The sequence below is a fragment of the Onychostruthus taczanowskii genome, unplaced genomic scaffold (genome assembly GCF_017590055.1).
Source record: "Onychostruthus taczanowskii isolate IOZ18803 unplaced genomic scaffold, ASM1759005v1 scaffold35, whole genome shotgun sequence".
NCBI classification, from domain to species: Eukaryota; Metazoa; Chordata; class Aves; order Passeriformes; family Passeridae; genus Onychostruthus; species Onychostruthus taczanowskii.
In genome coordinates, this window is record NW_024500905.1 from 3315748 (window position 1) to 3459926 (window position 144179).

The following is a 144179-nucleotide window of genomic DNA, read 5'->3' on the forward strand; positions in this document are numbered from 1 at the left end:
CTCAATCTTGTCCTCTTGCAGACTACACAAAAACTATTTCATTCCATTGTAAAATGTATTTTACTGAATTGAAATCAAACCAAACAAAACTGTTTATGTAGTTCTCTCCAAGCCATCACATTATTGATCCTCATCTTAAGCACAGTATCATTTTGCTATGGCTGTGTAGAAATTAAAGAGCTTTTTAAAATTAGCAATAAATTTCCTGTAGTCCAAGACTTGCCAAACTCATAACTATTACTTTCTTTTTCCACTTCTCTACCAATAAGCATCTTGTGACCAATGACTTTGAGTCTGAGATTATTTAAATAATAACTTCCCTTACTGATTCATTAACTGCTAAGGATTAAAAAAAAAAAAAAAAAACCAAAAAAACCAAAAACAAACAAACAAAAAAAAAAAAAAAAAAAAAAAAAGAAGAAACCAAAAAAACAACAGTTTCTGTCTAGATTTTTCATCAACCTTCAAGGACAATCTTATCTCTTTTCTCCAACAGACTAATCTTAAGTTGAGAGAGATTGCAAGTAGGTAAAATATGCTGTCTGTGCTAGCCTAGGGAAAGAAGGGGATATTTGCTGATATGCAGTGCTGCAACACTTGTCTGTCACTAATAGAGTTAGTGCTGCTATGTGACCAACATACATAATTATTTTCTTGTGCTTGATAATTCAGGACAAGTATAATTTAAAAGTTTTACTTGAAGGATGAGTAATAAGCTTCTGTAGTTACAAGAGCTGACTTCTGCACTATTTGAGGGTTGTAAAAGGAAAAGGAGATGGCACTACACCTGTGTACTTTACTTATCATGCTGCAGAAAACATCTGGAGTAGTTAAGGCCTTAACTGGAGATACTCACTTTACATTGTGGTTAACTAACATTGTATGAAACCCTTTCTAATATAAATTCAGATTCTAACTGTAGATATTTTACTGTTTAATGCTTACAAGCTAAATTATTTCCTGAGATGGATCTTGTCTACCTATAGGCACATGTGCCAGAGGAAATGCAGGAGCTCCCAACTCAAGTGAATGGGTGGACCATTAAAATGCTTCAATTTCTGATTTTTGTTCCTATTTGTTCCAATTTCTAATTTTTTCCTCTCAACATGTCCTACTTACTCTGTCATGGCAGCTGCCTGTTCAGCATCCAGCACATACACAATACGGTCCTTGCCACATGCTGATCGTTCGCCAGGGTTTGTCAGGTCTCATCTCCAAGCCAATTGCTCCTAATCAGATAGAATAATCTCATACTTTCTATGAACTGCTCCCAGACAAAAAAAATAAATAAATTCAGAGCAACCTTCCAGGGCTTTGCACTGTGCTGATGTATCCTTTCTGAAGCCTCAGGCTGCATCTCTATTACTGTGACTTAAGCTGGGATCTGTTGTGTGCTGCAGGTTGTCAGGCAGCACAAGGTGAAAGGACAAAGGAAGAAAGATGCAGCTGGAGCGTGTGTTTCTTGATGTGGCTTTCTGCCAGGGCTGCCTGCTGCAGCTGTGACCCCTCACGCCAGACAGAGGGTCAGTTCAATTCTGTACAAATACAAGAGAAAGAATTTTGTTGCTTTCTTGAAACGCCTATTGTGTAAGAAAAAGCACAGTGATAAGAAATCCTCATACCAGTAATAGCATATTTGATCCGGGGAAATTATATTTCCTAATCTAACACCTGTCCCAATGGAGAGGTCTGTCAGCACCTCCACCAGAAAGTTTTACTAGAAATGGCACTCAGGTTCTAGTAAGTGAAAAGCAGACACGGCCTTCCTGGGAGCAGGTTTCAGCAGGCAGGCAGGAATCAAGAGGACGGCTCATAGCAGCAGTGGGAACCCAAAAACCACATGCAGTGCTGTTGCAACAGTTTAACAAGGAGCACTAAACTCTCCTTGCTGTCCAGTTTGTGTTTTCCTGGTGTGCAGGAGCCATGTTTGACCTTCCCCGGGCTGCACTGCCCTTCCCAACAATCCCAGTTGCTCTGCAGGCTGGGTGGCATGGCAGGTGTTCTACAGCTTCATCTGAGTGCACACCCAGGCTGTGGTGTCTTATCACAGAATATTCTGATTTGGAAGGGGACCCAAAAGGATCATTAAAGTCCAGCTCCTGGCCCTGCACAGGTCACCTTATAGAATCACACCGTGTGCCACATGAGTGCTTTGGATATGTGATCATCAGTTTCCTACATTTCCATAACTTCAGATGTTTAATTTGAAAAATGTAGAATTACTTCAGGTGTACTGGAAAAGAGGGTCACAAAAAAATTTTTTTCTGACAGCTGTTCATCAGCTCTTACCTCCCTCCCACAGGCACTCAGTTCAGGTGTGTCTGCTCTCCAGCACGTTAACTGCAGCTGCTTCAAAACCACCTGGAGGTGGAATAATCCCACATCAGAAAACAGCAGCTCTTCTACTTTTGTTTAATCGGTGTATTTATTCCTTCATCCATCTGGGAGACATTGGTAATCTGTCTGCCCAAATCTGATTCCTATTTAGTAGCAGCGCAGTCAGCCACAAGCACAATTAAAACAATAGTGTATGCCTTCTGAAGGGAAGCCAACTGGCAAGAACACAAACCAATTATTTTTAATTTCTCCTCAATATTTAACAGAATTAAAGGTTTGGGTGTTTTTCCCCACTCTAGTTTTCTGTTTAGTCCTCACTTTTGAAAGAAGCTCATGGATCAATTCTAAAGAACTAAAAGGAAGACATCTCAGGAAAAGACTCCTCTTACTGTCAAATAGTTTTTGTTAAGCACATCACTGAGTGATAAAACAGGCTTTTCTTCTTAAGCAGGGGTGAAGTATGTGACTAGGTTGTGACCAAATCCTGCTTTACTAAACTGTGAGAATTAAACAATCCGGTGATCTTTCCTTTCTTAGAAATACTTGATTGTATGTAATTAGATCAGAAACCCCCCAGTATAATCATGCTCATCTGCCTTATGTAATCAAACTAGGATGATGCCAATTCAGTTTAGAATTCTTCTTTTAATTCAGTGCTCATTTGTCATTCAAATGTGCTGTTCAGTCCAGCACAAAAACATTTCTGTCCAAGGGAGTGGCCCAGAAGGGTGTGTGGGGTGTACACAGGCTAATAGGACTCATGTGAAACACTGAGGTATCTTTCAGGCAGAAACTGAATGTATTCAGGGACAATCTAGATCCAGGAGAAGCTAAGAGCCAACAGAGAATGTGATCCAAATCCAGTCTGTTTGGAATGCTACGCATGGAGAGAACTACAGCTGATGATGGGGTCAGGCCTGAAGTACTATTCAGGTCAGGCTGCAGTCTAGGTTAGAGGAAGAAAAGACAAAAAATTATTTTAAGTGTCTGGCTGTTACTTGAACTGTTTGTTTCTAACAACAAAACCCAGAAGGGATTTTATTACACAACCAGCTTCTTAACTCAGACCCATTCTATGTACCTGATCATTTATCTCCCAGAATTGTCTTGCTGACCCAGTTGCCCACATATCCTCTGCATGCTCCATGCTTGCTTTCTAGCTGCCTGTTATACAAAGAATATATGCTTTGCTTTGGGTCACAGGATCTACAACAACCCTCCTTGCAGACCTTCTTGTGGTCTGCTCCACAATTTAATGTTTGGTTGATGCAGTCTTACTGACTGGTGTATGATTTTACTTGACACAGGATGAACCATCCATTCCTGACAAAAGCCTCAGCCCTCTTCCTTTCCTAATACATTTGATTTACTGATGAATTACAAAGTTTTCTTTCTGCTGGCTTTCTGTGTTTGAGAGTACAACTTCTTCAATAAAACTTTTAGCATGCAGTTGTAGCACATGCAGGTAAACAACAGTGCAAATAGCTAGACAAGTAGTTTAGAGCATTTACTAGAGGCATTAGTATCTGGTATAGCCTGACCTGAAACCCACAAGGCTAATTTGAGTAGTTTCCCTCCACTAGTTTGTTGCCATCACAAACGGGGGTTAAGTTTTCAACCTTGGATGTATATTCCAAAGCCCACTTAGAAAGTAGATTTACTGTGAAGAGTTTCCTTGAGATTAAATGTCCCTCCAAATGAGGCATAGATCCATATACCTCCTGAAATAAATTGATTTATCTTGCAAAGTCATCCTTCTGAGAAACCACATTGCTTACCCAGTCTTTTTTTTGTTTGCCCATATGCCTTCTCTTGATTCAGGTGGATCCTGATCACAAGTCACCTCAGCACCCAGGAGGTGGTATGCAATAACTTGTTGCCAAGTGAGAGGAGTGTTTTACAGTGCCCAGTTGCCTGCCTGTGAGTTAGTATCTGTTTAAACACAAACACGAAACAACAGCCTGTAAGTAAGGAACACATCATGACACTGAAACAGAAACAGAAACAGTTGTCTCTGTGGAGCAAGGGAATAGAAACTTCAGCACAGCACTCAGCAGAGAACTGGTGTAGAACTGGGTGTCCCTGGGAGGAGTTTTGTGACCCACAGAGATGCAGCATAGTTCCACTGCAACAGCAATAATGGTTTACCTGCTTGTTCTGAGCTGGATTCCAAGGCCATGGAACACGACAGTCACAGAAATCGAGGGAAATGTCATGTTTTCCCCCTGGGCCAAAGAAAAAGCTCTAACACGTTTTACATTCTTACATCTGCAGTAAGAAACACTAAGTGGAACTTTGGCATCCTGCAGTTCAGGTGCCAGACACTGCTTGGGATGACCAGCACTGTCTTGAGCTTTTTTTTTTCATGTTCACCTCTGATTTTCTCCACTTTGCCTCCAACAGCGTTTTCTACCCAGTACTTGTGTATTCCTGTATCCTTCTCTCCACCGTGTTATTTCTGCTTTTCAGTTTTTGTTAATATTTCCACAGTATATTTTATATATGTATACATACACGCTCTAGAGATATAAAAAGTAGTTTCATAGAAAGACCTCACAAACCATTCTGCAATTACTCTTATGTGTCCTGATTTTTGGTAGTTATATGTGAAAATGTTTGTAGAATTGGATCAATAAAGAAGCATATAGCAAAAGGGTTTGCTCCTTTTAAAAAGTGTTTTAGTATCCATATATTTCACACTTGGCTTTTCTTCTTTTATTGTAGAATTTTAATTTTTCATAACTTCCACCTGAAAGCCAGCTGGTGGCAGTTTCCAATCTGTGGCATGCATTAGCCTGAGAAGGACTGTGATGGGGCCATCTGCACTGGAGACATTTGAATAAGTAACAGGTAGTTCTTGTCCAAGTCTATGACTTGATTTTTTTACCAGAGTTTTTGTGGTTTTTTTTTTTTTTTACTAAATATGAAACAGTAAAGTTAAGGGAAATCCCCCACTCCAGCTGCCTTACCAATTGAAATCTAACTACCAGTGTGCAGTACAGATCAGGATGACATCCATTATCAGGAAGGTTGTATTTGAAGAAAGGAAGTATTAAGCCAAATATTCATGAATTTTTGAAGGCTGTGTGTGCCACTAAACTCGTTTTTCTGCTACCTGCCCTGATTCCATTAGCCGGTCTGACAGTCACCACCGCAGTTTCGGAGCCTTGGGACTCAGAGCCCCCGCCCCGCTGGCCTCGGCTGGAGGTTTGTTAGGGCAGTTTCGCTGGTGGTTGCGCCATCTGGTGCAGAAAAGGGTTTTTGCCATATAAAGCACCCAAAAAAGGCTCTTGGAATTAACGCTTAAAAGTTGCACAAACCCATTGATGCCACTGGAAAAGCAGGACACAAACTAAGCTCTGCACAGGATGAAGCCATGCAAAATACTATTCTGTGCTTTGTTCAGTTCCATTGAAGCATTAATATCTTGGTTATCTCTTGCCTCCACAAAAAGTAAGTGCACAGGCTTTTCAATATTCCTTCATTCAGTTGGTTTTGCAATATTCATCCTAGCATCTTAGTTTAAATCACCTTTGTAGTTTAAAAATAATCTGGCAATTTCTTCTGCATTTATTTGTGTACTTGGAGAGATATGCAGGCACTGGGCTTTGACTTCTGACCTACCTTATTTATCTTAACAACATGTTGTTCACCTATGAGCCAAAGCCAAAGGGTAGGACGCCTAGAGGGAAACACCATGTAGTGCTACTTACAAGGGAAAAATCCCAAATCCAGACAAGATATTACTTAAGACCGTAAGATATTACTGCCTCATGCCTTTGCTGTCAGAGGACAGGCTACAGTTTGCTCATATAAGCAAAACAAGCCACACACAAACATACCCTGAAACGCACTGCAGCGAGACATCTGGGAGTACAGATCTGGTTTTCATGCCAAAATACAGTTTCAAAAAGATTCTAAATTTTTCAAAAGATTTTTTCTCAATTTTCAAAAGATTTCAAAAACATGTATTCCCCCCATATCTGTTGAAGAGAGTCTGTTGGAATATAGACTATCCTTTTTGACAGGTAATTGCCAATCCTGATCTTTAACTCATTCAATGCAGAGGATATTTAGTTTATACAGACTAATCCCAAATAAATTTCCTCATTCTTATTGGATGGGGCATATGTAGAGCTGCAGGGAGTCTTTGACTTGGGTGTGTTTTACCATCTCTCTGATCCTCAATCAGACACATAATCTGCTCTGCTCAAGAAATATAGCAGTTGTGGGGCTTACTTAGCTGCACAGCCACACTAAAATGGTTGTGTTTAGTGGCAAGATGATGAAGACTCAGCATGCATCCCTTTGTAAAGGGGTTGGCGGCATGTTACTTCAGAGACATCTGTTCCCAGCCGTTTCTTCCATCCTCTTGCTGCCCCTTCTGTTATTTGTGCACCTATGGTATAAAGTGGATAAAGTGACCTAGCACACCTGAGAATATGCTATTTTATAGAATAATGCAATTTTTTTTTTTCTGTAGATAAGTTCCCTGAGGCAGTCCCAAGCAGCTACACAGCAGCTGGCCCAGGACATCACTGGAATGGCAGCAGACAGGTAGGCAGGGAAAAGGTGGGATCTGCTTCAGCTATCTTAGCAGCATTACTGAGGAGGAAGACTACATTAAGCTTGGCTGATTTCAGGGCACACCACTGCCAGAGGTGTTCCATTCTTCTCCTTGTCTCCTCACATAAGGCCGCAAACTGATGGTGGGAACGTTTTTGGAAGAAGTGTGGTGTTGGATTGCCTCAGCCTCCTTGTACTGTTTGGTGATGCATCAAATACCTCACTGAAAGAATGCCCCAAGCTCATCTAATGCCCTGTTGAAACAATGGCCTTGCCAGGAGCTGTGCATTCCTAGCCAAGTATTTCTTTGAACTGGCTTTGGCTCCTTTGACCACAGATTTATGTTTTCAACAGCAGGATATTTACTTGTATTTGCTGCTGTGTCAGCTTGCTTTATCAAGAACACATAAGACATCATAAAGAAAGCAGCAAGGACACACAGCTGGAAGCAGAGAATTGGAGATGGAAATGGGAAATAAGTCCTGAAGGCAGGGAGCCATTCAGTGGTCTTTTCCTTATCATCCAACCATACTTTGAATGTTGTCTCCTATATCAGTCACCTGGGTTGATAAACCAGTTAGAACTGTGACCATATTCCCAGAAGTTTCCCTCAGGTGTTACTCAGGGAGCAGCAAAGAATGCATGTTATATCACTGATAATTACTTTAGCTCCCCAAAGCCAGCTTTTCCTGTGTTGCAAAGGAGCAAAGATTTGCAAGATGAGTTGTGGTGATACTACCAAAGAAGGCACTTCTGATGGTAATTTGCAGGCCCATTGTTTTATAACTCATTTGTTCTTTATTTCAAACTGAAAGTGTTTTTTTCTGTGAAAGCTGGTGTAAAAAATACAAGTCTCACTCCCTTCTGCTGTTGTTGTGACTTTGTGACAAAAGTGACTGCCTTTGCAACACAATTTATGAGGGAGCGATTGTTGGAAATGATACAACTTCTAACATTTTTAACGTAACTTTAGTCAGTTCGTCTTTGCCCAGGGGGAGGGGGACTGAAGTTTCTCTTCAAAAGGTGCTGTTCACCAGGTGGGTCTGATGAGCTTAACATCTGCAGACCGGGAGTAGCCAGGAGATGCACGGGAGACAAGTGAACATTAACGAACATGACCCGCCCAGTGCGGTAGGAGACACCTGGTCAGGGAAAAGATAGCTAAGAGAACAGAAGGACCAAATTAGCATCGAAGGCGAAAGGATCAATAAGAAACAAGAACCAGAATACTAAGAGTTGTTTAATTTAAGACCAATGAAGGTGAATTTATTTGGAATTAGTCTGTATAAATATGTGAAATATGTGGTGAAAAACCATTCGTGATGGAATGATTCTCACTGCGCAACCAGGGTACCTGTGGATGAAATAATTCTATTGCACATCCTGGCCGAAGTAACATCCTGCCCAGAATAAAGCACTGCCTTGACTCTCTAACAATGCAGAGATGTTGGAGAGTTTCTGTTTTTCCCCTGCAGTCTCAGTGACAGGATCTCTACAACATCTCAGTTCTCACTCTGGCATGTTAAACTGATACCCCAAGGATTGTATCCAAGGGAGACCACGGCATGGGCACACATTCCTCTTTGCTGACACAGACAGGAAAAGGACAATCGGCTCTGGAAAAACAGAAGCCTGAAGTAGCTGGGAGCAGTACTGGTACACACCACTGGCAACCTCTGCACACAGACTGAGTCCTTTTGGTTCATGCAGCCACAAAATTATTGTATGCAACACTAAAATGATGACTGCTCTAAAACCAAGAAAACGATATGGTTTTATCCATGTTTAATATATGCATATCAGCTCTCAATTTTTACTAGATTCTGGTTCCAGTTTCCAATGCAAACAGTTCCTCTTTAGAGCCCAGTGTCTTTGGCTTCTACTACAATCCAATCCTGCCAAACCACTTTTGCAGCAAAGTCTTTACACAAGTTTTTCCTCATCTCAGTCATTCCTAGCACCCCAAATTTAAGTCTCATTAGACAATAAGGACATCACATCATAAAATAATTTCCTCAGACATCTTTGCATACACTGATTTACATTCATTTTTAAAAGGAAGCACCGAAGATGAAGGGACTTGCTTATTGTACTTTTACACTCAATGAAAATGCAAAGAATACTTAACTTGAAAGCATTTAAATCCTGGCTTGCTTAGGGACAAGTAAATGATTAGAAAATTAACCAGCCTTTATAAATAATATCCCAGTGATTTGTGTTACACCCAGTGAATTACTATAGGCTATCAAAGAAGCAGAAATAGATGATGTAGCACAGACTGGTTCAGCTAAATAAAGCTTACTGAAAAATAGGATCAACATCCAATTTACATTCCAAAGATCCTCCCTTTATACGGGGGACGAGGGGAATAGAGAACTGCCAGTCCACAGGAGGCTGCAGTGGCCGGAAGCAAGCCACTGAGGCTCAGAGACACTTTCCCAAAGACTTCAAGACCACTTAAAGGCTCATAAATATGTTGAGTGCTTAAGAACCTCTTTGAGGGCTTCCATCTGAGAAGCTGGTAGCTGTACATGAAATGAGTGTTTTCTCACCTTTTCGTTTATGTGTGACACTTCCTCCTTCAAAACCTGTCTTCTGAGTCTGGGCTCGCGGGCATACATCCAGACTATGGAAAGGGGCGCCTCCCGCACCACCCCGCTTCCCTCCATCCTGTTCCTAGCCGTGTGGTGTCACCCTTCCCCCTTTTCCCAGCACGAAAACTTGCCTGCCCACACAGGTAGGCTCTACAGCCAGTTCTGGCTGTTCTGCCTAGCAGAGGACCATAGAATCTTCCCAGTTCAGCCACATCAAGGGGCCGAAGCCCAAGCTGGGTCCAGAGGGAGACACGGGACTTGTACCTTTAAGCAGGAACATGATGTTCCACTGATGCTGCCATCTCATATAATGTGTGCTAGGAGCGTGTCTTCAACTATATCTGCTAATTTCTCAAAGTTTCTGAATTTACATTTGTGTCTTCAGCATCCAAGATGAGGTTTGAATGGCATCCAAATACTGGATGGTCTGGTTCTGCAAACTTGCATCTGTTCTATAAAACTAACTTGGTGCAGGTGCTCAGCAATCCCAGCTCAGTGCCAGCCTCCCACATGTCCATTCACACTGCTGTCAGCTGGAACTCTTTCAGACTGTAGGTTCAGGGGTATAGAATGAAAGTTTACATGTCCCTCCCCATAGAGACAAAGTTATTAATGAACTGGAAAATGCTTTATGGAAAAGTTTTGCTTAGGCTTTGTTTGAGAAAAAAAATCTACCGCATCTCTGGGGAATGATACTAGCTGAAAAACATTGGTACATTGTTAATCCTGATCAGAAGGACCACCTTAACAGTGAGAAAAGCAAGACTGTGTGTTTTCAGAAATGTATCATAATTTCCTGTAGGGCATATGATCACCACTGTCAGTTTCTTCTCTCAGCTGGATTAACAAATAGGAAACCAGTTTCTGACTAACCACCACAAGAGATGCACTTAACGAGTAAACCACTTTGGATGCCAGACCTTAATATCGCTTTGGACTCTCTGGAGAGAAGCATGTATTTCACAACAGTTCATGCTGCATAATAGGAGCTGGAAAGGCTTTTTCCATTCAGCTCAAAGACAGAGGCTTGATTAAGAAGATCTTAATCCAAGTTTTTAATACACAACTTTGGTGTATTGCAAAACAAAACCCATTCAGTCACTCTAGTTAGAAAATAAAGTGCACAATTGGTTTATTTTCCCCAGAGAATAAGGAGGATTAAAAACATTGTGGGCAGAGTAAGGAAACAGAAGAAGGACTCAGTTTCTTGGTTGAGGAGGATACCAAATTTAGTTGGAGACAAAAAAATGTCAAACTTGACAGTTATGCAGCTTCCTTTCTGGAAGTGCTGAGCGGATGCCATTCTCTGTCAAATTCTCTTGAAAGGGAAAAAGTTCACACTAACAAATCTGGCCCTGTTATTGAGCTGCCTAATTGTGGAGTTAAGCATCTAAACTTAGACCTTATATTTAAAACCTGCCTAGATGTGTATGTGCGGTTTGCTCTTCTCAGTTGTTTCTTAATCCATTGTCTCACTTTTTTGCCTTTAATCACAACCACCTCTATTCTATGATCTTAAGTGTTCATGATTATTCCATATGCTTCAGAACAGAGCTCCTTTAAACAAGTTTGCTTCTCAGTCTTTGCTTAGAAAGGAAAACACAACAGTTTTCTGTGCCAAGGTAATTAAAAATTACATTCTTATGCTCTGCTTCAACTAGAGATCTTCTCCCTGCACTTTCTGGATGAGACACAGCCATCTATGGTTCTAAAAATAATCCTGCTCTTTTCTGCAGACACACTGCTTAGCCTGCATGTACATCCTGCACATGCAGGCTAAGCAGTGTGTCTGCAGAAAAGAGCAGGATTATTTTTATTATGTTACCCACACAGCCATGCTGGACTTCTTGGAACTCCTTGAATATAACCACATTGAATATTACCACATGCCTTCAAATGAATGGCTTGTATTCAGGTTCCAGTGAAGCCACAGATCAGAAAACATCTTTGCAATGCCAATCCTCCAAGAAGCCTTTGGATTGTTCCCCCTACTTTCTTCTAAATATGTAATTTACTTTAATTACATTATGTTTAATCTGCCCATGTCTGTTCCTGCCTATCCATTATAAAAGCAGCACATTGTGCCTGTTTGATACTGAGCAAGTGCAGCTGGGAAGGCATGTGCAATTCCTGAGCTGACTAATTACCTCTTAATTCAGGTTAACCTGACTACTCCTGTATTTTAGGCAAATAAGATTTTCTGGATTGGAAGGCAGACAAGGGCCCCTATGTAAAAAGTCAGCATCAGTGGGGGAGGTCAATGTATTTATGTGAGCAATGATACAATTTCTGTCTCAATTCCAAAATTCCATAAACTGTATCATAACTATACAGAAATGACAGACTGGAAGAGTAAAGGGAGCTTACTTATGCACCTACTAAAGGGAAATTGCAAAGATTAAAACTGGAAAATATTAGAAACTGCGTGGCAACTAAAACAATGAAAAGGGATCACATTTCCCTTCTTTAGTCCTTGTACTACAGATTGTAACTATAACCCCTTGGGCTGGATTCCCTGCTGCTGACTGGACACTGCAGCTACACAAGGCAGTGGAGTATGTTCCACTCCCCAGGGTCACAGAATCATAGAGCAGAATCGTTAGGTCCATTACACCTTTCAGGTCGTTTTACACACAGAAGGAAGACGGGAACAATCCACGTCAGCTGGATGTAAGCAGAAACAGCAGCTTCAGTGAGACAAGCCCTACAGGGAGAGGTGATATGTTTTCATTGGACCAGCTGATACAGCTGAAAAAAAGCAGAGCAGCTTTCAGGAACACAAACCCTCCTTCACCAAGCCCAGCATCACTGGAGCAGGGGAGAAACAATAGCTCCCTTCTCTCAAGGAAGGTTAATCACTGCTGTGGAACAAGTTTGGCAAAAATATTACACTGTCTGAATCCACCTATTTTTTTTCATGGCATTGATATTTTCATTTTTATATTATTAAAAACTACTTTATACTAAATTTGTCAAGTACTACAGCACAGTAAGAATACAAACAATTTAGCTCTTGCATTCTCTGCAATATCTGCTTGGAGATGAACCCACAGCTCTCCCTGCTGCTTAGCACAGGCCTGTTTGGTAAGATGTCTCTATGTCTTACAGTAGGATTTCTCATCACCCAAGATTATATCAGCTCCTGCTGATAGTTTTTTCCTTTGTATTCTTAACCCTCTGCATCTGACATCCCAATCATCTTTGCAACAACTGAGCTGTCAAACAGAAGCCTGACACTGCGATCAGAGGGAGAACATCTGCAGGAAGAAAGTGAATTTGAATGAAGCAGAAAAGCCAATGCTTCTTCTCAGCTGCTTGACTGTAACAGTAGAAAAACGAAGTGCTGCATCTTCAAAATTAAGAGTGGAATTCTTTTGCAAAACATAACATATTTCCACTATATATACACAATAGCCTTTCATTTGTTAAAATAATTTTCTTTTTTGTTTTCTTGTTAAACAGGGAATTTGGGTTTTGAAAGTCTAAAATAAAATTTGAAGAGTAAAAAAACCCATAACACAAACAAACACCTGCAAGTCTTTAATCCAACTCTTATTTCTTTCATAATCTAGGTAAGACATAACTATTTAACTGGAAGCAAAACTGACATATTGTAAGAAAAATCTCAGTATGAAAGATGATAGGAGGGACTAAGTCCTGTTCTCTGAATTACCTTAATCTGCAAGCCTATTGTTAAAAGCAGGAACATTAAAAGCAGAAGTTAAAAAGCTCTCACCAATCAGTGAGCCCTTTTCCTTTCCCAGCTACACTGGTGAATTTCAGGCCACGTGTTTCTTAGTCACTGCTGAACACCTGAACGGTGTGCCAGTGTCCAGCATTGCTCAAGGGCAGGCCTCTCCTCAGCAGCCCAGCTGTACTGATATATATAGCCAGCTATCAAATCCAGCATTTTAGACAGATTTTGCAGATTTGACAAACTAGATATGGGTTAGACATTAGCTGAATTCCAAAATCTTAAAAAACACTATATTGAAACTCTTATATAAGAAGACATTATAAAAATGAGATTTTACCTTAATATTTATCAAGTATTTACTACTAATATTTTTTAAAAAGTTTAATAAAAAAAATTTTTTTAGGGTAGCCTAAAGAAAGTTTTAATGTTGCTTTAGCCCCAGACCATTGCTGGGCATTCATTTCATGAAATGAGACAGAGAGAGGATACAGTCCTGCTGAATTGCAGTTCTGTCCTGAACGTTGTAGACTTCCTGCAAGACAAACCTCCTTTTCATACACGTAATAGCAGCAAACCATGCTCCTTCAACCTCAAGCCTGAGAGAGTAGCTGTTCACCCATCTAGAGGAAAAGTCCTCTGGCACTCTGCCCCAGAGCCTGAGAGAACTTAGCCAGTTGTACAAAACCCAATGCAAAAGCTGTCTAACAAGAGCCAAGTTACCAAAGTTAAAGGCAACACAAAGATTTATGCTGAATATCTCTTAAATGAAGACATACTTCCTACTGCTTTGGGGAAAATGGGGAAACCTTATGGATGTTGTTCAATGTGTTTTTGGGGCCAAGACTAGGTAACTTACCACCAGTCACTCACATTTTAACCAGAATCACCTGCTCTCATTTTTAAATGCCATCTTGGTATCTTCAGTTCCATGTGAACTACGTCAATGGTAGCTTTTTAAAGTAAAGAATGCTAGTATAGTATAGCAGCAAAGTACTGCATGGCAGAAAAGGAGCACAGCCTACCCTGTTTAACACAGTTTAGTCATATAAAGTATGAAAATAAAGTAAAATGAAAAGCAGAAAGCAAACACTAGGGCATGCATGGTACAGCCTCAATTGCAACAGCTCACACAGGGAGATGACTACACATTGCTGAAGATGGCAAGTCTCTGATTTCTCTTTCAGAAAAGCCAAAACTGATTGAAACACACATAGTTAGCAGGAAAACTCACTCAAGTGATGTAGTGAAAACCAGAATAAGCACGTAAGTATCAGTAAGTTTTGTAAGACTCCAGTTTTACCTCAGCACTTACTTTCCCTCATTTGTGCCATGAGTCCAAAAAGTTCAAACTCCCTGTTGTATTCATATGGACAGAAATCTATGTGGTACGATTTTGTCTTATAGACCTAGACCCCCAAAGTTATGTAATTCAAATAGAAGATGAAAAAAGACAAGAACAACTCCTCTCTTCTGCAATAAGCAGGAATCAGACAAATGATTAAAAATTTATTCCCACCCTACACATGGTATCCAAAGAAACAATACATACAAAGATCTATTTATCCCACAATTACACAAGCATCCTGGATTTCATATTTTGAAACATATGACAAAATTCAAGATACTTTATTTATTAGATACAAGAAGTAAATCTCAAAAGAGAGTTCTTGAATGCATGAAAAAAAATCACATCACTTAAGTGACTCACGCACACACACCTTCCAGCACCAGATTATATTTATAATGTACTTTTTAAATGATGCTGTTAACTTTCTCTCGCAGATCTGCTCCTCTCCTTAAGGAGTCTTTTGTATTTCCCAGGCATGGTTGTTTAGTTCATTCTACCACTTCATATATATATTTACATCCATCTCATCTCAAATATTTTTGTCATACAGGCATGTAATTCAGTTGTTTTCTAGCTGTTTCTTTGCAGTCTATCTACATCTCAAAAGAACTTGTGCACAGCACAAATTAATGCAAATGGCTTTCTCAGTGTACATACTGAAGGATATGCATCCAGAGCTTGACCATCTGAACACATCTTTCAGTAGTCCAGGCTGTCTTTTTAAACTAATTATACAGATCTACAAAACTGTATTAAAAAATTATTCTTGGACCAGTACAATGTCCAAGAAACAGTTGGTAAAGATGTAAAATTTTTCAGGTATTTGTAACTCTGAAATGATATAGAGTGTTACTGTATAAGCTTAGGTTACACAGAGGAGTAACTTTTTCTTAAATCAGTAACTCTGTAAAAGAATAAATAAACAAGCTTGAGAAATGTTGCATTGTTTCCAACACAAAGACTTCTTGCCTCTATTGCAAAAAACTTAGAGGAACCAAATATTACTTCTGTCAGTGGCTGCACAACTTAAAATACTTGGTTTTGTCCACACAATTGCCCTCTTTAAATCTGATAGAGGTAGATGAAGACAAAACAAACCCCAACATGTAAGGATTAAGATACTGCAATTAAATTCTAACCCTGCAAATCTAGTGAACATATGTTCTCACCAGATTTATGGAAAGCAGTTATTTTTTCCTTCCTTTTTTTAACTAGAACAGCACTGAACTTCTTCCATCCACGTTGTCAAAATAAGTGCCTGATACTGTCATAAAATAATTTTCAAAGCATTTTTTAATTAGAGCAGCAGGTCCCACCTTGCACTCTTCAGTCATTCAGATACATTTCTCAGGACTGTCTGTTGAGGAAATGCTGCCTCACACCCAGCATTGTCCTGACAGCCCCTGGGCCTCTCCCCCAAACCAAGACAACAGATGATAAATGATGACAAACCTGCAGATCCCACCCAAGGTAACTCTTGGGGAAAGGCGTGGGAGCAAGGGAGGTGGTGCTGAAGGCAAGAGAGAGAACTGGGCAACCTTCACACCCCTTAAAGATGGTAACCTTTCCAAAGCCTTCTTGAAAATATTTTTTACCATGGGTGTCTCTGTTCAAGGGCTGCAAAACATTTGGTTACTATCACAAAACCAGACATTTTATTAGGCTCACAGGTATTTACAAGATCTTGTGTGAAGTCTTGGTTTTGGCACAAAGAAGATTATAAAGCAGTAACAGCATTTTTCAAAATGTCAATTACTTCATTAATGTCCTGACAAATTGAAAGAAAAAATTAAGATTAACTGTTTAGATTTCCTACTTTCTCACAGCTTGGCCTGTGGCTTCAAGTTTTCTGCTTTTCTCTTCACCTGTAATTTTATCTATTTTCTTCATCTAAAAATCTATCCCTGTGTTGAAGCCATACATAAGCATATACAAGAAATAGGAATGAGTCTGGCAGCCTTTTTTTTAAGTGACTGGGCAAAGTATGTTTCCCTCTTCATTGTTCATTGGACAAAAATGAGGAAGCATCACTACACACCAGAACATCTGCATAAAAGTGCCTCCAAATCTCTTCACAATGGCAATACTGGCTTGATCACAGAGACAGGATTCTTTTTCTTTCTCTCTCTCTGTATTATAACTGTAGCCATCATGATCTCATTTGGTATGCAAAAAATGTAATTACTTCAATACAATTTCCACAGCAATTTGAAGTGTGCCTTTTTCTCTTTTAAGTTAGTGTTTTAATTTAATGAAAACGATAGGACAGACTGAGATGGCAAAACCCCAGAATTTTACATCCTTTAGTTCGTTTGGTTTAGTTACAGAATAACAATCCTGGCACTTAAACTAAAACCATAGATCTAAGTGGATGAGGCAATTTTGTGCATTCTAAAATCAATGCATATTTAAATACTTGTTTTCCTTCACAACAGTCTTCAGAAACTCTTGCTCTAAGGACGCTGGGCCAATTTACTCTTATTGCTTTCCTGCTCACTAAGCTTGAAGTGGGTGTAGGCCAAAATGCCAAACAGTGTGCACAGAATCCCAAGGCCTTGGTTAACAGACAGTGGATCCTTAAATAAGAGGCACCCGCCCAGGAGGGTGATGCAGAACTTGAAATGTCCAAACATGTTGTACCTAGACATCTGTTAAGGACAATAGCCAATAGCAGTATTATTTTTTGTACAAAGAAACACTTGGAATTTTCATCAGTTCCACCCGAAGCATGCAATGGTACACTGTGTTGACTCAACTCATACAGTTTTCCTGATCTCTGTGGCTGTATTTACCTCCACCTAAAGCCTTTCACCCCTTTTCACTGCAGTCTGATGGACATGCCAACACTTCCTGAAGGCAGCCAAAGTGTGAGTTAATATTTCTTGCAGGTATGAAGGTCAGCGAATGAACAGCCATTACCTATACCAATCTCAAAGCAGGAAGGTTATCAAACAATTTTCCCACATAAATCAGCCCAAATGAATTCCAGCATAATTAATCTGGAAACAGGAGAAACAACCAGTGTTACAAAGGATACGTGACAGGTGACGTATTTCCAATGATCCAGTAAATGGACAGGTTTACCATAAAGGCTATTATTCCAGACAGCAGTACCATTATCTGTGGATTAATGGACACAGTCACTAATCTGACTTGCTTTTGGCAATTTGTAGATACATTCCAGGTTATTTATTTAGTTTCATTTACTTTCAAATGCAAAATATCAGGCAAGAAAAACATATGGAGAACAAAAACAGAAACAGTTTCAAATCAGTACAGACAGGGGTGATGTGTATAAGCAGCTCAGTGACATGTATATTTATGACATCCATAAATATACACTGATAGAGCCACAGGCCTTTTCTCCTTTACTCTTGTTGAACATTTAAGAGTGATTTGGAAAACCTGGATACTCATTCACAGAGAGGTTGTATTCTTTAACTTTGAGATACAGTCTTATTTATGGTCACAGTAAAAACCATTTTAGCAAAATACTTGATTTTATTACTGTGAATGCTTGCTATCCCATTCATAAAATACAATGCTACAAGAAATGACCCATCACTGAGGGGCACAATCAGCAGGAGTAAGAATATATCACTGGCTCCTTTTTGGACAGAAGGATACTGAGAGAAACTATAGTCTTCTTGGTGAAAAGAAACTACTAACTCTAGAGAACAACCCATGTTGGCATCCTTCCACAGAAGAGAAGTTCAGAGTGTCCTTCTCTGTGTGGACAGACAAAGCTAGAAATAGGGCACTTCATACACTAGGGGAAGCTTCTGGATTTTGATAGATTTTCCTGTTGTTGAGATGCCCTCTAAATAGAAACAAGAATAGGGAAATGAATCAATTGACAGACTCGCTCCTTTCAGAGGAAGCGAGGCAGACTCAGCAAGGAGCTTTTTGTCCTGCACATGTCCCTATCATCTCACCACAGACAACAGCTGTACAAAAATATGTTTCACAAAGAAACAGATCTTATTATCAAATTTAACTACATCAGTGGTAATTATTTAAATAAAGTCAACAAAAGCCTTACCACAGCAGAAAGCGTCCAGGGCCCAAATATTCCCCCTTCTCCAAAGACTGGCTCAAAGAAGGGTATGATGAACAACAGCATAGCTGAGGACATTGGTGCCTGATAGTACAGCAACTGCATAGAGTTTACCTGCAACTCATGCTGCTTAGCACCTACCCACTAAAACCAAAAGAGAAAGCTGTTAAACAAGAGGAAAAAAAAACCCATAAACTGAGAAACCTGAGCAAAAGCAAACTGGCTACTAACACAGAGGGAGTCTCACGTGGACAATACTACTTAAACAGGCTGTTGAGCCTCCCCTTTGCCTCAGTGGAGGCCCCATGTGTTTCTCTCTTTCAAGTGAAAAATTGTATGCAGGGGCAGTGAAAAGAGCACCTCAACTTTCCTTTTCCCATAGCCTGGGGGTAAATTATCTTACTTGAGGAAGAACAAATAGGTTGTGGAGCTGGGAAGAAAATAGCAGCTCCCCTTTATTGCATAAATTCCAGATCCTGCCTGTGTTGGAGTTGAGTATCCTTTCCTAAGCAGGCACTTGAAAGATTCTGCTCCTTTCTTCTCATTTTCCTCTACATACAAGCTAACAAAACCAGTACACATTTGTCTTTTGTCAGTTTATTCCAGATTTAATGGATTTCATTTCAATATTGATTATAATTGACTCAAACTTCAATTTTTAAGGTTCCATGCTCTCAGAAATACTATTTATCTATGGCTACGAAGACAGATGTTACAGCCAAAAGGACACATTTTTCTCTTGTGCTGAAAACTGACATTTAATACTTAAATCACATTAACTGGTAACATGAATTCTGGCATATAAACTTGCTCACATGTTTTAATCTAGATAATTTTACCCATGTACCATTATTTCTCCAGTACACAATCATCACCATGTTATTACACAGCACCTCTTTCCTCCTCCTGCCTCAAAACAGGTCAAGAGATCATTATTTATCATCTTACACACTATGGGTCAAAGAGCCTCTTTTTTTTTTTTTTTCCCCTGATTTACAGTACACCTCCTGAAAGAAATTCACGTTCAAATCTATCACATTGACATGACAGGAGTTTCTAATTTAGGAGGCTCTTACAGTCATGGTCAATAACAAACCGGGTGAGCTATTAGTACAATGCTACAGCAGAAGAGGCTGAGGCAGTCCTTGGACATATCAATTTTTAAAATCATAATTGTCCAGAAAGGTTGTATTGTGCGTTTATGTATTAATCTATCCTCTAAGAAAACACCTTAGAATATAGTCGAAACTGAAGAAGGAAACTGATAAAATGCAAATAGCTCAAGATTAAACCATGGGATTGAAGGACTGGAAAACATCCTTTCTAGGGAAAAAGCTCAAAGGCAAGGCACTTGCTTCAGCAAGAACATCTGTTTCCTCTAGGAAAAAAAGGAGTTTTACCGCTAAAGCGATCTTCGCCCCTTAAAAATAAAGCTCACGTTAAAGATAACGCGATAAAGATAACCCCAATTTTTAGCAGCAAGGACGATCAGGAGTTTGTCTCCTAATTTGCTACGAGTTACAGTGGATTATCATGATTTTGTGGGTGTTATAAAAAAGAGACAAGGCAGCACGGAAGGGTTCCTGTGGGGCTGGGTGCCACTTAAAGGCGATCAAGGGGCAGCATCCGGGAGCCCAACCACCGCAACGCTCCCGCGCCGCTCGTTACCCACCACTTGGTACAGCGAGGTCACCAGGACGCCCATGGTGGCGAACGCCATCCCCAGAACGCTGAACTTCACGTCGTAGTAAGAGTTGAGGAAAACACCCAGCGTGATGGGGACCTGTGGAGGGGGACACGGCGGTTTTAGGCAGGGTCGTCGCCCCTCCCCGCTCCCCTCGGCCCCCCCGCCCCCTCACCAGGGTCAGCTTGATCCGCAGAGGGAAAGTCTTGCCGTAAGCCACGCTCTGGATGACCACGATGACCGGCGTGGTCATGGCCTTGGCCAGCTGGTAGGTACCGATGGTGTTGCTCTGCAGGGAGAGGTTGGTGAAGACGACGAAGCCGCAGAAGCTGAGGGCCAGCGGCAGCACCTGCGCGGGCTGGAGGCTCTTGGGGGAGAAGGCGCCGAGCGCCTGGCACAGGTAGAGGCCGAGCCAGGTGATGGCGAAGTGCACCAGGGTGAGGCTGAGGTTGGGGAAGCCCAGCCGCACGTACAGCCACTTGTTCAGGAAGACGATGCAGATGGAGGCGGCCAGATTGATCAGCAGCCCCGCCGCCAGCCGGCCCTGCGCCGGCAGCCAGCCCATGGCTGAGGCAGCCCGGCGGCCGCCCTCGCACCGGCCGGGCCCGCCGCCGCCTCCCGCCCCGCCCGCCGGGACACGTGGGCTCGCGCCTTCCGGTGGCCCCGCCCGCTCCGAACGGCTCCGCCCGGCCCGGGCGGCGGGGAGGGCCGGGGACGGCGCTCCGTGTGAGAGAGTGTGTGCTTGTGGGAGTGTGTGCGCCCCCACCTCCTGCCCGACGGCCCCGGCGCGCAGAAACGCATCTCGGCTCCAAGCCACGAGAGCCTCTCCACAACGGGACTGGGCAGTTCCACAAACACGCCACTGTAGGTACGGATGTACAGCACGAAGCACGTTCTTTGCCAGGTGTCAAGAGACATCGACTCGAAAGGACCAAAGTCCTCTCCAAATTGCACTACGTGTCCTCTGCGCTCCGTCTTGTTAAAGGAAAGGCAGCTAAACGTGTGTTTGCACACGTAAATGGGGGTAGAACAGGCTTTCAAAATAACTACAAAATCTCAAACGGGGGGGTTTCAACATATGATAATCTTTCCTCTGGTTCAGGATTTCATCAGCATTTTAGCAACTCCTTCTTGTACAGGAGAACAGCACAAGGTTGCCTTCTCTTCTGAAGGGCTGCAAGTAACCCCTCACTTTTGCTTTTCGGTTTTCCTGTCCTCTAAGTGTGTGCTTTCTTCTCTCCTACTTTCCCCATACACCTTCTGGTAGTTTCACTTTCCTTCCCCCTGTATCCATGCACATTTTACTGCTAAGTAATGCTTTCAGTCTTTGTGGCATGGTAGCAAATAAATTACGGAGGTTCGTACAATCACCAAATTTATACTTTAGATACATTTTAGATTAGAATGAACAAACATTTTCTCTTTTTCAAGCACTTTTATTAGGAAAAAATATGAAAAATGTCGTGTAACAAATAACATCTCTAAAGTTGGTCATACTTTTTCAAGTTTAAATTGAAATCTGAAGGTTGGGGTTTCTCACCCCACAAAGCGAACACTTTGTCCAAGTAATGATTCTTTTGGGGTCTTTTGTTTGTTTTGTTAATAATCAGAATGTCCATGCTCAGAAGTTTTTGAAAGTATCTGCATGAAAACTTATGACTGAATTTCATATCCCAAAGGATCAAGATCCTGGTCCAGAAGTATCAGAGAAGATTCCCTCAGCTTCTGTAGCAGCTTTCGGAGTTCTTCTTTTGAAAACACCTGATAATAAATAATAAAAAAAACCCAAACCATAAAGTTGTATTTATTTGCAATGAATAGCACTGATACAAAAAAAGTGGTGGTTAATTAAGTTGCTATTTGATTACTGATTGCCATTTAAGATAGTGTGATCATCAGGCATTTCAGAAGGACATTAAAACACGGGAGGTTAGAAGCAGCATCCAAAACCTGAACGTAGGCTCAAGATAGCTCTGTCTCATTTTGGGGTTGCTTTTCAGGCTTTTGGAGGCAAAGATGATCATGGCTAAACCAAACACTCTAAAGCAAAACCTGCTTATGTAGTGTTTGAAATGTAATGGAAATAAAGAACTCAATTACAATTCTACAGCTAAACTTAGAATCACAGAATCATTTAGGCTGGTAAAGACCATTAAGATCATGAAGTTAAAATTCAATAGCCCCCATCCAAAAACTATTAACTGCACTACTCACATCTGATTGTCAGAACACTGGTCATTATCCTCAATATTTCAAAGTTAACTCTTTGATTCCTTAAGTCATAACACAAGGAAACCTTTTACTACTGCAGTGAATGGGAAGCGATCAAGAAACTTATGATGTTAAGGAACATATGGTGTCTTCCTCTCTATATAGAAGCTTTTTCCACACCAACCCACAGAGCTTTCAGTGTAAGGCAGGCTGTTGCAGCCCTGCCTAGCTCACCGTGTAGAGCTTGTGGCGCTCCGAGGCGACCATGTCAGCGAGGCGCAGGCACTCCTGGTGCTGCCCCGTGCTGTGCAGCACCGTGTGCAGCAGAAAGCACATCATTGGCAGGCACAGCTTCCGCAGCAGGATCATCTGGTGTGCTCGCTCAGGGTCCTCCTCGGCATCCTATAGAGCAAAAGAACACGTTAGCATCGTGGAAATCTACCTTGAACAGGCAACGCAGCATAACCACGCCATTAGTTACTGTGAGAGGCAGAAAACTGGCCTAAGCAGCCTGGAGTGGACTGTCAGATGTGATCTGCATGGTAACTAAGGGAGCAGGCTAGAAATGCTCACAGCAAGGCCAGAGCCAACTGAACAGGAACACATGAAACTAAATGTTACAAAGGTACAACTACATGTGGTCTGTGCTTTGTGGTCTGCGTCATGACATAAAAATTCATTTACCTCTCTGACGTCAACCATCCATCCTCCATCAACAAACAGCAACACATTGTACATTTTCTCCTTAACATCAGCTGTAAGAGCATCCAAGAGACCTTTCCAAATGCCATAATCCATCTGGCAAAGAAACAAAAAATAAACTACTGCAGAACAGGATAATTTCCAAGGCTATTTTAAAACAGACTGCAACAGGCAGCGCAGCCCCAATTCAAATTAGAATCTTCAGTCAGTGGCTAAAACTTAAAAGCCTGATGCTAACAGCTATTTCCATCCTTGCTTAATGCCCTGTCCAGAGAGTCAGACAGATTGTTTAGAAACAAAGCCACTAGAGGAAGATAATTTTAAACAACCTCTTCTGCCATGCTTATAAAACAAATGTTTATGTTAACTGAATAGGGTATATTTTTACTGACCAGACCTGCAAAAAGAACTTCAGTCAAAACAAAACTGCAGCATCTTTTAGAAAACAAAAGGTGATAATACTTAATAGAATTAATAGCAAAATCAAGTGCTCATATTTATTAATAACACTGACAATGAACGCATGGTAATATTTACTATTACAATATTTTATGTAAAGCTGAGTCATTAAAAAAACAGAATTTATTGTGCAGTTACATTATTCTGTTGTCTCATACTCTCTCAACATAAAAATAATTTATAATAGAGTGCTTAAATAATATGAAATAGCAGTCTTCTACTTTCTTTCATTGAACTAGACTGCCTCTAAAGTAAGAGCATAAAAGTTTACAGCAAATAAGGTGAACTTCCACCTACCTCATACTTCTTTTCTTTATGTTCATGGGCCACTTTTTCAGTGAAACTTGCTTGTGGTAACAAAGATGGCTTCTGTGGAGCTGAGTTCATGTGTTTAAACCATTCATTAAAGGTTTCATGGGCTTCCTGGATTGCATTGGAAACAGTGTTTGGTATTTTTGACTCATCTAATAACCAGAATGTCATTGCATGCACAAGTTTAATGAATCAAAGAATCAGAAGTTAAATCAAATAGACAAAGCTGAAGTTTCACTACCAAGGCAAAGCCACCAGTATTTCTAAACAATAACTTGGAATATTGCATATTTGAAACTCACCAAATATGCACGAATACATAAGTGTTCCCGGATAGCATTGTCATCTTCAGCTGGAAGTGGAGTATCCATGCCCTGTTCTTCCCACTGGTTATATATTTCTGCTATAGAGTCTTGGGGAATCTTCACAAACACATCTTTTGCAGCTTCATGTTTCTTGGATGCTATGAGAATGCGAACTGGGTATCAGAACTTTGCAATTTCCATACCTTCTTAAGCTGGCAAACCCATGCTTTTTAATAGACTAGATCCAAAGTTATATCAAATGTACTGCCAAGAGCCAATGAGAACAAAACCAACATTTAAAAATAAGTCTACAATATTTGTGAAGCTTAGTACCCAAGAACTTCCTCATGATTGCATTGCTTTGCTTAAGTGCTTCTGCCCTCTGTGCAGGATCGAATACGAGCCAGTCAATTACGTCTATTTTCAGCTGATCCGCCTGTAAAAACCAACAGAGATTCATCACCATTTCAAGCACACAGCTGATGCAACACATATTAGATCTGGTCAGCGACATACACAAGTCTGGAAAGCATTACAAGATCGTAACAAAGATCGCTTTATTCAAAGTTTAGAAAACCTCTGCCATCTGGAATAATTAAAAAAATTAATTTATAAGTGTTCCCAAGATATTCAAAGCATAATCTCTAAACATTTTTTAGGGATTATGATGCATTTTCCTCAAATTTTAATACAAATACACTGTATCAACATGTTTTATGGAGCTCTTGCTATAGTCCTCAGGGCCGCCATCAGCCTGCAACCACAGTTTTCCAACTCTTATTGGAAACTCTTTCCAACCTTTTTGTCTCAGGGTGCTTAAACTTTGTACTGAATAGCAAAAACATTACCACAAATTTGCAAACGATCAGTTGCTTTTTAGACAGTACTTTGAATAGAGACTATTAACATTACCTTGCTGTCCCTAAAGCACTGAGTTGGGGCCAACCAATGCTCAACAGCAGTGACAAGGAAACTGTCAGCAAAAGCAGTGTCTGCTGTAGCTAGAAATGCCACTTCAGCATCTTAAAAGGTACATCTGAGATCCAAAGTACCAATCCTCATAAACTGCAGAGGCTACAGCAATAGCCCACTCCAAGCTACAACACAGGGTGCTGCTGTCCTTTCAAGGGCCCTATCTTCACTTAAAGTTTGTATACAGGTAAGCACACACCCAAAGAGCAAGGAGAAGAGTTACAGATTTGTGCAATATCCTCTCTTGGTCACATGGAAAGTGCATCTCCCTCATAGGGTTTTTCAAGGCAATTTTCACCATTGTTGAAAGAAAAAGATGGCTCGTGCATGGTCAGAGACTGTGTAGCTGGTGGCAAACTGGCCTATCTGCTGTGCAGAGCACTCACCTCTGTTGTGCCTGTGTCTAGCATGTGGTCGTGGTGGCTGAACTCCCCAGCATCCTTCTTGCGGATGTTTTCAACAACCGTTTTTGTTATGGTTGCAACGTCCAGACCTGGGTTAAAAGAGAGCTGTGTAAGAACTACCATGAATTCAAACTTAACACATGTTGAATTTCAGACTCCAGTTGTTGATCTTATTCCTTACTACTGGTAATTCTTATCAGTTTGTTCAAACACACATTGTCAGAATAAATTATAACCTTTTCTGCTACATCATTTATTGCAGGTATTTTACAAGAATAAGATTTGATATAACAGAGAATATCAAATACAAGAATAAGATAACTAAGAAGTTTTTCAATCTATGCTGAAGACAGCATATAGAAATATCTGCTAAGATCACTGATTCCTACAATTCTGACAGCAAGACTATGATTTGACAGGAATGTACCAGGAAAAGCTCAGAATAGTTCTTTTACAGATGCTTAAGCAGGATGTGCTATTTTTGAAACCTTAGCTGAGTTTAAAAGAAAATGACTGAAAAATGACTTAAGTTACGACACGAAATCTGCAGGAAACCTGCTTCTCTGTGTATTCTCAGTAGCAAAGAGGCATTGTCAACAATGGACAGTGTGCTGCTTCATTGTAATCCCCTTCTAGTTACATGTACAGGCCTGGAAGTAAGTTTACAATTAATGCAAGCAACATACCATGGCTAAGAAAAAGCACTATAAATTGGACAGAAAATTTAAGATACTCATAACCTTCCAAAATGCACAAAAAGGTATATATTTTTATAATTAGTTCTCTGAAATAATATGATCATATTGATCTTCAGAACATATATTTGAGACAGGCAGTTGACATTTAGTTCCTGGTGTGTTTGGACATAACCCAGAAACAGTGATATTTAGTTTAAACAATTCCAGGTTAATGAAAACACACCTATACACCTACTTGAAGGAGTGATCAGCAAATTAATTTTATTTATCTGAAAAAAAAAATAGGGGAAGGAAAGAGTGTCGTATTCATAGCTAGGTTTTAGAGCAAAAACTAATGAAAGACAAAATAACCCAAGATATAAAATGATAACTGGACCATCAGGGTCTCTTACCTGCTTCTTTTGCTAATTCAAGGCAGTGGTGGCGTTGATCACTCTCAGTGACATCTTCAAGAAATAAAGCGTACTGAGCCACAGCGAGCTCTGGGGGCAGGTGGCTGACATAAAATGCTATTAAATCTGTGTGCTTCTCAGACACCAACCGCTGCACAGTATGAACCAAACGAAACAAATAGGTAAGAAGCAAATATACAGAAGATATCCACTAATATATAAATATATTTAATAGATATGTATACTATATTCCTTAGTGTAAACACCTAAGTGCTTACACTTAAGTAAAAACATGTACTGGGTACACCCAAAAACGTGCAACGAATTTCTGATTAATTTATTGTGATACAGGAAGATTCCACTCAGCTTCTAAACAAGGATCAATAAAATTGTCTCTTATTTAAGAACTGCTGACAGAGAATTTGTGTATTAGGCAAGCTTCCATGTATCTCTTGAGAAAAGAGCATTAGCTGCATCATTGCTCTTACCATCCTGTAACCTTTAGTCTGCCTTTCTTCCTCTACATCTAAATCACATCAGAGAAAACAAACAATATTTCTGAAAGCTTACCTGAATGTAGGTCTTTAGGACTTCAACAGAAACTTCCTCCTTATTGCAAACAAATATAAATTCAATTTAAAATCAGATAATGTGGAAAATAAAATAAAAGCTGCTTGACAGGCTATCACTATTAAAACAGCCCCAAGGTTATTTGCCTATTCCAGCTTCAAACAGGCTCAACTAGAAGAACTGTTTCTCTTGGAGCATGATTAAAAAAGCATGTCTTCTTATTCAAAGGTTTAGTGTTCCAAGGATTTTCTTTTTCAGCAACTTAGTCTTTGGAATGTTACTTTTTACAGGATTTTTAAGTCTTTCTATTTTACTGTATTTTTTTAATTAATAAACAAAATGTCAGGGACAGAGATGACTACTGCAGTGTATTACATGCCCTGTTTTATTATAGAAAATGATAATGTAACAGGGTATAAATATCACCTGACTCATCTGGAATAGCCTATACTAAACAAGCACTACAGTCTGAGCACCTGAAACTGCTTTAGACAAAACTCAAGTGTTTGTTGCTGTCAGGAATTATCATTTTAATTTTATATGTGTAAATTGAAGACCTTCATCTACGCATGTATCTATATGAGCTCTATACAATCAATATACAATAAACATCATAGAAGCTTGCACTTCTGCCTCTTCCCCATGAAGTCTACTGAGGGTTGATTGAGTAATCACACAATACATTCATCTACTCTAAAACTGTAAAGGCAGAATCAATTGTTACAAATTCCCACAATGGAATTCATGTAGGAAATTACACGGTTTTTGTCCCCTCTGTCAAATATATGCTAATGGCTAATTCTACTGCACTTCAGCTTAAACACCCACTCTATAAAATTTTGAGTCTGGCTAAAAAATTAGTATGTATACATATAAACACACACATTCCTCTTATTTAGGTACTTGTTAATTGACTTCAAAACAAATTTCCACAAGGAATTCAAGCAATGTTTGGAAGTATGAATAGACAGTAACTGAGAGCTGTATTTAAATAATCTAATGAAAACACGCATTTGTGTTTTCTCCAAAACAGGTTACATCCAGAAACTTACTTGATACAATAACAGCTTCTAAATGTTAATACAGTAGAAAAGGAGAGCCCCAAATTACTGGTGATATTGTCAGAAATGAGTAATTACAGCTATGTGACCCCTCTGTGTATTTAGCATAAATAGGCCAAATAGGTAGTAGGCTATACTTACTCTACACTTGGAGATACTAAGAAAGTTTCAGCTGGCACTAATTACCTCAAGCAGAAGCATTTATGAGCCTACAGCAGCAACAGGTACCGTTCCAGCAACTGTCTATAAGAACAGGTTATATTCAAGCTATCTTGGCTGCTATGAATAAGCCTAACACTGAAGTTTGACCCAGGACCTTCTCAACAAAGGGCTTCTGAGTAAAATCCACCATCCTCAAAACCCAATTTTTAAGCTCACCTGGAAGGGAGGAGGATGCTCTTTTCTCCTTTATGCCCCAAGATCAACAAATACACTATTTAAGCATGCAGCTCCTCCTCAGCCTGGCAGTAACTTACCATCATTCTATGTTGTCCATGTACTTGCACAAAAGAATTTCTACTTCCAAGACTGGCTACTGCAAATTGCTGTAACAGTAAATCAAGTACAAGTGAACTGACCTTAGTCTGCATACCCAAAGTGCGGAAAAACAGAATAAGATGTGTCATGAAACGAAGAAGGTGTCCTGGGAGCACACTTCTGTCCTTGGAAAGCCACCTGCTGACTTCATCCATCAAACCTATAACCACCAAGGAAATGTCTGTATTAGCCATACCAAGAAGAAAAAAACACCCAAGAAATATTTCCAAGTTATGCATTTATTCAACAAATGCCATTTAGTCTCAGAAGTCCAATAAAACAGAACAGCAACGATTTCAGAAAGATGCAGCTGTTTGGCTTGAAAATGTACTGTATGTATTCCATCATGTCTCAGGAGAGGTTATAGCTACAGTCTGGCATGTATCCTGACACTTTTACATTATTTCATTACTTCTTTCAAAACTACCTTGTAGGTCAAACTGTCCCTACAGGTCTTGATTAGAGCATAGCTTTAATGCAGAGCTTGCCTACTGTGCACTCCTAAAAATCTATTCACACAGAAGTTTCTGGAAAGGTTCCTCAAAATAATGTAGTCAGTTGACAATAAAAGAAAAATCACTTAAGAGAAATGCTTACCATCCACATCTCCAAGTATAATGAATTTCTGAATCACATGATAGTGCTCTTGATTCTCCTCTATAACCCTCTGGAGACAAAAAAAGGGAAATTCAAACTTTGAATAAATATTCTAGCATAATGTATGAAGAAAACAAACTTATAAATGAAGCAAAGGCTCCTCAGGGGAAAAAAGCTATCCTATTTCAAAGGGTATTGTTCATAAAGAGCAAGAGAAAAGGCACTTGCTGTCTCTGTATCAAATTACAAGAACATTGACAAACTAAAAGAAAGAACTGGAATATAGATCTGTGCAGTTAATACTTTCATGGAAGACATCCAACACCAAAGGCTTTTTGCTCTGAAGAGGAGATAAGATTTACAAAAATCACAGAAGAAGCAACAATGTGTATAAATCCTTAAAGAAAAGGCCTGTGAAATTTACTTCAGGAAGAAATTCCACCCTCTCCCCAGAGGAATCAACGAATTAATGCATGAAATGCAATCCAAATCTAAATTTGCCTTATGGTGAGGATTGCACTATGTTGCAGAGGCAAATACAGCTGGGTGCATCTGTTGCTGACTGCATGTCTTTGTCTTAGCAATATGATAAAAGCTATGTGCCCATTCCATCAAATAAAAGTAAACGTAGTTTCAATTTAATCATTGCAAAATTAATCTGTAAGTTATACATCCCCATCTTACATGAACTGAGCATTTTGGGTGCTAAAAGTAACAAAGAATCACAGTCTAAGCAAATATGCTTTTAAATTTTAAAAGGACTGTTCTGAAATATGCACACAAGTCCCCCATGAAGAAAATGGAATGTAATTGATTTTGAACATTTTACTGAAGCGTTGAATAGTTGATTTGTCTGTTTGCTTTGTGTGTCTGACAACATTTGACAGCCATTTATTTCTCTAGCACACCCAGCTACTTTGGCAGATACAGGGCAGGGCAACACAAAACCTGTATCACTTTCACTGTCAGGAGGTAGTAGCATGAAGAAAAATCTATTTGAATTTGGAAATCACACATTTTGGGGATAGAAAATATGAAATAAATTAGTCATTGTGCATATTTGAGCATTTTACTAAAGAGTGCAGTAAAAAGTAGAACCCAGTGAATAATTAAAAATGGTAAGCAGTGAGGAGAAACATGACAATTATTACGTACCCTTTTGTCTGTTGCCTGAAGTTCTTCAAAAACTTTTTCTGAAGTCCAGCTTCAAAGCAAGAGAGAAAAGACAAAAAAAATTACCTTGAATATTCCACAGATTGATTACAGGATGCTTTGTTGAATGTAGCAGCAGCATAATTTTACTTGAAACTTACTTTGTTTCTAAATAATCTCTAGGGAGCTCTTCCATCTCCTCTGCAGTTACTACGGAGGTTCGTATTTCCTGCTCGACTAGAGTGTCCACCATGACCCTGAAATATGCCCAAACAGTATCTTCCCAGGTATCACAAACTGGAAGGAGCTACATATGAAAAAAACAGAGTAAAAATTATCAAGAGATGGAGAAACACAAGAACCCAAACAGAGCAACTACAATTTATGATCAGATTTTCAGGCACCAAAGCAGTAAAGCAACCATGTCAAACAGCAGCCCTTCCTTGACTGAAAAGTCTATCATCTATTTAATTAAGACATGTCAGTACTACAAAGACCATGTCTACTAAAGCAGCAATGTTTGCTATTGTTCTGTTTACTAGATCTTTACAAGTACAGAAACCAGTAACTACATTATTTCTGATGATATCATTGTCACATATGAGAAAGGAAATGCACAACTACCAAACACTGTTTAACTAGGGGGCTTGACATACCTGTTTGAGATTTCCACTCAGGGCTGCATAGATTGCTCTTTCATATCTATTAAACTGCTCCTAAAATAAACAGTAAAAACACACAAACTTTAAATTACAAAGCATTTAAGTTTTCTGGCCACTTTACATTTTATTAGAGATTAATCCACTGCAAAATGTTCCATCTAATGGATTCCAAGTAAAGTTGGAAAATCACAGGATACACAAGGAGCCAAAATAAGAATAGCAAGCGACACTCCCTTCACTAGAATCCCCTTGTAACTTAACTGAAAAATTTACATTGACCTGGAAAGAAAGCAATGTTTTTTCTCTTTCCCATTCAATTAAGTCAAGATGAAAGTCAGTGTCAGTGGTTTTACTTTCTACCAGAAAAAAAGGCAGACGTTTCCTGAAAAAGTGGTGCAGATTATGTAGATTTCTCACAATGCATAAATATGATATTTCAGAAATCCTCTTAGAAGCATTAATTGCAAATCCTCTAAGCAGCAAACACAGAGTGGGTGTGTTAACTTAAAATCCCATTTCAGAGCTCAGAAAAGTTCAAATTTATGCATTAATAGAATAAATAGCAGCATTGTCTTACCTCTTCAGCCATGCGCCAACAACTTATTTTCCAAATGCACCTGTATGGATTGCCTTCAACAGGCTCCAGCTCTTTTCCTACATGCAAACAATAATTAAACCCCCCCCCCCAAAAAAAAAAACCACAAAAAAAACAACAAAAAAAACCAAAAAAAAAAAAAAAAAAAAAAAGCAAAACCAAAAAAATCAACCCCCCCAAAAAGAAAGAAACAAACAAACCAAAAAACCCCCACCAAAAAAAAAAAAAAAAAAAAAAAGCAAATCATCAAAAGAATATGGGAAAAGGAAAAAGAGAGAAAATGTTATTAAGAAAAGATAATCCAGTAATGTCTAAAAAATGAAAAAGTCTATTTTCGTTTCATAGCCCAATTTCAATCCCTTTAGAACTCTTCCTAAAGCATTCTGATGTTTTTGACTGGACTGCAAGGTGGCTTTTCTGGCTAGTTTAGTGAATTTGCATCTGTAAGTTACAGTAATTTAAAAACTTGGCTGCTATCTAGCTTTCAAAAAAAATAATACTTTTGGCTGTAACATAGCTACTGTGTCTACTTTTGAAAAAAAGCAAAGTTAAGGGGAAAAAAAAAGAATTTTTATATCTTAATCAAAGCTTCTTTAAAATGTCACTGCTTCAGTGCTGCTATTTTGCATGCATCTGCATGGGCATTTATACCTGTGAATCAACAGCTTAGGCAGGCAGACTCAAAAAAAAGCTAGGACAGTGGTGTGGCATGCAGATGAAAGGCTATCAGGATTTGAAAAGAAGGAAAGTATTAAACAGGCTATCAGGATTTGAAAATAAGGAAAGCATTAAACTTTCCACACCCAGCTATAAACAACACTTAGATTCATTCTTGAATTCCTTGCTACAACCTGAAATATACTGGACACAGAGAGAAGCAAGGTACTGTGTTATAAATGGGGAACCATAGCAAGGAACCAAGGAGAAAGGTACTTTACAATTTCCAAATATTTTAAAAGCATCTCCTTCTCCTGCATTTACATTTGCTGAACTCTAATCCTACTACACCTTTCTGAAGCTGGCTATATAGTCCAATTTGAGTCTGTAAGCCACAAAATGTGTGCTAGGTGGCATAAGCCAGATATTAAGAAAATACAGACCCATGTTATATGGAGGTGGAGAAGATCTGTACAGAACTCTGAGACATCTACTTCCTAGTGATTAAATCTGACTTTAAAAAAGAAAGTGGCTTTAACATGTGCAAATGGATACAGTTAACTCACTTCCAACTAAAATAATTTCATACTAGTTTTTACATGTTCAACAGCCATAGTAAAATATTCCAGATATCAAAAAAGGCTCATCAGGTGAAAATAAAAGAGCTATTTCTATTTGCCACAAACAGATACTATGAGATCTTAGTATTTTTTTATCTGTCTCAAATGCACTTTGGAGCAGATACCTCCATTTATGTTAGGATCATGATACAATTTCCAGCCTTCCAAAGTTGCAGCTCTCCAGGCCTGACCACATCGTTTGCATAAGCGCTGTGCCTGAAAAATAATGCATTTTCTCAGCAACACACTTCAAGGTAGGAAAACCTCCAGCTTATTCTTTAAAAATGAGAATATTATTAAAACAGTTAATTTGTGTAGAGATTCTACTACATGAAAAATAAGCACAGAGGATCTTAAACTCAAAACAACTGAAAGATTTCAAAGTAAATGTCATGGTTTTTCCACTTTCAGTCAGTATTTACACCAATGTAAGAAATGTGCTACAGCCTCATCTTTGTTAGCTAAACAGCTGTTATGCATCATTCTGGTAAGTCTAGTGTAAAGCATAGCACTTTTGCTTAGATGTTAAATTGTTGCCTTCATGCAGTCATCTAATTTCCCAGTTCACTTAGTCTTCCCAATCTCAACTGCAAATCTCTACTCACACTGCCCTGCAGCAGTATGCTCGTGTTCCCATACCATCAGAAAATGAATATATGTGCACCATATGGGAACAGAATATGAGCAAGTACCCACAGCCCTCAGTTAAGGTCTTTGGCACGAATCTCAAATTCCCATTCCTCCCCATTACTCAAATGTCATTATGTATACACACCTGATAATCCATTGATGATTAGAGACACAATTAGGAAGCTCTTTAAAGCATTCTGTGTGTTTGCCTGGCAGTATTTAGTATTGAAACACAACAGTGAAAAAATACGGTCAAACAACCCAAACACCCAAAACTACATTTTTTCTGTAACACCTATTCTATACCCAAAATTACCTAACTAGAAGCAAGTTAGATTAAAATGCTAATTCGGCAGTCAGTATTGACAACAAATTGAAAAGTGAATCACTACAAGCCAAATTTAAACAGACATTTTAGTACACAGCTTATTTGCTTTAACAGTAAGATGCTTATGTTTACTTAATTACAACTTACACTACCTCATCTGTCATTCCTGCTCTGATGAGAGTGAAGAGATACTTCAACAACCTTGCATCGTCTTCTTGGTCCAAATCATCAAGTGGCAGCTTCTGTCGAATAGGAGCATCTGGATCCTGCAAGGAAAAAAGTCATCACTCAATCTACAAAACTGATGTCATCACATCTACACAATAGATGCCATCACATCTACACATGTATGTCTCTTCCATTAATGTCCTGCCCTCTTTTATAATTTGGAGTCACTTTTTCATGTTGGCACAACAATCTGTACAACCCATGTAATATTGAGCACGGTACTTCTGTTTTGACTCTGATTTCTTTTATTCACTGTTCCTATCAGAAAGAGTCAATGCAATTAATTTACTCCACTGCCTTGTTATTTGCCCCAAATTTCTTATCTTCCAGCTCTTCTCACCTTCAAACATCCTTTGCCCTTCTGTCTATCTGCCTACCAGACTTTCTCCTCCTTCAGCTTCTATCTGAGGTTTTTCACAACAGCTGCACTTGCTTCTATGTAATCCAAAGAGATTTTCTAAAGCAAATCAATACCTCAGATCACTCCCCAATGGAGTTAATCTTCTACGGCTGCTTTGCTGTCACTGAGGCAGCTCATCACCTTGTTCTAATGGACAACCCCCCTTTCTTTCCCTGACTTCTCTCCTATTAGCTTTTATATAGAGCTCTCAAAGTACTGCACTAGACCTGGTTTCATTGTACTGGTTACTGCATAAAGACAGCATTCTCTTATCTGCAAGTGCTCCCCAAAGAGTTTTATAAACTTTTCTGGTTAGGAACATGAGTTTGTTTTAGTCTTAACAAAGCCATTACTTCACCAAATAGATCACAAGTACTTTGAGGGTGGGAGTATGGAAGTGATTGCTGAAAACAAACACAAGTCCACAGTGATTCCGAAAAGAATTTTTGAGGTGCTCTGCCTCACAATTACTGTAGCAATTTTTAGATACTACAACTACTTTTAGAAAGCACAGCTATCTAAGAATTGGTGGTAATCTGTGAAGATAGCATATTTCTCTAGCCCATTTAGAAGCCAAGCCTAATTTTTATATAACACTTACCAACTCTGTCACCAGAGGACGAGAACTTCCCATGTATGTGCTTGACTGTCGCTGCTTCAGGGTGTGTAGTGTGTTATCCCTGAAAGCAGTCAAATGTTTTACAGAAAAATGGCTTTTTAGCAAGCATCTTTTAGTAAGACAAATATTGAATGACATATTTTGTTACATAGAGTATCTTTACAGAACAGATACTTGGTTTGGCTGATTTATCAATGGACTCTGCTAGTGTTGTGAAAACATAACATTTCACAAGTACAATATTAAAATTAATGCACACATACTTGATTCCTTTCAAAAGCATCCCTTATTTCAATCATTCACGTATTCAACTATTAACTGACTTCTGGATAAGATTTTCCCATTATAATTACTATAAAGTCAGTATAGGACAGAAATTTAACTCAGGATAAACACATAATTCTGAAAGCCTGTATTCAGCAGCCATTAAAAGCAAGTTTACTCCAGGCATCTAGCATGGAAGGTAGTCTTTGGTCCATTCTGCCATCAGTGATAATAAAGGTGATAAAATGGTTTCTGGTGAAAGGTCAGTCACACAAAATGATAAAAACTTAAGCAAAAACTAAAGCCAGAGTAAGACTAAATTACAATGGTTTGATGGTTTTTCCTTTTATCTTTGCCTCCCCAAAGGCATTAACTGAATTGTGAGATTTACTACAGTGGATGGGTAAGACGACTGAATTTTACATGTAAGAACTCAAAGGAAAAAAGTGAATGAAATGAACACCCTAAAAAGACCACTTCTTTTCAAGAGTGATTCTGTGACTGTAAATTTTATGCTTGATGGGAAAATGCATATAATCAAAGAAAGTCTGAACTCACCAATATACTGTTTTTGCATAAAACTCAATATTATCGGAAAAGTCCCCAATTTCATCCTTAGCAATGCTCTCTAGCCAATCCACCACCAGCTGGAATAAAATTAAATTGCATTTTTAAAACAAACATGTAACAAATAATACTTTTACTACCTTCCTCTCATCTCTGGATCCACTGTTATCTAAGCAGCAACCAAAAGGCTGACAGATCCAGAAGACTATTCCACTTGCATTTTAAGTATGCAATATGAAGGTGGTTGGCACTTCATCTCTGTTTCTCAGTGGATACTGCAGTTTAATACAGTGCTACTTAACAGCTTATCAGTCACCATCAACAGTAACAGATGCTGCAAATGGGAACAGCTCTCAGCCTTTCATCCTCTGCAGAACAGCCTGAAAAATCTTTCTCATCTTCAGCAACTAAGGAGCATCATTTTCATGCATACAATTAATAGACACTTGAGTGAATGTTAAAAAAAAGTATTAGAAACAACCCCCAAAAGTGCACAGAGCATTAGTATTATGAACATTTCATCTATTTTTATTCCCATATTAAAAACTTTCCATCATACCTGACTTTGTCGAACAAGTGAATCTTTCTGAAACAAGTTGTCTACAGTAGTTTTCTCACTAGCAGTTAAAGCCTATTTAAGAAAAAGCTGATTGTTACTTCATGGAAAATAAAATTTCCACAGAACCAGAAATATCAGTTCAAACACAAACTAATTCAGAAATTTGCTACAAGTTCAGTATGCTGTGTTTCCTCTCCCTCTGTTTAAAAAAAATAAATGCCTTATACATTGTTTTATTTGATCATTTACATCCAGTTACACTAAAAACCATAAAAATGAGAATTAGAATATAATTCACAAATATATGACCACAGAATAAATTGATTCCTTGACTGCCTGCATATTATCTTAAATCCCATTTACTACCTTAATTTAAAAGAAAAAATAACTTTTCAACATCATACACATGTTCAACATCAAAAAGTGTGAGAAACAAAAAAATACCAACCCCAGAGCCCTGATCCTACTATTGGATCTCCTGCATTAATTTAGCTTTCATTAGACTTGCAATAAAAAGAGAACAGAAGATGTGTTTTCCTAAAAAACACAGGTAGGAGGGAACTGGGTATTTTGTTGGCACAACAGTGTTTAATACTGACAATTTAGCAGTGGGAATTGTAGAGGAAGCTATTTTATGACTGAGAAGAAAGATCTACAATCATAAATTTTACAAAGGCAGAGTCACTTTACTTATTGTTTTGTTTTCCTAAGCACATTCCGGCAGCAAAGGCTGGAAGCACTGTATTGACACAGACAAGATGACTACAGCTCTAACAGGAATGCTAGAAAATCTGGAATTCTCTTCAGGTAAATCAGAATCAGGACTGCAAAGGCTAGACAGCTTGAGACCACATGTTCTTCTTTTAAGCAAAGCAAAATTATCTCTGACCTATGGGAATGTCACAGCTACTGATGCAGGTTTTAAAAATAAATAAATAGTTATTTCTAGTGAATTTAGGGTTGCCTTGTGCAGAGCTAGGAGTAGGACTCAATGATCCTTGTGCATCCCTTCCAACTCAGGATATTTAAGGCAACAAAAAAAAAGAACAGCTTGCAATAATTTTTACACTAGCAATCTCTCTTTAGAACTGAATATTTATATTTACTTTTCACAATAGATGAAATAATTTAGTAATTGCCTTGATAAAAATCAGTCTCATTTTTCACTTTTGAATTTGGAGTGACTGCCACTTCGAGATTCTAAAAGTAAAATACAAGCATTTAGCCTATATTTTGCTTATTTAGCTTCTTCTATCACTTAAAAAAATGCCAGGAGTCCATGCTTACAGTGATATCAAATGCAGTTTCATCTTCCAGTGCAGACTGTATTCTGTCTCTAGAAATAAAAATGCAAAACAATAAAGATTACAACAAAAGCTGAGAAAATTTAGCAAAATGCCTACGTATAAATGTTTCAAAACCTTTCCAAAAAATGTTCTTAAAAATGCTAAAAGTTGCAAAGGTAATAAGAACACTCCTATTTACAACCTTCATTTTTGTTATAGATAATGAATAGACATATATATATCCAAACCTACTTCTATAAACAGCTTTTAAACTTAATAACAACTTAATAAACAGCTAAGCTTAATTGCTTGACTCCATATTTGTAAACATCTAAAAAATATGTCCAAGAAAGTCATTCCAGTACAAAAATGTAGCAGTGTGCTTTTCAAAGGAATTACCTATAAAGTGAGGACAGCAGTCTCCACGTTACCATCTCCTGCTTGAGAAGCCACAAGACACTGGCAGTTTTGGAAAACTTCTGCTGTCCAGGAGTTGCCCGAGAAACCATTTTCCCTAATATATTCACCTGGGAGAAATAAATTTATACAGAGTTAATATTGCCCATTTTTTTGTATTTTTTTTCTAAGCCATTACAGCAATCTTTTTATTATCCTGAATGTTTCCAACAAATGGGTTTGATTATCATCTCTTCAAATGATGATTTTATTTATAAAACAATATGATGATTCCATTTATTTACATATGAGAGAAATAAGTACATTTTAATCCATCTTATTAATAAAAACATTTATACATCTGCTAATGTTTATTGCCACTTGATGCTTTCAGTGGAACAGCAACCAGATGACAATTTTAGTATTCAGCAAACTACACCATGGGTATTCCTGTGCCAAAGCAGTGTTTGAGGAAAGTGAGATGCTACCCAATGCTAGTGTTCAGCAACTTATAAGCAGGAAGATTTAAATCATATATGTTAAGCACTGTGACTTCACAGCAATGCTGCTTGGGGAAGGGAATGTAAAATAAAGTAAATAAAAAACCAAGTAACTACTTACCTGACTGTTACATATATTTTCATACTCATCCACAAGATCAAAAATGGTAGTTGATGTGTGCTTCAGAAAGGAATGCAGAAAGTCTGAGTACATGCTCATAGTAGCTAGGACAGATATAAGAAGAAACAGTCATATTAGTGAGGCACAACTTGGTAAAAAAGCTCCCACTGGACTATGAAAGCATCATTCTGATGACAAGGCATGTCGTTTCTGCAAATTTAAATTAGTACAATGATGATATAAACTATCTCTGAACAATATGAACATATGATATGATCTACTTCTGAACAAAGTCAGAAGAATTTATCAGCTACGACAGTAAGATCTACAGAAGCTGTGGGCTATGTCAGTTATAAAACTTTTGCTGTAAACATGCCACCTCCAAGAATTTCAACAGCAAAGTCATTTGTGTATCTCCACAAAACTAATCCAGTTTGCTTCCCACATCACTAGAGCACCACATTTGTTCCATCAGAACAGTTTCCATTGACAGCACAAACTCCCAAAACTCCAATAAACTGGAACAGAGTAATTTTCTGAACTTTTAAAAATAGATTGTTTTTGACTAAGAAATACCAGCAAAATAATACAGAAAATTTTTAAAAAGGACACATATATTTACACCCCACAAATCAGAACTGGGATGAATTATTAGTAAAACTTCAGATTGTCTCACCAGCTTCCCCAGGATCATCCTCACGCAACAAGACAGCACTCACAGTGACATCTTCTGTCATATTGGACATGTCTGCATTTACAAACATCCCTCTCTGCTGAGGTGAGAGTGCCATTGTCCAGCTACTTTCATCCAACTGAAAGCACAACAAGAACATAATGAAAATAAATTTTTACCTTCTATATGAATGTTATATAAACACTAATAATGAAATAACTGCCTTTAGATAAGGTGCAACTATGCCTTAAAAAGTTACCAGTGTGTCCTGGTTTACAGCAAATTTAGTCACCCCAGGACACAGTGAGAGCTCTGTATACACACTGACCAACTAGGCCCCAGAAGCTGATAAATTTATGAAGAAACAAATGGCCTGTATCAAATCACAAAAACAGCTAAAAAGGAGAATAACAGAGAAAGAATAACGGAGAAAAACACCTTAACTTCTTTTGAGTTAATTTAAAAATAAATGGAGATAAGATACTTCAGAGCTCCCTACTGATAACTTTTCCAATCAGTGTTTTTCCAAAGACATTGCAATAGGAGATAATCAATGTCATCTAGAAAGTCATCAGAAAAGTTTGTTCTTTGAAGTTTAAACTTCAACACTCTAGTGAATCCTAACACTGGAGAATGCTAAAATAAGAAAAATCCCGAAGTTTTAACTTGCTAACATAAAACAATTATCTTTGAAGAATTTGTAAACAAGCACAGTCAGGATTTTTGTAGTCACAAACCAATGAGGACTAGCTTAACACACATGGTGTATTTGGAAAGTCCTTGTGAACCTCTATTATTCCTCACTGCATCATCTCAAAGAACAACACAGCAATAATTAACACCAACAGTAAACAGCAACAGCAGTACTAGCAAGCTTGTATCACTTAGAGTTTGTCTTTGGAGCAAACAACACAGAAACACTGAACTTGGAGTATCTTATGTTTCACAGGGACAAAAGAGAAAAAGATGCTCTAACCATCTTACCATTGACAGATTGCCAAAAAGTCCTGAAGTTGGCAGAATGAGAGGAGATTTCCCTCCTGTTCCCAGGATGGCAGACATATCTGATGGCTTCATGGAGCTGCGAGGAAATGTAGTACCTGAAAGAGAAAGAGGCTTTTCTGAAAAGAAAAAGTATTTAAAGCTACTCTGCTTGACACAGAAATTCCAAAAGAATTTTTTATCAGGGACTGAAGTACTTATAAAGTGCAGAAGCCTGAAAGTAAACTGTATATATGCACCAAATAGGCAATGTACCTTCAGTTACTAGAGCTCATTGTAAACACACACGAGCATAAAGAGCAGTACATCTCCACTCATTCTTTCTTGGAAATTGATCTCCAAATCCTTAAAGCAAAAGGCAGCCCAAAGGTGTGTCAACTAGAAAAGACTGCTCAGGACTTTGTCCAGCTTTATAGATCTCCAAGGACAGAGACTCCATAGATTATCTGGGCAACCAGTTCTAGCATTCAACTACCATTAGAGTAAAAAAAGGGGTCTTTTTTAATGTTTAAACAGAATTCCTTGTATATGCTGTTGTGCCTATTGCCTCTTGACTTTTCAGGACACCAAGAAAAAATTGTCTCTTTTTTTACTCCTTCCCATCAAACATTTATATAAATTTACAAGATCCCCCAACTTCTTTCCCAGGATAAACAATCCCAGCTCTTCACCCACCTATGTCCTAGCTCTCAGTCTCTCCTCATATGTCAGATACCTAACCCACTAACCAACTTTGTGGGTCTTCACTGGATTACAGCACATCCATGTCATTCTTATGGATTGCTATTAATTATTAGGTACAAGCACATAAAACCTTTAACTAAATAGTAAGCAAACAAGCAAGCAGTCTTACCTGGCTGGTGAAGTAATGAATTAGGAGTTCGGGGCAGAAACTGGCTTTTGGGTGTCATGTTTCCAATAGTGTCATCCAGCGATGTAAGAACTGATTAATAAACTAGTTAAGAAACACTCTCCTCAACACACTTTTGGATTTATTCTAAATGAATGTGACTACTTGGAAAGTAAAAATATTTGGTTGTAACTCAAATGTTATGAAAATTACACATCTTGTCTTTCAGAGTAAAACAGGAAGTTTCATAAAATGCTTCATCAGAACCTTAAAAGCTGGAGGGTTAAAAGGGACACCACAAAATGAAGTTCACAATATGAACACAACAGGTCTGGGACTCCTCACAGCGGCCCAGGTCAAAGAGAATCCGTCTGCCCCATGAGGAGCTGCTTCATGCTACATCAACCACAACAAGAAAATCTGAGGCTGAATGCAATTTCAGATTGTTCCCTCTCTCAGTTCCAGGTGCTCTGTTGCTCTACTTTTCTTCTTCCCATCAGTAACCAGGTTCAGTGCTCTAGGTATGATTTACTAAGAAGTAATTGTATAAAAGTTTAAGTAGCTTGTGCTATTAGCATTCAGAAACATCTTGATTCTTAGGCACAATATAATCAGGGAAAATATCTCACTAGCTTTATTTTAGATGCAAAACCCAAAAGAACAAGCAAATGTACTGGATTCCTTTGCTATCACAACCATGAAAATACCACTACCTTAGCTGTCAAACTACATGGTGGGGAGGGTAAAAAAGCAGGGGAAGGAAATTTCTATGGAAATTTAAATCTATGTATGTGCACTACTCTTGCTATGACAGTGGATGGAAAACTAAGATCATCATAATACTCTGATACTACAATACCTGCAAATAAGCGTAAAACCATAAAGTTAAGATATAATGAAGGAAATTTATTGTTCTTTTCCAAAAGCTCAGAAATGTAGTCAGCTACAGCTCACATAGCGCTCTGGGTGGACAACCACCTGAGGTCATACACCCAGGAAAATCAAAGCAGTATTAAAAATATACACACCTGGTGAGCACAGCAGTTAAAGACAAAAATTCTTTAGGAAAAGGATACTAGAAACTCTCTTCTGAGAGCCTTGCTTCCGTCCAGGTCTGACCATGTCAGGATCGTGGGGTGATGACATGTCTTCGAAACCATTTCTACAAAACAGCAACGCAAATAGAGAACAAGCAAGTGAATTCAGGCAGGACATCCAAGATCTTACTGGCATGCCACAGTAACTCCACAACCAAGAAACTGAAAGCGTTAAGTCATCTCCAATCTTACTACTTATGTACAGCTTCCTCTGCAGAAATCTAGCACTGCTAATTAGCTCAGGGAAAACCCAGCTTTGTTCCTACTACACCATAACTAACATTTTACTGTTAAAAAGAACGAAAGAACAGAAGGCTAGTAAAAGATGCAACAGCAGGAAATTCCAATTTTGAACTGAAAAATTAAGTCGAAAGAACGGCATGATTTCAAGACACAATTTTTTCCTGCGGATAACGCGTTCAGCACGGACCGGGACAGCTCACTCGTCCTGCCCAAGGGAAACACCCACGCTGTTACCGGAGCACAGGAGCCGCTCCCGGTGGAGCACGCCCACGCCTCAGCAGGCCTGGCAAAGCCCGGCCCCGCGACCCCCGGGCAGCTCACGGTTCTCGGTTAATCCAAAGATATCCTCAAGAAGCAACAGCCAGACTTAAAGCTCCCGGCTGACAAAACCCCTCCGGTACGCTCAGGAGCCGCCGCGGGCCCGCTGCGTTTCGCAGCCCGCACTGTGCGCGCCCGCTCCCCGCCGCCGGGGCGCGTCTCACGGCCGGCGCGGCCCCGGGCCGGGGCTGCCGCCGCCGCCGCCGACCCTCACCTGTCCATGGCAGCTGCCCCGGCACGGCTCGGCCCGGGCTCAGCCTTCCCGCCGCCGCCAACGCCGGCCCTCGGCCCGGAAGGACACGGGCGCCTTCCGCCCGCACTGCCCATGCGCCCCGCCCGCCCCGCGCCCGGCAGGCCCGGGGGAACGAGCGGGAACGGCGGGGGCGGCCGCAGGGTGCTGTCCGCTGTCAATCCGCGTTGAGGGTCACAGCTTAAAAAAAACCCCGTAGTGTAAAAGTGTCAGGTGCTATTGCGGTTATCTCGGCGCACAGAAAAGGGCTAATGAGGCGCGCGAAGTGTTTCCTACATTCGGCTGGAGCAGCCGCCGTCCCGGCCTGTGCAGTGACGACTTTTTCACCCAGCTGCAAACGCGCGTCTGTTTCTTTCTCGTTTCTCCCAGTGTAACTCGGTCTACTGGCACCAACGTTAAAGGGTAAAGCAAGCACCACACAGGATCGCTCAACCCTTCAAGGCTGGACAAACTTGACAGAATTAGGAAATTACTTCTCCCTTTCCTTCCCTAGTTGAATTCAGCCTACTTTTTACCCACAGAATAACATTGTTACTGCCTTCTAAGCACAAACAACTGTGCAACTGACCGTGGTTCGTTTAGTTGCACTCTAGGACAAGGAAAAGTCTCCAAACGGAATCTTTTCATGTAGACAGGAAAGTTCTGAAAAACACTTGCAAGTACTTGGGTATTTTTAGGGCTACAGCTACTATGGGGTACTTCAAGCAAATCAGACAGAAGGATACGCCTGACAAGAGCTGCAAAAGGCAGCAGAAGTGCAAGACATGGGCTGAAGTCCTCCAGCTTGATTGAGATACTGATAAAATACCATGATGCCCAAGCGCAGGGTTTCACTGAAGCTGCTAGAGAGCCCAACTTCAGAAGGCTTCACAAGAAGAAAACTGATGAACACTGGGTATGCAGAAACACAAGCAAGCAGACCTATGGAGAGTAGATTAATCACTCAGGAAATGTACTTTTGGATTAAAAACACCCCAAAAAACCAACCACCAAAACCAAACAAAAAAGGGTTGCTCTTCTATCTTGAAGACTATCAAGAAAGCACAAGCAAAGGCAACAACCTTCAGGAGGATAGAAAACTAAAAGTGTTTAAGGAATTATTACATCCTAGTTCAGTACTATATACTTAATAGACTACCTCTCAACATAGCCTACTGAAACAGTGTACTGTTGTCGTCTCTAGTGCAGTGGGAAATTCAGAGTAATGCACAAATCAGTATCTGGTTCAATCGTTTGCTAATAGCTCACACCCTCAGGCTAGCCCTGCCTCAGGGCAGAGAGTAAACAAGTGAGAAATGTAATGAAGACAGAGCAGATGCTTCCTTTGTGTGCTGTCTCAAGTTTATTCAAAGCGATGACAGATGAGAACAAAGCAAAGGAAATAAGTCTGAAAAGAAATTAAGAGGGGAGGATGCATACTTCAAGAAAAACAAAACAAAACAAAACAAAACAAAACAACAAAAAAAAACCCCAACCCAACAAACCTGTAAAAGTATATGAACGATTGGGGCCTTTAAGAGAATTTGTCTTAGAATGTACAGCCTCTCCTAAGTGCAGACTGGGGAAACACCTTAGAGGCTCCAGGGGGAACTGGATAAAAACCTGGAGGTGTGTTTCAGTACTTTTTGACTGGCATCCCATTTAATATTTAGCTACCAAGACAGAAATAGGGGGGGAAAAATGAAGAAAAAAACCCCTGAAAATCTCATGAAAGCATCTTATGCTTCCAAGAAGCAGAAGAGAATGCATTTTTTCAGTCAGTGATATAAAGGACTCTAAATTCAAATTTATCATTAAAATTCTTACATCTGTCCTGAAGTTTCACATATTTGGATCAGATAGAGTGATCTCAACTCCAGCTGTTAACATAACATCAAGGGAAGTAGCAATGCTCCTTACTTACAGGCAGGACAATCAAAGATGACCCTGGAGCCAGCACAAGTGGCACTGAAACCTGGCGGATTTATTGCCAATACCTAAGGTTCCTCTGCTTCCTAGTGCCTTTCTGCAAAGTTAACAGAGCCTACAGGATATAGCAGGTTAATTTTGATCTAGTATATCCTAAACTTTAAACAAGTAAACCCAAAACTCCAATTACCCCTTTACAAAATACGTTTTAAGACAGCTCATAAATTAAATACATTTTCTTAATGCCCTGCTAAGCTGCGTACATGTCATCTGCATATACAAAATTGTTAATTCAGAATTACCAAAAGCAAGAGCTCAACAAAGTTCAAGTGCACTATGTGACAGCAGCACAACTACACTCAGCACAAAGAAAACTGGAAACTAAACTATACCTTGCCTTTACATAGGAGAAGCAAAAAGTTCATGTTTTTGCCCATCTTTTCTTAGCTGAAACACATTCCTGGAAGTATGTAAATTTTAATTTTTTAATTTAAATGCATGGTTTTTAAAAACCAATCTCAAGAATTTAAGTACAGTGTTCATGTGATTGCATAGTATTTAAATACATGTTGACTCTCAAAATGTTTGCTCAGGTTCTTACCAAAACAAATTGATTCTTATGCTCTTTCTATTGAGGCAACTCAGCTAAAACCATTTTATTAATTAAACAGGAAAAAGAAAGAGACAAATTTGTAGCTCATTTTATTTGTGTCTGAAAGTCATGACAGTACTGCCAAGGGTCTTTGTTGCTATTGGGTGCATTACAAGCAGTAAACCCAGTTGATGAGAGCTGGAATTTCACATGTAGAGATTTTTTTTGTACTTCGTATGGGAGTGAAGCTACGGAGCCTTCCCAACTAGATTTGAAAGATTAAAATAACACATGGTATGAAAACGTAAAGTATACTGACAAAAGAAGGAACTGTAACATCCACTAGGATTTCACTCAGTATTCAAGACTGCAGAAATGGCCCACGCATCCAAGTTCACGGTAAACAAAAGACATTACATTAATTAATTAGAAATGACAATAATTCTCAAATGAAGTTCACCCCAGTCACAACTTCAAAGAAAAAAAAATCCTGGTGGTAGTAAACTTTCTTAAAGCAGTGAAGCTGTAGCGTTTGTTTAGCAGAACTAGGATCTCTTGAGACTGAAGTGAGTACGGTGGAAGTGCAAAGACAATTCTTTTATCCACTCACAAATCTCTCCCTAAAGAACAACTCTTTGAAAACAGGAAGTCACTCTCTACTTGATGACTCAAACTTCTGAAAATAAATGGTTTTGGAGGTTATTTAAAACAAACAAACAAACAACCCCCCAAAAGCCCCAAACACAGAAAACAGCAAAATCCACATTTACATGTTGTTTGAAGCCCAGATGTTGAAATACTGTGAACAAAATCAAGACTACAAAACAACTTTGCTCATCTTTTAGTTCAAGACTCGGAATGTAAAGTTTTCTACAAATATAAGTATCATTCCAGAATTTACTTTATGAAATGGAAATCATAGATGAGGTTTTAGAAATCTTCAAATTGTGCATAAGCTTTTGAAAGATAAGCATAACATGCCTGAGATTCAGAAACAAAAACCTAATTTAATAACTCTGGTACTTTAATGCTACCTTAGAGAACAACTTACAACTGCGTTTTGTTATATACTTAATAAACTTTTTATTTGTCTTTATTCTCCTCCCCACACACAGGCAAAGTAAAAGCAATAAACTGAAATATAGCCTAATGCTGTTGGGACAGCAGTATAAAATTGAACAAAAAAGCTTTTTGTCTACACTTGGCTGCATAATCAGATTACAATTTAAAAAGTGCTACATAGCTGTACTTAGACTATTTTTGACCATTTACATCTAGTATAACTTTCTACTGCTGATATGTCTAAAGTGAAGTCTGTCTAGAACTAGTACAGTACTGTGGCCAAGCTTCTTCCCAAGTAAGCTCTTTTCCAAACTGACAAAGATTAGAAAACTTGGGAAAAAAATTCATTGCGTTTGATTCATCCAGTTTGTTGACACCATTTTTTAAAAAAGAAAAATTCTCATTTTTACTGTTGACCCGTAAGAAAACTGCAATTTTACTTAAAAATTTTAATCCCAATTTCAAACTTCTGCCACCTTTCATTTCTAGCACCACAGAATCAGTACGTCTTATTAAAGAACTGTAATATCTAACTCCACAATACTTTTCAAGAATTTAAGTGTCTTATGCAGGAGAGCAGTAGTAGTTTGAGCTTACACTTAATTCATTTGGACACCTGAGAACATCTTGCAATGTCTCAAAATAGTCTTGAAAATTAGGCAGGTAACATTCATTTCACAAAATACTTTGAGAATGAAAAAGGGGACTAGGATAAGGTAAGATACAAGAGAAATTTATATTGCAAGGAAAGAGTCCTAATATGAAGAGTGCAATTCCATTAAATAACACTTCTGTATTTCAGGACATAAATACTACTTTTTCCATAGAAGGCTCAGACTTTAAATACTGACATATATCAGTTTCAGATTAGAGAGGAAATAAAGCAGTGTGCACTGTAAGCATGAGCTAACTTTACAAGCAGTTACACACGTGTATTAACACCAAATTTGCAAAAATGCCTGCATTCATTCTCAAAATGTGAGTTATGCAGGTTTTCATCCAAAGCTTTAGAAGTGTTCAGTTTCTGTACAAGTAGTACAAGTGTGAACTTCTTAAGCATTGGTACATAGTGGAATTGTCTTGAATATACGTAGCAGTTTGCTCAAAAATGTCAACAGACAGGATTTTTTCCTACAATTGGTAACTGCTTACATTGTTCCAATTCCCATGGGGAACTGGGTGCTCACTTCCTCAGTGGGAACAGCTTTTTACATCACAATTATTTAGACATGAAGAGAATTCTAATGTGTTTAATTTCATAATTTCATTAGCAACATTTTGTCAAGCATCTTCCCTTTAACAACTGGGACACTGCTCCCTTGAAGCTTGCCTACATTTTCAAGAATACCGGGGTTTAGGTGTTACCTGGGTTACAGTGTGCTGGCTTTACACATCTGACATAAGTTCTAAACACAGGACAGGGGGGAACATATTTCCCTTCTTTAGCACAATCTTCAGATGTTAAAGCCTAGGATTCTGAAAATTTTACTTCCTTAAGGGTTTGATCCAACTGAATACCTCTAATGCTGAAGAACAGAACCACCAAGAATACTTCAGTAGAGCTTTTCAGGACAAAGCCTGGTCTTCCCTGTAATAGTATTCTTTGGCTGGACACCAAGACCAGACCAAGGCCCCTTCTATGATGCTCTCAAAAGAATTAGCTCTTACTCCCACCCAATGCCATCTGTACAGCTGCCTGGAAAAGAAACACATTAAAAAGACCAATAAAAGGACAGCCAGGACATACAAGCGTTACAAGCCCTGAATAAGTAGAGGTTGGAAATGAAGGGATGAAAAATTCCCATTAGCTCACCAAAGAAGGTAGGTATCTCGGGAAAAAAGAACTAGGGCATCTAGTGCTCCAGTCTCCTTTACTCTGGGGGCCAAGCAGGCTGGGGATAATCACATCTTAAGATTTCTAATGATAAATGAAAAGGAATTTCAATCTTAAATCTGTCTCTGCACAGTAGAAGTGTACTACCTACATTAAACAAAGGTGATGACTGATGAAACTACCAGCAGGAAGGATCAGCTGGGCTTCTTAATTCACTTTGGGCAACATAAACTATCTCAAAGCTTACCAGTATTAGCTAACCTAATCTGATTGAATTTGCAGGAATGAATTAGAACAAGCTCTCTGATAATTCTGTGCCAGAGAAACAGGAGGTACCAAGGATTTGGGTGTGACATTAATTTCCAGCAGCACGGCCAAGATCAGGAAATCATCTACGGTCCATGCATTCCACTTCTCAGTCCAACACTATTAACAGGTATTTCAAGTTGGCAAAATTCTACACTCCATACTGCAAGAATGCTCTTCTGCAGATTTCCTTAAAATCAAAGAAATAAGCTTTGCTTTGGTTCATGCAGATATCATGCAGAAAAATCATTCTGTCTCCCAAGATAATTTTTTTTTTGCTGGACTAAGTAAATTCTAACAATTAATTCTCCCTGAAAAGACGGAAAATAACAGGCAACATATTTTCAAGTTTCCAAAACAGCCATTGATAGTGTAACCTTTGAAGACAGGTATTTTTCTCTTAGATGTTTCCTTTTGTTAGAGCTTAGCATATTCCAAGTCCACAAATAAATGGAATTTCATTCAGTCAGAAATTCATTCACACTAACACATGGGATACTATTCGAAGAAATATCTATGGCATGTATTTGTCAGAGAACAAAGACACAGGGGCTCCTCTTCATCCTAAGATGTATGAATCTGCACTGTGCAAGAGATGTAAAAATCAATATTTACTAGCACTACTAAAACACAAAACATTCAAGTAGTGTAACTGTAATGCAAGCCCTTGCATGGCAATCCAAATTTATTGAACTACTGATGCTAAGTCATACAAAATTGCACCACTTTAATTAAGGCTTTTAGTTTACATTTGGCCACCTCAAAGCAGTTGTAACATTAGGTTGGTCAATTTAAATACTGTGGCTCCCTGTTGGATATACACACAATCTTTACACCCAAACGTTAATGCATACAAAGCAACAAGGCATTGTTAAATAAATCAGCAAAAGTTAATTACTGCAACTTAGGCCCTGTGACCAATTACACATGATTAAAATTACTTCCCACATTCACATCCACAGTACTCTTCCACCATTTAACATCTCAACCAAAACGTTACACATGTAAAACAATCACTAACAGGCAAAAGTACTAAACCTGTATATTTGGTATTGCAAATACACTTATGCATGAGCAAGCAAGGGAATTCACAGTGAGAATCTACAGCTGCAGAAGCCCAAAAATGATTTACAAAAAATTGTTAAATCATTAAAAAATTGTTTTAAAATATACACTTCTTGTTGTAGACCCCCACTGTACACACAACTATAAACATTGTTCCCTATGTAAACAAGGAAAAGGAAACATACAATAAAAGGTTGAAAAGTCTGGACATTTCCTTCCCAACAGATATTAAAGGCCATGTCTTTAGTCAGACGTTATACTGAAAGGACTCTTAAAGACTAGGTCACTGTCTCCACAGGTTTTTCCTAAAATTAAAAAACTATATAGCCGTTGTGTTAATCAAAGCGCTTTTGTACAATACGATGATGATGATGATCCTGTATTTCTTTAAAAAAGTTACAATAAGCTACAAATACCGATGAAGCAAAGTTATCTGGAGTAGTCTATATAGGAGCTCTTTGGACTTTCTTTTATTATGCTAAAATAGTGGTGCTTTTAGGATTTACATTATTGTACTCTCCAATAGAAAGTGGGGATTGTTGAAGTATACAGTACACAGTTTTCATACATGTACAACATTGGTGGATGAACAATGTCTCTTATCAGTAATACTGGATGTAGGCTCTGGTTTTACCAGTTGCATACACAGAATATTTAGAAGTAAAAATCTCTCATGACACTGGAAAGTGATAGAATGTGCAAACTGATGTAGCTTTCATCCATTTCTTAAAGGGTACCACCACAGGAAAGTCCATTTAAGATGTTGGTAGGTTTAATAAAGTTGGAATGCTGGCACTGTTGAATTGGGCAACAGTTCTTCAGACCTGTAACAACAAAACAAGGGATTAGCACTAGTAACAACTATTTGCCCTTGTTCTTTACTTAAAACAGCTACAGCAGGAGCTAGCAAAGTTCTTGACAAACAGAAAACAACCGTAACACTTCTCTAATCATACACTTTCTACTGTACACATACAAATAACACATTATCTCAATTACTATCCTAACTGCCTTAGGATACATAGAAGAATCCAGGCTGCATTGTGGAAGTAATATTTGATTGATGGGACTAGTTTTGCTTACAGCATGACAGTTCCCATGGCTTTGAAGACAAACAGAATTGAAGGATCAAAGCTCTTGAATCAAAAGTCCGGTTAAGGACAGGGAACAACCATTTCTGCCACCCTCAGCTAATGCTTTCGGAACCATCTTAGTTTTACTTTTAACTGATCTAAGTTGTTCAAACTGAGGAGGTTTTAATACACCAAAAAAGAGTTACATATGGTACTACATGATTATTAATAAAAAGCCTACAATTTCTGACAGTGAGATGTCCTACCAGGATCCCTCAGTACGTACTGGATGAAAAAATAACGGACCACGGCACTGAAATTACTGCACCACTGTATGTTCAATAACACTGAAGGAAAGGGAGGTAAGAGGCAACTTTGATGATGTCAGGTCAGTCAAGACAGACCTCCGCTCATACTAAGGCTTGGAGGTAGAAAGTGGAAAACAACTTGCCCACCAATCCCCCAAAAAATTTGCAGAAAAAAAAAAATCCATGCCTCCTGACTAACTTCTGGAAAGGCTTGCTTAAAGAGCAGGCTGGAGCTTGCTTTATCCTTCAGCACCATTCTTTGTGCACATATTAAATCATGTAAAAATTCAGCCAACTGCAAACAAGTAAGAAATTGATCTAGTAATCAATAGCTTCAGGTGAAATATTTGAAGTGTTACAATGATCACTTCACCTTTCTCATCCAAATATACTAATTACACTTTGGACTTCAAAATATCCACAGGGTCTCAAGAAAGGAAGCTAAATTCCTATGACATCACAGAAGCATATGCAGGAGTTCAAAGCAGAGACACCAGCATGCAAACTACAATATTGTACTGTCTGCATTCCCGATAACTGAGCTCTTACAGTAGATTTTATCAGGCTTAAAAGAGAAAACGATGTTTCCAAAAGCCTTGAAGTATCAGAGGAAACACTCTTAATTTGAGTTCTACCAAAACCTTAAAGCTTGAGAAAAAGCCTCCCAGACTAGTGCAAACAGTGTGTTTTGCACATATTTGTAGTTCTGACTTTGAAATGGCAAAAGGAAGACCATTAAACATTTCTATGATAATTTAAATCAATAATTTTCAGTGCTGTTCTGCATCAACAGCTACCAGAGCTGTTTAGCGTTTTTTAGTTGTTATTTTGCTTGTTTTGAATAATAGCCACAATGCACAGAAAAATTTAAAATGTTTACCTGGCTCAGAGCTACAGTACAGCTATGCATTAAAGTAGCTGACACGATGACTTTTTGCGTGCTTTTCCAGGCACTGGAGTTTTTCTGTTAATTTGTCGCACAAGGTCATAAAAGATCTGAAAAGATAGAAATCAGATGATTATGGATATTAGGAGGCTTCTCTTAAAACCTTAAACCTTGAATTTTCACACATAGTGCACTCACATACTCAAGAACCCCTGAAAATATTTAGTTACCACAAAGCCATAAATTGTATACTTAGTTAATAACTGGCTGGTTTTTTCTTTCTTGCTTAAGATAATTGTCTGCCAAGGGTTCTACAGTTTCAATGAAGCAAACTGGAAAGGCATCTATAACCCACAGCTATTTAATCTCTGGGTCAAACTCATCTGAACTCACATGAAAAATGCCACAGTGATCAACTACACTATAGTATTAGTTTGCAGTTTAGCAGTAAGGTCAAGAAACAGGTCACAGCTTTCTTCTAACTCAAGTCACTCAGAATATTTTTTTAAAGAAAATTCTAGTAAGTTTTAACTACACATTTTTCATGGTAACTCACATACACTACATATTCAGTAATAGTCTCTTGTACTTGAATGAGATCATGCTTTTCCAGAAACTTAAAAAATACTGAAGTCGAAAAAAACTAATTCCACCTCTCTAGACCTACAGCATGACGGAAGCATAAAATTTCCTAGAAAAGTAACTCATTTACTCTCACATTTTGAGTCTCCTAGAATTCTAATGAAAACATTATTTTTTTAAAAGGCTAATTTAAAACAAATCAACATAGAACGTTTTAACAGCATCTGTTTCATTCATAATTGACATGGCTCCAATTACTTCTGCATCTCATAAACTAAGGAAGCCCTCATGCTAAAGCCATCCTGGCACGTTCCTAAGCATTGGCTGCAAAGCAGCAAATGTTCCAAAAAGGGCTTATAGTATTTGCTGGAAGTTCTAGTTTATTGAATGTAGGACTTTTATACAGTTACAGTGATTATTTCGAATTTTTTTAAAAGCCAGTGACTTCCAGAAATTTCCACCTAATTAAATGCACATTACTTATTTTAAAAATCAGCTGTGTTAAAACCACCATACTGTTTTGATTACTTCCAAGTCTAGCACAGAGGCCCTTTCAACTTCACTGATGCTGCCAACAATGTTTTCCAGATGACCTAATGAACTGTAAGATTTATCATAAAATTCAAGCTGTTCCAGAAATGTAAATACTAACACAGCTTATTTTTCTAAATTTTTTGTATCCCTTTCATCATGCTGGCAGCCCCCACTGGATGAAAAGGCATGCATTATGGCAAATCCCCAAAATTCACGCATTTGATTAATTGTCTAGCTCCTGTTAAACAAACAAGGAGATATATAGTAGTGAGGCTTTTGCATCCCTTTCACTTCACTGAGCAGCTAATTTTAACAAAACATTCAATAGTTTTTGTATTTGCCATCTCAAATAGTGTTAGCACAAACTAACTTAAATCAAGTAGTTTTAGTGACTTAACTCTCTTAAAGGTCTTTAAAGAAAGAAGTCTAGCAATACAATGTCAATTGGTAACAGAGTGTAGCAACTAGGGAATGGAACATGAGAGAAGTATTTATCCTAAATTATTACAAAGATAATTTGAAAATTACACTTATTATACTAAAATCAATATAATTTGAAAAAATTCCAAGTCAAAGCTAAATACATCTCTTAACAAACATCTCACGCCAGCAGGGTACAGTTTTGTCCATTGTAGTCAATATTATTAATGATTTTGTTAGTTTTTCCTTGACAAACAGTAAACATTAACAGGACAGTGTCCCATTCTTCTACCCCAACACCTCTCCCCACCACAGGTAAAATGCCTTACCTCGTTAACATTTATCTTTGATTTTGCAGAAGACTCTAAGAATGCACAGTTATTCCATTGCCTTGCTAGGTTCTGACCTTGTTCCTTTCCCACAACTCTTTCATCTTCCAAGTCACACTTATTGCCAACCAGAATCATAGGAACCTAAAAAACAATTCAGCACCAGCAAAGAAACAATTAGAATTTTATAGCAGCACAGTGTAAACGCACACCTAAAAGCCATCGGATTCCTTAGAGGATCCTAATTTTCAGAATAATCAAGCTCTGGTACAACTGAAACTTAAGTTTAAACTGTGTGATATTCAATCTTCAAATCAAAGTGACTGCATTTTGGGAGGGCAATAAGGGGAATGGTTTTAGGATTCAATACACTGCCAATTGAGCAAATTTAATATTTTTTTTTTTAGACAACCTAATGAGATTTCATTTTTAGGTGTTTGAGGCATCAAGAAGTCTACTGAAGAATTTACAAATGATTCTTACAAATTCCAAAATCCTGGAAAGAGTGTCCTGTCCTGAGTAGCATGATGAAGGATGCTAAAGCTCCTTTTATCATTCCTCTACTCTCAGCACATCACACAGTTCTTATTAGCAAGCTACAGCACACAGAGAAAAGGAACATACTACCATACTAGCATTCCCAACTACAGACAATGCTGAATTGACCTCTGTAGCAAAAAAAGTCATAATCTATTTTTTCCCCCTTTCCTTTCTTTTACTAATTTAAGGACACAGCTGAAGTCCTCACATATTCAAGTGTTGAAAAAAGGTTTACAATATTTTGACCATTTAATTTCCCACCACTAAGAAATCAAGTTATGCCTAAGCTTGGGCATAAGAAAAACTTTTTCTGTAAGTTCTTCTGGAAACTGAACTTGCAACTTGAAGCTTACTATCTTTCTCCTGATACTATGGAATGCCTTTCAGGACAGTGTCTTCTAAAAAAATACAATTCTAAGGAAATACCTCCAAAATGATAATAATCAGTGTAAATACAACACACGAAGTAAGATTTTAAATATCATCACATTTATCTTGATTTTATTGTACAAAACTAATTTCATGGTAAAGAAGGCTATAACTTGGTAGGTTGTGGATGGGAAACTTAAATATTAACCTTCTGAGATACATTTGCGGTAATGGGTAACGAATTGCTTCAAGAAGAAATCTGTTGAACATAGGCAAGACCTGCAAGAGCTTATGGTCAAGGAAGTGACAAGTGGTTTTTATTAAAAAAGTCCTAATACACTTCCCTGAAACTGAAATGCTGACAGCAGAAACCTATGCAGATACATGCAGTTAAGGAATCTATCAAAGTTATCAAAATTAGCATAAACTCTGTTTACATTATATGATTATGCTTACAAACTGTTCACTGCTTATTTTTTTCTTCAAGAAGGTAGTTTTTCTGCCTGAAGGCTAAAAGCTACAAGGTATTTCTGTTAAAAACACACTCTTACTGCTGCTTTCACATTTGAAATACTTATTTTCCTTTATTAGGGGATCAAGCATTCACTTCCTCCAACTGCTGTAAGATTATTTTAATAATTGATAAAATATAATGTTTTAACCTCACTTTATAGCTTTAATAATGCTAAGAGTTGCATAATAGAAATTGTGTGGAAATAGGATGACCGAAATTAATTGTGAGCAGACAGACAAAATATAAAAGCTATATAACATGCAAGTTCTAAGGTTATAACTTAAAATTTTATACTTTTAAAACACCATCAACAGTAGGGATACTGAGCAGAAAACTTCACTCAGAGTAAAGCAACAATAGTTGCTTTAGAAATGCTTGCTGCAGGTCTAATGAACAAAGTTATACCCAGTTTCAATTAAGGTATTTTAAAGAAAGATTAAACAATTCTTCATCTAATACATGACAATTTACATTTCTCCAGTTTACCTTAAGAGTTGCATTTCTGTACTACGCATCTACTGGTTCATACATCTTAATTTAAAACTTGGAGACCACCTGACCACAGTGTGTACACTGCAACACACTAATGAAAACTTCAAGTATTAAAAATTTTAGAGATCTTACATCATCAGTGTCTTTGACTCGAAGAATCTGTTCTCTTAGATCCTGTAAATCATTAAATGTGGACTGAGCTGTGATGGAATATACTAATGCAAAACCTTGTCCATTTTTCATGTATAGATCTCTCATTGCTGTAAACTGTTCCTGTAATTACAAAAAAGATACAGATGTTGCATTCAATTTGCATTTCACTTGCACAAACTGCTATAAACTTTAGGTCTAGTTTAGAGAAACTAGAGTAATTTCACTGGAGAGCAGTACAGTAGAAGGTACAGTTTAGCTTCTGTAGATTACAGAAGCTAAACTGCTCCTGAATCTCTTCTAACACACCAACTTTTTCTCCATATTCTGATAGTTCCTTAAAACGGATCATAAAGTGAATGCATCCCTTTTCACACCCAATTTTGTAGTCTAGGAAATTTCCTATGTTAAATTCTACATTATTTTTCAAGGAGATGGGCTAGAGGATGGAGACACTCAATAGACTTGTCACATTTCCATGACTTCAGTGCCAACTATGATATTGCATATAAAGACTCGGTGGTGCACTCTTACCAGTACAACTACAGAATGGCATGTGCCTCTTTCATACTGGTGACTTGGCTATCTGGTGCCTGATCAGCCACTCCCTGTTCCTTGCTGTATGTCAGATGAAAAGTGCAATTTATTGCTAGAAAACAGCCACTCCATCGTACTGTACATTTACAGAGTATTAATCTAATAGGGAATTTAAATAAGTTATTATTGTACTATGTTACTGCCACACTTCAGAGAACACATGTTAAACTCCAAGAACCTTGAGCTTAAACTCAGTGGAATCAATAAAGGAAATTACTAGTTTCAGTAATTTTGGAACTAGTCAGAGAAAAACCTGACCAGTATGCAAAGGGTCAGCATAACCCTTGTGAATTGAGCTCCTATAAGCTGATACTATTTTTAAGCAATACTATTTTTATCCCAATGTCACAGTACATCTCACACACAAAAGAAAAAGGACATCAGAAGAAAGCAGGTATTCTCTACAGCAACAGAAATCAAATATCAGTGGTCAGTGGGTCCTAATTTTTTTCTGGACAACAAACTTAAAACAAGAGCACAATCTCTTTTTAAATGCTCTATTTCTTTCCCCTGTTACAGAATATGAGCTCATGGGAAACTTGCAATTAATTTTCTGCTGCAATACTCAAGGTTTTTTTAAAATACGCTGTATATCAGTAAAGTTGTTTTTTACATACCGTTCCTGCAGTATCTAAGATTTCAAGCATACACTGTTGTGCATCTACTTCAACTTGCTGTCAAGAGAGAAAGATGGGGTTATAATTTTTCCCCTTGCAACTCTCCCCTCCAAAGACATCAGAAATTATGTGATTTTTATAAGTAAATTCATAATGCATAAAGCAACATAATGGCTTAAGAAGATTGTATGGATACACACTTTGAAAACAGCAGGAAGAAGCCTTTCAAAGAGCCCCAGTGACATTTTCAAATGCAGTGTCAGCAGCCAACTACCACTTTGCAAAGTGATTAGGGATTTTTGATTATTTAAAAGGAGGCTACTAAATTTGTAATGATGGTTATCAGCAACTAGCACAATTAATTTCTACTTGTTTCAGGGATCATCACAGATTGAAAGAAAAGTACAAGTGAAAGCCAGAAAACTGGATTGGCATACAAAGGTTCATTTAATAGTAATGTACATCTGCAAGAGAGTAAGTAGTACACAGCAAACAAACAGCCACCACTAAAAGTGGTGTCCCCAAAACAGGCTTTTAGGAACACTAATTAGAAAACTGACCCAGCTTAGAAGAGTTTGCAAAGAATGGAAGGCTTAAGAAGACAGAACAATTTCTGTATTCATTCCAGAGTTCCTCTATCTGCTGGACATACCTCAAAGAAATGGCCCTGAGGGCAGCAAAGAACATGGAAGTGGCCCTCAACCTGTTTCAAGCACACTACTCATATTTTAAAAAAATTCTTTTTTCTTTCAAGCTATTGGTAAACTTCCCTTGTTTCCATTTGCATGTAAAATTCCTAATTAACAGATTACCCCTTCTCCATTTATACACTGTCACTAGCTTAACTTGCAGCTGTTCTGTAACTAGATTTGAGCTGGGGACAGGGAAGAGGAGTATTTCCCCATCTCTCATGCCTGCCCCGTCACCTATGGATTGTGATTCCTTAAAAATAATCACTATTTTAACAGGTATTGTTGCTGAAGTTATTCACCTAATTAAGCTGCATTTATTTACTTTATGAAGAAATATTTGAGGAGTAAACTAAGGCATAAAGTTTCAAGACTTCGAGCTCAATTATTTAGACGAACAAGTTACATCCTCTCAAATTTAAATATTATAAAATTATATTTAACATAAAAAACATAATTTTAACAGCCAAACTAATACATTTTGAAGACAAGAAGCAAGTTAGAATTGTAATTAACAGTGAAAAGGTGAAAATGACTACATGAAGTGTTGTCCAGACTTCAGCAAGACTTCAACAATCTGGTTGATTTGAAAAGAAGGATACCCAGAGTTATTACTAGTTATTTCAGGAACAAACTTGAAAGGAATATTATAAATCTTTATTAGCAGCAACAACAAAAAAATGTAGTTAGCAAACAGCAAAATTTCTTAAGATGGCATTACTTTTTTAGGCTCCATGGAAAGAATCTTTGGAAAAATTCACCCACCAAACATCAAAATTCTACTATGACCTAAAGAATGTAAATATATAACAAAGGAAACACTTTACTTTAGATCAGCCTGTGAATGTTCTTTGGAGTCATTTACTGGGCCTGACCGAGCAAAGTCCTGCATCAAACACTGAGATATGGTCAAAAATTCCTGCTGCTCTAATACATAAAAAGTGTCAACATAGAATTTGGCTCTGCTATTGTGTCCTTAGTAAGAGTTCCTAGCTTTGGCTGGAAGCCTCCATACTCAAGATGGACTTGGGTTTTTCCAACATACAGTTTATACAAGGTCAAAGAAAAGAGGTTTCAAATGATTATTTTGTTCTCACTAATTCCTCTTCAGAAAAGATTCTGGTGACTGTAGGCTGCAACAGTTGTTAATGCACCACCTCTGTTCCAATACAAATGTAGCTCAGCGCTGAAAGAGGAGGTCTTGCAGTTTGCCCATTCTCAGCTAGGGTTTGTGCATCTTGCCTCCTTTGTATAGACACCAACATTTTTGTTGGTCACATGATGAACAACATCAGGGTATTAATCCATATGAAAAGTAATTCAGCTAAAAAAGACAGATTAAGAAACTGACACAGCCAAAAACTTATCTCTTGCACTAAATGGTTAATGTTAGCAGTTTAGATATAAATTATCTTCGTCTGGAATCTTAATCATGGTCTCACTTGAAACTGAAGAGTGAGCAATATGGAGATTCAAGATGACGCAAGCAGAATCAGACCTTTCCGCCTGACATGCTGAAGACAGGAAGAGAGAAACTTAACAGGCCACTTGCTGTAAATGCCTGTTAATTTATGACAGGTTTGTGTTAACTTATTAATAAAACAACAACCCATCTAATGGAAGCATATCTAGCTATCATTTCAATTGTTATGAGCACAGTATGATAGATGCCTCCAGTGTTCTAAGGGTACCTGCAAATACTAACACACAAAAAAACTAATAATAAATATTATAAAAATTGAAAAGTGGTAATTTTAAAAATATTTTTTGCAATCCCTGTTCACAACTCTGACAATGAAATAACCATTTTTTACTGACTAGCCAGCAAGATATTAAGCTTAAATGTTAAAAAGCTTGAATATTAAACGTCTTGAATTATTCCTTTTAAACACACTTGAGGAGAACATTTTATTTCAAAGTTGTTATCTGGTTTAGTATGGCATTATGAGGCATACCCTTTTTGAGGCAGTGACTCAAATATTTGACAATATATTACAGCATTAAGTGTCTGTAACACTAGAGACATCTTTTGTATATACCTTTCTGTAGGAGTCTTCTATCGTAGGATCGTATTTTTCAACAAATATTCCTTGAACAAACTGTACAGTCTGCAACATAAAAGTTCTTGTAAGATTCCCTTGCATAGTGACATTTTGTAAACATTGTACACAAATCACTGTTCTAGGTGCATACTGTGTTATCCATAACATTTTTAAAGCAAATCAAACAATTGTCATAACTATAATTGCAAGAAACAACAGAAAGTTAGATTTGTATGCCTATTTAACTGTTAGATGAAGCAATGCTACACTTTCCTTGAACCACTGCCAGAAGGAGGATAAGAATTAAAGCATGCATCAATTTAAGGTTTGCCCATCTCTTAGAATCAGTATTAGTTTCTAGTTGACCAGCATACAATACAGCTGCACAGCTTACATTTTTATTTAGAACTACTTCATCTTCTGCTACTTATCTGCCAGCACAGGAATTAGTCAAAAAACAACTGCCAGCTTTTACTAGCCTTAACTACACTCAGCAGATTGTTCCTATGTACCTAGCATGAAGGACGCTTTTAGCACAAGTCAAATGGAACTTAAGACTCAATGGCCAAGTCAGAGCAGGCACATTCAAATCCAGAAATGCTGCAGTGAGATAAAGAATTCAAAGGTGAACGAAAACATTATTTCACAACCTAACATGATTTGTCATTTAATTTTTTCTTTATGAACTGCTGTGTAAGACAATATTTCTGACTCAAGGGAGAAGGTAAGCTCTGGAGCTCACTTTATGGTAAGGTGCACAATTAAATGGAAAGTTGCAAAGTTCTTAGGTGGACTGAGAACACAATATTTTGTGAACTTTTTCAATTCTAGTCCAGGTCAGACTAAACCATTCTGTAATCATTTAACTGTAAATAAAAAGGCTCCTGCATTTTAATCATCTACCTGCCACAGCTATATGCAGCAAACACATTAAGCTTCCCACTAACATGCAAATCTATATTTCTATCTGCATAAAAATATTAGTGCTAAAGACACTGCTATCAAACACTAAGCAAACAGCACCCTGAAGACCTTTGTAGAGACAGGACTTACAAGGGCAAGCTAGTTCATATCCTTTGAGAGATTCACAAAGGAGCTTGATTTCCTACAGACTAATAGCTGGCTTATCTGTCAAAGCTAGACACCCCAATAATGCTGTAGCTCTGCACCTCACTGCACTGATCAAGCACCATCAACCAAACCCATACAACAACAGCAGCATGTGACAATGCACCAATGGATGCAGATGCACCCAGTAAAGGATCTACCTACTATCCATGGTGCCTCACTGGGCATTACTAACACTTATATTTATTTGTGCACACTTACATAAAGAAATACATGTTAGTAGAGAGTGAGTTAGAGAAAAAAAATACAATAAGCCTAAAAAAGCCATACTTGATACTTACCAGAGCAGACTTTCCAACACCTCCAGAACCAAGAACCACTAGCTTGTATTCACGCATGATGCAAGAGATAAATCACCCTCAATACCTAAAACACACAAAACACCAGTCTGATTAAAACTTGACCTATATTTAGGAAGTACAATAATGACACCACAATCCAGTTCACTAAGCAGGGTTTGATAAAAGTTCCTTAGTCAACTCCTTTAATACATCAGGTTGTTTTCTAACTATCAACTCTTAATGCAGCCACAATAAAATGGTGCAAAACATCAGAGTATTTGCTCTACCTCATTACTGGCTCTCCCATAAATATCAAATAAACCCTACTCTACTAAAGCTAACACTTACTATTCAGAAGAAATAATTATCCAAGAGAAGATAGCATGAATTTTATCAAGCATTAAATAAAGAAGCACAAAGACTTTTACAAGAAAATTAAAACCTCCCCTTCCCAGCAAACAAACGCTTTAAAAGTACAGCAGGATCCCAGAAATCATTTTCCAAAAAAAAAAAACCCTTCCCTAGTCTGAAAACTGTTTAATGTTCCACTAGACCTATTATGACTTATATAATGAGTAAGTGAAAGCAACTAAAATAAATTTTTGAGACTATACCTTTTCTACAAGCTAGATCTCCTTCACTAGCTGGTGTGGCTACCAACAGCAACCTATGCGATCTGTTTGCTCATCTTTGTTGGAAACTGACCCATCAAACCAAAACAAGGCCACAGATTTTGGGACATGTCTTCGGGTCATACCGCTCAAAAGCCCACACCACCTCTTGCAGTCCGGCTGGCAACTGAGCTAGCAGGACTGTTACTGCTTTCCCAAGGAAGGTCTCAGTTCCTTTCCTGCAGGGACTCTAGCACTTATGAGATTGAGTTACCTGTTTCCTCCACCCCCAAAGAAAGATGAAACCCTCCCCAACTAATGAATAATCTACAGGCCAGGGAAAAGGGAAAGTGCAAGGATCCAACTCAGGTGCTTGCAAAAGGTAAGCGGGAGGAAAGTAAGGTAAGAAACACCCTTCTCATCAGCAGTAATTTGACAGCATTTCTGAAATCTCTGAAACACCATCTGTTAGATGTTGAGCACAAAATGCCAAGATGATTTACACAGAAATTAAAGCACCACGGTAGAGTCCTGCCTTTCCATCACTGATTAAATCTACCAATAGGCAGAAGACAGAGAAATCAAGAGACCAGGTCCTACATCTTCTTGCAAATGCAAATCTTTCAATTTTGTGTTGTCTCTCACAAAAGGAACATGAGAAGAAAGCCTTAAGGAAATAACTGACCTGATGTCCAGCAAAAGAGATGTCTCCACAGGCTTCCATTACCAATACATTTTGAGACTCTTTGGTGATTTTCACACCTAACAGGCCATTTTTTCTCTTGTGACTTAAAAAACTCTTTTCCTCCCCACAGAATTTTTTGCAAACACAGATCATGAGAACCATTCACACCACAAGTTTCATCTATTTTGCACCACTGTAAATGCGGTTAGATCCACAAATCTGTAAATTGTCCAGTCTTTCCATGAACAGGATTGTTTCCAACTGTCCTGAAAGGCATCTCTCAAACTCATGACAAGTTAAGCCTATAACTACATTATTGCCATTTATTTAAAACAAACATTCAGTTATCCTTTTATTTTTATAAGGGTATCACTAGAAAGACGAAAACATAGTGGGTGTAGTGGAGATTCCAGTACAGTAGGAGACAAAATCTAAAAGAGGAGGTTTCAGCCATAAAACACCATGTCTGGCTGGCATTTGTAGAATAAGTTAGAGTCAAGTCCAACAACAGTATCTGTCTGTAGTCCCCAGATCACTTTGGGGATACAAAATGATTATACTTGAACAGGCATAACAGAAATAAAGATACTAAGACATGGGAGCAACAGATAAGCAAGATGTCCCCAGATTTATTGGACACTTGAGACGTGTCTACCTAACCACCCAACAGTTAAATAGAAGTAAGTTTAAACTTATTCCTAGCAAATATAACAAGTAACTTGTTTGAATCCCCCTCTTCATTTAATGGAGTTTATTTTAAGGGATAAATTTTGCTTTAAAGGCTGTCTACCTATAAGGTGACTGATCTGCAAGAAGGGAGAGAAATGCCAACTTTCCTTTGCTACTTCATTTTTCCATTCCCCTATCTTTAGGCAGGAAAATACTGTCAACTATACCCCTATGCAGACACTAAAGTGCAAGAAGACAGGAAGCTTGCAAAAAATAAGACCTTTTTTCCATTTAGTTGGAGCAGGTACTGCCTTCTAACAGCTGAGCTTAGTACATGCACAGATATATCTGACATAACTGAACGGTGGAGATGCCTAATGTAAGATTTAGCTAGACAAAATGAGGGAAGCTACTCTTTAAAAAACAGCACTATCACAAACTTGATTCTAATGCTGTCTTAAGTATACAATCTCTCAAAAGTACAGAGCTCAATCCTAGACTGCCGCCATTAACTGCCAGTGACACCTCAGGAACTGCCATACTTCCCGAGATGCAACTGTCCATAAATCACTGTATCTGTGCCTCTCTCACTAGTCTGTTCATATTATTTTGTACTTATTGCATTAGTGCAGTGTATTAAGCTAACTGATTAATTCTACTTCTTCACAGTATACTTAAAATAAAGTACTTGATAAACTAGAAGAGCACATGCACGCGCTTGATATGCACACAGACACTTTTCCCAATAAAGATTCTCTCTGAAGGACAAGCAGCATATCTTTGAATAAGCCTATTAGAACAGAAGAAAGAAAGCTTAACCAGGACAGGTCACTGAAAATGCAACATTTCAAAAGTTTCACATCTGACAAGGACTGTGAACATGGAACTTGCTTTCTGCTTCTGTCCTTCTCAGATAAACCAGGAAAAATTGCCTCCTAGACATTTTCTTCAATAGTTTCTTGAAGCACGTCTCCAGAAAAATGCAAACCAAAGATGATGCTACGGAAGCTGAAGAATAAATAACCTTACTGTAGAGGGGAATGGAAAAAAACCTGCACACTTACTGCTTGTAAAGCTTTTTTAAAAAGCAACCACGCAATGAAGAATTCAAGGAAATTCATACACCATTAGTAATTGGGCTTGATGTGATGATTGTGAAAGTGGGGTGGGTTTTTTATTTTTTATTTAGTTTTCTTTTAATTCCTTCAGTTTCAGCTTTTGGGTTCTGATTGAACTTTGTTATTTAAGGGATTGGAAAGCTAATAATCCTATTTTTTCAAGTGATATTAAGCCATATGAAGCTGTAAGTGGACCTCAGCCCCAGGCTGAAGACATGAACTAAATACAGTCACTTACTTGAAGATATCCCCAAGACTTGCTTATATGAACTAGTTGTTCAGGTGTGGAATTAAATAAACTGGCCCTCCCAGAAGCCTTATCATTTTCAGAACGGATCATGATTATTTAGCGCTTTATAGACACCATGATTCTTGTTCAGACCCTGACATTTTGGTTGCACTGTATTCACTAAAATTTTCCCAATACTTTTGCCTCAGAGCATTTACCTCTGTGGAAAAGAGACTTTGTTAGAATCACCCTGAGAACAGCACTCCTAAATTAATCTCAAATATTGCAGGAGAAAAAAGAATCAAACACTAGATTGACAGATGAAACAAATTAACTGACTGGTTTACCTGCTTACAATTAAAAATGGTGGGAAAAAAGCCAAGGAAAAAAAAAAATCCAATCTTTTTCTCAGAAAGGGATACTAGCCCTGTGATGAAACAAAATAACAATGGTCAGACATCTGGAAAAATAGCATTAGCTCTGTCACAGGACCAGCCAAACTCAGAGGATTATGTATTTTCTGAGACGTTTCCCATTTCTGATACTGGAATAGTCTCAGATGGCCAAATCATCCCAGATTCCACTATGTTTTTAATCTCCTGGTTTAGAACCTTCTTTTCAGGTAAACAACTAATTAAGAGATGATGTGTGCTGTTCTTAGTATTCCCCAAACACTTACATGTGAGATGTCCTAAATTCTTATCTCTCAACTCTGAGGAGGGTTCCCTCCCTCTGGAATAATTTCAGCGCATAAGCAGAACTTTGACAACACAGCCCAGAGTGGAGGCCTGTTCATTTTCACCAACTTTTAGAGGCTTTAGAAATTAAAGCAATTCGGATAACCCTTACTCAACAGGGTAAGTGTACCTCTTATAAGAGAGAAATTAAAATACTCCAGAGCAACTTTGACACACGTATAAAAATTCGTAAAAAACATTATTCAGAAATCAATTCTGAAAAGCTTTGGATTGGGATCTAATAAACACTTTCATACTCTAGATTCCTGTAGAACAGTTATCAACTGTTCAGTAAACAAAGCTAGAAGCAATTTTTATTTCTAGTTTTTATCTGCTTTTGATAGTTTCTGGTCTTGATAACGTATTTCGTCAGTTGAACAGTTCGTTCTTCTGGGTACTAATACTGTAATTTTTCTTGGACAAAAATAGCTCTTCAATTATGTTCAAATATTTTAACTGATGTCAGACAATCTTCAGAGGATTTTCAAAAAGCTGTCTGTGTGGTTAAGCTTATTCAGTGACATGAAATCATACTGACCACTTGAGAAACAGCCAGAGACCTGAGAACAAGCTACTGCAGCACAAACACAGCACTAAGGTTTAACCTGCTCCTTGAACAGCCCTCAGGGACACTTACACAGGGAAAGCTTAACCAAGTTTTCTTCCTTCCACTGAAGGGAGCTACCTTGATTAATACTGCACACAGGGACCATTTCTGCAAAAGCAGCTAACAGCATCTGACCTTGTGAGACTAGTTCCACTGTCTATAATTAGTATAGCTGAATAAAATCAGATTTTTTTTTCTTAAGTCAAAGTTAACTCCCAGCTAGATCTTAAATTTGAACACAAATTTAATGGATGTTGTAAGGGTAAAAACTGCCTGCTTAAAGTCACTGATATCTCAAGATGAAAGTGTCCTGATGTGAGAGACTAGCAATCATGTGCAACTTGCAGTAGATCCACACAAAATATAAAAAAGCATTTTCAAAGCAAGTGATGTAATAAACATTCTTATGCTACTAAGAATATGCTATGCTTCAACACTTACTGAGTTAAAGTTTCAACTCTGTACAAAAATTCTAATGTGTCAGTTCAAATGTGGAGTACTCTGTAAAGCCTATGCTAAAGAAGCTATTTAAGTTTCAAATGCAATTTGTAACATTTATCAGGTATATTTTTATTTTTTGTGGCTGATGTTTGCCATGATTTTGTATTTTCTCTCTATTCCTGTCAAATAGTCACCATCCCGCAGGAAAGCTGTTTGTGAATGTCCTACCAGTCTGACTTAAGAGTTAAAATTATGACCTCGGAATTCCTGAAGAAACTGAGTTGCAAGTAATTTTTATGCTTTCAGAGAAAATCCAGGCAGGCAATAAACAGAAACAACACAGAGATTTTAAAAAATACTGCAAGTATATTAAATTCAGAGAATGCGTAATTACTACATTACAATATCTTGCTATGCATAAGCTAGATATTCAACCATAAAGCAAGTTCTGAGAACTGAGCCAGCAATTTGGTGCTGTGAATTTGGCTCTACTGCCATTACAGAAAAGAATCAGTATTTAGCTCTACAATTTGTCCAAGTTAATGGATTGCCACATCATAGTATGCACAACATTACCTGATATGCATGCTTCTGATTAAAAGCAGATGTAAGTATTTGTTTGTCCCCATAACTGTTACACTAAAGTTTTCTTTAAAAAATAATAAAAAAATTTAATAAATCTTTCAAGCTTCAAAATAAGGTAACACCCAGCAGGAATACAAGTAAGGCATGAAAGTCTTCCGAGTTAAGATATTTCTTTTTTAAGTGCAGTTTGAAAGTTACTTTAAGCATGCCAGCTGGCTTAAGATACTCTTCTTTGGAAAAAGGCATCTTAATTTCTCTTTCAGAAGCAAGACCTAGTCTCAAATTCCATCTGGTATCTGCTTAGTATCTGGCAATCCTAGTTCTACTTTGATTGTGACACTGGCTGCTGAACTAGTAAAGCCTGGTATCGGGTTTCCTTCTGGAGACCTAAGCCAATGCTGGGTTTAACTGCAATTCCAGGATCACCTTTTTGTCTCTCCTCTATTTTTCTCCATAACATACACATCATATACACCCCTGGCAACACCAGAGCTTGCATGCCAATGTACTATCTTCACTGTAAAAAGTCTGAGTTTTATTCAGGTTTGTTTAGATTACTAACACAGCATCAAGGCACAGATATAAAGATTTCCTTCATCATTCTATGATGTTTTGTTACTGGCTATTAAATCTAGCTGCCATAGGTCCTTTATGTACAAAGTATCCTTCTGCAGTACAATTTACAGAAATTCTATTACTAATCAGGTTGGTAGCCAGAGAGAAGTCTTACAAATTCCCGTATGTCATTTTAATTAAGATTAGAAGTTTTATCTGTTGAAAAGACACTGATTCTATGCAAATTGAGACTACTCACTACTAGCATTCATTAATAGGAATAAAATTATCTCTTTCATGATAAGTGAACCATACCAGCAAAGTCCCAAGTAATTGTAACTCATGTCTGTTTTAACTCCCAATACTTCCTTAATACCTCCCTAAAAGAAACATAGTATTTGAACATGAGCAACAAACCTCACTGAAAGTCACCCAAATTACACCTGTTTTCACCAATGGTACTTCTGCTACAGCTTCAGACATCTTCCTGAGGGTAACCTGAAAAAGGCATACACTGACATCCAGCAACAACCACTATTTTCTGCCACATGGTTTTGCTACTTGTGCAATGACAGAGGTTCAACTTTTCCACAATTAACTTCATTATCAGAATACACTGATGAACATGAGTTTCTAAAAGGTCTGACATGCTTAACTTAATGAAGAGGGTGAAACTTGGGCAAAAAAAAAAAAAAATCCTGTTCTCTTTCTGACAGCAAGGCAGTACCACTTTGAACCTAGGGATGGTTGCTCCACAGACAATGCCCAACCCACAAGCAAACCTTAACTAGAAGATGACAACTACAGACATTGACTTTCACACCTCTACCCATACAGAGATGCACAGACAACTTGCTTGTTCCTTAGGCAACTGTTAAGTTGCTACAAGCTTCAGAAGAGGGTATTTAAGAAAAACCCCAAAAACGCTCAACCAACTGAAACTAAACCCCATAGAAAAAATCCCACCCACTAAAACAATTCCCCATCCCTATGTCCCCCGTCAAAAAAACCCAACCAACGAAACAAACCCAATCCAAAAACCAAACCAAGAGCCCACATAAAAACAAGTTCTAGCTAATATTTGCATGCAAAGCTGTGAACTGCCATGGCTCTATACCTGCTCTGTGAGCAGCTGATGCACCTTAGCACCCCCAGAACTCTCACTTAATGGGACACAAATTTTCAAGAGGTGAAAGATCTGTGAGTTAAGAGCATAACCCCAAAGATAAGCAATTCACACTTGCAAGCTTGAGTTCATGTCCTCTCCCATGAGAACACCTACACAAAAACCAGAATAATTTTAACCAAATGAATTTGAATTACACTCATCCCCACACTACTTTCAATTACATGTACTAGATCTTTAGTACAGAGTTACCAAATGAATGAGGATTAAACTTGTTTAATCAAGTCTCCACAAGATTCTATTTGAATCTTCTTAAGATCACTCTAGTTCGTATATAGACCGTAATTCTTCGTTCCTCTACATCTTCAAAGCTTGCCATTTTCTGGAGAAACCTGTCATACCTCAAGACCCACTTTGCTAGAAGTCAAATTTTATTTGGTTTGCATGGCAATGTTTTGTTAGGTAGGTGGCTTCTGTGAGAAGCTGCCAGAAGCTTCCCCCATGTCCAGTGCCAGTTGGGCTCCAGGACAGACCCACTGCAGGTCAAAGCTGAGTCCATCAGCAACAGTAGCACCTATGGAACAACATATTTAAGAAGGGGGTTGGAGAGATCAACTGCTAGGGGAACAATAGCAGCAGAGAAAGGAGTGAGAATATGCAAGAGCAACAACTCTGCAGACACCAAAGTGAAGTGAAGAAGGAGGAGGAGGTACTCAAAGTGCCCATGCAGAGATTCCCCTGCAGCCCATGGTGAGACAGGCTGTCCCACTGCAGCCCATGGAAGTGCACAGTGGAGCAGAGATCCACTGGCAGCCCAGGGAGGACCCTAGGCCAGAGGAGATAAATGCCTGAAGGAGACTGTAACACTGTGGGAATGGTGGAGCAGTCTGCTCCTGAAGGACTGTACTCCCAGACAGTCCTTCACAAACTTCTCCAGTGGCAGTCCTATCTCCCATGGGAGAGACCCCACACAGGAGCAGGGGAAGAGTGCGTGGAGTCCTACTAAGGAAGGAGCAGCAGAGACATGTACACGCTACTGACTGTAGCCCCCATTCCCTACCCCCCACTGTGCCTCTAAGGGAGAGGTAGGAAATTTAGGAGCTAAGTTCAGCCTGGGAAGAAGGTGTTACTAAGATTTGGGTTTACTTCTCATTATCCTATTGCAAATTTTATTTGCAAAAAATTAAACTGATTCCCCAAGCTAAGTCTATTTTATCCCCATGACAACAACTGGCAAGAGGCCTTCCCTGTCCTTACCTTGACCCACAAGCCTTGTGCTGTATTTCTTCTATCTGTAGTGAGTTGACCCTGGCTGGACGTCAGGCACCCACCAATGACTCTTTATCACTACCCTTCGCCCTGGACAAGGGAGAGAAAATATAATAAAAGGTTCATGAGTTGAGGTAAGGACCAGAAGAGATCACTCACCAAATCCAATCAGAAGAAAAAGAGACTGGAATTAGAGATATTAAATGAATTTATTACTAACAAAATCACAGCAGGATAATGAGAAGTAAAGTAAGACCTTAAAATACTTTCCCCTCACCTCTCCCTCCTTTCCAAGCTCTACCTCCTTCCCCAGCGGCACAGGGAGAAGGGAATGGGGGTTATGGTCAGCTCATCACAGGTTCTTTCTCCCATTGCTCAGGTAGAGGAGTCCTTCCCGAGCTCCACCATGGGGTCCGTCCCACGAGGACAGTTCAGCATTAATTACTCCAATGTGAGTCCATCTCACAAACAACAGTTCTCCGTGAATGGCTGCAATAGGAGTCCATTCCATGGGCAACAGAACCCCTCAAACTGCTGCAGCATGGATCACTCTTCCATGGGGTGCAGTCCTTCAAGGACAGGCTGTTCCAGCATTGGTCCCCCACAGGATCACAAGTCCTACCAGGACACTTCTCCAGAGTGGGCTCTTCTCTCCATCAGTCTGCAAGTGCCTGACAGGAGCCTGCTCCAGTGCAGGCCTCCCATGGGTTCACAGTCTCCTCTCAGGAGTCCACCTGCTCTGGTGTGGGTGTCCTCACAGGCTACAGGTGGATCTCTGCATCCTCATGGTCCTCCAGGGGCTGCAGGGGCACAGCTGCATCACCATGAGCTGCACAGGAATCCCAGCTTTGGTGCCTGGAGCACCGCCTTCCCCTCTTTCTCTACTGACCTCGGTGTTTGCAGAGTTGTTCCTCTCACATGTTCTCACCCTGTTCTTCTCTGGCTGCAATTACAAATATGCAGTAACTTCTTTTTTCCTTTCTTCTTCCTAAATCTGTTATCACAGAGGCAGTACCACTATTTCTAACTGGCCAAACTTTGACTAGAGGCACATTCATCTTTGGAGCTACCAGGGACTGGATCTGCCAGGCACAGAAGAAACTTGTAGCAGCTTCTCACAGAAGATAAGGCCCTATAGCCTACATGCTACCAAACCTTGGCCACACAAACCCAATACACTAACCCATATAGTTGAGGAGGGGAGTGATAGAGCAGCTTTGGTGAGTACCTGACATCCACCCAGGGTCAACCCATAACAAATCAAACACATTGATAAGGTAACAGAAGATGTCCAAAGGTTACTGAAATGTAAAATTGACTCTAGGGATGGGCAGACCCTTCTAAACAAAATCTGCATGTCTGTCTTCTAAGAGTCGTCAATTATTTAGGCTATGACAATCACAATCACCACAGCACTTGAATGAGCATCACCACTACATCCTTAATCTTTCACTGAGGAGTTTTACTTTCAGCATAATAAATACAAGCATCTCAAAACAATCTGTATTTGTGGCAAAGCCCAAGCAGAAAAATTACTTTTCAGTCTGCCCTGACTGTCCCAGCAAAGCAAGTTTATCCTTCAGGAAACCATTCTTTCATTCCCATGTTGCTTAAGGTGCCTGCAGTTTACCAAATGCTTACTCTGTTAGGTTCTTGTGATCTATGACTTCAACCTTCTGTAGGCAAGCCTGTGAATGATTCCTTATTTTCACTTCCACCACAGCAGATTCTGCACTCAGCTCAGAAAAGAGGCTTCAGGTTTACACTGTGAAACGTATGGCTTATTCAAGACATAGTCCCACAAAAAGATTAGGTAACAAAAGAACTGCATTGCCTGTAAATACAAATATTTTCAAATTAACATATTTGTCTCTGAAAAATGTTTTTTGCAAACTGGATATTAAGATCTTGCCTCTGGCTAGAAGCAGAACTAGTTAACAAGACTGCACATTGTTCAAAATATTGGTTACTGCATTTAATTACATTCAAACTAACGTGCACTTAATGGTGCTTCTTCATCTGTTTCCTGGCTAACCAGGACCCAGATTTCTAGCAGAAAAGGAGGACTTCAGGACTTTTTTGTTCTTCAAGCATAAAACCAGACAATCTACTAGATCTTTCTGTTCCGGGCTCCACATTAAATATTTTTACTTTCTCACTCCAATCTGTACTTATATTAATACAGCACTCTTCTTCTGAGATTACTCTTAAGAGTTTGATGGAAAGCAACACACATATCAAAAGGATACCAAACACAAGCACACACAGAGGCCTAAAGCACTTAATTGTAAAACCTCATTTTCAACTCCTCAGTCTTTGCAGAATTTCAGCTACCATACTTAAGTTTTCTATGCAAGATCCCTGGCTGAATCTCAGTTTAGCTTTGGGCAATTCCTGAAATAAAAGGTTTAGGGAGATCAGGACAAAAAAAAAAAAAAAAAAAAAAAAAAAAAAAAATAAAAAAAAAAAAAAAAAAAAAATACAAGCAAACAAAAATTTAAGCCCAAATATAAAGAAAGGTGAAAAGGTGACAATAAAATAAGGATATACAGTAATTACAGGTATACATAGCTGTAATTCAGAAATGCTTGCTTCCCTCTCTATAATTCAGATTTAAAAGGAAGTAGAAAATTGTATACCAAAAGTAAGAACATTTGAAGACCAAGCATACAGATAAAAAAATAGCTACAAGTGCTTGCTTATTATAGTACTACAGCTTCTCTCTATTCATCTCCAAACCTACTCAAGACCCACAGAGATTAAGTGCCTGGGTGTCTCTTCTTTGGTGAAATACCATCTAATCTGCTACCAAGTCAAAAAAGATGTATCAGAAAAATGGAAAAGTGATATTCTCCAGCATGACAGTCAGTTATTCTTGCCTCTTCCTCGATCCCACAGGACTACTCGATGCCACAGGACTACTACAGTCTCTTTGATTCCTCCAAGTGACAATTTGATGACAATTTGGTATCACTTTCTAGAAGCATGGCACTTTCTGAAATAACTTCTCTTGGTAGAGGGTTAGATTTTTGAACATAACAGCCCACAAAAAACAAAAGTCCAAGGCACCTTGAATTGTATACTTGTTGATATAAAATTACCTCGGAAATTCATCTATGGATTGGTATTATATTTGTAAGAATTCTGAAGGATAGTTCACATTTGCAACAAAATCATTTTTGACGCTCCTCATCATAAAACCCATGAAAACAACATTGTATTTTTTGTATGCTTCTAGCAATATGAACAACAGACAGTAAATAAAAAAAGGACCATTCCCTGAATGGGAATAAAATCACCAGACTTACAGAATGTCTACTGCCCATCAAATCTCCATTTTAAACAAATCAGAAGAGTCAAAAAAGACAGTATGATATATCCTTATTCATACTAACTATATAAATATAACTCCAGAAGTGCAAGAGTCAAGATTTTGCAAGCTGTATTAATTTATACACTCTCCCAACCAAAAGAAAATCCTTCAGCAATATTTTGTGCAAAAGGCAGTCATATGAAGCCAAGTAGGCTACGTTTATGGGTCAACTCGTACATCAAGCTTTCACAATGTTACCTTGTGGGTAGCTTCACAGTCAAAGATCCCAGGAGGGTTACTGCCAGCATCTTGCAAACTCTAACAATCCCCCATAACTGCTTCATGTGTACAAGATTAATAAAAGAGGTTCCTGTACGTTGTTGGGCTGTCCCCCCACACATCTGGACATAGCCATGTGCACAGAAAGGCTTGAGTAGAAAGGGACCTAGGAAGTTGATGTAGCTCCACCAGGCACAGACAGGGATACCACCCCCTAGATAAGGCAGCTCAGGGCCCCATCCAGCCTGGCTTTGAACATTTCCACAACTCCATATCAACAGTAAATGTCACCTGATAAATAAATCAATCTAGTCCTAAACACTGTATTGCAGAGAGCAAGATTTTTAGGTAACTTCCACTTCAGTGGAGATTACTTCAACTCCACATTCCAGTTTACCCTTCTGAAACAGTTTGCAACTTTCCACTAGTCTTCTAACAAATCACTTCTAGGGGAGATATTAGACCAGATTTTATAGAAATTAGATTAACTGCAAATAAAGATTGTACAGTTTCACAACTTAATCGCTGTTATCTGGATTGTGATCCAGTTGAACTACTGTTCATCTCAAATAAAAAATACTGACCACACATGAAACCTCTAAAAAAAAAAAAAAAAAAAAAATCAAAGTAGCTGGTCTGACTGTGCAATTACCAAAAACACTTTCACTTGTGTAGTGCTGAAGTGCCACTCCTAGTAACAGGTTCTCCTTGTATCTCCTGTATCTCCCCTCTGGAACTCCACATAGATAATTCACAAGTGTCTGCAGCTCATCCTTGACAGAGAGATGGTGATACTGATTTTTTTGCTTCCTCCTGATATACGAAACATGCTTTTAAGAAACTTTTCTTCACTGCAGACATAAAAAAAGGTGAAGGCACAATTGGTTAGCTTTCAGAAACAGAGACTGTAAGTGAGAAAAATAGGACAAGACTTCAAAAGCTAAAACAACTAATGCAGAAAAACAAAAAGAAAGTTGCAAGGACTATCTGTGTTGACAAATTATTCCAGATGAACTGAAGACGTCACAAAAAGTTATAGAGTAAGCCATACTAATGGAAATGCTAAAGTACATATTTTCTTCTAATCCAAATTACCTACTGAAATTAGGTAATAACTGCTATAATTAAAGCTAGTAAGAGTCACTTCAATGTCAACAAATCTTGATGCAAAGAACACATTCTCCTGAGTTTATATGAAAAAAGAAATTAACGACAGAGCCTTGCTTTGTCTTCAGTTATGAAAATAAACTGTTCTCCTGTTCCAGGTCTTCAATACTGCCCCAAAATTTAATGATATAAGGTTTCTCACAGCTCTACAATTAGGGATGCATTGGAAATTATTTCATGAATGAGTAACAGGGGCACAATATCTATTTTGCAGAAGACCTGGTCAAGTCATTCAGATTTAGGCCAGCTTCCTGTGTTGCAACAGCTGCAGGAATGATACCAAGTGATCTAAGAAAGTACAGATTTCCTGAAGAGAATTTCAAGCTGGGGAGAAACATGAGATGTTGCTTGTCCGCCACAGGATGCAAATGCCAATCCATTAGAAAGGCTAGGCTGTCCTACTCCTGCACTATGGTCTAGCCTTCCTCCCCTGGTCAGGAATTAACTAACCATGTGGACGTACTCAGCAATCTCTTTTTGTAGTTGCACAGCCAGGACTTACTTCAAATAACATCAAGTCCTTAGATGAATAACTATAGAGTGCTGACTGGGACAGTGTACAAGATATTGTCAAATGCCTCCTCTTCTTCCTGGTTCACCTCTAAAAAGTTTCTGTAATTCTATAACACACATTTCTTCTCTAGGATCTTATAGTGACTTTATCTCTACTGCTACAGTACTAAAAATCACTATTAAAACACTGTTCTTGAAAAAGAAGCATCCTGAATAGCTATAGGGCCCCCAAATAATTAATTTTATATTTCAAAAATTGCTAACAGGCAGATTTGCAACCTCGTGTTTACAGCCTTCCTCCTCTTCCTTGCTGCTAGAAGACAGAGGAACATGCAGTATGCCAGGAGCTCACAACAGCATGCATGAGCAGGCACACATAAAAATAAAAAACTTTTTCACTTTTAGTTGTCCAGTATTTCTTTACACATTCTAAAGCTTGAGAAATGACAGTTTCCAGTAGCCATAACCTACTGCTGCATTTGAAGGTAACCTCATTCAACTACTTCATGAAGAAACAGTATGTACCAGCAGACAAGGTCTTTGAGTTTCTCGAAACAGCATTTGCCTACTACAAGCAAACTGCCATAACTTCATTAAAATATTACTTCTACTATGCCTGTCTCACCCAGTTGCCTCATGGATGACAGGCCTTAAGGAAAAAGCCATATATTAGATGCTCTAAGGTACTACAGATCTACTACACTCAACTGTTAACTTTGAAAACTCACTCACAGCTTGAAAACAGGTCTATTAATCGCATTCAAGTACAAAAGCACTTATTTTTTCCCCCTGCTTTATACAAGAAAAATAGAAACAGACCATCTTAACCACATCTGAGCAGGAAAACAAAGTTTGCCTTGAAATATGAAGGTGTAGTTACTGTAGATACTCCTTTCATCTCTCTGAACAAGGAGGCTGTCTAAAATATCCCTCTAGCTGACCTAGATGCAACAGAACACAGCAGAAGCCTGCCCCAGCTCAGCAGGGATTCAGCACACTGACACCACACAGTGCACTTCGGTCTGCTTTTGGATTAGTTCTGAGGTAAAGGAGTGGCAGCATTCACAACCACAAGCTAAACACTGACTTCTGTCGCACAGCTCGTGCTGAGTGATGTTTTACTAAGGGAGCGATTTTGATTAAAACTCCCAACTGGAGCCTAACCTGATGAACACTCTCAAATGTCAGCTAGGTATCTGAAAGTCATCTAAGCATTACTTAGAAAGGCCAATTCATAAAGGATCCACCTACCCTCTCAGCATACACCCAAGGACAAGAGTGCCTGTTTTTATCAGTAAGATATTCTTATCCTTAAAAGCACCTCTCTGTACCTAACCCTGAGCAGCTCGCAGAGCTCTGCGGATGACAGGATTGGCACGGTAGCAGTAAGCATCAAGTACTCAAGTACTTCTGTGACTCTTGCACTTCCCACATCCCAGATGATAGGTGGACAACTGTTTATTTTAGTTCCCTGTCACATTTACTAACTGTGAGATCACAAGCTACAGTGTAGCCTTCAGCACGCTTCCTTCCTCAGCCACAGAAGCAATTTCTTTCTCCTTTTGTAGGCCCTCACCTAGATTCCCATCTGTTTGCCTCTGCTCCAGAAAGGCTCTCAATTAAAAAGACAGTCAGTTTTACTCTGCAAAAACTGGCACAGCACAAAAAGAACTGTCATGGCTCACTTAAGATTTATTTTTGATGAACTGTCCTACAGGAGAGCTTTGGAACACAATAGCACAATTTTAATTCCATTCAGAAAACTTATGTGGTGCACATATATAGTAACAGAAGCACAGGTACAGACAGTAAAAAGTCTATGGGGTTTTTTCCCTCCCATATAGAAGTTCTGGTTTTACTTTTTTTTGGTCTTTCAACTCTGTTTTTCAGATTATTTCACTCCTAGGCAGACAGGTGCTCCAAGTACGATCATCTTTGCTGCAAAAATGATACATGGCACTTACACTGCACAGTGTAATTCCAAACTCAGTTACTTAGATACAGGTAATAGTACGGTTTTACACTACAGCTCTAAGTTCAACCTTGTGAAGTAGCTCACAACACTACAAGAAGCATCCCTGAAACATACATGTACCAAAGGAATAAAACATCACATCTAATTAGTTAGCTTATTTTTGCAAAGCCTTTAATGTGAATAGTACTAGTATTCCCCACTATTCACTCAGTTCATTTTTATCTAGAATAAAGTCTACAAGATAGATTTTGAGCAAGAGTAAAAAAACATGCAATGAATAATAAAAATGAAAATACTCAACTTCACTGAGTTTGGTTGGGTTTTTTTCCCCTCCCAAATACTTGTGACTTTAACATAGAGGCAAGTCACCCAAAAGGTAATAACTTAAATAATGTTCCAAGTTTTTCACAGGGATAAGAGACTCTTTCCAAAGGGAAATACACTTGTTTTTGAATGGTTATTCTTAAAGGCAATGTGATTGCTTCACTGCCTTTTAATTATAATTCATGGAAAGGAAGAGTGTTTCTTGCCTCCTTTTCTTGTAAGAGTAATTTCAACGTATACTTCCCCGTGAAAGAGTGACAAAAAGTCTTTGTCATACGCTGTCTACACATCTCATGCCAGAGTAAGACGCAGCTGTGTATGTTAAATTACAATTACACTAATCAAAACATCTAAACGCAAGAACACATACACAACCTGTATGATTTTCAACCTGGGCATCGGTGACATACCCTCTGTCTTGGAACTGTACTACCTTACTATCGTATCCCAAAGCAGTACTGAGAAAGACTTTCCTTTTTTTGTTCCATTTACCCCGAGCAGCATAATCCATGCCTTCAAGATGGAAACAGGAGTAGAAGCATGCTATTCTCTTTCGCAAAAACCTTGGATTGTCATCCTCTTTTGTAATCGAGGGCCAACAGAAGAACAGTCAGATTTGGTTTTATTCTCCCCTCTGCAAACTTTGTTTTCCTCCCATCACCTCTTGACCAACGCACGCAGAAAGGTACTAGGACCTCATGCTCATTAGACGGGTTTGGCGCAGGAAGTGTCAGTCAAATTCTTCCATTTGCTTTGACATGGGTGATGGTGGGGTGCTTAGACGAGGCGAACATCCCTGTCATTTCCTTTTCATTTTGCGATAAGCAGGAAGGGAACTTGCAGGCCCCCGCGCTGCCTGCTTGTCCCACTCCGCGGCCACCCCAGGCACAAGCCCCGGCCGGCCGCGCCCGGCCTGACCCCCCCGCCTCGCCCCCACGCACCGGCCGGAAAGAGCGAGCGGCTTCTCTCCCCCGGCCGGACTAGGTGGGGCTCGGCTCGGACTTCCCGCTGACAACGCCGGCGGCCGCCGGGCACCGTCCCCTTCCCTGCCCGCGGCGGGGCCGAGCCGGGCGTCACCCGCCCCTCCCCGCGGCCGTCCGGGCCCCAAGTCGCGGCCCCGACCCGCGGGGTTACAACTTTCCGCTTCCGCTCCAACTTCTGCTCCGGGGACCGGCGGGCGGGGGACGGCGGCGAAGGGCAGGGCCGGGCCCTGGGCCCGGCCGCGACGGCTGCCCCTCAGCGCCCCGCTCCCCCCACCCCCTCGGGGTCCCACCACGCCTGAGGCCGGACGAGGCCGCGGCTCCCGGTTCCACTTCCGCCATGTTCCAGGCTGGTGCCCCTTCCCTGAGAGCGCGCCGCTCCCCGCCGTCGCCGCCGCCACCCCCCGCGCGGGGGGCCGGGGTCGCCGTGAGGGAGCGGCGCCCTCTCCCGAGTGCTTGTGCGCTCCAGGCGGGAGCCGTAGCTTAGCCGCAGCTCGGAGGTGCGCCGAAAGAGCATCATGGTTGTTTAAAGTTAATTAAGAACGTAAAGAGCTGGAAAAGTAAATGCCACTGCACTATTTCCTGCATTTCCAAGAAGGTGTTGAGATCCGCTAGTTTCAGAGATGCCGCATGCTGCTGGTTTTATGTGGACCATTATGCCCCTGGATGTGAACAGTCTATCATTATCCTTGCCGATACAAAGCAGGATTCCCAGTGCCTGCAAATAAACCCTTTGTAACTGGAAAATATAGGTGACATCGGAGGGGGGGGGGCGGAAACGTGATTTGCGTAGTTTAGGACTAAAATAACAGAAAAGCTAATACCGTAATTATCTGATAAAGGTTAAAAAATAAATGAGCATTTATGTTTCTAGGAAACACTAAGTAAGCAAAGAGTTAACGTGGTCCTTTCAGACGAAACTCGTGCTCTGAGGAAGTCCACGGCACTTCCACACTTACACAAGAGCGCATAAAACTGACAGGAAGTTGCAGTGAGGCTTCTGGCAAGGAGAGTGGGTGTGGAGGAAGCAGTGGCTTTCTGTTTGTAGGACAGAGATAGAAAAGGGAGAGACCGTATGAGTTCAAGCCAATCTGTGAGAGATGCTAAAGCTCAGAGCAGGGTCAAAGGATGACCAGGGAAATGAACTGCCCTTGGTAGGGAAGACTTCATCGGGATACAGGGCATCCAGAAAGCAACACACTTCAAAAAATATTTTTCTTTTACAGTGTTGCTCCCAAATCCGGAATGTCATAAAATCTCTTCCAAAGTCCAGACAAATCTCTTGGTCTTTTACAGCTTAAACCCGTGTGCGTTCCTTTGATAATGAATCCCTGTAAATGATGGATAATGCAAGAGAGCTCTGTTTGTGAGAAATCAAGTCCATAGAAACCAGTCCTTTCTCAGCAAAGCATTCTATGCAGAACAAAAATCATTAATGAGATGAGTAGCTGAAATACAGCCTTTCAAGTGAAAATCAGAAGGGCATTTCATGCAGTTATTAGCTGTGTAGCATATTAGCTCACCAGACAGAAAAATACTTGTGTTCTTACTTTTTTCTGTCACTAGATACTGTTATCAGCACCCAGAAATATTCAGAGGAAAAGAACAAAGATAAATATGCCCAGCCCTCACAACTTTCTTCAGTGAACTAGGTTAATCACAAATAACTTGCAGTGTGTTCCAGGAACAGATACATGTCATTAATGCAATAGTATTTTACAGTGTGCCTTTAATTGTGCTGTGTTTTATAGGCTTTGGGGCAAATCCTCCTCTTTGTTATACAATAAGAAAAGAGGAAGGTGGCCTTTGGGCACCTTGAGTAAATCTCTGTGAGCAGATCTTGGTTTTCTGAGCTTCATATAAAGGTATCTGGAACTTAGTATTTTACGAGAAGTGTATATATACATATATAAACATATGGTTTGCTTAATATAGACATGTTTGAAGATTGATCACTGTAACCAGAAGAAATAGGCAATTAGGATTCATTCTAAGCAAGAGACCAAGTGCTCCCTCTCCCCAACTCTCTCAGCCACATAGTCTGAATGTAAATTGGGCTCTTAATTTTGGATTTTCCCATGAATCATCTAGCTAATCCTCAGCTCAATTCTTAAACCAGCTTTACTCATATCAGTGTGACTGGCAAACAGCAATTGGTGTGCTAACAAGACATACTCACCCAGTACTTCACAGGGCTTGTTCTGCTCAGCTTGCTCAGAATTTCTACCTGCCCAATCACTGACAGCCACTCAGGCAGCTGAACAAGTGCTGAGGTTTCCCTGTGATAGAGCAACTCCCCAGAGACCCAGGAGTTTGGGTGGAATGAGGTGGATGGATGTGGCCGCAGTGCTGCTGGGTTGAATGGGAGCAGCACAGACACATCAGCTTGCTTTAGTGGGCCTGCCCGTGCCCAGCACTGATCTGGAATTTTAAAACAAGGAGGTCAAATACTCAGCTGCCTGTTTACTGAACAAGAAGCAGAAGACACCTGCTTATGCACATGAATCTTAACGTCAAATAGACCTTTCTAAAGCACTGTAACACTTGTCCTTTGTTCTGTAACCTCTGTCTCCCAATTTACCAGTTGCCTGCATGTACTTCAAAACCCTTTTATTTCAATGACCTGCTTAGCTGGAGGTAGTTCAGTCTGCTCATCACTAACATAGTGAGCCACCTGATAATGTCATGGCTCTTGTGAGGAACAACAGAACACAGAAGATCCCCTCATGAAGAAGATCTTACTCATGCAAGATGAGGAGGAAAATACTGACAAATCTTGTTAAAAAGTTCAGTGGAATTAGTGAGGGAGTGAGGTGGGGGTGAGATGATAGATTATTTGGGGAAAACAAAGTAATATTTTTTAAATTATTCCTTAATAAAAACTTGGCAGGGCAGCCTTTGGTCACCTCCAAGTAATTTTCCTAACTTTGCCCTAACTTTGTTTTCAGTGGGACTGCATGGGTGTTGGAGTGAAGAATGTGGCACTCTGTGTATTGCAGTTTCATTACTGCTGAAACACAGCCATCTCTGGGACAGAATGCAGAGCTGGCTTGTGCCAGCAAACTCTAAAGTTAAAAGGGTATGTGGTGCCAGGGAATACAGCGCTGGCTGCATGCCAGCTAGCTGTGAGCTTTTCTAGAAATTTGTCATGAAGGAAAAAGAAACACCATTTGGTAAATCCTAATAGGATGCTTTGCTTTCAGAGGGGAAGCAAATTTCTCATCTTTTAAGGGGAATGGGCTGAAAGGGATCAATTCTTAGCTCTACGACTCAGTTGTTCCAGCAAAGAATGGTTACTAGATTAGAATGTGCTTTGGATCATGAAACAGTAAAGAGAAAACTTCTTCAACACTAAAGAAAAATAACATAATTTTGCGACATAGATATGTGAGATTTTTTTTTAAATTCCATATCCTTCAACATGATTTTCATTTGTTATTTCTCCATACTCAGAAGATTTAGTCACACAGAGTGGGAATACCTGTCTGTCTGGAGAGAACCTTCAGATGCCTCAGGGATGTGTCTTCCCCTCCAGACTCAATGCAATTTCTCTGTGTCTTTGTATCTGTTGATACAGCTTCAGCCTGAGGTTTTTCACCTGATAATTATCAGTTCTACTTGTTCATCATCTTCCTTTCAGACATAGCTTCCATTATGCAGTTCTGCTTCTTAATGTCTCTTCATTGCATCTTCTTGATGTATTGCTCTTCGCTAATCAAAGGTGTTTAATCACTGGTTTAATCATTAGCTTGACTGAAACTTAATATGAAGACTTTTTTCTCAACTTTTTTTTCACTTTCCATGCATTTACGTCATAGTTGAGGAAAATTCTGTCTCTTCGCTCCTCTTTTTCCTCCAAACCATCTTGAGTTAATGCTTTTTCTTATCTCTAAGTGATGCTCCATGACTCTTCAATTTATCTGCCAAAATCTCTTACTGAACTAGCCCTTTTCCTTATCCTTGGCCAAAATCCTATTATTGTTCATACAATATAGCCCTCCCTTTATCTTGTGATTTGTCTCCTTCCCTACCCTGTGATAACTGCTTTGAGGTGCAAAATTTGCCATTGTTTTTTTAAGCTGGGGAAGAACAGACAATGGACATTACTGCAATTTAAGCTGTAAATGTCAGCATTTATTTACAGGGATCTAATTTTTTAATCTCTTTTCTTCTCTCTTTGGGAGACTACTTTTATATCATTACAGTTACTTCAGATAAAGCAAGGAATAGCTGTTTCACAACATAGCTGTTGTGAAAGCACAGTACTCTGAATTGCAGAGGAATTCAAGAAAATGTCCTGAGCTCTGGAATTTAAACTCTTAAAAATTAGGATTCATTTCGTAAAAGGAAAAGCCTACTTTATTTTATCCTCTGTGGAAAAACCTTTTTCAAATTGCTTTGGACAACCAGCTCATCAGATAAGGAACAAGATTGTCACAGCAACGTAAGTGCTTTAAAAGTATAAATTAAGAATAGTGTATCTACTTGAAACTAGAGAATGAAGGTAATTACCTAAAGGAAAATTTGTCCAGGATATGAATGACTATTTCTCTCAAAAAAAGCTGAAAGTCACACACAGATTTTCCCAGTTTCAAAGCTTCAGAAGTTTGACTTCCCTGCTTTTCCAGGAGAGCACTTCTAGCAGTGCATGGTGCAGAAAGGAGGTTACTGCTTTCTGAATCACCAGATATCTGCTGTGATACCTGGATAGCTCTTCAAAGCCTTCCATAAAAGGGCTGGGTGCAATGGCGTTGTGATGACTGATCACAGTGTCAGTGTAAAGCTGTAAACGAACAGTTTCCTCATTTATAATTCAGCACTATCCCCAACAATGTCCTTCTCCACCCCGTTACCAGATATTTTAGAATAATGCATTGAGCAAAATGGAACAGCCTGATCAAAGATAGACTGGGTCCATAGTGGTGGTGCTATCAAGTATGGAGAAAGTGGGTACTGTTCACTCTGCTTCATGACAACATGAAAATACAGAATTTTTACTTGGTAAAAACATGTTTATAATTACATCTGAATGTCAGTAACAACATTTTAACTATTGTACCCTTCTTTTGTTCTTTGATTTTCTTTCATTGCTACTTGTTTCTAGCATACTCATTTATATCCAGATTCTGACTGCTGGAGACAGAAGAAACGTTCCTGTTGATTTTAATGAGCTTTATACCAGGACCTAAATTCAGCCCTTGAGGGCTGTGCAACATTTAGTAGTACTTGCATTTAAAATACATATTCACTTCTGGTTCATGTCAATATTAAGACAGGAACAAATATATTTAACAATGACAGGCCTAAAAATACTCAGTGTTTTTGTCCTGCTTTCCCTAGCAGCTGAATTATATCCCAATTAATACAGCGATTTACACTGACATGGATGTGGAAGTGACTTTTCATTGCTTCCTTTTTTTTTCTGTCCACTTCAGAATCAAGCCTTAATTAACACAATGGGACAAAAGCATTCATGGAAAAATAATTATTTACATTAGTAGTTCATTAATTTTGGTACTCAATTTGGTTAGGAAAACAAAATGTACAGCACAGAAAGGAGAATTTATTTCATAACTTTGCTAGATAATGTTGTTTTTAGCTTTCTCTGTACATGTGGCCTTATTCTTTCATATCTTTCCTCTGACCATGAAAACTGTTACTGAAACTAAAATCTACAAATGAGAGAGGTCTTAATGAGTATAGTTAAAATCTATACCAAGGAATAAACATATTCCTTGCCTTTTAAAGCTAGCCAAAAAGCGGGTTAATTTTTTTCCCCGTTATTATTTTTTGTTTTTTTTCCAAAATGAAAGTATTGTGGGTTTTTTAGCTGATAATTTCTGGTTTAATTCTTTGTTAAAAAGTCCATAAATTGCAAACCTCTGAAACAATAATTTCATTAAAGTGCTTACCACTAATCCAATGGTATATATTATAGTTAGAAGAAAATATTCTAGTGACATTTCATATCCTCTAAATAACCAGTGTAAAAACAGGAAAACGTTGATTTTGGGGAAGTGCATATATTCAAACCATCTCCAGATAAGATGTTACGTCTGGCACAGGCTGTTATATCTATTCACAGTCTGATCTGGAAAAGTTGAGATGTTTTTTTTGGGTGGTGGAGTGCAGTGATAATTGATGGCATCAGATCTGTGCGGTGATGCCCTGCTCTGCCTCCTCTCACTCCCTCTCATCACACTCTGCAGTTTGTTTGATCACTTGAGCCCAACTTTTAAACCACAGGGTGGTTTATCAGCTAGAAGGCCTATAACCTATTTGCCCCTTTCTGCTGTCACGTTTAGAAGGACTCAGGGGTCAAATCCTTTCTTGCTCCTTAACTGTCCTGGAAGTCTGAGTAGAAGATCTGTGCTATAGATTTATTTTATTAATACTTTCATTTTACTTCTACTGTACTATGCAGTTCTGTTGAACTTCAAATTGAAGATTTCATAATGTCCTATTCACATGAGATATCTTTGTTGTTATGTTCACTTTTTATCAATAAAAACATGCATTTGAAATTAAAATGCTGTCCTCTCCCTTTCTTAGAAATTCAGAAGTCCCTGGACTTTTAATTGCCTCTGCACTACACAGAATCTTCTGTTTCAACCTCAAGCAGCATAAAATTTGAACTCCAGACAGGATTTTAACATTCAGAGAAGGCTGGTGTAGAGGAGGCCTGTGAATCACTACCAAAGATAGGGACAGAATGGAAGCTGTTGCCCTGGTGTTGCATTTCCTCCCATGAAAATGACACTCCTGTTGCCCTGGTGCTGTGTTTCACGTGCTAAGGTGATACTCCACGGGCTATGCCAGTTGTGCAGCCCCTTTGTGTGCCCTGTGTGGCATTTCCAAATTCAATTCAAATTAAAGAAGACACATGGCCATGATTTTAATGACGTGACATAAAATAAAAATTCTAATTTGTTTTAACGGTGTTGACACCTGAATTGTTAGTTTTCCTCCCTGCTTTTTCGAATTTTTGTTGTTTTCTACATTTTTCCTTTTCCATTCTTCCCTTAAAAAAAATCATCAAATTATATGAGTTTCAGACCCCAGTGAGGCCACAATGAATTCAAGTAATGGGTTTTGTGCTGTCTTTCTCTAATTCCTATAATTGTGTCTCTCCTTTATTCTACATAATCCCATTATTTTATAAAATAGCAAGTTTCCCTTTCTCCCTTCTTCTCTTTAATTTTATCTTGACTCCCTTTTTGCTTTAAGATGGTATTTTAAAGACTTCAAGTTAGTTGTAGGGTGGAGTTGTGTGATATAATCAACTTCAAAATGATATTTAAGTTTTCTTTCATCCACTGCAATACTGAAATTTATGCTCAGTATTTTCTCTTACTGTATTTTTTAATGCTCCTTCCGTGTTATAAAGTGAGGACTGTAGCTTTTTTGCCTGAAATCACTCTTAGATTAGTACCTTGTATTTAACAATTCTGGTACATAACAGTAGATTCAGAGAAAGAGCAGTGCCTTGTAGATAACCAGTTCTTGCTAATAGCTTTTTATCAATTAAGTGATTTTTCTCCTGTCTCTGGCATTCAGTAATGGAGGAAGAGTCCTGAGGGGGTAATCCTTCCTTTTAAAGAAGAAATTCTGAGGTTCTTCAGGCTTTCCCAAGTTAGTCCATTTCCTACTCTCCCTGTCTGCCCTGTTCTAGGCATAACATTGTATTTTAGTTCCCAGAAACATTCTGTGCATGGCTTAGGCTGTTCATGAAGACACATGGACCCCAGAAAGTGAACACAACTGCCCACAGTATTTAATGTACAGAGAACACTGGGTGTCAACAATTCACAGGGCCAGTAATTCTCAGAATTTTGCACATACAGGATTTTTGCTCATCTAGCCCAAGTGTGATTAGATGGTTTTCTCAGATGACAGTGTTGGGAGGGCACTCAGTCATATTGCCACATGCAAGATACCCATGATGAAAAGCTGAGCCTGTCCAAGTTACACTCTGGGGATATATTTTTTAATGCTCTATAATAAGCTACCTGTGCACAACAGAGTCATGAACCATTCTGTCATATAGATTCCTGTCAGCTTGTTACAGCTTGTTCCAGGTTTGCTAGTATATGTCCAAGGCAGCTTGGTCCATAATTAGGAATCCTAAACACAACTAATACATCTCAGCCCCATTTTCTTTCAGAGAGTATCAGTGGCAAAAAGCTTGCCAGCTGAACCTATATAGAAACTACAATTTCCTTAAAAAACATATTATATACTCAGTGTCCTTGGTTTGGTACCAGTATCACATAAACCAGGTTCCATGTAGTTGCATGGAATTTGGAAGATGGACAGATGAACCTCCATTCTCCCCTCCCATATAAGCAATAGCACAATATGTGAGTGAATTACAAAATTAGTGAAATAATATTTTTAAATACATCTCTAAAGTGAAATTGATTTGGTTATTTGCTTACCCACACACTTCATAAACATATACATGTAGGCAAAAAAAACAAATGCACAATTTTGTTACATCAGTTTTCTAATGATTTGTCTGCAGTCTAATGGGTTTTCAGTGACAACATAATAATATTTGGGATAATGCACTGTACGTATATACATATAAACATTTAGGTAGAATTGCTCTGGGAATCCTATTTTTGAATTTCCGCCCTTCTTTGCAATGCAATGTTTGACCTTCATGATGTATTAACATAGAGGGGTTTTTTTAAATTTAATATACCGATGAAATTGGGGCAGAGAACACAGATGACTGCCTCTGAGCCCTCAGGCTCCTGATTATCTCAGGATAACTGTGCCTTCCTGGAGTTGCTCAACTGCTGCATTAACAGTCTTTACTGTGAAGAAAGCAGTGTTAGATAAACATCATTCAGAAGGCTATCTCTAATTGTTTGAGCCTATGGAAATAATGTGCCCCAAGCATCAGCAGTAGATAGGTGTGGTTTTCAGATCATCAAGAAATATCTTTGGCTAGTATCAGCTCAGTGCTGTGTCATCCTCTTGTTTTAATTGACACTGAGTGTATCACTTGCTCATTCCAATGTATTTACAAATCTTGATTAAGTCACGTTAGTTAAATGTCAATATATTCTCAGCAGCTTTAGAGGCTAGGGAGTTACCTGCCCTTTTTTGTGTTTGAATACCTCATGCAGAGACCGTAAGAGACATTTATTTATGCCTGAGTGTTGGCTAGTGCCAGCGGCAGCTGCCAACAGCTGAGGGTGGCACTAGGAAGTTGCAACACTCAGCAGAGCCATGCCGGTGGGTATCAGCGCTCCCCAGCTGAGCAGCTTTCCAAAGCCACCATCCCTGTCCCTGCAGTCATTACGGCGAACAAATCCAGGCAGTGAGGAATTTGTAAGCCATTCAGAGCCACCACATGCATTTGAAACTGGTCGATAACTCCACTGGAGCTGGGACCTTGTGATTGCCCTCTCTGCATGTTGTTGACAAGGAGTGTTTCAAAGATGACCTTCTTTGCCTCTTCTGTCTTCAGTGTGTTTGTTCCTTTTTACACATCCACCATCTTGTCCTCCTGCATATGTCACCCCAATCTTCTCATAAATGTCCTGCAGTTCTCCTTGCTCAAGTGCAGAGGCTGTGCACGCTGTGTCACTCCACCTGCAGTTCACAGCTCATGCAACCCCAGCACAGAAAATGGATATGTATATATCCTATAGAGGCTTGGTGAAATGAAAGTCTTGAGGTGCTTGGAAACTCCAACTGGAAGGTCTGTCCCACAGAAATGAGGCCACTATTCCAGTAAAATTGCATCTATTTCTGCTGTGTAGAACTAGGGAAATTTGGTTTCTTGGGACCTTGCCGTCCTTCCAGATTAATTGCATATAAATTAAATAGAAGGTGCTGATATTATACTAGCAATATCAGATGGTCCTGGTTCATTTACTGATATACAAGTTCTATTTCCCCATGAATGACAAGTGGTCTGGTGACAGTTCCTGAATATGTTGGAATCTATCTGAATACAGTAAAAAATCAAAGTCATTCTAAAGGGAAAAGAAAAGAAAATACAACTTGATTGTTGATTACTATTTTCTTTTTTTTAGATAGTTTTATCTTAACTTGTCATCAAAAATACTTTTTCATTAACAATTTGGATATTGATAGAATATCTTTACCACAAGTCCTTTTTCTTATTCCTCAAATTTTTTATTCATATGTACCTTGAACTGTGATACTCTGTGTCAAAGTACCCATCACTGCATTGTGCATATATGTATCAAATAATATACATATCCAGTAATATTTACTATTTATTTATACAACTCTTTATATACATTAATATATTGTTACACAATACACTATTGTAATGACATCATGCATATACTTTCACATACCTATACCATATGCAATTATTATACAGGGCTATGTAATAATAATAATTACAATTGTGTATAAATTGTATGTGATGAGAAAGATCATAAAAGGATTGTATCAACATCCTAGCTATTGTTAGTGGTACTTATTTACAAGGATAAAATTAACTAAAACAGCTGAAATTGATTATGTGTGCCTGAGAAAGTAGTTGTCCTGGAATTGGCATACCTTACTTTAATCCAGAGAAATAAGGTACAGAAACCTCCTTGTTATTGCTAATAGCTTCCTCACAAGTTGTGAGATGGATGTAGTGAACATTTATCTGCAGGCTGAAGTTACTGTACTTTTTACAAAGACAACACAGAACCACAGAAAGGCGTTAACAATTCAGCTCTAACTGTGGTTTGTGAACACTGATGACTTCTGAATCCTCTCCTCTTTCCAGGGCAAGCACCCACAAATCTGCTGTAAGAAGAGATAAATACTAGACTTCAATCCTAGCCTGCTTCCACTCCTCCAAATGGCTCATTCAGTAGCACTCGGCTTTACAGACATTATATCCTGAGGCTTTTATCGCTGAAAAGAAAGTGGGAACTTGATTTCCCTGTTCCTATTGCCAGCTCCCCGGCTGCACACAGATCTGCTGCTGCAGTAGGCTGTAGTCATGTTTCAGCAGCAAACATAAAACAGGCCATAGCTACAACAAACAGAGAAAGAGGAATAAAAACAACAACAACAACCACCTCATCTGTTCTCAAGCTGACATTGATCCATGAAGTGCTGCTGGTATTTTGGTTGCAAGATGATGATATGAGAACTTGTTAAAATGATACAAAGTAATTCCCTATAATTATACTGATTAAAATGGGAAGGATACAGACCATGCATTCTTACATCATAAATACTGTCTGTGAAGTTTTAAGGTTTGAAAATTATTTGTTCTGTCTTAAAAAAAAAAAGTGTCTATCAGTGAAAAATTTAGCAGTTTAATGATTCATTCTATGCAGCACATAGTCCTCTATTCAAGCAATTCAAGGGTCTGATCACATATTTACAACCAAGCTATAACTTTCAGAGATCAGAGTGCACAAGGAATTTATAATCCCATTTTGGGAGACTCAGTTCTACAGCTCACAGCTGCCTTGAGTATCCCTTAACAACATATATTCCTAAGGCTTCCTCCAGCTCAGATGGAGAGGATAAGATATTAATTAAGGGTGCTATGCCAGTTCATACCAGACTGAGATCCAACCTAATAGTTATAGCCCACAATAGAAACAAGAGTCTTGATGGAGGTCTCCAAGATACAGATGCTAATTACCCTGAACATAATTACTGGGTGCAATGGTAGAAGATGATGAGTACTCTTTACTCACAGGAACCTGTGGGCCAAGTGTAAAATGGTGCTGGCTCCGTCCTACTGGCTGGTAAAGTATGAGAATCACAGATACTCACCAATGCTAAGGAAAAAGCCCCATATGAAAACTGCATGTACATTAACCAGCAACTCTTTGGAGCACAACAGGAATGTTCATATTTATACTGATAGTCAAAATGGGTGCAAGAAACCGGCTGTTGGATTTTAAGTACTGAAATCTTTATCCCTTTCTCCTGCCATGTTACAGTAATCTAATAGTTTTTCTGTGTTCAGTCTATGTGTTCTATATTGTGCTCACAAGGTTTTCTCTTGCAATCAGAGACGTTGATCTGCTGAGGAGATTCCCCTGGACCAGAAGATAGCTTGGCACTATGGCCCGTTATGGTCATCTTGACAATCATTTGCCTAAGTGTGACAGAAGCTTTCCTGAATGCCCTGAGTACATTTATAGCATTAGTGCCATATGTTCATCCCTCACTTGTAGAAAAGTTATGCTCACTGTGAGATCAGGCTGTTGGGAGCCTTGCACCTGCTGTCCTGATAGAGATCAGAGCAGGAGCTCTCCAGGGAGGGTCGGGGAAATGTGTGAGGTGTATCCAGAAGCATTGCTGTGCAGTCCATCTGGCTGCCTTCCTCCGTGCCCACGGAAGTGAAAAGCAGAGCAGAGTTCCCAGGGTGGGACCCCGAGGCCAGGCACAGGGGTGTGAGCCAGCTCGGGTGGCTCGGGCAGATCAGGTCTAACAGCTGCAGAGTCAGTCCCTTCTGCCTCGCCTTGTGCTTGTGCTGCTCTGCAGCTGGGGTAGAGTCAGTAGTTTAAAAACTGCTTTAAAGCTGGCTGTTAGTGATCAGGAGGAGGGTAGCCATGGAGTTCTGACTTCAGTCTCTGTCAGGTTTGCCACTAAGTAGAGTTTGGCCATATCTGCAGGTTAACAGTCCTTCATAATGAATGTTCATGTACATTGGGACTTTAATTTATTAACTGAGCTGCTGAAAACTTATCTCCTCCTCTACCATGCACATTTAAAGAGTTCTGTCAACAAATAAAAAATCAAATCTAAAATACTTTCTATTCCCCAGGGATCATACAGCACCTCCAAAGTTGTTTTACTGTCACTGTCCCAATCTGTTTTGCATTTCTGTTGAACAGAGCTCATACCTAGGAGCAGATCCTACAGAATGCTACATGACACCTATGGGTTCTCCTGTTGTTTTGTTTGTCTTGAACTTAGTGCTCCAGGGACATAAACAGATTTGGCATAAGAGTAAATGCAGTGGAAGGTGATATCAGTACAACTGCAGGAAAAATGAAAAATAAATCAGCATTGTAAGAGAAATTGTTAATTATTTAGAGAAGCTGTTAATTATTTAGAATTCATCACCTGCGTGGGACACTAGAGCTTTGTGATTTATTAAAAGGTTAATTTTATATTGAATTTTGTTTCCAACTTAAACAATTATATCAACCACCCCTATAGGCCTTTCAGCCCCACACTCTGCATGCAGGTCTGCCCTGCAGGCACAGGGAAAGCCACAATCCTTTTATAGGCTGTATATTGCTGAAAGAAAAGCCTATACCTTGGGCAGTATTCTTCCTAGTTTTGTTGTGTGGGAGAAAATGTCAATGGTCTCAACTTTTCAGTATCTCCTCCTTTGCAGAGGGAAGTTAGACCTGAGTCCTTGTTTCCTCCCCAGTGAAGGAGCATACCTGCTGCTTCATGCAGTAAAAAGAAACACTCCCTGTGCAAGACCTTCCTTTAATTTTTCACTAAGGTATCATGGGAAGGTCAGATGAAATCTGGCCCTACAGCATTTAATCTGACTCTTTTTTTTGTACAGCTTCTTTCATGTAAACAGTGCAGTAGAACACTTAGCAGAACAAAGGAGTATTTGAGAGGCCTGCTAAAGATGTTGGTTTCATTAGATTCACATAAGGCCAAATTCTGTTCTTCAGGATACACCTTTCATTAGGAGTTAGATCATGCATCTGGGGGATGGAAATTATCTTTTAATGCAGTCGTATCAAAGAGATTCCATTTGACAGTTTTCTCTTTTCTTTCCGCAATTAGAAATACTAGCAAAAGCCCTAGAACAACTTTGTTTTCCTTTGATTTATTCCATGGCTCAAGCTTGTTGCTTAATTTTTAAATAATTCTGTATGACTGTCGGAGAGCCACGTTTCTGTTGGCAACTTGCAAATGGCTAATTTTCCTCTCCTGTCTTTACTCTTCCACAGAAACCAGTTCTTCAGTTTCAAACTATTTCTTGGAAGAAGAAATGTTGCAGAACAAGAAGGAAGACATTGTTCTGGGAAGGGACCCGCTTGCTGTCAGTAATGGCCCAAGGTCAGTCTTTGAGTCAGCTGAGCCTTCCTTGCAAAGATGATGGAGAGTGGGAAGGCTTTCTTGTGTTACACAAGGGATATGAGATGTTGGGAAGGTGGAATATATCAGCAGGACAAAAAGAGATGAGGCAGATTTGCAGATAAAATGTCAGTAAACATGCTAACAGCACTAGGCAATGCACCATCAGACATGCTACAACAGCAATTCTCTTGTTGGGAGATGTAAAAGAATGGAATGCAAAAAGTGTCTAGACTCACATGCTCAACATGAGCAACATCTTCCACTGAAAACATCTTCCATTGGAGACAAAATACTGAATAGGACGTATCATTAGTTTGACTTGGTGGGACATTTCTGATGCTTTTAGCTAGGACCAGATGTTTGAAATAATTACCTTTTTTTTAGTGGAATTTTCATAGCATTTGGATTGTAATAACCATCAGGAATCAAATCAAATAACCAAAAGTCATGTTTGTCCTAGTTTTTATTGCCACAGGATGTGTTACTGTCTTGTAGGTGGTTTTTTATTTTCATTTACATCATGTCACATAACAGCTGTGGAAGCCTTAGTCTGTATTTCAGGGGCAGGGGAGCGGTGAACCTAAAAGCCATGCCTTGATGGAGAAGGGAGAGTGAGAGAGCAGGAGGCAGATAATGTACCAAATGTGGGCTCTTTCTTGTAAAATCCAAATTTTTTATTCAAATTTTTAAAAACATCTATGTTTTATTCCAGGTAGAGGGTGATCTAGTCTGACACACTGAATTTTTTCAGACTCATATTCTGTTATCAGTTTGATTTACCTCACTTAATCCCTTTGGAAACTGTATCTGACCTAATTTTTTCTGCAGTGATTCTTACGGCAAGAACAAATAATAGGGGTGACCCTGTGCATTACTGCCATATCTCTTTTTCTGTAATGTGGATCACTCTAGTTTCAATTCACTTTTGTCTATGAAGAAATAAAGTCAAAGATCAGTTCAAAGCAGCTGATACATTCTTGCAAATTCACATTTGGCAGCACTCTAAGTGGGTAAATATTGCCAACATGTATTGATTGCTTTTCCTGCCTCATCCAACAGACCCAAAGTTGTCTGCCAAATATATATATATTTTTTGTAAATGACACCTCATATTGCCTGATGTTGCATGAGCTATATCAATTTACTGTGAACCTCACCTGCTCTGAGAGTGTGAGAGTCTGAGAGTTGGCTCTGTAGGGGATTCTTCTTTTTTGACAACAGATTTTGTAATTTCCTCTTTAATACAAATTTAGCAGAGAAACAGTCTGCTAGTAGTGAGACTTCCAATTATGGCCATTTGCCACATTTTAGGAAGCTGTCTGCCCTTGAATTTGCTGTGATGCTGCAAGGTGGAAGCATTATAAATTACTTTTATCTCTCTTGGGCCACTGTTACTTTTCCCGTGTGCGTGTGTGCACTTGTGTGTGAGTGTCCGTGTGTGCACTTGTGCGTGTGTGTGACTGATAAGGCGCCTCAAAGTCTGTTCTGTTAATGGCCTTCTGTGTTGCTCCTGCTGCAGCCAGCAGCCAAGCTGCCCTCAGTGCTTGTGGTGGGTGATGGAGAATGCTCAGAATGCAACAAGTGTCTGCTGGCTCAGCTGCCTTTTTATCCACGGCAAAAGCAGGCCAGCAGCGCGGAGGAAAGTGTGCTGTGCTCCAAGGAGCAATAGTCTAGGGTGCTGCTGGTGTTGAGGGAGAGGTTCTCTTGGATTCAATGACAGATAAAAAACCCAAATGTTCTCCAAAAAGTTCCTTCTCTTTGCCAGAAAAAAAAGTTCCTTCTCTTTGCCAGAAACAGAACTGTTTAATGAAGGAACTGTGGAGCTGGATACTGTTGCTCACCAGATATGGAAGCTGAGATAAGAAAATAATTTTTATACAGTTATATTGTACTTATAAGGATTATAAAATAATTATGCCTTCTACTATGATGAGGTCTAATAGGTCCAATATCAATGTCCTAGGCATTACAGAAACATGGCCAAGACATACCTTATTTTAAGAAAGACACAGACAGTTTCAAGAAGATGTGGAAATCCGTTATTGCTGCTTTTGACATGACATTAGTGGTTATTGTAAAGACTTGTATGAATAAATAGTCAATAATGCAATGTGAATGCCTCCTTTTAACAGCAACCACTGCTATGAAGTTTGTTTGAGAATCCTTTGCCGTACTGGAAGGTATACAGTGACTTATAAATGCTTTCACTGCTGGTTCTTTTTCTGCCATGATCATTAATCAACTCAAAGTCTCATTTAGCTTACTGTTATGAGGAGAATTATGCCTCTTGTATTACAATAGCTACAGCTTGATAGGGAACGTCAGACCCTTCCTCCTCTCAGCAAACTCTTCCTCAGTGCCTCTGTGCAGTGACTTAATAGCTCCTGGCCCAGAGAATATTATCCCCATTAGTTGGTGGTGCTGAGAATTGCCCATCTGGGAGATCAACTGGAAAAGGCTTGAACAACACCCCTTCACCTCACCTCACCTCACCTCACACTTTTTCTGTTCCCCAGTCCCAAAATATGGGTCTGAACTAGGAACAGTTTAATTCCATAATGAGATTCCTATTGATTGGATCAGTCTCTCAAATAGAAGAAATGTCATCTTCAAATTTAAAATATTTGTGGTGCTAAATTCCTGGGTTTGATTTTTATTTTATTTCTAAATGAAGGGAAACTGAGGCAGAAAGGAACAGTAGCATGAGGGACAGAAGTTCAAGGCTTCACTAGAGTGGTCTTCCCTTCATTTTTATGCAGTGGGATATGGAGATCCTCACGTGCAGTCCTTGTGCCAGGATGGATAGTGCAAGCTGCTGATTGACTGTTTTGAGCAGGCTTACATGTTCTTACCATTAGCCCTGCAGTTGGAGGGCTAATGGCAAGGAATTATTACCTGCTCTGGGATCTCAATTATGCAATCATTTTCTCTGGTCTTCTGTGAAGCAAGAAAATTGAAACAGAAATGAAATTTATTAGCTGCTTTGTGAATGTGGTAAATGCTGATATCTTATTGCAAATGAGGCATTTGCTAAACAGAAATGCTTTTAAAAGAGTATAATCCTTCACTGTCCCTCCAGGACAAACAACTGAAGAGCAGTGATTGCAGAAATCATTTAGGTCATGCAAATCAAACTCCAGCAGCAGTGTTTCATGCAGTGAGAAGGGAAAGCTAGACCATCTTATTAAGAATGTTTGTAATGATAAACATTATTAAAATAACTTAGGAGAAATTACCAAGTGAGGGTCAAGAAGGGCTAAAAAGGGCAAGCGGATCATGGCAATGTGTTTTTAAGTGGACTAATTCCAAAGAAGTGTGTTTATCATAGTCACACATGAATGAACAATAATCACCCCAAAAAGATGAGAAAATCATAGCCCTTACAAGGTCTGAGGATAGTTTAGAAGCTTTTTATAGACAGAGCTGATTTACATCAAGTGACATAGGGGCCTAAAATTCTCATGTAATGTTTTCATAAAAGATGACAATCAAAACTTTCTTCTGGGCTTAAATTTAAATGTCACTTGGAGGAATACCAAGTTACTCAATATTGTACGGTGTAAGCAGAATGTAACAAAAGGTACTGCAGGTAATGCTGCTGTAGTAAGCTGTATTGTACAGGGCTCATCTCTGCCATTAGACATCCTGGAGATGAATTTCCTTTACAGTGGTTCTGGCCTGCCAGTGCAGCTGAATGAAGACAGTAATTGCTTTCTTTAATGGAGCTAAATAATCTGGGATATTTTTTATGTGTGGTAGTACCTGGAGGAAACATATCATCAACCAAACACACTGTGTTTGGTTACAACAAGCTGTGCACAGACCCTTTGCAACTTGGAGAGCACTGAATCCTCAGTGCTGCTGCACAGCAGAGCTGGGAAGTACCTCTTTGTAGGCTAATGGTTACAAACCAGATTGAACAGCAAGCTGTCTCTTGGCAAACACTGAGAGGCATGTCTGTTTCTCTTCCTGCCTCCTTTCCAGCCACCCTTTATTTCACTTCTCAGAATTATTTCTATTTCCACCTTTCAGAGGTTTTGGTCCTGTGGGCCCAGGGGTGGTTCTGGTGTGTGCCATGAAGTCAGCGGCACCAGCCTGGAATCAGCACAACTGCTGAAGGTCGGCTTCAGACTCGCCAGCTCCAAATTAGGTTTTGAGGAATGCAAATTTTTGACGAGTTACCAAAGCAGGAAGCTGGCTGGCTCTGAGGCTACATCAGCTGCTTTCCAGCCTTCCTCACTGAAGACGTGGGTGTAAGGCAGAAGAAAGATTCAGGAGGACCATGGTGACTGCTAGCACTAAGGGGAAGGGACAGCCAAGGCATTATCTTTGGTCTGGCCATGGAGCTGTAGCAGGGAAATTGAGAGGCCAATTAGATCTCTACCCCACAGGAAGATGAGGAGTACACCAGCTAATTACAAGATGTTACTGTGACAACCCACGAGGCAGCAGCAGGCTGAAAACAAAGTACGGAAATGTAAAGCTGAAACCAGGGAAGGGAAAAAAGAGAAGACAAGAAACATGAAAGAAAGGAGAAAACAAGTACAATAGAAGCAAGAGTAAATAAAAAGGTCAAAATACATTTTGAAAGGATAGGGGAAAAAAAAAAGTTGTTAGCGAGGGGGTACCAAGAGAGATGCATGATCAAACATGAAGTGTCTGATAACCTGATTAGCAAACAAGATGCCAGGATGTGGTATCTTCACAGCAAAGTCTCAGAGATGTTTTGGATTGGGTTTTTTAATCTGACTTTAACCATCTCAAAAGTTAGAAGTTCAGCCTGAGGAGGTTTCCTAGGCTCTGTCAAATAGTTTGCAGAGAGAAACAAGTACCAGGGGAGGTTCAGTTGTTCTGCAGTCAGTGTGGATGTGGTGGCTCCACAGATGTTTTCTTTGCTGTCAGCTATGGCTTTAATTAAATTGCAGCTCTTTTGTCTTCCTGCCTTCTCCCTCCTCTGCAATGGTGCTGGTGAAGCTGTTTTTGAGGGATACAGTGAATTATGGTGGGAAATCAAGGAGAACTCCTTTTGGTCCCTGTTGGTCATTCAATCTGGTGGTCACAGAGCAGCCACACGGAATTTCACTGAACTGCTGGGATAGTCTTGCGGAGCCACAAATGGGTGCTTAAAAGAAATGGTGAGACCTGGTGAAGGTGTCACTGCCAGTGGAAAAGCTGGCTGCTTGCTGACAATGGTGACTTGTCCACTGGAGGTGTGTCAACAGGGAGAGCTCTACTGGCTAGTCTGGCCTGGCAGCCTCACTTCTCCGTGGCCTTACTCTGCAACTTTAGGTCAATTACTCATTGCAAAAATGGTATATCTGGACAGCTATGTGTATGGCAGGAAAGCTAGCCTTGTGACAGAGGGGGACAGGAGAGAGTGAGAGAGCTGCTCCCGAGGAGTGTTGGTTGGTTGTGGTGTACCATGGCGTTACTCACCTGGGAGGTGTTGTGTTGTGTTGCACACCGCGTGATTGCTGCGTGGCTCTGATCAAAATCATCACATGGCGTTTCAAATTGCAGGAGTTCACTTCCATATTCCTCCCTCCTCATTTTCCTACTGGGCTAATCACTTTGGCAGCACTAGTACAAAGACCACCAGTGTCAGCTACCTTTCATATTTAAACACTGCTCATATATACAAATTTGCAGTAACTAATTACAGAAAGGAAACTCTGATGCAGCAGCTGTTAGAGAGCAGTGAAAATTCATGGAAACTAGTTCAGTAAAACAGCCTTCACTTGAAACAGCTAAAATGCCCGGTTGATTTAAGCACCTGGCCATGATGGAGTTAGGAATCTACACTAGGCACAGACCTTCAGCAGTCACTGGACTGCTAATGAGAAACAATTCTCTTATTATAAAATCATTATCAGTCAATAAAATGAGCTCAAACCACAAAATAGGAGCAAAGTTCAGGGATCTAAGAATTCATAGTTTAGCCCCGTCAGTGAAAATGTCAGGAAATTAAAAGAAGCTCTATGTAAGTCGCCACACAGTGGAACCCAGCACACAGAAACAATCCCTAAGTGCCATGGCAACTCTTATGGGCTCTTCTGAAACAAACTGCAGTTTCCGAGGTGAAAGAATGAGGCCTTAATCTTTGCTCCCAGTTCTCCATGTCCACCTTCATCCCATCAGTATGGTTCATACAGCTGCTAATTATCTAGCAAAATGCAGGCAGGGAAGACAGAGGTCAATGCTGGGCTTGAGGAAAAAAGAGAAGAGCAAAATGGTATCTAAATTATGGTTTAAAGAGATACAATAAGAGAAAACTGAGCTAACATTATGCCTGCAGGTGGTAACAGTTCCCTCTGAAGGACTGCCTCTAGACCTGACCTGGGCTCGTGCTTTTCTCAGGAATTACCAAGAGCAGGATGAATAATGATAATTAGTGATGGCCAATTGACACCTGACTCTTGCTGAAGTTTACAGTGAAAGTAACTGATGATTTTTCTCAACTAAGGTTATATTAGAGGAAGAGTTTATTACATTACACCTCTCATTTGGTTAGGATCTGGTCCTCAGGACATGCCTTGGTTTATTCAGCACCTTCTTTCCCTTCAATTTTTTCGAAGGAAAGAGATCGCATTTAGGCAGCTTCAACAGCTGCATGCTGGGACTGCTCTGGTCCCAGCTTCCCAGATGGCCCTTGCTCTGCCTGCTTCTGCCTCCTGCACGCGTGGCTTTCTGGTCACCTGGAGTACAATCTGGCAGGCCATTGTGCTAAACACAGACTATTTGCAGCCACAGAAATCTGTACTGCCCTGGTTGATGATGCCATCAGCTTCAAGGTTACCTTTGTGACCTTCAGGAGAGGAGCAGGTATCAGGGCAATTCGGGCTCTAAACCAGAGTCCCAAAAAGGGAATCCTTGCAAATTCGGGAGCATGTCAGCAGAAAATATTGAAAATGCTTTCAAAAAGTACAAACCCTTATAAAGTACCAGTAGAAAGAGAAGAAATCTATGAATCATAGCTAGCTAGATAGATAGATTTGAGATACAGCAATTGAGTTACTTAGGATAATAGTACTTTGCTGTCCAACTCTTTTATTTGTAGATTTTAAAACTCTTTATAGAAATGAAGGATATGTACTTTTGTTTTGCATGTTAAGAGGATGGAATCACAAAGAAGCTTAATGAGTAACTCATGGAGAAACAGTGGGTCTTTGTCTGTCTGGGCCTAGACTGGACCTTTTTGTATGCCAAAAATTATCTTAATCTGTAGGGGTTTTTGGAACCTGATGCATATCAGAGCCTACTGTAAGAAACCTTTGGGTCTCTGGTATGTTGCAAAGGCTATAGTTTCAGATGTAACATATTTAAGATGCGTCACAAATGGGCTAACCTTGTAAGAGATACTTAAAAACTCTGTAACTAGGCAACTAAAAAAAATTTAAAAAACCCTCTCAGGTGGTTATCAAATTTGTCTTAGGAAACCCTTGTCCTGCTGTGCAACTTAAACCAAGAGATGGTCTTGCAATGTAATTACATTTTATCTTAAATTACATTATCTCATAATTTATGCGGTTGTATAATCCGAGTTTTACTCAGAACCATCAATCTGTATCAGAGAGGCAAAATGCTGATTTTTATAGGATTTTACCTCTTTTTATTAAATAACTCTATTATCTAAATAATAAAGCAATCTTTTCTAAGTACACACATTTTATTTCATTGCGTCTGACTTCTCTATTGTTAATGAATGAAAACTAAGGGAGGAAGCATAGCTCTGGGCTTTTTCTGTTTCTCTTTATGCATTCCAGTTTGTAGATCCCAAGAGTAATTTGGATTTACTGTTTTGAATATCCATGGCAATACAGAGATCTCTTGGAGTGACTGCAGTCCTTGTCAGAAAGGTCCTGCAGAGGAACCTTCCACTGGCTAAGCTAACCCTTAGTTACTGCTTGCTATGCTGAGTCCTGGTGACCTTCAAGAAGTTTACATGAAGCAGATGTTGTGATGCAGTGCAGTGGATGAGCTCTCACAGAAAACTCAAGAAATCCAAAGCCAGATTTCCTAACAGGTCTTTATAAACAAGCCACAACAAAACACATAAAGTTGAAAGGTATCCTAAGTAAACCTTCGTATGCCAATATTAAGAAAAAAATAAATATTTGGCTGTTGGAATGGTAACTTTGAATATTGTACAGAAAAGTCATATTCAAGAAGTAATTAAATGCTCTGAACTGAACTGAAGGTGATAAAGGCCATAAATAACATAATTATATGACGTAGTAGATTATCAATTTTGATGATACCTACATAGCTTTAAAAAAGAAAAAAAGATCACAATATAGAGTAAGAAACCCCTTCAAGAATATTGTAAAGAAATGCAGCAGTGTTTACATAGACTCGTCTCTTTCTGCAGAGGGTTGAAATACCTCCTCAGGGAGCAGCAATTCCTAGGAAGAAGTGCCAGTGTGAAATGCTCAGAGCAACTGGAGCCAGGATGAAAAATCAGGCCTTTATTTCTGGATATATCTGAAGTAATCTGTGAACAGTTCAGGAATCTGTATGTCTTTCCAGAAAGAGACTAATGATTGCCTGTTTTCCAATCATTTGTTTGTAACAGCCAGGCTGTGTGGAACAACTGTTATGTGTTACATCCTGAAAAGTTTGCTATTTGCAAAACATTTTACCATTTTCCATTTCAGAAGCATCTAAATTTAGTAATGGTGCATAGCTCTGTGTCCCCAGGGGCCTGCAGTTCAAAAGTCCATCTCTGTTTTGAATGTAAGTTTAGAGCAAACAGCACAGCATGATGTAGTGGCTGAAGAACAACCTGTGTCTGTTCCTCAGTGCAAAATCTTCAACCACTCAACCCAAGGGTGCAGGAGCCCATGTGGGATACTTGGGGGTGCAACAACTGCAGGCATTTTCTCTTCTTCACAGACACATGGGATGTTCTGGTTCTCTCTGAACAGCTGTGGCCCTCTGCCTGCTTGCAGCTCCCACCTCTCTTGCTGAGAAGCAGTCAGCCATCAGAACAACAGCCCTATGGTCTCATTGCCCACTCTTCCCTGCTAAATCCTGCTTGCTGGGCTAGTATTGTGTGGAGCCATTCTGTCCCCCCTCCTCCTTGTACCCGTGCTGTTCACTGTCCCACTGCTTCCGAAGCCTTCGTGTCCTTAAGGAAAGAGAAAGCAGATCTCGCCCTCCTTGAACTGCAAAGCAGAATCTATTAACCACTGCAGCAAACAGCAGCACACTGGGGAGACGGACTTTTGTAAAGGGGAAGGTACTTGGACGTACTGGTGCAAAGTCAAAAGTATGAGCCTTTGACCCTTTCATTTATTATTATATTTCTTGACCCAGATCTTCAGAGAAACCATTTTGGAATTTATAAAGGATTTTGGATTGCTTCCAGCCACTTTCTGTTCCTAGTTAGTCCCATGCTGGGTCATATCATATTGAATGTCTGCCATCTTACTAATTTCTCTTTCTGCTCCTTCCAGCTCCTTTTCCTCTTCCAGGTCACTGTACAGATTCCATGGTAAAATTCTCCCTGGTTTTCCCTTCTTCCTGTCTACCTTTGTCCCAACATAATCCCATCTACCTACACAAAATCAGGTCACATCCCTGTGGGTATCTTGGGCTCCCATCTCTTTGCCAGAGCTTTCTGTGCAAATCTCAGCCCCTCATTCTGTAGCAATTCTGGGTATGCCAGCAGAGTGCAGTGGCTATTGCCAGCTAGGCTGTGCAAAGCCAGCTCAGTGCTTCAGTGTTTCCCCTGCTTCAGTCTGTAATAATACTGTACAGAACCCTAAATGCTTTAGAAAACTTTTTTTTTTTTTTCTTTTGGTCTTCTCAGCAGCATTAGTAACACCAATAGAACAATTTCCCTAGGAAAAAAATTAAAGTTATGAACTCTGGATTTAAACAAGGAGCATTTTTATTAAGTAGGAAAGAGAAGACCTTTGTTTGAACACAACAATCAGGCCTAAAGAAAATACAGAAGTATGCTTGGCCAAAATTTTCAGCTTCATTTTCTGTCAGTAAGCTAGTAGTAAAAGCATTATTCTTGCTGAGCTTAAAGCTTGTGCTGTATTATTTTAGATATGCTCCATTACCTAATGGCGCAAAGGATTTGTGTTTCTCAGTATGCAATAGAACTCATGCTTCTGTTGTGAATTCCTTTGAACATTATGAGGAATGGCACAGGGAACTGTGTCCTTTTTTAAGGAAGGAATGGTGGAAAACAGGAAATGGTGATTATGAAAATCCATGGGAGTATGTCTAGCCATACTGCAGCATAAATTCAGTTCAATACTTATCAAAAAGCAATATATCTGCACACTATGCAGCCAAGTTTAGATTACATCTTGATAACTTTTCTAATGGATTCAACCATGCATGATGAAAAGCTTGCACCTGAAACCAGATTCAAGTGCTTTCACTGTTAAAAAACATACTGCTATTGGGTTTAGTTATGGTGGTGTTATTTTGTTTCTGTAAAGGCAGAGGTACATTTGTCTGATCTTCTGAAGGGGAATAATATCTGTCTCCACCTCAAGGTCAAAGATTCATTTATCAATTCTTGAAATATTTCCTGAAATATCTTCTTCATATATTAAAGCCAAGAACCTTAAGTAAAAAACATGGAGAAGAGAATGTTGATGTGACCCCCCTCACCACAAAATGCTGTAGATGAGTAAAATTAGTGTGGGTTCCAGAGTGACTAGACAACTTAATGAAAGATGAATCCATTGGGGGCTATTAAATGCAAAATCACCATATCTGATTCAGGAGTCCTCTGAACCACAAATTGCTGTGTGCTTGGTAGATATTCTGGGAACAGCATGATGCGCTTGCTCCATTCCTAATTTTTTCTAGGCAGTTACTGCTGTCCACTGCTAGGGCCTGGGCTGCGCTGATGTTGCTTGAATTGGTGTCCCTGTTTCTATGTTTTGAAATATTTCTGTGGATTATTTCCCATTTCTTCACAGGAAAGGTGGGAAGAACAGAGGAATCAAATGATAACTCAGAAAGGAAGGTGAATAGAGGTCACAAAATTGTAAGAGAAGAAAGTTGTAAATATTGTCATACTTTTCTATGTTATATGTGTATAACATAGTTATGATGTGGGGAGAGGCTAGAAACCACTTTTGGATACATTGTGTGTGACCTGATGAATCTTAAAAAAGTGAAGAGGTTGTTGCCAGTTCTGATCCTCTTCCAGTCCAAACAGTCTGCCTTAGAGTCAAAAGAAAACAATGTGGTCAATCTAGCCTGCTCTCTTCACATTCCCTAGTGCTGCTAAATGGGTAATTTGAAAAGGCACATGTTATTCTAGGCAGTCATGCTTTAGTTAATCCATTTAGGAATAGAGTACCTGTCCCCTGCCTTCCAACTTTCACATAACTCTCTTTTCTTGATCATTTTTGTGGTATCCCTGTGTGGTCACAAAAACTCGGTCCCCGTTAACTCAGACCTGTTGTTTCCACTCTTTGTCTGCTAAACCATCATTTTTTCAGTTCTCTTTAATGAGTTATGAGTTCCTCACCGTGTTGTTCCCCCACCTGGTGAAAGCAAGGACAGAAACTCTAGCCTTGTTTTCACAGAGTAGTGTGGACTAAGACCTAAAGTTTGGGAAACAGGTTGAGTTAGTTGGCAGCTATTGACTGCTTCCTGACATGCAGGATAAATCATATTATGATTACAGAGGCAGTCTGGATGTGACCAGGCTCAGTATTTTGGTGTTAGTAGTAGTTTGGTCAGCTAGATAGCTATACTATACCTAAAGTAAGTTTGCCACAGAAGAAGCTCAGCCAATTTTGTGCATTCTGTACCCTGAACTACTTAATCCCATCAGAACGAAGCTTGCTCTGAACAGAGGCAACTTGGGTGTCCAAGCACCCCATGGCCCAATGTGGCTTTGCACAAAGCCAGCTTCAGTTTAGCAAGTCTGGCACTAAGTTTGAGGTACTAAGTCCAGCTGGAGCTGAGCTAACTCCTGCAGAGCCCTGACTACAACTGCACTGTGCTTCTCAGCCAGCTCTGAGCATCCCTGCAATGTGGAAAATGGACAAAAGGCTCCAGCTGTGTGGTCCTGAAGGAATCGACATGCTCCAGAAGGGCATATTAGCACTAATGTGGCACCAGCCATCCTGACTTCACAGCAAACCATTCAAATGCCTTGGCACCAAGTTGCTCTGCACCATATTGCCTGCAATTTTCATTAGCTAGGTTATTTCAGACCTTTATTCCTGTTCTTCTCTCCCACAGCTCTGGATACTGGCAAGTTTGCCACAGCATGAAAGCAATGATTTTGCCGTAACTGTATGTATTATCACACCCTGTAACTTTTATGGCTATTTAATGCAGTCTTTCAATTTTTGTCCACCCTTTTTGGCTAAGCAGATTGCATTTTGGGATCCTAGCCATGGAGCACAATGAAATTACTGGTTAACTCGTCCCTGTAATAAGCTGTACTTACAAGTCCTGTGTGTGGAATATGCGGAAGGGATGGGCTAGAGAGCTGGAAATAGGACTTCACTGCATACAGAGAACCACAACAACGAGCACAATGTTGCTGCTTAGACATTTAAGCTCTGTAGCATGCACATAAAATGAAAAACAGAAGTCACCAGTTTTGATAAAGATGGTTCCCACCAAAACATGCAGTGAATTATCTGTGGGGATTTTTTCCAAAAAGAATATCGAGGCTAAACATGTGTTTTCAGATGCAAGAGGTAATTGTAAAGCATTGCATTAAAAATTAAATCAGTGAAATGAGTGAAGAGGACTTAAAAATTTTTCTTCCTTTATCTACCCTCAATCAGATTAGAAAAGTTTCCAGCACTGTGTTCTTCCTTTTAGGTGGTACAGTACCTTGGCAGCATTTCCTGAAGGCTTTTCATGACCTCCTACCATAATTGCTTTGAAACCTACAGCAATCTCTGTAGAGTCTTCTTAAAAGAACATTACAAAAGTTAGAAATGCAACTGTTTTTTCATAGATTTAAAGATGGAAAGATCACATTTTCTGATGTTTATGAGAGTCAGGTATCTGCTTTTTAGATCTATCATAATTTTCCTCTTTTGTCTTTTTTTTTTTTTTAATTCTTTCTTAAAAACATAATAGGTACACCAAATTGCACAACTATATCAATATTTCAAAAGCTACCAAATCTTGTACACGCAAAAAAGGAAGCTTAACAATCTTTGCTAATCTGTAATGCAAGAGGCATTATTTATGAAGGCAGCAGACAAAGGGGAACTGCTCTTGAATGGAATCCTAAATGCTACACAAGAGAAGCCCACAGGACAAGATCCCTGTTATAAAGCTACTGACCAGTCTCTCTGGAGATCAACTCTGAAAGTTAGTCTCTAGAAAATTTTATACTAATTGTGTGTGAACTGGATTGATATTTGTAAGAGATGGAAAGAATGAAGGTGGAATCCTGCTATCCAAGCATCGTTTTGTACCAACACAAATTTACAGCAGGTCAGCACTTTCTCCCTGTCATCTCACATTTTCTGCAATGCAAATGACCCTTAGTGGTGGGACACTACGGTGGAGGCCCTTACATGGCACTTAGGGAAACATGTCTGGATCCAACAGCACCTATAACTTTTCTTTGCTCTGGGTGGGTATTCACTTATACCAGTGTATCTGGTACTAGCCTTAATGCTTATTAATGCTTGCAAATGGCACAATGAGGCCAAATTGCAATTTCCTGAAAGCTGAGCTTAATAGATCTTTAAATACTATTTGTTTCTGCCGTGGCTGATGAAGATTTTCCGTATTGATATTCCATATTGAGTTGGAGAGGATGCGTTTGACAAGGGTGGGATCTTTTTCTCATCCATACAGAATCCATTTTGGGTTATCTCACTTCAGAAAAGGCAGAATTAATGGCAGATTTTCATGAGATGAGCAACAAGAATGATCAATGCTCGATAAATAAAGGAGGGCACAGACTCTGAGGAAAGGCAGGTTATTTTCTGTGGAGAAATGAAGAGGGAGCAGTGACATGATGTCAGCCTTCAAATGTGTTTTTTTCAGACACATTGAGGCCTGCCAGGGAGAGGACAGGAAATTGTCTGACCGTGTACATGTTGGATAAGACCAGAAAAAATGTGCTAAGGGGGATAATGCCCATGCATTGCACAGTTTGGACATTAGTGAAGGTTTTCAATGGTAAGGATAATGAAATATTGGAGTGTATGTCCTAGGAAGCAGATCTCTAAGAGGAAGCTGGAGGGAGCATGTGTGGGAAGTGGCATAGGTATGGTCTATCCTGCTGTAGCTAACAGGATGGATTAGAGGACCTCCCAAACTCCCTTCCTGCCAGCTATTTGTGAGTCTATTGCTATATATAAATATTTCCAGGATATTTCAGATGGAAACATATTAAAAAAAATCTGGGACATAACTGGAACAACTCTTCTTAGCTCTTTTTTTGCCAAATTTTCTTCCATAGTCCACACAACAGGTACAAAACACCTACAAGGCCCTGAAACACCTCAATGGGGGCCCAACGTGAGGACACCACGTGGGCATAAGATGCCACACCACTGAAAATGGTGGGAAGCCTTTCAAAACATTTTGAGAGGAGACTGGTGTCAGCCAACTCAAGAGCTCAGCTATGGATCTGAATTAGCTCTTAGTTTCCTTCTTGCTGTATTACATTCAGTAAAAATAATAAAAAATAAAAAATATCAGGAAGAAAAGCACAAATGTAATAGAAAATGCTTTTATCTCCCTAAGGTTTCGAAATGTTCAAACTTTTTAAGAACTGGGGAATAGTTCTCCTCAGGGAAACTGTTTTCACCATTTCCCCCTTGTCTCATTTACTAAAAAAACTCAGTGCTTTGAACTTAAAAGGAATCACATAGAAATGATGGCTTTATGAACATGACAAGGAGAACGGTGTCCGACATGTTTTTCCCTTAGAAGTATGTTCCGGTTTTCTCTTTGTGAATTTAGACATGCTAAATTCTCCATTCTTTGTATACTAAAAACACTGCCTTTGTAGTTTACATCAACATTAAATATAAGCCTGATCCTTGTGCTCTGAGCAGAAGAATTCTGTATGTCAGAGCCTTACAAGGAGTTTAACTTCAGGGGAACAAGCTCTTAAAGGAAAATTACAAAGCACAGAGTGCTTTTGTGCCATGTAGTGAGCTAAAGGGGGAAGGTGGGATGTACACTACGTTCTGGGGGCACTTAAGAAGCCATGGGATAATTCTAGAAGTAATTTTTCCTCCCTTCCTCACATTCTACTTTTTTCTCCTCCTTCCCTGCTATGCTTTCTCCCCATTTTGTGATCTCCCACATTTGCCCTGTGCAAGTGCTGTATTGTTGGACTGGGATTCACCTTCAAATCATTCTTGAAAGTGAGTTTCAAATGGCATTGAGCATTTTGGCTTGACATTTTAAATCTATTTTGAAAAGTATGAGTATATTAGCTTTACTGCTAAACCAACTAATGTTTTCAAATACACTGGACTTTCCTTGTGTTATTGTTGTTGTTGTTTCTAATTTGCATATCTTTGTCCTTACCTTTCAATTACAAGACCAAAAATGGCACAAAGACTTAGAATCATAAAACAACTGAAGATGTTGATTTGTATCCTTCCTTTCCCCCCCCCCCTTTTTTTTTCATCTTAGGTTGATAGCACTACATCGACTTAGTGTCTTACTTATTATTGCGTGAAAAATTCAAATTAAGGAAATCAGACAGTTGTAAATTGCTGGCATATGTAGTAGTAAATTAAAGAGCAGTCATCAACAGAAATAAAAGCCTGAAATGAATTGGGGTTCTGAGGATGCACTGAGAAACTGAAGAAAGACATCAAAGCCAGCAGGAAAAAAAAATTAACAACTTAGCAAGGAAAACTGGCTTTTAAGAAAAGACATTGGATTCAGCAAAGTGGTGTATGGCCCAGAGAGGATGAAAATAATGAAGAAGAACAGCAGGCACTGCAATAAAAATGGTTGGAAATGAATATACCCTGGAAAATAGTTTGTACAGTCTATGCCAAAAAAACTCATAGCAATGAAGCAATTATAAATGCTCAGGAATTTTCTGAAAATTATTATTTGTTACTTAATGTTGTTATAATGTTGCTTACATGTGGCCTTTTAAGCCAGTCAGATCATGAGGTTCATGAACCAGCTTAAGAGAGAAATCACAAGGAATCCCCCAGTAGTTTTTAATAGTTGTATGACAGCCTAGAGGGTCAGAATAAAAAGAGTGTAATGCATTAGTAAAATTATTTCAGGGATTATCTTGTGACCGTTTCTTGGGCTGTTATTGACATTATGTTATTGACATATCACTTGTGTGTTTGAGAGACTCTCATACATCCTATATTAAAGCAAAACCCGTTTCCCAGGCCATAGATAATTCTGTTGTACACTTTTCCAGGTGGATTTGGGCTCCTCTTCAATTCTGAGAACTGTTATTGTCACCCTGATGGTGAAGAATTAGATGGAGATTAACTCCAAAATACATGGATCACCAGCAGCACCTATAACACCCTTGCACAAGTTGGTGAGCCTAATTCTGATCCCACTTAGCCTAGTTTTATGCCAGGGAACTTCAACAGAGTGACTCCTATTTTGCTGCCATATAAGGGAGATCGGACCCAATATGACTCAGCCCATCACTTGCCAGTCTATTCTAAGCAAGACTATAATAAGAATTTCCACAAAGGAAGCTTAGTTTGCTAATATGCAAAAGAGAAAAAAGAGTAGCAAAAGAGTGGCTTTATAGACATTTGTTCCACATTTTTTTTTTGGCTTTTGAACTGGATATGTCTACACAGGCTATAAATATTTGCTCAAGGCAGACATGGCATACTTACGAGCTACCTGTGTTAATTTTAATATACTTCATGCAGTGGTAAAGATATGACAGCACAGGCTGGCACCTGGAGTACAAGTATGCTGGGTACACAGAGTAGCCTTTTGTCCATGCCACCACTTTTTGCTTCAATTGCAAACTGTGTTAACACTAGTCTGGATGCTGTAAAATCACTTTGTCTGAAGAGGAATGGGGCACATAGAAACCCTCCTGAGGATAATGTTTTGGTAGGAGGGCTGCAGTTTTCTCTTTCTTGGAGTCACTGAAATCCAGTTGTTTCCTAATGGACCCCTAATCAGGGCAAAGAATGAGTTTGTGCTTGAGGAAAGCATTCCCATTCTCACTTTATACCTCTGAGAAACATTTTCTTACCTCACATTTTATAGCAAAGGCAAAGGCGTTCATAGTATCTTATTAATGGAAGAGCTTATTAACTCAGTTGGAAAGACAGGTTGTAAACCAACTTCCATGCTGGCTGCAGCTATGGGGCTATACCCAGCAAATGCCTTAGGCATGCAGCCTTACCCACATGGAGTGGTTTGCTCAGGTGACTCTTGCTATGGCATGTGTTCCACAGCAGTAGCCCTGTCACCTCTACAAGGTCAGCATTCATTGCCTTGAATGCTGCTTTTAACACAAAACCACTTTGAGTGTTAGAGGACGCTCAGCTACTCACGTAACAGGTCATTCTGAAAGCAGGGTGTTATCCTGTAGAATATAAATCAAGTTATATGTAGGTATATTTTGCTCATCTGAGAAGATTATTGCAGCTGTTGCCTTTAGATGTCACTAAGGTCACTATTCGCTTTGCTCAAATTCCTTGTTGAAATGTACATCTTTTAGAAGGCCTGTAAGAAGCCAGACTATGCATAATAAGGAAGTAAAAGAGATTTGGAGAATGCATGGAAGAGATCAGCAATCTACATAAATCATAAGTTTATACTTCTCTTCCTCTATTGCTTCCCTTTCTTGGGCTGCTGGACCATGAGTAAAACACTGGCTTCAGTGAATAAAGAATTAAAAAAAAAATGGGCAGTTTTTACTGGATCTTTTTGATCAGCCATAAGAAAAATGTGAAATGCACCATGATGATTCGTTAAAACTTAGAGAAGAACAGAATGCACTTCTAGCCTCAGGCTTCCTATCTGAGCCATGGGTCAGAAAAAGGGTAGTTTTATGGTGTTGCCTTTAGAAGCCTTATTTTGTCTATGCTTCTGTAGCTTTTTAACATGATTTGTGGACAAGCAAAAATTTTCAGAATTATTTCTGTCTCGTTCAGCATTTGCAGTCTCTGCTCTGTTTTTTGGTTAAGCTCTTCTTTCGGGCCTCTTACCATAGCATCCCAGAGTCAGATTCCTGGGATGAAGATGTAAAAGTTTGTAATTTCTCCTCCAGCTGTAATTTCTCTTCCAGGACTTTAAGATTTGTTCCTAGAAAAAGATGTAGGCGTAAGAGTTTTCCCCATCTCCCTACACCCAGTGCTGTAGGATCCTCTGTGTGTGCTGGTAGGTGCTCCTCAGAGCAGCACTGGCAATAACTATTCTCCTGTTGTTATGATGCCTCCCATGGGGATGTGATGGATGGGAGGATGTTTAGAAAGTGTGAGGAATTTGTGAAGAAGCAGTGACTCTGAAGGCTGGCAGTGAGTCTTTACTTGTAAAGTCACCTCCCCAGGCTGATGGTGAAGCTCTTGGTGACCTTGAATGTGATATATGGCATGATTAGCCAAGTTCATTGTTTACCATGTACAGAAAGGGGCAATTGATAGTTCACCAACAGACAACCCCGGCTCCTGGCAGACCTTAGGGGGAAAGGCATTGCATTTATTTCTGGCTATTTCTGAGCTAAATAAAAATAGATTTCTGTCACATAACATCCTGGTATTTATATTCCAGGAGGCAGAACTTAATTTCTTAATTAACCTGAGTAAATAATTAAAATTGTCCCAAACACTTCAAGAGAAAAAGCATTAAAAAATATTTTAGTGTACTGTAGTGTATTTGTTGCTGTTGCTGCCTTGTCTCCCTTGTTAAGTGAAAGGAAAATTTTCCCTTCTTCTAAGTCTGTCTTGTTTTATGTTTATTACATCTTGTCACCTTGTGGCACATCCAGCTAGACTTGCTAGAATTGGATGTTGATATTAATAATTACTTGTCTGAACTAAATGAAAGTGCTAATGAAGTCAAGGCCCCTCTGGGGGTAAGGTCTGGGCTTCCATTGCTATGAAGGTGTAGCTGGATTTTTATGAAGAAAGCTTACATTATCTCCCCAAAAACACTCCTCTCAAGTGATAATACACCATATAATCTCCCTTAGCAAATAGTAACAAGCACTGCAGAGCAGCAAGAGATTTGCAAACGTCGAGGAGGAAAAAGAAAATTGCTGCAAACTACCCGAAGGCTATGGAGCTTAACTCAGCGTGTGGCTGAGCTGAAGGCAGCGCTATTTTAAATAATTGATAGTGTTGTAAATGTACATGGTGTGGTACAGGGAGAGGTCAGTGCCTAACACCTAGTAAGCCCTTGCCCTGAAGGGTTTGTAGCCTGATAGTGCAAGTGCAGGAGAGCCCTGGTACCTCATCAGAGGAAGGGCAAGGCCTTTGGAATACAGATGTCCGGAGGAGCGTGGGGGTGCCAATTCACAGATGAGGCCAGTAGCTAGAAACGAGCAAAGAGGACCAGCCAGTAGCTAGGAACAAGCGAGGGGTGCCAGCACAAAGTCAGATGCAGCTTGGAGGAGGCAGTCAGACAATTCAGAGCTGTGCCATTTTAAGCAGGCTGACTAAGACACACTGGTGATTCAGCAGCGATGCTGGCATGCCAGCAGAGCTTCGGGAGCTTGTGTGAAACTAGATCAGATACTCTGAACCCAAGGTCTGGTGGGATCAGTGCAGAAGGAGAATCCTGCAGCTGAGACCTCCTCAGCTCAGACGGAGGGTGGCTAAGGCAGTGGGTGGAGAGCTCTGAAGATGACACTAATTGAAGTATTAGGATGCAGGGAGCATTATGCCAGAGGATGGGGAAAATGTGTTGATATTTCTTACCACAATGCCCCTGGATGTGATACGGTTTGACCTTGTGTTACTTTGTCCAGAGGGAAATGGTGACACCCAGAAAGCTTTTATAAGAGAATCTCAACCTTTTGGAGCTGTGCAAATGTGTCCCCCCCAGATCTCTCTTCTGCTGGCTCTCACAGTGTGGGACACCTACTGACTGTATCAAAGCCTCAGGGAGCAGGCAGAGTGCTGCCAGTGAGACAGCTGGTTGCCATTACATTATTTACTCCTTACCCTGGAACACAAAAATAATAATGGAATGAATGTTACTTAAAAGAGGGAGAAAACAGCAAGCAAACAAGATTTTTTTTTTTTTTTAGATCTGACAGGTTCAGCTCTAACACATTTGCATCTTAAACATCTGTCTATGTGTAAAGAATTTTCAAGCATTTGGATGCACAGAATCAAATCCACTTCAGTGCCATACTCAACAGATGCTATAAGCATTTTCTGATACAAATAACTCATAGTAGTTAAGTAATTTGCCAATATTTTAAGAAGAGGTACTTTTGATTAAAAACCCTTCTTCTTTTCCCCATTTAGCAGAGATTTTTTGAGGACAGATTTTAACACCAGTTTTTAAACAGAATTCCCCATTGCTCTCCATAGAATCCCAGTTCTGAAGAGTGGTGTGGTACCACCATATGTCAGTTTCTCAAAAATGTTGTATTTAACCAAGCAACAAGAAGTCAATTTTGTGATACAGAACAAATGTAAAGACATATGGTGAGTAGACCTGCTGGGGGAATACCAAACTTTCTGGTATACGGAACAAAAATGTCTCAGTATTTTTACTGTCTACTGCCTAGTCTGCTTCCAAGACAGCCTGTAGAATCAAAAAGACATATGGGGAAGAATACATCTCACCCCTCAGCTTGAGTCATCTACTATACAAGGATCTATGTCTGAACTGGGGACCTTGGGCTATCTGTAATATCAACACATAGACAGGTACTTTAAAAGGGCTTGATGTATCTCTGTTTTAGACGTGTGGGTTGGGATAAAATTACAATTTTTTTTTAGAAGAAAATTTTTTAGATTTTTTTTTCCTTCTCCCATTGGGATTGGTTATGCAGAAAGCTTAGGTCACTAATTCAGATGAAAACATCCCCAAAGCCAACATGAATGTTCAGAAGAACCCCACCTATCCATGAGATTTTTGGACTAGAGGATGCTGAAAATGTCCAGAAGTCCAGATGCATGATATGATTTACACAGAATTTGGAATATTCATTCTTGTGGGGGAAAAAAAAAAAAAAAAACCAAAAAACCATGCACATGTCATTTAAAATATTTTCTGAAATTTTTGATTTAAATATTTTATTAATTTTTTGTTTTATCATAATTCTTTTGCTTTAAAAAAAACCAAAAACCAACAACCAAGAAATAGGTGAAGCCAATGTAGCTTCACAGTGTTTGGTAGAATTTGGGGCTCTGATGGAATTTAGGCCCCTATGTGTTTCTCTAACACTTGCTTTGCAATGTGAAGCCTCACGGTTTCAGGAACATCCATATTGCATCTTGCACTTTGCAAGATATCCTAATGACAAGATGAAATTTACGTAGCATGACCTGACTTTGGGAAAGCTTGGAAAAAGTATTTGCAAGGAATGTCTTTGCCAGTATAATATTTTATTACATAAACTCAGTTGCTAAACTGAAAACCTTTAATTCTGTTAAAACAGCCTAACAATTTCTATCTTTGATCTTCATTCTTCAGAGCACTCCCAGACACGCACATTGTTTTGCTGCTGTTCTTCTTGTGATGGAAATCCAGCATTCTTGGTAAAGAGGAATGAAGGAGCCAAAAATAACTAATGAGGAAGCAAGGAGGAGGTTGATAATACCTTCCCCCTGCATGGAACTAGTACAGGCACTACTGTGGCTTAAGCTGATATCCTTAGCTTTATAAAACTGCTTAACTCCACCAGCTCCCCTCAGCCTCTCTCCTTTAAGGCCCACCAACTTATATGTTACTTTTTCCAAACAGTGAGGGAACATTAGGAACTCTGTGACCCCTGCCCCATGAACAGCCATGTGCTCTGCATTTCTGAAATTGTATTTCAGCAGATCAGGGAGGAAGAGCTACAATATTGATTTGGAAAACTGCATTACATTAATGGCAGCTATTCTTGTTTTGTTTTAATTATCAAAAGCAGTCATGAATACAGATCGGTTCTTGTATCTGTGGAAAACTGAAACTTCACTGAAAGCAAAATTACAGCTCTGATTGCTAAGGCAGTCAATGTAATATCCATTTACAAATACATTTCTTGTAGCAAGAGTAAGGAATTCTATAAATAAATGAAACTACAAAATGTTACATTTTCAAATGGAGACTGTATCAACAAATATTAATAGCACGGTATAAAAGCATCAGGGAGACAAAAGCATCTGCAGCTGGGAAAACAGAGGTGATGTGTGGAAGGCACAAAGGTAAGGCACACACCTGCTAGACTTCTTTACACAGGGCTTTCCTGCTGCTCCAGCAGGATTTTGTCATGAGCTCTGTGGTTGAGAAGCCCAGATTGTCTGTGCTCCCTGAACTGCACTTTCCTGTTGGTAACTTTATATAAATGGATTATGCACTTTGGTTTTCTGCCTTCACGGGATCTCTTTGAGCATTGATATACTCACAATGTCGAGAGTGTCTGGTCTAATCATCTTACTTGGGAGCAGAAGTGTGAAAGACTCTACTGTTCAAAATCAGTAGAATAGCCCATTTACAGTAACTTTAATATTCCCTTTTTAAATTCTAGGTGAAACTTCAGAGTTTTGAAGTCGGAAAAACAACCCACAGTCTATCTAACCACTGCATATACTGCCATATAAACTAAACAAACATAAGGAAATGACAAAGCAGCAGCCCTTCAACATATGGGTAGAATGATTAGCTAGGAGGGGTTATTTTTAAATATAACCCCCTTTTATCTGTCCCTAAAGTTCCCAGTTGTTCAGAGGTACATTTTCTGATGCTGCTGTCTGTGCACACTTCTGGACCATCCATGTGACATTCAGAAATGTGTACTCCTGCCTACTTAAGTTGCCTGCTGACTATTTCTGACACACACAATTCTTCAACATAGCGAATTCAGCAAAAAAAATATAGCAAAGCAAGTAAAAATCACAGAACGAACACTTAACCTCAACTATGAATCATTCAGATTTAATTGGGAAAAGAACACATTTAATTTTTTCCCATAGGATCAACCAGAAATAAAACACAAATGTAAATATTTGTTTGAAAATTGGTGCCTCTACTAGCAGCTAAGTCAAGACCCTGCTAAATACAGGGCAAATTTTGATTTTTGTTTGAAGTAAAGTTACTGCTGAAGTCAGAAAGAATACTGCAGGTGGTAAAAAGGGTCTTTCACTCTATTAAACAAATATTGTGTGTAAGGCTGCACCCCACTGGAGGGTATGAAAGAGAACTTTAAAAATAAGAGCTTCTATAAAAAATTCAGGAGATCATAATCTGTAAGAAAGGCCCAGATAAAGTCTCTGACAGCCACCTTCTGTGGCTAACACTTCTGGAAGTGAAATATGTTTTAGAGATGGAAGTAATGATGATTCTCTCCTGGTCATCTTACTTGGGATGATGTAACATCCAAGTAACGTGGATGCCAACAGAGGGACAGAGATTGTGAGAACACAACTGAAAGGACAAGGCTTGGACAAGCTCTGAGAAGAGCCTAGCAAAAGATCTGTGCTTTGACTCACAGTCAGCAGAATGGTGACTTGTTTGGTAAATCCCTAAGTATAAACATCTGTCTTTTAAAGATGTTTGGACGTAAAGAAAGGCCTAGGACCTTCTCCAAGGCTTCTTATCAAATCAGCAAAGACATCTTACTTTGGGTAATGGTTCAGTTCAAGAAGTTATAAGCAGAATCAATCAGATTATTGCTTAATATTTCAGTGACGATCTCCTCAGACCACATGAGGAAGCAATAATTCAATGCATGCTCGGAGCTCCTGTCATCCAGGTACCAATATTACATTCTTAGAAATGATATAAGCTTCATCAGCAGAGCACTGTAATTTAAAAGATGGACATGGTGATGTTCATGTATGCTAAGAGAATTATACAATTAAACAGCCATTTAAAGACAGAACCAGGACATAGCCCAGCCTTCCTGACTCTCAGCCTCCATTCAATACCTTCTAAATAATTTTCTTCTTTATTCTTTGAAATAAATAATTCAGCTGTTTGTCAATATTGTATGGCAGTTGTTTCCAAAATTTGGGATGAAATACTTTGCTGGATCTCCAAGAAATATGATAGAAATGCCATAAGCCTGGGGGCACTCACCTTTTTGTAAACCTTCAGTGGCATGTACTGGATTTTCAAAGGTACTGCAGCTTAAACATGATTGAGAGCCATGCTTGCTTTTCATTTCCCCACCAGAACCCTTCCTAGCATTCTGCTAGGACAGTATTGGCACAAGTGTCCAGGTTTTACCACTGTCTTCAGCAGTGCTTTGCCCAAAGGAGTATTTGCTGCTGCCAGTTCTGTGGATTTTTTTTTTCTGTGTTGTCAACACTTCATAAAGGGACTGAAACATGGTGAAAGATCTTGCCACCACCTACTTTTGACTCATGCGTTTTCTCCTCTTGCATATTTGTAGATTATACATTAAAGTACAGTCAATAGGTCAAAAAACCATGAAGTGAGTAAGCCATTTTTAAATACTACCCTTTGGAATGTCTCCTGTAGTTGAAGCAACATTAGTTAAATATCAGTACTTAGATGCAGAATGATGAGAGTGGGCTTGTCGCATTCAAATTTTCTGAAAAATCCCTTCACCCAGTATTTTTCTCCTGGGAAGCTGAGAAGCCTCTGAGAAAAAGGAAAACAATTTTATCTCATTTGCTTCTCCTGTGTTTTGCTCCTTCAGAATATGTTTGGAGATTGTTTATCCACAGGTGATTGTTTAATTGGTTTCATGCGAATTATTTTGACTCGATGGCCAATCAGTGCCAAGCTGTGTCAGACTCTGGAGAGAGTCACGAGTTTTCATTATTGTCTTTTAGCATGCTGTAAGTATCCTTTCTGTATCCTTTAGTATAGTATAGTATAGTATTCTTTAATATAATATAGTATCATAAAATAATAAATTAGCCTTCTGAGAACGTGGAGTGAGATTCATCATTCCTTCCTTCATGGGGGCACCCTGCAAATACAATATGGGCTTCCTTTTTGAGCCTTTGTATGTACACTCCCCAGAGAGCTCACACAACCCAGTAATGGTGAACTAATGGGACAGAGCTTGTGGCAGCCAGCCTCCTGACCTACCACACTGCCCATGCCTCCTGATGGCCATGGAATTTTTTTTAAAAAAGGAACTGTGGTACTTCAATCTACATAATATGACTTTTAGCAGAGGACAAACACATCGTTGATATAGGTGACATTACAAATTCTCACATTGCATGTGGTTGACCCAAATAGCACAAATTCAGATTCTGACTGAAATGTACTGCACTGCATGTTTCTGGCCCATCACTACAGTTTACAATTGCTAAAAATATCCCTGCACTGCACAGATGGTAGAGATCATTTAGTCCAAAAGAGTAATGAAGAAACAAGTTTTAATGATAATATGGGATTGTTTTTTTTTTGCTTGTATGTTCCAATAGTCTTGTAAGGTGACTAAAACAAAGAGAATTAAGAGAAAAAAAGTGCTGACAATCTTTGTGTGGAGGGTAGTGGTGTAGTCAGGACAGCTGTCAATTTTTTTTGATCTGCGCCTGAACTTTAAGAGAACTTTTTTCAGGACAGCACCCTGCCAACACATCAGCCCTGCACAGCAGCTCCTCAGATTAAACACAGATCTTTTTGGTGTCAGGGAGATGATTATCTCTGTTTCTGCAAGAGGGTTGAAAACACGTGCTGAATGTGGTGTCCCTAGTGTGACACAGTAAGGTTTACTCTTCCTTGCAATTCTAGTTCCCTCCTACTTGCACTTTCAATGATCTGGGCTGTGTTTTGACCTGGACATCTGGCAAACACATGGATAATCAGACTAACAGGGTCAAATCCAGGCATCTATCTGGCCTGACTTCAGGGTTGTTTCTGAAGCTAGAAGAATGTGGAATAGTGATGACTCTGACACAAGTTTTCCCTTATAAAGGACAATAGAGATAATAATCAGAGCAATTATGCGAAACTCACTAAAACTTTCAGGAATTTACAAGTAGGTGCTGGTAAATATTCAAGTAGCAATTGGTAGGATTGCAAAAGCAAGTCCTTCTGTTTTAATCCAAACAAAGCAGAGAACAAACACCAAGGGACCATGCAAAGGTAGTTACACTGATATAAAAGAAATGCAGCTGAAGCAAGAAGTGGTTGTTGAATGTTAGAAAATCCAGTGTGGAGGAAAGGAAGATCTGTGAAAATAAGTACCAACAAACAACAAAAGGATAAATGGGGGAATAAAATTCTCAAGTTGTAGTTAAATATTTGCAAACATCAGAGGGTACATCCAGTACCTTCTTATTCATTTGTAGGCAGAGAAAAAGGTGGTTTGGAAACATTGGAAAACACTGTGTTTATACTGCTTTTATGGAGTCATCTTCCTCAGCAGTTATTTGTCCATCTGTTTCCATTTCAATTTTACAGCTATTTTTGACTCACAGCAGGTCAAAACTAAGGGGGGCTTTTTTGTTGTTAACAGACAGAGTTTGTAATGCTCTAAGGGAGTGTCTCTGTTGGTACCTTCCTTCTGTGCCTGGCTGGGGGTCAGGGAGAAGCACAGCTTATCCTTACCCTACCTACCACCTCCTTCAGGACTGAGGAGCCCATTTGTGTCTTTGGCTGTGCCAATACCCATGGCCTCCTGCTGGCTCTTCTAACTCATACCTGCATGCTCTGTCTCGTGCTGTCCCAAACACTCAAGAGAAGCTCTCCCTGAAACATCTGCAGGCCTGCCTCATAATGTCTCTTCACTTCTCCTTTAAAACTCTCTCCTTTTTCCATATTATCTCCATAAGTTTGCATGAGACCTACTAGACTGACAAATATTTGGCTTTTCATTTCCTTAAACTTGTTCTCTTGTCTTCTCTTCTGCCTATCTGCTGCATCTTTTCCTACCTTTAAACTACAGGGTTTTGAGAGACAGAGCTGCTTTCTCATGTGCTACTTAAAGAAGGCCTGGTGCAAAGACCATCATTCCTGGTATGAACACCTCTTGTCTCGCTGGCACACTACAGATCAGCTGTGGTAGTGGTCAATATATATATATTTATGTATATTTATTTAGATCTCTCCATAGAAACATCCTTATGATCAGTACCAGAGTTTTAATAAGGGCTACTGAGGTCCTGAGAGATGAACCATGGTTTGATGTACTTGTAACACCTGGATGATGCAGGAGGATTTTCTGTCCTGCACAGAATCCTCCCCATCACTTTCATACCTAGTTTCAGGATTAATGAATTTAGTGTCAAACCCATGTCATTCATCCTGGGGGCAGGCCATTATCTGACAAAAAGCATCTAAGGACTAGACCCTAAAGGGCATTTACATTCCTAAAGCCTATTTAAGTGACCAATATACCCCAATTCCAATAGGACGGGAGGTTTCCAAATATTAGTTTTTTTTTACAAACTGATACTCTCTTGTCACTCGGACATTGTACCATCAGACAGTAAATTGATGACTTGTAAAACTTTCATTTTCCTAGAAAATCACAACATTTTCTAGTTACATTACAGCCCTTGTGCTAAAAGGGCACATTTCCCCTTCTTCTCAGGGGTGCATTAGAAGGTATCTGTGCAGGAATCCAAAGCAGTGACTGCCATTGCCTCAGCAGTTCTTTTGCAATCCGGTTTTGCATTCAGAAATGCATTTGAGTCCCAAAAATCAATTGTTACAGAAACTGTGGTGCCTTGTGGGAAGGACATAACAGTGAAGCAGCATTGTGGGTGAGGGTGGGTGGGAGATTAGAAGCAGAATATGATCGTTGGGGAATGGCCTCTGGGTCCTCACTAAGCACTGTGCAGGTTTTTGTGGATGGACCATGTTACTGTCAACACCACGGGCTCTAATCTTATTGTGCACCCTTGTTTATCAGATCCTGTGTGCTAATGCAAGATAACTGTCCTTAGATCAAACAGACACAGGAGAGCAGCTTTGCTATAAAGGAATAGCTCCATCTGGAGCAGTTTCCTTCTGAATTATGGTGAAGTGGTGGCGAACAGCGTCAAACATTTTTAATAAGAAAAGTTGTGAATCTCTTCCCTAGTGATCCATCTATGAACACGGACATAATGGGTCTGTGAAACGAGTCAATTAAAGTATATCAGCCATATTTATTGACCTGCCTGATCAGAACTGAGATTCACTGGAGAGACACAGCGCACACTGCTACAGCTGTCAGCAGCACCTGCAGCCCAGCCCTGCTGAGGACAATCCTGGGGGTCAGATTTCCCAGGTAAAAACAAAGACTTACCAGACCTCTTGCAGAGCTGACACACTTTCTTTTTATGTGCACAAATTCACTACTGAAACGCGACCCTTGAAATGTTACTGTTTATTAGAACCTGAAGGGCTTGCTGTTACGTAAATACAACAAAGACATACTTACCTGAGGATGTTTGACCCCTGTTAATATTTTTCTGGATTGGGTTAAACTTTGTGAGCATAATCAGTTGCTTTTCCTCCAAGATAAACCTAAAAAAAGTCACCAGCTCATGTGGAAAGGAAGGGACCTCCACCCCTACTGAAGTCACAGAGGGGCTGGAGTGGGAATGCCCAAGGGTGTGACGATGCAAGAGGACAGCACAGGAGATAACCTCTGTTATGCATCTGGATGCCTACAAGGACTTCAGCAAGACAGATTACAGAAATCCTGGGAAGACAGGAAAGACATGAAGACCACAGGAAAAGCCCCAGATCCTTAAGGAGAGTGAGCAAGGTTTCCTGACTGACAACCACTGTGGGTGCACGAACAGCCTCACTGTCCCTGCCCTGCCTCTCCAGGGACCAGACCTCTGCCCGTGGGCTCCATTTTAGCCCGTGCTTTTACGCTTCCATCTGAGCTGTGATGCTGGCCTACAGCTGTGCCCAGTCATGGACCCTCTTGACCCTCAAGGACCTTTAGGCTGGCTGGCCCCTGGACCCGCCTCTCCACCACAGAGTGATCTGGGTTCTTGGTGGAACCCAGCTGCCCCTGGCTGCCCTGCTCCTGCCTGGGGTAAAGTGCTGCCCTGCCTGTCCCTCTGGTGAGACCCTGCAGGTCCCCAGGGAGGTGCTGGCCCAGCAGCATCCTGGGGAAGCCCTGGCAGGAGCGTGGGACTGCAACTCCCCAGCTGGATTGCAGCTGCACTCAGGGAGGCATTGCTGGGTAGGATCTCTGTAAACAGGGGCCTAGTGCATCTGGAAATGTCTGCTTTTGTCAGTAATATCTCAGACAATGCTCAGAATCCTGCATTTTACGTAATTCAGAGTAGAAAAAGCAGTGCAGAGCAGGTGGCTGTGGTGCCACTGCGGTGCTGTATGTGCTGACAAGAATGTGAGAGGTGCATGTTTCAATGGGAGTCCTTATTCTTTGTCTCACGATGTTCTTGCTTTGGTCTGTCCTTGCTGAAAAAACATAGACCCCCAGCTCTTCAGCCTAACATGGCTAATAGCTGGTTAACAACCCCTGTTAAAGAAGTGGCACCTGTTGCTCAGTAAGATCTTAAACACTATGAAATACAGGCAGAGACTAATCTTTAGGCTGGCCCCTCACTGTTTCCTTTCACAGTTTGGTTAAATTAGCAAACCAGCAGAAGCCTTATCTCCTTTTGTTCACATTCTTTTCTTTTGAAGTTCATGGTGCTTTGCAAACCACTGGTAAGTTTTTGCATTACATTGTAGAAAAAGGTGGAGGTTTTTCCTTTTTTTTTTTGACAAATTGGCTCTTTTTTTCCTTTTTTTTTCTAGTTGGAAGAGATCTTTAGATTTTCTTGTTCATTACTCCCACAACTCTGAGGGTCTTTGCAGAGGGATTTGATGGTGCTGATACTTATCGGTGCAAATTGCATTGGTTTGTTGCTGTCTTCTCATTACTACTCTACGTTTAGTAAATCAACATTTTAAAAATCATGTTAGGAATGTTTTTAAAAGCTGCTTGGAGCTAGGAAAAAAGAGTGGGTCAGCAGAAAGGGGAAGTGGTAGAAATGACAATGCTTGTGCCTTGCATTGCCAGGCAATTTTCAGACACAAACAAGATGGTAACATCAGTCCCCCAAATACCTGGAGCCAGAGAAGTTGAGGGAAGTGGGGACAGACAGGCAGAAGGTGAAAGAGATGGTCAGAGCTGTTGAGTCAGTTCATAACAGAAAAGCAAAATGAGGATGCTGCCACTTCACTGCTGCTGTCTAGGGCATTTCACATCTCCTGGCATGGTGGGTACAAGCTGCTGGAGTCTCAGCTGCTGCTGGGCAATTCTTGAAAATTCTTTAGTGTGCACTCTGCTGCTTTTCGCTCGATTAAGGCTTTTAGACAGAGATCAGTATGGTGCATTTTGTCAAAAGGCCGCTAAATAAAAGGGTTGAAATACGTGGATACTAACTCTAGAGGAACTGGTTTCTGCAATTTTTGTCAGGGCAAATGGCCATAATTTTAAGGGAGAATTTTTCTTATTGCCTTAGGCTGTGTTTTGAAGGTATTTAGGTGTTGAAAGATAGTTCTAAACTTCTGCTAAGACTTTGAGAAATATTGCCTGCTTCATAAAATCTTACTCAGCACTCATCTGGTTTGTTCGTCAATATCTTGGAAATCTGGCAATGTGCCGGTAATAAATGCAGAAAAAATAATGGTAGAAATGCAGAAAAATAATGGGAAATCAGAGAGAAAAATAGCAATTTTTTTACAGTACTAGGATTGGTACACTGTTTAACTGTTAATACAACTAAGTCAGGATCTCTCATGAGGTGCATGGAACTAAAAGGTAAAAATTAAAAATGGACACCTAAAAAAAAGATGATGGAGAATAAATGAAGATAATGGAGAAAATACAAAAAGTCTACTTTATAAAGACCCTATCATGCAGATTCAGATGATTTACTTTTGCCTTTTTTTTTTAACCTTTTCTCTTGAGAATTATTAGACGAATGTAGAATTGTAAATTGAGTGTACAGGTCTTTCTACATTTGCAGAATGAGAGATCTGAAATCACTTAACCAACATTCTTCAAATTTGTAAGGAGAGTTACTTGTTCAAGAAAGTTAAATATATCCTCTAATAGTGAGCAAATCAAACTGACGTGTTCTAATCATAAGCCTCCAGTTTCGTTGGCTTTCTTTTTTTTTTCTTTCAAGGGTAAGAAATAGAATGGTTCTTGAATATGTAGATCAGTATAATTTAATTAGCTTTTACAACTAGGAATCCTCAGAGATAACCATAAAAGTCAATTAGACTGTATTAAAATACAGCCATTTTCCTGAAGCTTCTGTGAAACAGCCCTTACTTATTCAAGAAAATGATAAAAGTCTAGATATCTCAATATAATATAAAGAATAGCCACATAGAAAGACATGGCTGAGGTTGTTTGTAATATAACTGACTTGTTTCTTCACTATTCCAGTGAAATGCATTGCAAGGCACACATCATACCTTGAGTTACATGCTGTCCTGGCCAGCCAGTGTTACAGTATGATCTTACAGTCTGTTTAGAATTGGATTTGAGGCAGATTTTAGCAAAGTGTAGTGCCTCGGGGCAAAAGCTGATTATCTGCAAGAAGCAGGAAAGGACCATGTCCCAGCTGTACTCTGTCTCCCAACTCCAGATGTTATACACACACAGCTGGCTGAGCACACAAATGCGCAAATATCTAACCACACAGTCAGATGATCACATCTTAATTGATGCTTTCATTCCTCACCCTTGCCCCTCTGCATGGTAATCAGATCTTCGCCTGTGCTGAGTTCAAAGCAGTGCTGAGGTGGCACTCGGTGAGCATCCAGCTTGGTCTGTGTCCACCCACCCTCACACATGGCCACAGCTGGTCTTTGCATGATGACTCTCTGCCTCGAGATGAGGCTTCCTCCTATGAGTTTCCAGTGCACCCCAAACTTCAGGTTTCTGCTGAAGAAGAAGCTTTTGAGGGCAGGAATCACAATTACATTTTGGTGTCTCTAATGAACATTACAGACATATGTGAGTGACTACATTACAGAATATTCAACATTTAGTTTTTAAGTTTGCACTTTTTCCTCTGAGCAACATATTCTGGCCACTCCAAAGAGCAAGATTCTACTTTTAATTGTCCTGATGAAGTACACACTCTCTTAAATATTAGTAAACCTATTAATGCCAGGAATGGCTTATATTATTCCAGCAGGTATGGATCACCCAAAGCAGAGCTGGGGAGGGGTCAGCAGCCTGAAGCTACAGTATCTTGCCAACCAGAGCTTTGATCCTCAGAGAAGAAGTGGCAAAACATCTGGGCAGCTTCCCCATCGCTGCCACATACATTTGGCCCTGAATTCCAGTTCAGCCTTATTTACTTCAATTAGCTCATAAGACATTTCAAGCCTCCATGCTTATCTCAAAAACAAATGTTTGCTGTACAGCACGTCACACTACTCAGTATTATGTTCTCTACATAAAGAAAGTCCTTGCTAAACACACCACAAAGATCTTGTTTTAAATCTATTGTAAGACTCTTCAGTCTGTCTTTGCCTGATTTTACAGGATTAAGCTCTCAGAACTGATGCTGCATTAGCGTGGTGTTTCTGTGGAAATTATTGCATTTCATAATTATGTGTTCAAGTTCTAAAGGAGAGAGACAAGTATGAAGTCAACAGAACTCTTACCAAATTTGCAGCACATATGAACAAGCATTGTCTCAAAATCTCAAGTTCTTACCTTCTTTTTTAAGGCATAAGGAAAAATATTTGAGAGTTAAAAACCATGACACTGAACTGATGTTCCCTTGCATCGATTTAGTTAATCTGTCAGCAATTCCATCAACAAACCTATTTTTCAGACCTGTTAACTGTGGTCTGAAAATCAATTCCAGACTTAATCATGGACAAAGGGGTGCATTCCATGTTCTGCATGCCAGTGATACACATATATCTCTTGGAAAATAGATTCCAAGGTCTCAGACCATAAGAAATTTAAAGCTTATAATATTTATGACAGAATAGCGCCATTGTGCTAAAGAGTGTGGAAAAGTAGGCAGAATAGGTGATTCAAATGCAAAATAGTTTGAGCATCTGTTTAAAATTCCTTGGCCTTCAGCCTTATCGTACAATCCAAGGCACGTAAAAATGGTGCTGGAATTTGCCTCTTGTCATATCTCATTGCTTAATTATTAAACATGTTTGGTATGGTACAGTTGCTCTACAATAAAGTCTGTCATTACCTCAGCAAACGAAATTCCTTGTGCTATTGTCCTCGTAGGTAGGCAATACCTGATAAGGGCCAGGGCTGCAGCTCTAGGCTGAAGCAGGGCCATGCTTTCACACAGCTCTCCTGTGTGAAATGGCATCACCCTGGGGCACTGCTGGCACTAACAGAGCAAACAGGCACTGCATTTTCAACTCCTCATTGTTTTCTTCATGAAGGAACAAATCCTGCAGCCTTCTGTCCAGCTGGACGGACCAGGGGAAGAGCACAGGACAGTCATCCTTTGGCAAGAGCAAATGCCAAAGCCTTAGGAGCAAGGGGCTGGAGATAAAACTGGCAGCGATATCAGGTCAGGACACCAAAATTACTGAGGTTTCTGTACTTCTAAGTACACTCAGGGAAGCAGACAGAAGAGCAGAGCTTAGAGAACATACTGCATGTGCAGGGACAGGACACCCTTCTTCCTCTACCCCTGCTTGCCTAAACCCAGTTTCTCAGGATGGGTCTGAAAAAATCTGTCTGAGGCACATATGTGAAGCACTTCTGTACCTGTTTGTTTTTAGGCTTTCCATTTGATTTTAACCAAGGGCCCCCCCCAAACTAGGACTAGTGAAACAGACAACAAAATTTTCACCTCTGTGAGCCCTAGGCTTAGCACCAGTGCAGTCCTTAGCAGACACAGCCTCCTTCAGTTTTGTGTGCCCCCACTTTTTGTTTCTAAATTTGGGTTTGCTTGCCTGTTTTCCCAGAGAGGGTTTGTGAGGCACCACTTTTCCACTGATGCTTGTTGGAATGGTGCCAGCTCCTGGCCATGAGTATCAGTCACAGTCCAGCACCTCTGTGTAGGTTTCCAAAACCTTAGACAAGATACATCCAAATTAATAGCTTTTCACTTCATTGGTTTTATCATTTTTTGTGCAAGTGCAAAACAGCCCCTTCAGTTAGAAAGGGAGTGAAAGCGATGTGAAACTCAAATACTGATGAGAGACACACTCTGTCCAGCCCTTGGTCCCACTCACAAGGTGTGAACCCCCATGTGAATGTGCAGCCCGGCACAGGGCCAGGCAGTAACTCTAGATCTGTACAAGGGAGTGCCACCAATACACAGTGACCTCAGGTCCCTGCAGCATCTCTGCCAAGGTGCCTTTAGCTGCAGGGATGGCAAACCCACCTGAGCTCTGCTCTGGGGCAGCAAAGGGCTTCACTCAGGGACGTGTTGAGCTCGGGCAGCATCACCGAGTTCATTACGAAATGTAGGGTTTTCCTGAACAGAAAATTGCAGGGGCTGCCTGGGAATGTCTATAGGGTACTTAATTTTAGTTTTGCTCCTGGGTGAGCCTGGGGAACCAAGCAGGATGGCATCCTGGGAAGGAGAGAGAGGTGGGCTGGTGCTGTGGGTACTGCTGTGGATGCGATGCTGCTAATTCATCTTCATCTGCAGTTTGTGTTACACAGCAGCCAGCAAACTGGGGCAGCTGAGGTGCAGGCAGACCCTCTCAGCCATGAGAGCAGCTCCCTCCAGTGCAGAACTGATGCTGGCAGCTGGCAGTGGTGACTGTGCCTGTCGAGCAGCAGGCCCTACCTTGCAATGGGGTCCTGCTCCTGACTCCGTTCCCTTGAGGCTTCTCCCACTCCTCCCAGCCGCTGTGGGCTCCTCAGGGCTGCGGCTGTCAGCTGCAATCAGCACTGGGCCAGCTCCCTCCCTGCTGCCTCAGAGCACTGCAGCGCAGCCGTGGGTTCCTAACCACCTCTGCTGCAGGGGTGGCAAATTTTGGCAGAGGGCAAGGCAGAGAGCTAGAGGGAGCTCGTATGTTGGGGCCTCATTCAGAGGGATATAATTTTTCCAAGGCAGTCAAAATCCTTAATTCTACAGTTCTATCTCATCTCTGCACAGCAATGCCATAGCTTTACAACCATATAATCCAGCAGCCTTTTCTAAAAAGACAGACTGGGGCTATTTAAGTGGGAAAAAAATCACAGAAGTTAATTTCTTTTGAAGACAACTAACTGAACACTTGCAAACCTAACTTTATAAAAAGAGCTGTATGCTTAACCACGGCCATCCCACCCCACAAAGCTTTTAAATGAACTGGAAATGAGTGCTCTTCAACGTCTTGACCTCAGGGCTCAAAGGGGATCTGGCAGCAGCCGCATACAAAAGCCCAGGTGGGAAACATTTAATTTCCCAAGATGTTACTCCCATGGTATTAATGAAGAGGAATTGCTTCAGATATTGCAAGTTGAGTTTTTTGAATCGTGAAGGTTTGCCAAAGTAGGGGTGAAATCAAACAAATAAGTAAGTAAATAAAATGTCTCTCTCTCTCCTTTATCATGCACAAGTTGGAGGATAGTATGGACAAAAAGAAAGGGCCTGTAGAAAAAAGCTGATGTGAAAGCCTAGTTGAGAAGGTCCTTTAGTTTTATCGCAGAATCTCTTGTCCAAACACCAAAGGTCTGTGTAAGGCTGGCTGTGTTTGCTGTGTACAGGAGCCCTCTGTTTGCAGGCGAGGAGAGGGTCTAACCTGCATGGCCTGGAGTGGGAGCACACACAGAGCTGCAGTCCACAGCCCGAGACACTCCCTGCCTCCTGTGCACATACATCAGCTCTTGGCTCATCTGTGACCTCCTGAGATATTCTGTCTTTACCAATTATGCTTTGCCCATCCCTATCCTAGGAGGAAACCATGAGTTTTTCCCATTGTGAATTAAATTAATGGAAAAATAATCTAGGGAAAATTGGCTGTTCTTTGGCTGATTACCTTTAGTTATCCTACTAGCCATGTTGGGGGTTCAGCACTACTGAAAGAATGAACAATAATCTAATTAATATGCTTAGTGTACTAAACTAGAATCTAAAGACATATTCAGCTTGCCACAGCATGCACTTTTAATTTTTTTACTCGGCAGTAACATTAAAACAGCCAGACTTTCAGCCCTGCAAACTGTGGATAATGAATTTCTTTCATCCCAAACAATTTACTCCCCAGTGTATTAAAACACTTAACCAGATCAGTTGTATTTGTACCAATGCATGCTCTTACATGCAGAGCAATGGAAAAAATGAGCAGTGTGCAGTAATGATTATTTTCTTGGTAAATGTCTTTTTCCCCTTAAAATTATAGGAAAAAAGTCACGTATTCTCAGTCACAAGTGAGCACTGTTTACACAGCCAACATGAATAATGATAACATGTATATTCCCTGCTGCCCTCACTCTCTTTGGACGCTATCCAGCATTGACTGAAGTCAGGGAGAGCTCTCTGTTGACTTCTCTGGAGCAAGATGGGATTTGCTGCTTGCAGTCGGCATTCCCCCCAAAACAAGCATAGCTCTGAAAATGCAGTGCAGATGGAAAAGTCCCATGGAGATGGCAGAGCTCGTCGTACTCAGGGTTAGTAGGTTCACCCTCTGGGCCCCAAAGCAGGGTCAAAGTCAGGAAGAAGGGAAAAATAGAGTTTTAAAATAAAAGTTTGCATGCTTTTTTCCTGCTATTCTAGTTTCTGAGGCATTTAGCTATATTTGGTTGTATTTTTAGGCTCCGTTCCAAGAGCAGATTGAAGAACCAAAAACTTTGTGAAAGGAAAGTTAGGATTTCCGCATGATCAATTCACTTCAAAAGCTTATGTTCAGAAAGAAATCCCACGCCCTGCCACACTTGTTAAAATACAAATGTTTTGTACAAATGCAATTTTAAGCTAGCCACATGAATCTGGTTTCAAGAATAAAATTCTCTACTTTTAAAATTTGACACAACAGCACAGAAATGGTGTTGTAAGGAGCCCATCCTTTCATCATGAGTGTTTTGGGGTTGAGTTCCATGTTCTTTTGCAAACATGCATGGGATTAGGGTTCAGTTACAATGCACATACACAATTTTTCAAAGCAACTCCCAGAAATGCAGTTAATCATTCCAACAGAATGGAATTTAGGGACAAGCCTTCTGCCCTTAAGACCAATGAAAAGGAGCAGGGTTTGGCCTGTGGGGGTTGGATTCATCCTGGGTGAGGGGTGATGTGGACTTGAAATAGGCCCATGTTGTCAGCCTTTGACTGTAGTGGCAGGCAGCTTTGCCTGAGCTCACATGAACTTCTCATTTGTGCATCCATAATGGAAGAGATTTGGCTTTGGCAGCCAGCCTCTTCAGTCCTTCGGGCTCTCTGGGGTGGTTCCTCTTCATTTCAAAGTGTGTCAGCTGGGGCTTTGCATGCAGTTGTAAAAACAATGTGCGTTGATGGGAGTCACTCCCCACGAGGTGACCCCTGGAAAACCTGCTCAGTCAACGGCAAGAATTTTTATTCCAATTTTTCTGGAGAGAGATTAAATTGTTAGACTATTTCCCATCATCAGCGTCCTTGTTGTGGAAACACAGTGGTCAATTTTTATTGTGGTTCGGCAGGGCTCTCCTCAGCACAGTGTATTTCCTGCTTGGCATCCACCTCCCTCGCTTTTAAAGTTCATTATTGGCAATCTGCTGTGAAAGAGAATATTGAGCCTGTATGTGTTGACCACCCAGGTCTATACATTCCTATTGTCAGATCTATATACTACTGCTGTAATAAAAGCACTGGAGAGCAGAGCACGTGATAAAGTGCTCCTAAGGAGATCACTGAATCTTAATCTTTGCCTTACACCCTGTTTAACACTATTTCTTCTGAAGCTGTGCAAATATCTGTGCAGCTGTATATTTTCACATGCCACTGCAAAATAAATTATTCAGGGTGGTTAGATTACTTATAAATGACACCAATCAATTACCAGCCAGCAGTCTTTGGGGCTTTTGTCACAGGCCAGGATGGTACAGCTCTTGACTCCACGTTTCCCAGTCTGAAGGATTATGGTAATGACAGCTTATTTTTATTGAATTTTTAATTGATGAGTAGTATCTCTGGACTCACTGTGCTAGCATTAAGCCTAGGGAGAATTAATCTCCTGAAGGAGAGCATGATACAAGCAGAGCTGCCCTTCTGCAAACAAAAAAACCTCATTTACACGTGGCACCAAGCAACCAAGTGAGTTTGCTGCTGTCAGTTGTCAGTCTTTCACAATCCTTTGCAATGAAGATTTGAGCCTTTTCCTTACACAGGGCTGCACAAGCCTTTGAGGAGACTGCACACTGACACGTGCCTCAGCGCTGCCCTGTGACAAGGTGAAAAAAGCAGGGTGGTTCCAGGTCATGCGAAACAAAGTGAGCAGCAGTGTCTATTGATCCCTGGGCTGAAGATGCCACATTTATTTTTGCAGGTTGGAAAAGCCCCAGGTCCCCTTCTTCTGCATCACTGACATTCCCAGTGTTTCTGCTGACACTACCAGCAAGGCCACGGGATAGCAAGGTCTGCAAGCCTCTGACACAGAAACAAACCCCAATGCTGGCTGTAAAGCAACAGAGCCATGAAATAAAATATTTGCTTCCCTTTCTGGAACAAATAAATCTGAGATCCCTTCATCCTTCCAAAATACCCAGCTCCTGGGCAGACTGGGCTGGTGCATGCTCTTGGTGTGGAGAAAGGGTGACCAATGCAGAGAGCTGCACCTAAACACTGGCAAAGAATAACACAGATGATTGGTGTTTTTCATGTTGCTTTAAGGAGCAACAAAGCTTCATGATGATGGATAAATTCTATTATCATGCTTTAAACATGTGTGCTTTAAGGACAGAAAGTAATCCAATACCAAGTTTTTCAATACAGGTTGAACATGTCATCGAACTGTTTGTTTTATATTAAAATCTTCCTAGCCCCACAAACTAAAATCAGGCTGTTCAAAGTCCAGCTGATTTAACTTCATAAAATCACTGAGAATAGTTAAAAAATTATGCATTTCATGCTGACATGGATTGATTCATTAAGGGTGATGGTAGAGCCTGAACTGGAAGGTGCAGTGAAGATGATGATGAATTTTAATGTGGCCAGTGGCTACTGTGCAGCAGATATGAAATTGGAAATCAATGCTAGCTATTAAATACAAATGGATGTGTTACATCTGAAGCAGTCTTCCATTCCCAATCTTTCAGTGTGGCAGGGGGATGCTGGAACAAAGGAAGGAAGCGCAGCCTTGCAAGGGTCAGCCAGGGCTGCTGCCTGTACTTTCTGTTCATAGCTGGGGTACATCTCACTCTCTGTGAAATGGATCCACACCAAATGCTCCCAGCTGCCCCCATGCTAGATGTGGTGGCTCTGCTGGGTCTAAATCTCAGTCTCTCTGTCTGGGAGCTGCATGGCTGCATCTGAACGGAAGCTCATACATATCTCTAGATCTCATGGTCAGAAGGAATTTCTGTGAAGGATGAGCACATAATGGATGCAATGATGCCTGAGCCCACTGGCTCCCAAAGACTAGCCCAAGGCAAATTAGAGTGGAAACTCTAAAAGCCAAGAGTAACTGCACTGCTGCTGGAAGGTGTTGCTGGAGGAGCATGACATCTCAGGCCACACTACCCTGGCACAGGAAAATGCTGTTGGACGTCACCATGGGTGCTAGCATGGTGCTAGAAGTGGATGCAGACACAAGGTGTTTTAGCCTCCTGTTGCCTTGCTTTCTACCGTCCCTCTTTCTACACACACATGGACAATTTAAATAACTTGACTCTATTGCTTTGTTATACAATATTAAATGGAAAGACAGACATTGAAGTGTCTTCTCCCCCTATAGCAAAGCAATGAAGAAATAAGCATGCTAATCTCATTAAAATATTTGCTGGCTCTGTTGATACTGGAACATTGAGCTAAGTCCCTAATTAAATGAGAATACAACAAACACAGCTAGTAAACTATTGGTTTTCAAGCAGTGTCTAACAAGATGAGCACAAGATGAGTATTTTAAATGTTCACCCTCTAGATCTCAAGCCTAATCAGTGATGTTAAACACGTCCTTTAAGAAAATACTGTTTCTTTCTTCCGTGCAGGAGCAGAAGAAGGAAGAGAAGCCGTTCCTAGGGTGTGGACAATAGATTGCATCTGTGCACTGGAAACAAACACAGATTCTCCTGTGTGAGCATGATAGTGGCATTGGTGTAATGAGCTCTTCTTGGGTCAGTTAACACAACAAATGGATCTAATTCCCAGTGAAGGGTCTGGGTGACATCTTCACCCAGCACAGGAAAGTCAGGAGGTAAGAGCAGGAGAGCCTGCCTTTTAGCATCAGCCAACATTAAGTCCACAGACAAGCCCCAGTCAACACAACTAGTTCACAGAGCTCAGACACCAGCACTAGTAAGGAGGGACAGAAATGCACCAGCTGCATTACCTTACTTTTTTCTCTGTGTCAAAACTTGTCTGGCTCCTGAGAAGCACCTCCTATTAGGTACTATAATTTTACTACTATAATTTTACCTAGCATGTCGTCCTTGACCTGCGCTGGCACAGCATATCTATCTCTCCCTGTGTATAGCTAAGGTGCATAAATTTAGCTGGTAAGGTTGAAGTATTAGTGATTTGCAACCATTTTGGATGACATTTTTATACTATGAGAGGCAGATTTCAGTTTGATGTTCATTGGAGGTGGTGATCAAAAAGCAGGGGAGGGCAGAAGAGTTGCTAAAGCATTTCCAGGAAACAACTATTTAGTGGATGTCTCAGATTTTTTTTTTTTTTGTTTTAATTGATATTTGGCATTTTAGCCAAGCCTGAAACCTCCAGGATTTAATTGTAATAAAATCAATGAGACACCAGGAGTAATGAGGTGTACCTGAATTATCCTGAAATAGATATAATTGCTGTGTAACTCACCCAGCAGGTTCCAGTTTCCCCAGCCACAGTCAGTATCTGATTGTTTTCCAAGTGAAAAGATGTCAGGGGCCAGTGGGATAGAGCAAAATCAGTCAAGGTGCTCTTGCCTGTTTTGCTTTAGAATGTAATGCAGCAAACATCATTTGAGAAGAGGAAAGGGTGCTGGAAGAAGATGATGGTTAGCTGGCACTCTGAGGATGCTTCACACTTGAGTGGTGGGGAAGATATCTGTGGAAGTGTGATGCCAGAGTGGAGCAAGTACTGGTCCAGAGGACTTCATTCAGCTGGGACATCTGTGTAGATATTAATGGTGTAGAAGTGAGTTTTGACTTTCACTGCAGTATAGAAAAATCCCTGCTACAGGCCAAGATGAAATGCTTCATAAATTATCAGCTGTCACCTAGTGGAGCCACAGCTCTGAGACATGGCAGTTTGTGGAGTTGAGGGACAAAAAGGTACCTGGCCAGGGGAGATATAAAAGCTACTGCAATTAGGGAGTCTGTCCTCCTAAGGGATGCTGTGGTACATATGTCTCTGCTCAAAAATTCTTGGTGCCACATCTCTGCTTCCTTTCTTTCTCCTGAAGAGAAACATTCCTAAGATGTGAACCCAGGCTGGATGTCTTCTGCTGCCTGAGGATGCTTGACTCCACACATCCTCTGCTGGGGACCAGCTTTCAACTTATTTTACTGTACTACCTCTTCTGCTGCAGAGGTTTCCTTGCACGCAGAGTAACTCTGCCTTAATTAAGGGCATTCAGCTGGGAAGGCAGGATATGCAGCCCAAAGGTGTGATTTGGTCTGGGTCTTCCTACTGCTGCAGCCACTGAGCTACAGAGGCAGCCTCCACGGCCCCTCAGAGTTGTGTTAGATTGTCAATGAAACTTACTTGGTTTTTGAAAGACAAACAATTTGATAATTTAGGCCTTTTAAAGTTTTTTTGGAAGCTGAGTGAGATGTAATGGGGGTACACAGTCATCTGGACTTCTATTAAAAATAATACAAGATAAATATACCTAATGAGTTCAGTGTGTCTTAATAGCCTTCCGCTGGAAGTTTATACCGGTTCCTATCATACATCAATGCTTCTTTCAACACATGAAAATAATACGCAGGGCACAATTCAAGTTCCCATGAAAAGCAACTTGCATTTAGTTACAAACAGAAAAAAATGCAGCAGCAATTGCATAAATCCATTCAGGCAATCAAAAGCTGGGCCAAATTCTGCACCTTTTGCTCACAAAAATAATCTCTGCTGATTTCCTAATGTTGCTGTGATAAACTGGCATAGATTTTATGAAAGAACTTTATGTGGCAATATATTTCATATTAGGTCCCAATGCCAAAGGCACTTTTAAAACCTTCCATATGTATTGCTAAAGCATAATGGATGGGTTTCCTACACTAATAGAGAACATAACCAATAAACTAGTATAAATATTCTCTCTCCATAGTCACCAAATTAGTCATACATCATCCAACTGGAGTGCTACAATTGCAAGACTTAAAATAGCCTATTATTTGTCAACGAGGTGAAGATTTTAATGCAAGTATCCTGTATCCATCAGCGTAGCTTAGATGAGCAGTTTGGATAAAAATTTGAGGTGTAAATTTAAATATGCTATATGCCTCTGCATGGTGAGCTGGGCCCACTCTTTGAACTTTATTTAGTCTGGCCATTCCTGTGTTGCTCAAAGAAGCAGAGCAAAGTGTGCCACATGAAGCCCCGTGCAATGTTCACTCCTTGCAGTGGCCATCTTAACTTATGAGTGTCACTGGGCACCATCACACAACAGCCTCCAGATCACAACTTTCTGCTAATTTAAACCTGAGCTTACACTGGTCATGTTTGGAAGCTGCACTTGCAAAAATGTGTGAAGAAAATAATTTTCAGTAGAAAATACCAGTGAATACCAGTGTCCAAAGTGACAAGGATACCCAGCACAAATTTTTGGTTCTGCCTTGAGATCTAAGTGATTAGGCTGTGATAGATTTTCTTTCTTCTCACAGGACCATTTGGTTTTTCCACTCTGTTTTCTGTTTCTATGATGATGCCCAGGGAATCAGGAATGAGCTTGTAGGGGTAATGTGTGAGGGACAGATATTTTCTGTCTGATCCTTTGCAACAGCATGGCTTCCTCCAAAGTATTTTTACCAGGACAAAGCACTGCACGCAGTTTACTAGCAGAAAGGGGATTTCAGTATGAAAGTGTGAAGCAGGAGTAGTGCATGATTATCTCCTTCACCTTGGTCTTAATCTACATCTTTAAGTTTTGATCTTGTGCACGTGAAGATCGTGCTGTTGACTTCTGTGGGATCAAGTACCAGGAACATGCAGAGGGAATAATATGAGAAAATGCTTTATAGCCAGTCTGCATGGAAGGAATTAGAAATACCAGGTGCAAGTTCAGGGAGAAGAAAGATGCAGATGTTGTGTTTTCTCCATTTAGAAACAGGCATCCAAAAATCAATATTCTTTATACATAGTCCTGAAATATGCTGCCTAAGGTGACTTGGACACTACAGTGATGTGTGTCCTCGAAATCAAATCAATACAAACATCTGCTCCAAAGGCCTACCTTAGTCATAACAAGTATAACTACTGACTCCTCAGGACATGGGCAGCTCCTGCACAAAGTAAGCAGAAACATGGTCTCCAAAAAAATGTGTTTTTTGGGGATAACACTCCAGTTACAGTTTGTCTGCTGATTTACTCATTGTGTGAGTTCCAGCAGAGATCAGACATGATTTGGAGATGTTCTGTAAGAAGCAGAAAACATATACACAATGCAGCAAATTTTGATGATAAATATATGCTGTATTGTTTCATTCAAACGTATACACTTGTTCTTTTTCTCCTCAAAATCTAAATTAATTATGCAGGCATATGTAATAAATATACCAAATTAGGAAGGTATCTTTACTAGTATCTCTTGTTTTTTAATACGACCTTACAAAATTTTCAAATTGAAAAATTATGGGAAGCATTGAGGCAGAATTTTCAGATCAACTGCTATAGGTCAATAGAAAATTTCTTAGGCATTCCCAAAAAAATTTTCATATTCAAAGGAATTCCTTCTATCTTGAAGTGAATATTGTTCCAGAACACTTGACATTTTATGACACTCTTATTCATGTTCTTCCAATCACCAGCTTTCCTAGGAAACCCATGCTTAACATCCAAGGCTAGATTTGTATATCTGTGAAATCATGGAGACTAAACCTGTTGGAGGACACACACAGGTAAAACCTTTCTGGCCTCTTGTGTTTCGGGTGAGGTGAACTAATACAGATATTCGCATCTTTCTATGCCAATGAAAGAAAAGTTCACCAGAAATTCACATACTTGACACAATAGTCAGAGAGAAATAGAAGAGGAATTTCATAGCTCACCCCCAATCCCAACTGGGAGCACACAGAACCCAATTATTTCTATAATACTGCATTGACAGTCCCACACCATCAAACTCCAGACCTCAGTAGGCAATGTCTGTTTAAGGGAGACCATTTTGTTTTAAAATATTTATGTAGGCTTTTTTTTTTTTTTTTGAGGAGCACTATTTAAATGAGGCATGATGCCACCTAATACTACACTTAATACACCAGCAAGATGGTGTAGTTTGAAAGGAATATCTGTTACTTTATAGTTATTTTGCTCTCAGGAACTAAGGCAAATTGCATTTGTTTTTCTAAAACGGTTACCCTTAATGAGCCTGCATGGAATCTATTTCTGAGAGGCGCAGATTTGAGTGCAGGACTATTATTCCTAACAAATTAGTCATATTGCATCACCAACACAAAACAATGAAACTAAAAAGCCAGAGCCACAATTTGCTCTCACGCATACTGGTGTAACTCCACTGGGTCTGATTTTTGGGCACATCCGAGCTGAGCAGAGTCTCAGAAAAGCCAGTTATAGCCCAAAGGCTGCTCTGCTTGCTCTGCTCTCCTGAGGAGTGAGTGTCCTACTGGACTGGATGACAGATGGGATGGGAGCACCACCTGCTTGGCCATCTCCCTCCCTGCCTTTCCTCTTCTGAGGCACCAAGGGGTATGTGGCAGCTTGGTGCTGGTTGAGAGCTCCCCAGAGAGAGGGCAGTCAGGTCAGGAGACTGGCTGTTTCCCACCTTCCTTTGTCCTATGGGGCTGATGCAAAGCATTCAAATATTGAATCAGACAGAATCACTCCCCTTTCCTGGCACAGAACAATTGCAGAAGCCCATAGTTTCTTATGCCTGTTGAAAAGTAAGAAAGAAATCAGTATATGCTGGTAGAGTTTGGAAGACAGATGCCTTTTTTCTCTGTTCAAATACTACAGTGGTCTGTGTCCTGATTGACCTTTGCTGTTACAGTTAGAATACATTTTAAAAATGTTAAAATATTAACATTTTTAAAACTTATTTTTTAATTAAAATGGGCTGGAACAAATTTCCATTTCTTCATCCTGGATTGAGCACTTTGATTCATACTGTGCTCTCAGTGAGGTTTCCACAAAAATATTTGACGAAGTGTGGAGCTACTTCAGATTTCCAAGCAGAAAATTAAGATCAAGATTTACCCTTGACATTTGAGCCTTCCTCCAGTATAGATCAGGAGCTTTGACACTAATTCATGTTTAAGACTAAAATCTCATTTTGTTTTTACTATCAAAACTCCCTTTCCTGCACTCTTTTTAGTAATTCTGCAACTTTATACTTGTGAATACACTGTAGACAGAAAAAGTGAAACTAGTAACTAAAATAGCAGGAACATGATCTACTAAGCATCATCGTCTGAGCAGTTCCTTCCCCTTCCCCCACACGCCAGCTTGTTCTCAAGTGTTAAATCGTGTTTTGAAGGCTGCCTTACAAAGGAGCACCTGAGGAAAGCAGCTGTAGTACACAAGGACCACTTACATTCCTACGTGCGTACTCACAGCTGTGACGGATGAGGGTGAGAAAGCTACGTGGGCAGGGAAGTAGTTTGAAGTAATCACAAAACAGACTTGCATAAGTGAAATGATGCATACAAGTAGTCTTTGGAGATTAAAGATATTTGGGTTGGGAGAGGAGCTTTAATTGGAACTGACCTTGTAAAACATGCTGCCTTATGTTCACGCTTGTAATCATGGGTGGGCCAGATGATCTATTTAAAAATGCCTGGTTCACGTTAACCACCCAGGTTTTACAGACAGTTTTTAGATGTTTGGTGGTATCACAGAGAGCAAATTACAGTGTTTGAATACTGATCCAGTGCACTCGCAGTTAATGGAAATGAGTACAGATGTTTGGTGTAGCACCTCAAACAGCATTATCATGCAAGCTTTTGACCAAAGAAAACACTTTCATTCAGGAATATAAAATACTAAGGATCCCATTGCTTCTTCTGGGACAGCAGATTTCCAGTTGCTGATCTCTAGATAGATTTTTAGCTTTAACAGACAAAAGAGCTAATAAGCCCAGAGATTGTCCTAGGAAGATTTGGTCAAAATGAGTTCCTTTCATTGTAACACAGATCCAAATGTAATAGGACCAAAACTAACAAACGTGCCATTTTGCTCAGGAAAGCTGAGCAGAAAAGAAATGCTGTATCTTTGTGCACTCTGGGTTAGGGCATGTGAAGGGTGGGGCTGGAGATTTCTATGAGGAAGTCCAGGGCTGCACTTTCCAGGGTCTGGATGCAACGAATGCCTCTCTCTTTTGATCTCAAAAATAGCACACACCAATTGTCTGTGAAACAGCACAAATTCCCGCCCGTCTTTAGAAAGGAAGAGTGTGATTATTGGATGTTTCGCATTTGCAGAGTTTTGATGGTGCATCCCTGATGTGAACTGGGATTCACAAAAAACTTTTTTATTTTTTTAAATTTATTTTTATTTATTTTGCAAACACTGAGTCCCAGTAATTCACCCTGCAGGTACTGTTTCAAGTGCTCCCTGGGCTGCTTCCTGCATCATTTGTGCCCCTGGGACAACTGGGTTTCTCACAAAGACTGGGTATTTCCAATGGGAAATTGGGTGAGACCAAGCTCTGCTCCACAGACAGGGGAATAGGATGGTGAAACATCTCTGCTTGAGCTGAAATCCTGCTACAAGCAAAAGCCCTTGAGCAAGCTTCTGTCCTATACAAGCCCCAAGCTTCAGGGTTTCTAAGTGTCCACAACAAATCTGTTGCTAAATGGCATAAAATTGACAACTGCATGTAAATTGTAGTACTTCTTGGGCAAGGGACTTGCAGTGTGAGAATACACAACATGCCCTAGAAATGTTTGAGAATTGATGCCTGAAGCTTGTACTAATGAAAACTCAGGTTTTAGCAAAATGAAGGTTTTTTCTCAGAAATAGTTTGCCTTCCTCTATGTTATACATAAAAGCATATTTCCCCTCTTTCTTACCTCACTGGCCAAAACTGAGAAATTTGTTTTCTGCCAAAAAATCAAGTTTCCTGCAAGGAACTCTTTCTTATCCTCGCAGTTTCTGACTGGCTTCATGTGCCTAACCTCCTGACTGCAATGTTTGGGTGTAGCATCACACTTCCAGGAAACCAAACCAAATTCACATTTGACACAAATGACTCAGGAACTTAGAATAATATATTGAAGTATGCTGTCTGTGTAAGAACTGGGAATTGTTAAACCCACTTTTAAAGCAACAGTCTCTGATCTTTTTTCTTCCTGCAGCCTCAGACTTCCTTAAAATCTTTTGACATGCCTCAATTTTTTTTTTTTTTTTTTTTTTTTTTTTTTTTTTTTTTTTTTTTTTTTGTCTTCTGTTGCTAACCTCTGTGCAGGCTTTCAAGTGGATGCTGTCCAGAAATCCTATTACAACAAATTTACTGTATTAAAAAAATCTGAGGAGGAAATAAGATATGGTCATATTATTAAGTCTGACTGTTCACTACTGCCAGCTTTTCATCCAGCCCTTTGTTTATTGTCATCTTATCCTGCACTTAATCTCATTTAAAGCATAGGTGCTTTAGCACAGGGGCCTTAATATTCTTTATTTTGAGTGCCTTCTGCATATATGATACCACATTTAAAGCAGATATTCTCTCCCTTTAAAATGCCTTCTACATCTATAATGTAGAAATAAATTGTTACAAAAGCTTAACCAAGACTTGCAAACCTAACCAAAAGGTATTTCTGTGGCTCTTAGTCTCCTTTGTCATAAATAGCAAGGCCAGCTTTTCTGTATTTTAGGAGAGATCAATGACCATATTTACCTCGAAATGCTGCTTAAAGGAACGGATTAGATACTAGCAAATCTGAATAAGAAATCAGCAGTATGCTAGAGTGCATATCCCTAAAGAAATCTTGAGGATCACTTGTTTTAACTGGAATTGTCTTGGGATCTCTAATACCTATTTGGAGAGCAATAATTTGGAGCCTTCCAGGTTGACAGTGTGCTCAGAGGACAGCATGAGAGCAGCTCTCTCCCCAGAGCTGCAGCGCAGGGTCAGTGCTGACCTGGGGGCAAGGCGCTGCTGGGGTGTTTCACTTTAAACCTTGGGGCCTAAACACAAGGTGGCACTGAGTGAGCTGTTTGGCCACAGCCAAAGGGAATGGGACCACAGTGGCAGCCAGCTAATCTTACTTTTATGATGTGGTCCTAGCTGTCCGCATCACTGCAGCTCCAAGTGGGAGAAAAAAAAATTGTGCTTTAAATGCTTTGAATGCTGCAGAAATAGAGAAAACCCCCTTACTTATTAGCAATGGATTTTCATTTTGCTTGGGGGGAGGAGGCAACACTGAGGTTCTGCTCCAAACACATCCTCCTTCCCCCGTTTTCAGAAGACTGGTGTGCAAACCAGAGCGAAGTGGGCTCTCCAGAGGAGTCCTGTGCTGATGGCTGGCGTGGTGCTGGGGCGGTGGTGGCCTTTCCACTTACTGGATGGCCGCTGTTCAGCAAAGCACTGATGTTTAGCGTTTTTTGAGATGTTTTCTGCTGCATCAGGTTCCTGCCACCTAGTGGTGACAGTCCCACCGTGTGGAGTCCCTTCGGCAACGCAGACAGTGGTTTTCACATCTTTTCATGAAAACAAAAACAAAAAAAAAAACAGAGTATACTTTCTAAAGCACCATGTCCTAAGTTATGAATCAGTACACTGGATCCTCCGGTAAGTTTTGTCTTCAATCTCCAAACCACATCAGCCCTGAGAATACTGCAGATGATATACTTAACTTTGGTGAAAGAAAATGCCAAAGGCATGAGTTAACATCTGTAAATTTGCCTGCCCACTCCAGCTGACTCTGCTTGGGTCTTGAAGCCAGAGGCAATGCAGTAATAAAACACAAAAATAGAGGAGCACTTAGAGTAGAAATCGGGCAGTTTTCACTTATTGCCATTCCTTCATCTGCCCAAATCATCATACAGTTGTCAACAGACCATTGTTGGACTAGGCATTCTAAGCATTACCTAGAAGCCCTCGAAGGTGTATCAGAAAAAATAAGTGTTTCCAAGTAGCTTTATTTAACTGATCTTGTCTTTCACCTTGATTTATGATTATTGTCTTAACCCAGAGTAGATAGACATAACAATCAGTTGTCAGCAAGCCTGCAGTAAATTTTAAATTAAAATTCTTCAATTTGTCTTTGTTAAGTGACATTTTCAGCCTTGCTTAAACAAAGTACTTTTTGGTTAGACAATTTAACTCAGGGTAAAAAAAAAAAAAAAATACAGCATCTATCCACATTGCAGTGTTGGAGTTGTACCAGGAATGAATCTGGAGCAGCAGAATTATTGACCAAAACAGAACAGAAGAAATTGTTGACTTCAATCTTTCTGCACTGATTCAGCCACAGAACAGACTGCAGTGGAAATTTTCTAGAATTGTGCATTCATGTATGGTTTAATGGATTCAGGCCAATATTGAAAAGAAAGTCAGCACTCAAGTCTTCAGAGAAACTGTCATGCCATTCTTCCCACCCAGAGATCCAAGATTCGACTTGCCCTGGTGAGGAGATAGGAAGAAATCTGAAACTGTGAATCACTTTACTTCCCAGGAACATGGAAAAATGTGGCGCTTCTGCTACTATTTCCTGGAAACTGTTAGATTAGCTTTAAAATAATAGTGGGATCACCTATAAGTTCTTCTGATAAGAAATGTTGATAAAAGCTCTTACTAATATGGAACCTTTGGTCTGGAACCTCAGTAGATGATCCTGCTGTCTGTGTGATGTGTGGACCCTGGTCTTGTTTTCGGCCATGCATCCTTCTTCCAATAAGCCTTTCTGACACTGGGATTACCCAAAGTGGCCAGGAAGAAAAGAAAACTTCTGAGTGTAGCTGAAATTATAGTATGCCAATAAAAGCTTTTAGGGATTTAATTGGTGCTCCTTAAATAATCCAATTCAAAACAGAATGAGAATTGTGTCTGAGACATGAGCCATGCATCTCAAGGAATGTAAGAAATGGATTAGAAAAGCGTCATTTGTTAAAGATCAAATATTTTATAGACAGAAAAAATGCGATAAATATGGCTTCTTTAAGCTTTCTTAATATGATGCTTTCAGTGTTCAGTGAACACTAGGGGTGGAGCAAATGCAGATGTAAATTAGGAGGAAAATCACCTGTAAGAGCTGCTACATTAGAATTACATTTTAAAGTTGAAGTTAGGATAGATGCAGCATGTTATGACAGTAACCAGTGTAACACCTTCTTTAACAGCAAATTGTTTATTTGAGGATGACTGTGTCTTGGAAGGAGCAGAGGGGAAAAAAATCAAACATCAAATGACAAATAATTTTTCTAAGTTTGAAAAAGCAACAACTTCACAGAAGCTGCCAGAATGACCCACACTTAAAGGAGAGACTGAAAAATGGAGAAAATCTCAAAAAACACCATTCTATAACCTAAGAATAATGTATCAGCTGTGATAATGCAGTCAAGCTGGATTGACTTTTTGGATCCTGTTTGTAGTGTTCAATTAACATGCCAAATCATTCTCAGACATCTTCCTGGTATTATTTTTACAAAGTTTAATTTACGATAAGACCAGAGCAGAATGAAACTCTCCTGGGTTTGGTTTTGTTTTTTTCAGCAAAAATGCAAAATATTTGGAAAATTTGATACTTTTCCATTGGAAAATTTATATTTGTTTGTCATCAGGTGATTGCATATGGAATATTTAATGCCCAGATATTTTCCACCAGAGAAAATGGTCTGTGGGAAGTCAATGCCACACTGAA

The 144179-nt window shown here is 39.7% G+C and overlaps 3 protein-coding genes across 3 annotated transcripts; all 3 read right to left on the reverse strand.

The window, feature by feature from the left end:
* Positions 1–14683: 14683 nt before the first annotated feature.
* Positions 14684–20912, reverse strand: SLC35E3 (solute carrier family 35 member E3). The gene is made up of 5 exons (XM_041411237.1): positions 20459–20912; positions 20272–20382; positions 18585–18743; positions 17580–17662; positions 14684–17182 (listed from the first exon to the last, which is right to left on the reverse strand). Exons 1-5 carry the CDS (start codon positions 20846–20848, stop codon positions 16996–16998), a joined length of 930 nt encoding a protein of 309 aa, XP_041267171.1. The 5' UTR covers positions 20849–20912; the 3' UTR covers positions 14684–16995.
* A 791-nt stretch (positions 20913–21703) lies between these two features.
* On the reverse strand, positions 21704–43597 carry NUP107 (nucleoporin 107). Its single transcript, XM_041411236.1, has 28 exons — positions 43485–43597; positions 42689–42774; positions 41616–41705; positions 40745–40860; positions 39764–39899; positions 39088–39191; positions 38470–38597; positions 38072–38120; positions 36785–36856; positions 36217–36305; positions 35377–35455; positions 34300–34413; positions 33315–33405; positions 31895–31971; positions 31312–31371; positions 30817–30962; positions 30659–30707; positions 29504–29573; positions 28948–29066; positions 27309–27347; positions 26739–26889; positions 25631–25737; positions 24606–24708; positions 24270–24430; positions 23953–24078; positions 23179–23292; positions 22729–22896; positions 21704–22044 (listed from the first exon to the last, which is right to left on the reverse strand). The coding sequence occupies exons 1-28, from the start codon at positions 43595–43597 to the stop codon at positions 21937–21939; spliced, it is 2865 nt and encodes a 954-aa protein (XP_041267170.1). The 3' UTR covers positions 21704–21936.
* A 2516-nt stretch (positions 43598–46113) lies between these two features.
* On the reverse strand, positions 46114–70560 carry RAP1B (RAP1B, member of RAS oncogene family). Its single transcript, XM_041411188.1, has 8 exons — positions 70459–70560; positions 61839–61923; positions 60427–60495; positions 57699–57755; positions 56467–56607; positions 54420–54563; positions 52549–52664; positions 46114–51111 (listed from the first exon to the last, which is right to left on the reverse strand). Exons 2-7 carry the CDS (start codon positions 61893–61895, stop codon positions 52578–52580), a joined length of 555 nt encoding a protein of 184 aa, XP_041267122.1. The 5' UTR covers positions 61896–61923; positions 70459–70560; the 3' UTR covers positions 46114–51111; positions 52549–52577.
* Positions 70561–144179: the final 73619 nt, after the last annotated feature.

What these genes read in the sequence shown, in the direction of transcription:
- RAP1B (XM_041411188.1), bottom strand. Translation starts at nt 61,895, where the DNA reads ATGCGTGAATACAAGCTAGTGGTTCTTGGTTCTGGAGGTGTTGGAAAG. An exon ending in GTGTTGGAAAGTCTGCTCTG is followed by an intron (nt 60,496 to 61,838) that starts GTAAGTATCAAG and finishes TTTATGTTGCAG; the next exon opens with ACTGTACAGTTTGTTCAAGG. An exon ending in TCTTAGATACTGCAGGAACG is followed by an intron (nt 56,608 to 57,698) that starts GTATGTAAAAAA and finishes TTGTAATTACAG; the next exon opens with GAACAGTTTACAGCAATGAG.
- SLC35E3 (XM_041411237.1), bottom strand. Translation starts at nt 20,848, where the DNA reads ATGGGCTGGCTGCCGGCGCAGGGCCGGCTGGCGGCGGGGCTGCTGATC. An exon ending in TGCGGATCAAGCTGACCCTG is followed by an intron (nt 20,383 to 20,458) that starts GTGAGGGGGCGG and finishes CCCCCTCCACAG; the next exon opens with GTCCCCATCACGCTGGGTGT. An exon ending in TGACCTCGCTGTACCAAGTG is followed by an intron (nt 18,744 to 20,271) that starts GTGGGTAACGAG and finishes TTTTGGTTTTAG; the next exon opens with TGGGTAGGTGCTAAGCAGCA.
- NUP107 (XM_041411236.1), bottom strand. Translation starts at nt 43,597, where the DNA reads ATGGGCAGTGCGGGCGGAAGGCGCCCGTGTCCTTCCGGGCCGAGGGCC. An exon ending in TTCATTACTTCACCAGCCAG is followed by an intron (nt 40,861 to 41,615) that starts GTAAGACTGCTT and finishes TTTCTCTTTCAG; the next exon opens with GTACTACATTTCCTCGCAGC. An exon ending in CACTTGTTCGACAAAGTCAG is followed by an intron (nt 36,306 to 36,784) that starts GTATGATGGAAA and finishes ATTTTATTCCAG; the next exon opens with CTGGTGGTGGATTGGCTAGA.